This window comes from Cibotium barometz, chromosome 39, assembly GCF_041138505.1.
Source record: "Cibotium barometz isolate CiBa-2024 chromosome 39, ASM4113850v1, whole genome shotgun sequence".
Lineage (NCBI taxonomy): Eukaryota > Viridiplantae > Streptophyta > Polypodiopsida > Cyatheales > Cibotiaceae > Cibotium > Cibotium barometz.
The window spans coordinates 6,260,675-6,403,174 of NC_141084.1; the positions used below are offsets into that span (position 1 = coordinate 6,260,675).

Consider the following 142,500-nt stretch of genomic DNA (forward strand, 5'->3'; position numbering starts at 1 on the left):
GGTAGTGGTGAGGGAGGTTGGTTGGTGAGGGGGTTCACTAGCAAGAGAGTAGAGAGAGAGAGAGAGGTGGAAGTAGATCAAGAGAGTAGAGAGAGAGAGAGAGGTGGAAGTAGATCAAGAGAGGGAGAGACATGGTAGTAGAAAACAAGGGGGTTCACTAGCAAGAGAGTAGAGAGAGAGAGAGAGGTGGAAGTAGATCAAGAGAGGGAGAGACATGGTAGTAGAAAACAAGGGGGTTCACTAGCAAGAGAGTAGAGAGAGAGAGAGAGGTGGAAGTAGATCAAGAGAGGGAGAGACATGGTAGTAGAAAACAAGGGAGGTGGTTGGAGAAGAGACCGAGAGAGGGAGAGTGGAACTAGAGAGAGAGAGAGAGAGAGAGAGAGAGAGAGAGAGAGAGAGAGAGAGAGAGAGAGAGAGAGAGATACTAAGATCGAGAGTTTCGGAGGGAGAAGGAAGCATGTGAGTGGTAGTGGTGAGGGAGGTTGGTTGGTGAGGGGGTTCGCTAGCAAGAGAGAGAGAGAGAGAGAGAGAGAGAGAGAGAGAGAGAGAGAGAGAGAGGGTGAGTGTACCTGGTGAGGATGGTGAGGGGCTACGTATGAACGAGCAAGGAGAGTGAGGGGGCCAATTGACGAGTGAGTAGAAGGAGTGAAGGATTCGCTTAGCCAAAGAAGGCAAGGGGATTGGGGTGCATCGTAGAGAGAAGGGTGTGGACTCCCTACTCAAGTGAGTTGGAGAGGGAGGTTACGTGGGGGTGGCTAGAGAGGGGGTGAACTGAGAGGAGTGGGGGGGCTGCAAGAAAGTCACACAATCAGAAGGCTCTGATTTGATTGTGCCTATGGCGAATAGAGGCGCGAGAATGAGGGAACTCTAGCTATGGTGGTGGAAGAAACCAAGAACAGGCAAAAATGCGGAGGTGAGTGGCTGCCTATACGAAGAGAGGGTTTTGTCTCACTGAGACGAGAGGAGAGGGGGTGCATGTGAACGACAAAGGGTGGCTGGACGAAAGAGTGGGGATGGGGTTGATTGTTGAACACAACAATGACCAGTGCCCCCTTCGAATGAAGGGAGAGGGGGAATTTATAGGGTATGAGGAGAAAACGTCAACATCACCTTAAGACACATTGGTGAGGAGCTCATCCACACCAACTAAAGGGCTTAAGCCCAATACATGTGACATTTGAGAAGGTTATTGTAATTGCTTGTCTTTCAACAACATGTATTGGGCTTAAGCCCAATACATGTGACGTTTGAGAAGGTTATTGTAATTGCTTGTCTTTCAACAACATATTCATGGTGTTAATTCTGTTGTTGCAAACTTCAACATAAGTTGTTCAACGATATATTCGTTGTGTTAATTGTGTTGCAAACTTCAACATAAGTAGTCGGGAGTGCTTCTCTACCATTTTGAAGCGCGAACATGGCAGACAATGCTGATACTGCTGCCGATTTGCCAGGTGAGCGACCGTATCCTGTTTTGCTTTTTGGTTGGCAGATTCTGTCCATTGAATGCTCAGGTTTGAATGTCAAATTTTTATTGAGTTTTGCCTTGTCTGCTACCAGCTGAAAGCCTTTTCCATCTGATGTAGGTGAATGCCTTCTGGACCTGGTCACCTGCTGGTGTAACACATGGGAAGAATCAAGCCTCAAAGTCTCAGAAAACACTACAATTATCCAACCACTACAACGGTTTTTTTCTCACTTCTGTGATTTGTATTGATTCTCCTTTCAGTGCCAAAACCTTCCTTTCAAAAGGATTGAGACGATGCTGCAACAGTAAAACGAGTTGATTAGAAAGACCTAATCCGCATGCTTAGCTAGGTTTAAAGTGTCAAAACCTTCCTTTCAATAGGATCTGGATGATGCTGTGACGATAACATGGTTAATCAGAAAGGTGTAATTTGCGTGTAACTGGTGGTACTGGGATAAAAGTTTTTAACTTGCCTACTAGGTTAGCGTGTAAGACAAACTTAAGCGCCTACTAAAAATTGTTGCTTAGAGTGTCAGTTGGCAAAGTATTATTAGCGATGTGATAACAAAGGAGTGCTAAATAATTGCATGGGTGATGAGATTGTATTCGATTCTCCAAAGTACTTGCTGTGCATCGGAGCTGAATGAAATAAAAGTCCATTCTGACTCATCACCACCTATAAGGCCCCCTCTATGAGGAACAAGCAGCCCGTATGCCTAGCATCCTGTATAAACATTGGATGGTGATCTATGGAGGCTAGATTATTTGTAGACGGCTTAGGAAGGTTTGCCAAATAGGCTACATGCTTGTTTGGATTGTTATCTCCAGATTTGATTGTACATTCGATTTGGTGGAATTTACCCTAGGAAACCTTGTGTTTGGGTTGCGGGGACCAATGGGCACTGCTCAGATGGTTTCAGATGGGCCTTGAAGCTGTCTTGCATACACCACACATTGTATCCTCTTACAAGAAGTATTGTTCCCATGCTTGGTTGAGCAAACGTCCCTTATGCTTTATCTTTTGCTTCTAATGCCAACAAGATAAATGGCCCTATGGCTATAGGGTGCACCATTGCTTGTGTCTGATCTTTTCATATTTATATTGTTGTCTTCTACTAGATAATCAGTAAATAAATGAAGTTATGAGGGCAGTAGAAAATTTTAGAGGCTTAGAGGGCTTACCTGGACCTTTGTAGAATCCCAACTGAATAGTGATGTAAAAAGCAAGGGTTCACATCCTTCAATTATCTTATAAATAGGAGTCTCGAAAGAGACACCCTCATATTTAGCCGCCTGTTCTAGGTATTTCTGTTCAAGATGAATCAATACCTTGCATAAATACATAAATAACTTACTATGTCATCGTTCGTAAGAGTATCCATGGGTCCAAAGGACACAGATTTACCTGGCCAAATTCAAGTGCCTTTAGTTTGTGTTGAGAACTGGTATCTTGACCCACCCAAACAAAGATGTTGGTGTAGCAGTCCAGTACCATGATCTCATCACTGAGTAAATCTTCTTGTGTGAAATTGAACACTTCTGTAACCTGCGAAATACTAGATTTTGTATAACAAGTTTCTTCTAATGGACAAATATTGCTGCTACACCTATGCCATATGATTGTGCCTCTCTTGAATTACCTTCACTTGGTCTGTGCTTGTGTATGAAGGATCCCCCAATCAAGGCCACATGCACAAGATGAAAGGTTATAAATTAGGTAACGCATTCATAAAAGCGACGGAGGCAATCAAAATGTTAAGAAATTGGTTTAAAAGCCACACATTTGAAAAAGGAAGCAAAGCATGAACGCTACCCTGGTTACAGAACAATCCCTTCCCATGGGATGGGCAAGATTGCCCTTCCATCTCTGATGAGTTGCCATGATGGGCTGTGCTGGCAGGCGGCGGCAATGACCACTGTTTTGTGAACAGCCTTAGCATAAAATGGAAAGAAAAATGGTGGGCTGGTTTGGAACATGATTGGTAGAATTATCTTTTGGATTGGCTCTCCATAAAAACTTATGTACACCTACCTATATATGCATGCTTGTAATGTATGCATTTCCAATACAGGCATGCACATGTACAATTTTCTATGTAAGTAACTCTTTAAGTAATGAGTAGAGAGTATTGAGCATGTTGTGAAAATTTGAAGGATTCTTACCTTTCACCAAAGGGCAGGAGAATAAACGAGGGTCCTTAGCAGTGTCTTTGGGTTTGTGATGGCTGGGGTAAATCTGCCTACCCCCTAATGTATCCCAGAATATTTGCACTTCTGATCCCTCTTTCAAGCTGCTCAGGGTCGCATCAGGCTGAAAAATGGCACTGGTTTGATTTAGATCTCTTGGTAAAGGCTTTTCCATGCAAGCTGTATTGACATAAGAAGAACATGAACTTTAGTAGAGCTTGCCCGTGTGCTAGACAAGAAGCACTGCAATGGAGGCTTTATGCAAAGATGATGCAGTGGTGCAGATATAGCAAAAGTAAATGAGTGAATGATCAAGAAAAGGCTGTGCCAGAGTCCTATATATTTCCTGCTCAGGTGTGATAGGTCTAGACCAGCCATGCCAGCACTTGGATCAATGTTTTCTGTCATCATACTAGCAAGCTATTTTGCCATTTAATGCTGTTGTTTTGTCCTTGCTTCCTTAGTCACTAAAAATCCCTGTATAAAACTCCATTCTTTTGGGGCCAATTTTATAAAAAGGGTTCTTTTTGGAATGGTACCTTTAGATGGTATACCATGTTTTTGGTTGCTTCTTGCTCCTCCAATGTGCTAAATTTTCCATACCATGTGAAAAAGCTGTCTCCCGTTTGCAAGAAAAAGCAACTTGATGAGTTTAAAGATGTTGCAACCTGCAGATGATAGTGGCCATTAGTTACATGTATGGAAAATTTAAAAGAGTACCTAACTTGCCACCTCCAAACACCACATCGAACATGCTCCACAATTTTTTGTCATTGATGATCTTAAAAAGTTTTCAGTTGTTTATGAGCATTAGGACTGGTTAATATATATATTTAGTGTGTCATTTACTGGACTTGTATTTATTAAAGCTAATACTTGGCACGCACAGGATAGTGGGTAGGTTTTTTTCCCTCCCAGGGAAAGATCCTTCAATTGGTAAGAAGAAAACGTTTGTTCAAGCATGGACTGCAACCCTAGGAGAGAGGGAGTGTATTAAAAACATCACAATTTTTTTTTTTGTTTGGGTGGGGGGGGGGAGTCCCCTTCATGGCTGTCACATGCCAACCTCGAGCAGGATGCACGCGGACATAGCTGCAGCTGCCTTTTGGGCAGGGTTTGGGGATGAGTATGGCCAGCATTGGCAGCCTTTTGGCCGCCCAAATATGTAGAGACCAGATGCCCATGGACCAGCCTGGTGTGGACAGCCTTTTGCACTTTTATTCCAGCGGTGGAGCTGTCCAACTAGGTGACCAGCATAGGTAGGACAAGTATGGCCAGCATGGGCAGCCTTTCGGCCACCCAAATGTGTACGAACCAAGCGCCCATGGACCAACCCGGTGTGGACAGTCTTTTTTGAGCTGTGGAACTGTCCAATTGGACAACTACCATAAGTACAGCAGACCAGCTCTGAAAATGCCATAAGCATGGAGATTTGGCATTTGCCAAGCCAGAGTTACGGGCACCAAACAAGGCATCTGATTAGCGTTTTGCAAAGGTTATGCACAGGCAGATCTGTGTTTGTATCTGTGACATCATTGTATGTATTCATGTTTTGGCAATATAATGTAGATTAGGTTTATCTGGTCTTCTCTGTTGTGTACTTGCAGTTTATCATTGTTCTGATTAGCGTTAACCAGTCCTTAATCAGCGTTAATCATGGTAGCTTCTGCAGCCTTGTTACACCCGCAAGGACGCCTCACACCTGTAAAGGGTGTTGGAGGGATGAAGAGGAAGGGCCCCTATTACATTATATGTATATTCAATTTGAACCCCCAAATTGACTGTGTGGGATATATCAACCAGCACCGACACATTGCTTCCAACACCCCCCTCAACGTGGAGAGGATGCACCAAATCAACAGCAATGCCCATCGTCACCAACAGCCCATCTTTCCACCTGGCATACCAACAGCAATTCCATCCACCAGCCATGGCACCACCTCAGTCCGCCTGGCATACCAACAGCAGCCCTGTCTGCGAACCAGTGGCTAGCCTTGCTTGCTTGCACGACCTACAGCACCTACACCAAGCACTGCCAACACCACGCAAGGAGAAGAAGCCCACGCGGCTCTGATACCTTGCTGGATCAGAGTGCAGCGCAGCAACACACCCGCAAGGATGCCTCAGACATGGTGTAAGGACCCTCCTGATCCCTGGAGTCCACACCTGTAAAGGGTGTTGGAGGCATGAAGGGGAAGGGCCCACAGCCACTTGTTGATGCTGGAGCCCCCTTGAGAGAGGGAGGGGCCGGAGCTCCAAGTGTGAAAGAAGGCAGATCGGTGCTGCTATGTGCGCTCCGAATGGCCTGTCAGATGCTCCAAGTATGCACAAAGGATGTGGATCAGGTCTGCCCAAATCCAGTGGATAGGAGAACCCTCAATGACCTCATTGCACCGCGCCTACTAGATGTGCCAGGCTGCAATGCTGCTAATGAGCTCCCATCTCATATCAACACGGGTTTGTGAGGTCCACGGAGTCGCCAAGGATGAGCATTGAGGATAGCTATTAGGTAGATGATTGGCCCTCAACATTTTCCTTGTAAGGAGTGTAGGGCCCGCCTCTATAGTCCGTGCAATAGTCCAACCGATGGGTGCTAGAATCCAAGGTGAATAGGTGCAATACCCGCCACCAAACCTGCGAGGCCTTTGGGAAAACCCCAAAGGCAAATGTCACTGTTTCTTGCACATTGGCCGCAGGCAGCCAGGAGGCTGGTGATCACAAGTCACTTGCCCAGGATAAGTGTTTTAAAGGAAGAGGGTAACCTTCCTCCGGCGGAAGCTGTCCTAGAGCCGCCTCTAGAAGTCCGCAAGGAAGGGGATGGAAATCTCATCAGCTCGGCAATAGCCGGGGCGGCGGTCGTCAGAACCAAAGGTAAGATCCTCTGGATTGCATCAGGCCCAAGCATAGCTGGCTGCAAGGAATATGAGTGGGTGTCGAGGGGGTAAGTTGGTGGATAAGATTGTTCCATACCCAGTGCCTGAGCTGCTCCTCCTTGCTAGAGGGAGAGGGCAGGTAGAAGAATGTCACAGGCTCTGAAGAGGTTGGTTGCAAATTTGTCCTTGAAGGAGGTGTCCAATTTACGAAGCTGGGCCTTTGAGAAGATCCAATGGGTGCTAGGGGACCAAGGGCCGAACAGGTGGGGGTATAGGCTGAAATGCAAGTTAAGAGGAAGTCTTTCCATGGCCCTCCCTTCGGTTGGAAGCCATGGACAATAAGCTTGCCCATCAAAGGTTTGCCCTGTGCCACAAGGTCTGATTCCCAAGCCCCTTTTGTAGAGAGGTTGGTTTATGACCCTCCAAGCTACCTTGGGCTGGGATGTCTTGCCGTCACCTCTTGCCCACAAGAAGTTGCGGGTAAGTCGCTGAACCTGGCCGATGCATGACCGTGAAAAGGCCCAACAAGAGGTAATGTACCACATAATGGGCCGAATTAACTTGGTTGGTCTCACTGCCACTTTACCCTCCACGGAAAGCCACAAAACTACAATAAAGCAGGAGAAGAAAGAGTTCAGGAACTCGGTTGGGAGGTGCAACTTCACCATCATGTCTTGGCCATGAAGGTGGCTTACTTTGTAGTGAAAATGATGAGGGCGTGTTAAAGCGAAGAGTTCTTTTGTTGCTTGCTTCCAAAAAGAGGCCCTTTCTTGATACCGGTACTCCATGCGTAGGCTCTTAGGGCCTCTAATGAAGTGTAGTCTACCACCATTTGTTGCCAATCCAAGCATCGGTGTGGGTCTGCCGCTCCCAGAAGTGTTGTAGTTAAGGAGAATCGTTTTGATTGTGTGCTGCATATTTATTGCATGAATATTGACAATGATTGTTCAGATTTGGACTCTTGAATGCTGTGCGTTAACCACTGATGCATGCTATTGACTGTACTCTGTTGCTCTACTGGTCTAAAGCTGTACAGGGTTGAAATGTGCTGTGATATGGTTGCCAATTGTTGATCTAGACTCTGCTCTGTTGCCTAAGGACTTGGCATTGTAGATCTGTGATTGAATTCTGTTATTTGACCCAAACCTTGGTATTTATAGGCAAAACTCTTGTCCAACTAACTCCATTCAGCTAGGCTTTCGCAAGCTCAAAAAAAGTCATTTAACACATTCTCAAAAAAAGTCATTTAACACATTCTTTATTGGGTCAAAAAGATGCCCAACCCTTGGCCCCTTGGCGAGGCTGGTTCACACATGCTTAGAAAGCCCAAAATTGATCCAAAACTACCCTAAACTACAGGATTATGTTCACATGTTACCAAATTAATTGCTGCATATGACATCTCTCTTGATTTAATTTGCAGCACTCTGGAACATAATTCACCTTGGCTCCGCAGCTACCTGGATCATCCACTCCTTGCTTGTGTCCTTTCCATCTTATGTTGGGTTCCAAAGTGGTTTTGCATGATGGCAAAGGAGACAATATCCCAATCATCACAAAACTTGCGGAGACCTGGTCACTGTGGCATGTGGCTTCAACTCCAGAAATCTGGCAGTCCAAATTGAAAAAACAGAAGAAACATCTTCAACTCTGCTTTCAGCTATGGATCTTGCGCTTCTAACTCCATTGGAATTGCTGACATGTGAAACATCTCATCTGTCAATGGACTGTTGACATCTATGTCATATGGGGAGTGGTGTGTGAATACTAGGACTCCGGGGCACTTTTTACTCTCCTTGAGAGAGATTTTTTCACCTGAGCTCTTGTACATGTGAACCGGCCCTTATTTAACTGATGGGGTTCACATATTATTGTACTTTTGCACATAATCCATATCATTGCTTTGTGTGCCTCCTTGTACTCTCAGGATTGTGCTGCTTTGATTGTGTGTGGGGATTTTTGTGCTTGGTTGCAGCATCTCTCCAACATTTGGTATCAGAGCATAAGGCTTTGTGATTTTGGGGACTCACACTGAAGTAGCAACTTATGTGGAGCAGCCCGTTTTTTTACTTGGTGGCAGTTTGCAGCTTCAACCACCTTCTCTTCCTACCTTGGTCTCTTCAGAAGACCCCTTGGGGTGCCTAAAGGTCATATAGGCCTCCATTTGCAAGGAGGCAAAGCTCTATTGGAGCTAGGAGAACTACGAAAATAGCCGCCACTCTACAGGTCAGCCCCGCCATCTTCCATAGCCCGCTCTAGGAAGTCACATACGCACGCAAACTAGTCGCCAGTCCAATTAACCATCCCCCTTTTCAATTTTTTTTGATTTAGAGATTTCCGCCTCCGCCGCCCCGACCAGAGACGGCTCAACCCAATTCAACCACTTGCCGATTGTGTTCCTCATCATCTTTCGTGTCTCGCAAGCCAAGAATTCCCAAATTCCGACACCGTTCGATTCCTCAAAACACACCTACAAAAACAGAGCTAAAATCGACCTCATAGGTTCGTGCGGGACTCTTTGGGGAGCTTATTGGTGGTACCACCGTACCAGCATCGAAATACGTAACCTGAGCTTGCAGAAATTTCAAAAAGTAAATCCTCTAACCCTACTCCTTTCAATACATTGCGATCAGTATTTGGGGATTTTGTATCCCTTGCATTCAGTTGGGTACCACTTGCAAACAATATGGTTGGCAATGATGTGTTTGGGATGCTTGCTACTGAAGACAAGCTTGACGGGACTAACTACCCGTTGTGGGCCTAAATGAAGAGGCATCTATTGGTGGCCAAAGGGCTTTGGGGGATCATTATAGGAGAAGAAGAACGCCCGGTGTCTGCAGTGCAGCAGCCTGCTCATGCTACTTCTATAGGAGGCGTTCTAGTTGCTTCAGTCATACAAGCACTTGAACCTCCTACTGCAGGTTAGAGACGATGGGATTCTAGAGATGCACAGGTACATGCCCTCATTGCTCTCTCAGTGAAGAGGAGTATCATACCGCACATCCGTTCATGTGTTATTGCTAAGTTAGTGTGGGATGCCCTTGCAGCACTATATCAAGTGCGCAATGAGGCTCGTGTGGCTTACCTGAAAAAGTAGCTGGACCTTCTGCATATGGATGAGTATCTCACGAAGGTGAAAGACCTTTGAGAACAGCTTGCAAACATTGATGAGCTTATTCTGGACAATTCTCTTGTCACTACCATCCTCAATGCATTGCCTAACACCTATTAGGGCTTTGCTACTACACTTCGGTTGCTCGTGAAAGACAATGCAAATACCTTTTCTTTTGATGAGCTAGTGTCTTTGCTTTTGCAAGAGGAGCAATTCCGGATGAATAGGTCGGGAATGAGAGTTGGTGATCAGGCTTTTGCCGCCCAAGGCAAAGGTAAAGGCAAGGCATCCAGTGCCAGTGGGCTACAAGGCTAAAGGTGGAACATCTGTCTCTTCTGGCAAGGATGTAGACAAGGGTGATAGTTTGAAGCTCAAGAAGGGAAAATGCAATTACTGTCGGAAGCCAGGAAGAGGCTTGCAAAAGAGAAGGAGAAGAAATACTCTGGCATCTGTGGCTGAGTGGCTGATGCATCAGCACCAACAAGTGCTGACAAAAAGGATTTAGCTAGTTATGTTGAAGATGAATGAGCATCAGGGTTGTCTGTGGGACGCATACCGCACCACAGGCGTAAAATCCGGTACGAAACGAGACGAGCGCACGGTACAAGGTCCGGGACGTTTTTTTTTTCCATCATAGTTTCGTTGCTACAAAACGATCCGTTTCGTATCGGATCGTGTCGTTTCGTACTTGGCCAGTACGGCATGGTTAGATAGACGGTCTCTTTTTTTTTTTGTGTGTGTGCTTGCGTTTTTTTGCCGTTTTTGTTTGCATTGCCGACTGCCCTAGCCTCCCTCCATCAACCTGCCATTCTCCGTTGGATGGTGTGTCCCGGCTGCCCTGTCCCCACCCACCCTTTGCTCTGCCATTCTCTGTCGGATGGTGTGTCCTGGCTACCATGCCCCCACCCACCCTTTGCTCAAGCCCCCAAGGCAGCCCACTTGGGCCCCATCTCTCTCTCTCAAGCTCTACTACCTAGGCTCTCGCTCTTTCCCCTCCCCCCCCACCCCCCCCCTCTCAAGCTCTCTATATCTACTACGGAGGCTCTCTCTCCCTTCCTATTACTATTGCAAGCCGCGGGCCATGGCTCTTATTTATAGCATGCCGCACGCATATGTTCACCATTCATGTCTCTTTGTACTAAAGTTTTAACTTGTTTCTAGAGTCTACTTTATGACAACTTCTCTAGACTTTCCATCTCTAAATGTGTACAAATATCTATTTTTCAAGTGTTTTTTAAAGTGGACTTTACCTCAATCGAACTTATTTTTCAAAATTTAAAAGTTCCGTACCAGTGCAGTTTTTTTTTCGTACCTTCGTTTCGTACCTGACAACTATGATGAGCATTCCAGGTACAATGCAGCTATGATCCCTCTTTGCATGATGTATGCATGGTAGCTACAGATGTTGATGTATGGTACTTTGATAGTGATGCTACTAAACACATCACATCACATCATCAACTCTTCTCTTCCTTGGAGGATGCTCCTAAGGGGGGCACATTTACATGTGCAAACAACTCTAGTTATGTTGTCAAAGGAGTTGGAAAGATTGTGCTCGAATGGTGGGACGATCACTCTCTCATGTATTGTATGTACCAGATATCAAGAAGAATCTCTTGTCAATTTCGGCCGTTGTTGGGTCTGGCCTAGTGGTCTGTTTTAATAGATGCACTGTACATGATTGCAATGATGGGGATATTATAATTGCATCCCGTACTTTATGTCATGGTTGTTAGAATTTATGCATCTCATTGTATTTGGGGTTGTACCTATTTTACCTTTTTTTAGGGCATTTATTGTATTTCTAGCAGTCGGCCAACTCACTCATGCACTATATAAGGAGTTCCCCCATTATTCACTCTTTCATCCACTTCCCTTGCACAAGTTCAACATCTCTTGCTGACCTATTGCCATTGTAAAGCTTCAAGCTAATATGAAAGGTGATCTTGTCCACAAGCTCTCTCTACTCTCTAGCTTGTCTTGTTTATGCTTCCGCCTGTCCGTTCTCCAACATGGTATCACTCGCTTAGGTTTAGGTTTCTCCATCTTCTTCTGCCCGCCTTCTCATCTGTACCTTGGGTTTTTTGCCCTAGCTTCTCTTGGCTGCAGATCAGTCCCGAATAGTGGCTACGTTTTCATACACTGCTGCGTTTTCTGGTCCAGCCAGCCCTTCCCTTTCTGCCGGCCAGTTTGGTGGCTGCGTTTTCTCCTACAGAGGCAAGCCAGCTAGGTACTTGTCTGGGTTTTCTTCTACAGTGGCAAGCGTTGGAGTTTTGGCTGCAAATTCCACCCTGGCATCCGTTGTTGGTGAGTTTCTTGCATGTGGAGTTGCCAGACAAGTGGCTGTACATCTCCTTCTTCCTCCACAAGTCTCAACCCTTCTGGTAGGAGGTTTCCGATGGTTTCTTGGACCGTATTGCTACTGTCTAGCCTCCTCCTCTCTCAGGTTTGAGAGGGGACTGATTGGTTCTGGAGCCTCGCTCCGTTGGAAAGCACTTTTTGAGAGAAGTGTTTGAGAGTTGAGATCTGTGTTTCTTGTTGTTGTGGATATGGCTCCCCAGTCGATGCCGTGGCACGAGATCTTTGATGCCGAGCACACCATGGGGATGACCCACAAGAATCTCTCACCGGGCTAATACCATATCCAAAATCCAAATCCAAATCCAGTGAATCCAAGTCCAAGTTCCAAGTCCAAATCAAATCCAAAACCAAGTCTAAATCAAGTCCAAGTCCAGATCCATGTCCAAGCTATATGTCTAAGTTCCATGTTCCATGTTCCATGTTCCATGTTCCATGTTCCATGTCCAAGTTCCATGCCCAAGCTCTATGTCCAAGTTTTCCATGTCTATGCTCCATGTCCAAGCTCTATGTTCCATATACAAGCTCTAAGTCCAAGTTCATATCTAAGTTCAAGTAGTCCAAGTTCCCATGAGTAATCTCCACAACTCTTCCAACCTTGTTGATGAAGAAAACCATGGAAAAGTTCTTTCTAGCAAGAAAATTGATATAAAACCTATTTTAATGGTTTTTGGGCGATAAAAACATCCAAAAAGCAGTTTTTAGGGTTTTTGGAGCAGTTTTAGGGTTTCTAAAATTCATGGCCGTACACATCCGTACAGCTCCACACATGTCCGTATAGCTCCATACACGCGTCCATATCGCCCATGCACATGTCCATACAAGTCTAGGGATGATCGTTTATCTGAAAAGCAAGTTGGAGAAGGGTGTTGATGGCGAAGAAGAAGCTCTCCATGATCATAATAATGCCCACACGCACTCCACGATCTCCTTCATTCTTGAATGATCTTGTTCATGGTACTACAAGAGAAGTTCAATCCTTTTTATACCTGTAAGAGACCTTGCTTTTTTCCAAAAAGCCTTCATGCTTTTGCTTTACCTTTTTATGCGTTGCTTTTCTCTTTTTGCCATTGCTTTTGCTCTTTTTACTTTTATTAATAAAATATTATTCAACTTTTGGTGCTTTGCTTTTCTGGCTTTAAGGCCTTGCTTTTTGGTCTTAGAGTTGCTTTTTGAGAAAGCGCCTTTTAGCTTTTTGGTCCGGCTTAGTCTCCTCTTTCCAATGGTGCCCTTGGCTCATGGTCAACCCTGTTTGACTTTTTGTTTTTTCTTGCTTTTTGACCAAGAATGGTGCTTTTTCTTAATCAAACCTTATGGACCTTGATCCAAGTCTTCTTCCATCTGTCTGGTGTCCGGGCATGGATTTCATCATGTGAAACAGAGCTAGGAGAACCAAATAGTTACATTCCCTCTCCTACATCGCAGGTGTTCTCAACTGCGGACCGCAAGTGTTCCAAACATATCCATATCTTCCAAGTACATCCATATGTCCCTGGTATATCCATATGTTCTTGGTACATCAAGTACATGCATATGTTTTAAGGTACATCAAGTACATTCATATGTTTCAATGTACTAGCCTCGTCTCGTGAGCTTGTGCATAATGATCAATTCTAGTCCAATATATATATACAGTGAAGAGGGCTAGAGGTATGATCCCTCCCTCTTGAATCTGTCTTGATCGCAAGACGTCCATATCTGTACTTCAAATACATCTGGACCAACCACATCCTCATAAGATTGAAGTATATTTGGATAGTCCTTGAAGTACTTCCTTGGCATCCATTTCGCATCCAATAGCAAATAATTCTCGAAGTCCAAGAGAAACTTTCTGACCTCTGTCTTTTCTCTTTTTCTCACAGAATGAAACACAATCTGTTCTGGCTCTCCCACCCCTAGTGGATCCTTCAAAACAAGTTCCTTTGGGGATAACTTGTACATGGTTTCAATAAACTATCATGGAAAACATTATATATCTTCCAATGATCTGAAAGGTCCAACTGATGACATACATGGTTGATCTTCTTGGTAATCTGAAAGGTCCATATACCATCATTTTTATTTCTTGACTTTGGTAATCCAAAGGTACATGCATAGCAATACTCTTTCAATGGGTGCAATAATCTTGCTAGCTTTTGTTGGTCAAACTTGTTCTTCTGATAAACCAAACATTCTTGAATCATAAAGTTCAATGTCCTTCCTCATAGTAGGCCAATAGAAATAGCTCTCCAAAGCTTGAAGTGTAGTCAAGGTATCTCTATGCCCCATGTATGGAGGAGCATGGCACTCTTCAATTACTTTGGTCTCAATTCCTTGTGTCACACATAACTTGGGTTTGCATCATAAAAAAACCCTACTTGATGACTTAAAAAGTCACCAAATCTCTAATCTACAATTTGTTCCAAAACATCTTTGAACTCCTCTTTGGTAGCATAAGGATCCTTCATCAAAGTGAAATCCATATGGTAACCCATAGAAACTGCATGGGTCATGGGTCTTCAAGATAGAGCATCTACTACTTTGTTGTCTTTGACGTTCATAGGCCATAGCATGGCCTTTTTGGTGCAAGACTACTCCAATGCAAGCTCATCATGTTAAACCACAAAAAGGTCTAGAATATCCAACACTGGTCCTTTGCTAGCATAAAGTGTCAATGCTTCAAAAGGATTCTATTTCAGCTTTTGTTCACAAAGATACCCTGGCTTTATTTCTCGAAACATGCAATGGGCTAAGCACCACTACAAACCATTTGTCGAACTTCTTGGCATGATGTCAATCTGAAGATCTTCCGACCTCTCTAGCTTCTTTGCCTTTCTTTCCCTTACCTGTCCTGAGGAAACATCATCTGAAAGAGTAGGCCTAGGAGTAGCTTGCTTGTCTCCTGCATGATAAATGGAGCGGGTAGCTCTAGATCCTCTTGCAATGGTGACTCCTTTGGCCCGAAGATGGGCTTTAGCAGCTTCAACTCCTTCGGCTTCGGTGGCTCGATCCTTGATGAAATCTTCAAACATTTGAGCCCTTCTTTGGTCCCGTCCCCTCTTGGTTCTCCATGCAAGGAATTCTTTGTCTCTGAGAAATTGTCTGAATTGTTGAAAGTCATGGTACTCTTCTGATGACATGGCTGCGGTCTCATGGGTAATGGATCAACGACCCTAGTTCTTATCCTGAAGTCCTGGATCAGCCTGATAGTTGTTCGCTTTAGTAGACCCTTGGTTTCCCTCTTCTCTTGACATGGCTCTGTCACCCCAAGAAAGTGTCTTCAAGAGAAATGCTGCTCTGATATCACTTTAAGCTTAGCGGGGCGTGCAGTGATGACAGACTCAACCATGTATCCAAGAGATAAAGATATAGAGAGAGAGGGGAGAGAGAGAAGGGAATAGGGATCTTGCAAAGTACACCACATTGAGCGAGGAACAGCCCCCCCCGCCCCCTTTTAGCAATTTATTCAGGAACAATCCATGGGCACGCTAGCCAGGATCAATACAATTAATGAATACAAAACAAACAGATATGTTGATGTAGGATATCCAAGTCAATGTCGATGTCGATGTCGTGGCACGAGATCTCTGATGCCGAGCACACCATGGGGATGACCCACAAGAATCTTTCACCGGGCTAATACCATATACCATATACCATATCCAAAATCCAAATCCAAATCCCATAAATCCAAGTCCAAGTTCCAAGTCCAAATCAAATCTAAAACCAAGTCTAAATCATGTCCAAGTCCAGATCCACATGTCCAAGCTATATGTCTAAGTTCCATGTTCATGTCCAAGTTTCATGTCCAAGCTCTATGTCCAAGTTTTCCATGTCTATGCACCATGTCCAAGCTCTATGTTCCATATCCAAGCTCTTAGTCCAAGTTCAAATCCAAGTTCAAGTAGTCCAAGTTCCCATGAGTAATCCCCACAACTCCTACAACCTTGTCAATGAAGAAAACCATGGAAAAGCTCTTTCTAGCAAGAAAATTGATATAAAGCTTGTTTTAATGGTTTTTGGGCGATAAAAACATCCAAAAAGCAGTTTTTTTAGGGTTTTTCGAGCAATTTTAGGGTTTTTAAAATTTGTCCATACATGTCCGTACAGCTCCACGCATGGCTTCGTACACGCGCCCATATCGCCATGCATATGCCCATACAAGTCTAGGGATGACCGTACATCTAAAAAGCAAGTTTTCTTTTTGCCTTTGCTTTTACTCTTTTTACTTTTATTAATAAAATATTACTCAACTTTTGGTGCTTTGCTTTTTTGGTTCTAAGGCCTTGCTTTTGGACCTTAGAGCTGCTGCTTTTTGAGAAAGCACCTTTTAGCTTTTTGGTCCGGCTCAGTCTCCTCTTTCCAACGGTCAACCTTGTTTGACTTTTTGTTTTTTCCTACTTTTTGACCAAGAATGGTGCTTTTTCTTAATCAAACCTTATGGACCCTGTCCCCATGTCTTCTTCCACTTGTCTCGTATCTGGGCATGGATTTCATCATGTGAAATAGAGCTAGGAGGGCCAAATAGTTACAACATGGCTAATCCTATAGCCAATCCTTGATTAGGAAGTAATCTTTTGGTAGATTTAGGGCACTGGTAGGCTCTGACAGCTAAAGAAGTCAGCCCACTAGTCGGCCAAGTCATGAGCATGATATAGATAAAGTCGGCAGCATTAAGTGATATTTAGATGATATTCATGTTTGTCCTCTATTGGGAATAGTAGGAAGAATTATATGGGCCTATATACAGATAGGCAAGCCCCAGTCGTAGTCATCCGATCCGCAGATGGGGGCAGGTCGATAAGCATGCTTTTGATCAGAATTCAAGCCATTTTCGAAGGCCAAAGGCCACAATCAAAGACATCTTTTTGTACCATATCATTATACTGAAAACACAGTTCATCTCTCCTTTGTGCTGTCTATTCATTGCTTTTTGCATTCGTGTTTCTAATCAGTAGGCTTAGGGCTGGACCAAGTACAACAATGCTTCCGCATGCAACACTGGTATGAGAGCATTCAGCCTCAGCCATCTAAGCACTAAGCTGTCCCAAGAATGGTGCACAAATCCATGGAAGAATGTATCTAGGGTAACATTTTTGAGGTGGTTGGCAACAGGCAAAGCCAAAGGAAAGCATTCCTTGGAAGTTGTGTGTTCAAAGGAACATACCATTGGCTCCCAAATTAGCTCCCAAAGGTGGAGCATAAGGCATGATCATTCTCAACAGGAGCCCATAGCTATCTTAAGGGAAAGGGATTGCAGGCATGGGGACAAAGCGGAACCAATGCATTCTCAAACCACTTGGGGTGGAATCAAAACAGTGACAAGGCTATTAGTCAAAGTACCATATGTCAAGTAGTCAAAGTATAGATTCAGTAGTCCAAGGAGGAAAGATGGCAGGTTACCCATCATCAAGTCGAGCAGGAGGGAATGTCATGTGCACACACGTGGACATGGCTAATCCTATAGCTAATCCCACATTAGGCAGCAATCTTAGGGTAGATTTAGGGCGCTAGCAAGCTTTGACGGGTCAAAGAAGTCAATCTCTTAAATTGGGACATGTGGCGCGATAGTGGAGTAAGTGGCCTCACAATTGTCACCTCGGCTCTACACTTGTCATTAGAGCTTTTACTTGCCATTCTAGCTCATGAGATCCCCAAATCTATAAATTGGAGCCCTTTTTCTTCATTTGAGCAAGCTCTATTGTTGCAAACTAGCCTCTATCATGTTGGCTACGCCATGGTTAAGGCTCGCTACCACCTCTACAGGTAGGTACAGTAGCGTAAGCCAGACATATAGCCAAGCAAGGCACTCAAGCAGCCAGGCAGGTCATGGGCAGGATGGATGTTGGTAAGGCAGTAGAGAGCAGGGTTGTGGGTTGGTTGACAGGCCCACCATCATAGGAGACCCAAAGGACCCCCTCCCTGATTAATCAGTCAATCATGTAGCCTACCCTCTTCAATAGTCATTGGTCAAGCAGTAAAAGCTTTTGCATGTGTTTGAAGGCAGGAATCATCAGAACACTCTCACAGCATCAGTAGGTCTATACCCGTCACCCATGTGGCATATTTCTACTTGCGTGAAAATCTTTCCTCTTTAATATAGAGAAAGATACATTTATATTTAAATATAAGTATTAAAAATATAAAAACTGTATTTAAAAATTATATGCATATATGTACGTATATGTAAATAAATATTTTCTCATTCTTGTGTCTTTATGAATAGTAAGAGAAATTAGGAAAATTTAAACAATTGATGAGTTAATCTAAGACTACGATATAAAACTGAGTTTTTCCAGTTAATCTAAGACTATGATATAAAACTGAGTATTTCAGCATTCAAATGCATGTAGTGCTATGGAGGCCAGGCGGGATGAGGATGCGCTGCTTATCGACTTCCTGTCTTCTGTTGTGGAGTACCTCCCTGTTGTAAGTTTAATCTTCTCTCATTGAGTACAACATTTTGTGCATGAAAATATAGCTCAGACGTGGACCCTTGCTTTCCCAGATTCCTGATGAATTGGCCGAATACTATCTCAACAGAAGCGGATTCCAGTGTCCGGATCTGAGAGTGTGAGCCCCTTCCTCTGCTGGTATCATTATGTATGTGTGTGTATGCTTTCATGTATGCATGTATTTGTGTGTATGCATATGCATTTGCTATGTATAAATGTATGTGCATCCACGTCTGTTTGTCTTTTTGGATGTATGTATGTATTTCCGAGAGTGAGCCCCTTTCGTTTGTTGATATGTTCATGTATATCTGTGCTTTTATTTATTTATTGATGCGTGCATCTACGTATGTGTGTGGGGGCCTTGTATATGTATACGACGTGCGCTTTTATCATGCACTTGATTGTGGATTACTGAGTTTTCACCCCATACTTGCAACCTGTCCTTTCAAGTCTTTAAAAGAGCTCATCCTGAATTCACTAGCTACCTTTATAGGCATGCAATTATAGGCTTAATAAAAGTCTAGGGCACTCTTTTCTTGAGATATTAATTTAAGATGTTAGGATTCAAACCTTGGACCTACGGGACGTCAGGCCAGGGTGGCATTCGTGTTTGTCCTGGTGGGTCCGCCCTGAAACACAGTCATTGTTCGCGGTTGTGCAGTGGGTGGAGCAACCAGGTTTTGTGGACAAAGAGGATGTTTTGGTCTTACAGCTGATAGTGTTGCACATCTTTTAACAGCAGGATAGACAATACTTGACAGAGTTGATGCACAGAGGCCTAAATGAGGCAATATGACTTGAGGAGACATTGCTTTAGGATTATTCGGTGGTTATAGGGAAGCCTTGCAGTTGCCTTGTCAAATCCATTGGCACTTAAGAGTCAAGTTGTCAACACAGGTCTTTTTTGTTGGAGCTAACCCCTGTAGTCCTGCCTTCCAATGGCTCTCTAGGGGCTTAAGAAATTGACATCTGGTCGAGTATTTGAGAGAGATGGAAATTTCCTTTAGCTGCTTGTACATTCTTTTGTCCACAAGTAACCTTTTCCTCCACTTAAGCTCATGATCTATTTCCATCAGGGTTGCAGCTGGCCTGCTTTTGGTTATTCCCAAACGATTTTATTACCTTTCTTGCACATCTCTGCTGAGAGTGAAAGATATGTTGGTGCAAACCTTAGTCCCATCAACCCTTAGTCTATCATTTTTCAAACTCTTGTTTCAAGAAGGGGGTGAGATCTTGCTGCTCATTATAATTAGATCATCCACATGTAAGGCAATAACCATGCACCTCCTCTCTTCATAAATTTGTGATTGTTACTACAAGAAATCGAGTTATGTGTCCTAGGGACCCTGACTAAGCCCATTGCCAATAAATGCAGGATTGGAGTAGGTTTGATGGCCCTGGAACAACAACTCTAGGGTGCTGAAAACAGCCCGTCCAAGGGACCCAAAGTGGTGGGATGGGCTGTGGTTGTGAACCCCTTAGATAAGGTTTAATTAAAGTCAAAAAGGGCCTTAAAATTCCAAGTGACCAAAAGTATGTGGGTACGAACCCCTAAAATTGGGTTAGTTAAGGTTATAAATATAAGATCTCCAGACCACGTCCAAGTATCATCTGGCTTGGACCAAAGCCCTAATGAGGTTTCATAGACTTGACATTGTACGCACTGCATGACCGCGGTAGCTTGTGGCTAGTGACTCACCACACTACCGTAGAGTCCCCCCGACTCACCCTCGATCCTGAGGTCTAATTGCCGCGAGCCTGCTTGGTATTGATGGCCCCAACCTAAGCATCTTGTACTACTAGGCCAAACCACCCACCTTGGAGCTCCATGGCCATGAGGTCTTACATGCCACCGGTAGCCCTCTTGTCAACCGCGTGGATACCTCAATAACTCATAAGTGCCCCCAAGGTCACTTATACAGCAATAGCCTAGCTATTATTGGCCCTTGCTTTATTTATAAGCTTTCTTGCTTTCTTTGTAAGATATTAGCCATTATTTGCCCTATATTATTTATTATAAGCTCTTAGCCAATCTAGACCTCATCCTACTAGCGGCCTTGGTCCACATGTGGACCCTCCAGGTCCCCACATGCCAGCTAAGCCCTAACATTAGCCTGGGTTAGTCCACGTCCATGTCCATAGCCCTAACCCTAGGCGTACTGGGACGTAACATACTTCCCTCCTTCTGTTCAATCCACGTCCTCGTGAATGCATAAGGAGACAAGCCTATGTAAGTGAATCTCTGGATCCTGAAATCCGTCCATAGCATCTACTTAAGTCCACTGTCTCTTACCTAGGCCAGAGTAAGACTCCTCTTGTAGACTATGCTACAAAGATTCAATTGCTTACTATCAATCCAACTCTCATCCAAGAGCTGAATCCCAATAGGACATTGAGTCTTAAAAGTACAACAAGTTGTACCGTAGCAACCCTAGCACAGACCCAGAACACAACTTAACAGAACACAATTTAACTCTCATACCAAATGACATCTTCCATTAGTTGTTGGCAAACACTAGTCCACTTAATGCACAAACAAACACAAACAAGTCCTAGTGCCGCCATGTACTTCTAGTACATATTCCAACCACAAGATCTTCGTTGTCCAATCCTCATTTAAGATTGAACAAAGATTGTGTTTTCATACATAACCACCAGATACTCACGTCTACTTTAGGGCAAGCAGACTCCCGATCAATTTTTTGTATATGCCCACATCCTCAAATAACTTGAAGCCAACATATGTTGGAATGCACAGTGGAAATGAGACAAACTGCTGTGAGAAAGAAAACGCAGAACTGTAGGAGAGACAGAAGCTGTGTAAACTCTCTACTATATACAGAGGATCCGGTACAACATGGACAAGGGTGGTATTTATACCACCTTGGGCTGCTGGTCGGCCACAAGAAAACAGTCCCCCACGACCAGAAATACATGGAAAAATATGGACAATGAGGAAAAATGGAGAAAGCTCCTAACTGGGTGGGCACACCCACAACAGAGGCCCTCACTCCCTACTGAGTAATATGGTACAGACATGAGATGATTGCTAACACCCCCTCTCAGCTCCTGGATGTGGAACCAACCCCAATGAGCTGGAGTGTTGACGGAGCATCTGCTGAGGTAGAGGCTAAAATCTTCTCACGAACAAATTGATATTGTATCTCTATGTGCTTGGTTTGGGCATGGAAGACCGGGTTCGGAGCAATAGCTATACAACTATGGTTATCGCACTAGATGACCATGGGTTCCTTCTGTGGGAACCCAATCTTGCCAAGCAACCTCCGCAACCACACCACCTCGCAACCAGCACCACAAGGAGTTGCCTCAGTAGAAGACAAGGCAATAGTTGGTTGCCTCTTGCTGCTCCAAGAAATAGCTCCTGAGCCAAGGGTAAATCCGTAGCTTGATGTAGATCTCCTCGTGTTTGGATCTCCTTCCCAATCAGAGTCACTCCAACCTTGGAGACTAACTTGGTTCTACGTTTCCCTTCCAGTGTCATGGAAGAGTCCAAGATCCTGCATACCTTGTAGATACCGCAAGATCCACAATCCTGTGTCCCAATGAGTCTTCAAAGGTGTTTACATAAATGAGCTCAACAACCCCATTGGAAAACTCAAGTCCAATCTGGTGTTTAGCAACTAAATCAATGAACCAACAAGCTTCTGATACAAGGAGGCATCAACTTGCTCACAAGAATCATGTACTGTAAGTTTGGTATTTGGGTCCATCGGAGATGAAATAGGCTTGCAATTCTCTATCCCAAAGGCCTCCAGCAACTCATGAACATACCGTTGCTGAGAAACAAAGAACCCCCTTTGGGTTTGCTAAATCTCCAATCCCAAAAAGAAATGGGGTAAGCCTAAATCCGTCATCTCAAACTCCTTTGACAAGGCAGCCTTCGTTACAGCTATGTGCGCTCCACATGACCCACAGAGAGGATAATCAAGGTGACCATGCCGCGTTCTCAAAAGAGATACAAGTTCGGATCTGCAAACTGATCTTTGAAAACCCTTTCTAAGAAAGAAAGGATCAATCTTTTAATTCCAAGCCCTGGGAGCCTGTTTAAGACCATACAAGGCCTTCCGTCACCTGTAAACCATATCCTTTGATCCCGAACCTCAAAGCCTGGAGGCTGCTCAACATACACCTCCTCCTGCAAGTCACCATTCAAGAACGCGGATTTTACATCCATCTGATACACCGACCATTGGATACACCGGCCACTGCTGAGAAGAGGCAAGGAAAAGAACTGTCCGAATTGTGGTCATCCTAGCTGTTAGTGCAAAAGTGTCCTCATAGTCGATGCCAAGCCGCTGAGCATAGCCCTTAGCCACAAGTCTGGCCTTGTGCTTGTCCACCGACCCATCAGACGTATACAGACCCACTTGACACCAATGACTAACCGTTTTGACAGACTCGGAACCAACTCTCAAGTTTTATTCTTCTATATGGCTTCAAGTTCCACTTGCATGGATTTCCTCCAAGTCTCCCGGGAAAGAGCTTCCTTAATTGAGTAGGCTCTTTGTCCCGAATGATACGAGACATCAATGCATAGTTCACTTGTCACAGCTCCTTTGATTGACTTTTATCACAAACTCTATGCAATCTTCGAGGTCCATCCTGTGAGAAGTCATCTCCTGTCTTTATCAGACACCAGGGCCTCTGTTGTGGGTGTGCCCGCCCTTTGTAGGTGTTTTCTCATTTTTCCTCACTCCCCGTATTTTTTTCCCATTTTTCCCTATTTTTACCAGGTGTGGGAGGCAGTTTTCTGCACCCTGGCTGATCCAAATACTGGTTGATTGCTGGTCAGAGGTTCTGGATGCTGGCCGACTGCCCCTTCTAGTCCCCGACCTCTCCTGCATGCTGGCCGACTGTGCGCAGCTGGCCGACTGATGTGGATGGGGCTGGTTGTGGACATGTAGGCCCAGTCGGCTGCCTTTTCAACAGGCCGACTGCATGTATGGGGCCATATAAAATGGCCCCATGGCCCCCACACCATTGTGTATAGAGAAGAGTTACACGTCTATCTCTCTCCTTCTCTTGTACTGTCTATTTTCTGCACTCTACTTGCTCTTGTGGTCTCAAATTTGGTTATCATCTCCACTGCGTATTTTGACATGGTATCAGAGCCCTAGGCTCTTGAAAGATCTTGGGAGTTTTCTGAGCAAGAGGGGGATTGTTGCGTTGCTGATTGGTGGATTGTTAGGGACTGTTCGAGAAGAGAAGAAGCAAGGGGAAGGCGGGCTGAGTTGCTGGACAGCCACTTGCAGGTTTAAAGTTTTTTTTCCCCACCCATCCACCCTTTTTCAGTTACATCCCCGCGATGGTAGATTTGTTAGAGATGGCTGAGAAGCATGTGAAGATCCCAACACTCCCCACGCTCCCAGTGGATCGTCAGTTGGACGGGAACAATTACGGCATCTGGAAGGTTATGATGGAGTCTGTGCTGGAGTCATATGACCTTGCTGATTTCATCGTTATCGGGGTTCCACGGTCGGCGGAAGCAAAGGAAGGGGAGTTACTGTCAACGAGGAAGGGGAGTTACTGTCAACGAGGAAGGACCGCGAGGCACAGGCACAGATGTGGGATCGTGTCAACGCCACGGTCCGTTCATTTATCTTCCTCAACTGCACACTGCAAGTAATCAATCAAGTAAAGCATATGACGTTGGCCAGAGGCATATGGCAGCACTTGGCTTCTCTTTATAACAGGGTATCGCCCATGAAGAGGATACAGATGCGGGTTATGAACCCTGCAAAGTCGTCGACGATGTGGGAGCACATTAATAAGTTGCAGGCCCTTCAATAGGAAGTCCTCCAGGCTGGGAAGGAGATATCATCAAAAGACATGGCCATTACTTTGCTGTCCCACTTGCTTGCTCAGTATTCCGCTTTCTACTCCTCTTTGATTACTAGTGGCAGGCTCAGCACCATTACCTGGGAGGAGCTTGTGCCCATGGTCTTGGACCAGGAGGAACGATTCACGAATCCTCCTCACAGCGGAGGTTCGGAGGCCTTAACTGGCCAACGGCCGAAAGGCCGGAATAATCCCAGAATCAACAACAACAACAACACGCAGGTGGAAGAGGCAAATTCAGAGGCAGGGGGAGTCAGAGAGGCCGTGGAAATTGGCAAAGGCAGTATAATGATGCACGTGAATGCTATTATTGTGGTAAGCCTGGACATGTGCAGTCAGAATGTTATAAGAAGCAGGCTGACATGCAAAATGGGAAAGTGCAGCAAAACAACTATGCATCCTCAAGCAGAAATAATGAGGATAATGAAAGGTTGTTTGTTATGCAGCATGTTGTGAATGCCATGTCTGAAAATGTTGATGCAGCACAAAAAGATAATGTATGGTGTGTGGATTCAGGCGCTTCGAACCACATGACGAGTCATGGGGAGTGGTTCAAGGAGATGAAAAACCCGGAAAGACCAGGCAAAGGGAAGGCTTCACTGGAGAAGTCTTCTGGGAAGAAGCCTGACACAGAACGAGAGAAACTGAAGGACGAGAGGTCCTGCAATGATTGTGGCGAGAAAGGCCACTATTGGAGGAAGTGTCCTAAGCGGACTGGGAAGAGTGCTGATTCTTCAGCCTCAGCTGCAAAGACTCCTGCATTTGTGCACTTAGAGATGATGGACTCAGATGCTTCATCGTCTTCGAGCGAGGAGGCAGTTGGCTTCACCGCAGAGGATACCCGGGAATGGATTCTTGACAGTGGTGCTTCCAGGCACATGACTCCGTCCCGAGACTTCTTTTTGGATCTGAAACGGCAGTTAGGTCGCATTTTCATTGGCGACAACTCCACCATTCTGATACACAGTGAGGGCCGGATGGAGATTATTCCCGACGGCAAGGGAGGCAAGCATGCCTCCCGTGTTCTTTACGTCCCTGCTCTTGGTTTTCATCTTCTGTCAGTGCATGAAGTATGCAAGACTGGCTTTCGGGTGGAATTTGAGGAGCATTCAGTTGCTCTACGGGACTGTGAGACTGGCCAGGTTGTTTGGGAAGGCGGTGTGGAGAATGGTATCTACAAGCTCTCTGCACTCTCCTCATTGACAGGTTCTCAAGTCGGAGATCTGTGGCACTTTCGTTATGGCCACTTAAATGTGGATGCAGTGCGGCGAGCTTTACAGGACCAGATGGTGGTTGGCTTGCCAGATGTTGGCAGGAGGCAAGGACGTTGCAGTTCTTGCATACGTGGTAAGCAGCACAGGGAATCCTTTCCGAAGCAGGCTTCCAGGTGGGCTTCAAAACCATTGGAGTTGATTCACACTGACTTGTGTGGACCTCAGCAGACACCATCATTGGGAGGATCTCTCTATTTCATGCTGCTTGTTGATGACTGTACCAGATTCACGTGGGTCTACTTTCTTTCACAGAAGGACCAAGCTTTTGCATGGTTCAAGGATTGGCACGTGATGGTGGAAAAAGAGTCTGGATTGCAGGTAAAGACTCTTAGGGCTGACAAAGGGGGTGAATTCTCCTCGAATGCATTTCTCAGATTTTGTGCACACCATGGCATCAAGAGGGAACTAGCCAATATAGGATCGCCTTCAGAGAATGGAGTTGTAGAACGCAAAAACAGGACTGTGGTGGAGATGGCGAGGACCATGCTGGAGCATCGTGATCTTCCTCGTCCACTTTGGGGGGGAGGCTATGGCAACGGCTGTCCATACCCTCAACCGGTCTCCAACGACTTCAGTACCTAATATGACTCCGTTTGAGGCATACTTTGGCAGGAAACCTGATGTCTCCCACTTTCGTGTTTTTGGGAGTGATGCGTATGTACATATTCCGAAGAAGCAGAGGGGGAAGCTTGACTCCAAATCCCGCAAGCTTATATTTGTGGGGTATAATTCTCTTTCCAAGGGATACAGATTGTATGATCCAGACAGGAATGAGATTGTTGTCAGCCGGGATGTGGTCTTTGATGAGCATGTTCCAGTATCCACTGTCGAGGAGCCGCCACTTCTTGGAGATCCAGAGGAGTCTGATGATGATTCCCAGACCATTGTTCCAGTTGATCAACCTCAGTCAGTACAGGAGGTTGAGCCCGCAACTGGAGTAGAGCCCCTGCAACGGCAGGAGGCTCCACGATCTGTTCGAGTACCGAGGTGGTTGATGGACACCCTTCGGGAGTCAGGTGTCACGGAGCTACCCTCCGAGTGGACCACAGAGGACGGCCCTCGAAGATCGCACAGAGTCCGCGACAAAAGCAATACAGTGGAGCTTCTTCAGGTAAACTATGCTTTGATGTCTCGTATTATGCGGGACAAGGAGCCCACTTCCGTTAAGGAAGCCCTTTCACAGGATACTTGGAGGAAAGCCATGCAGGTGGAACTTGATGCCATTGAGAAGAACAACACATGGGAGTTGGTACCGAGGCCGTCGAAACGGTCAGTCATTAGATGTTGGGATACATGTACATCAGTCAAACTACATTCAAAAGCTGTTGTACAAGTTTGGGTTTCGGGATTGTAAGCCCATCTCTACTCCAATGGAACCATGTATGATGTTGGAGAGTCTTTTGATATGAGTGTACAACCAAGCAGTAGGCTCCTAGTGTAGCACAGCCCAGGTACAAAGCATTGGCAAGCAGTGAAGGGGATCTTCCGCTATCTTTAGGGCACCCTGGATTTTGCTTTGGTATATCCTAGGGGAGGGAGCTTGCAGTTACATGCTTATAGTGATTCAAACTAGGTTGGTGTTTATGACACACGACAATCCACCATTGGGAATTGTTTCTTTTTGGGGAATTCATGCACATCATGGTTGAGCAAAAAGCAACCCACTATTGCCACATCTACTTGTGAGGTTGAGTACAGGGCAGCCTTTACTTGCCTTTAGCACCTTCTTGGCTGTCTCAACCCTTGGACTTCAGCTCTTGCAGAGAATATGAGATCAATGATGCCAACGACTGAAAATCGCTTATATAGGCACCTCCTCTGCTGTGGCCGGTTTTCTATGATGCTGTTGGCCTGCTCACGACTAGGGGAAAATGCTTTTCCTTGTCGTCGCTTCACACGTGTGCTGTTGGGCAGCCCTTGCTGCTGGCCGACAAGGCTCTAGGCTGGCTGATAGGGTTCCATGGGCTTCCTAGGGCTGGCTTCTTAAGGCCTAGGCTTGGCCTATTTGGCCTATGGTTAGCTTGATGATGTTAGTGGGGATGCCGTAGTATCTAGTCCATACTATGCATGATGGAGTTGATGGTTTATTGTCTTGTGGATGACTACCATGAGGTTATAAATTGCACTTTCTTATAAGGTGAATTTGGGCATGTGTCACGTGCACACCCATCAGGTGTACAAGTGGCATGGCATCATCAAGCATCCATAAACATTAATCAGGACATTTAAGCATTATTCAGGCATTTTCAGCATATGCAAACATATGTTTGGGGCTGTTTTCAGCACCAACATCAGTACATTAGCCATCTTCAGCACATAAAGGCATTTAGAGCATTTATGGCATGTAGTCGGGGATGTTATGATCAGCCAACAGCACCTCTACAGCAGCCGACAGCATCCATGAGCATTTATTGCAGGTCGTGGAGTCCAGATACCTGGCCGACAGCAGTTTATCTGCCCGACCAGCAGCACTTACCCATATATAAGCCATCGCATCAGTTCAGTCCAAGTATCTCAGCTTCTCTTGAGCGCTTCCTTCCTAGGAGACAAGGGAAGTCAGCGGGACAGCAGTTCACAGTCATCATAGGCAGCACATTCAGTCCATGGTCTCATCTCTCCTCAGCGTTTCTCATCCATGGAGCAAGGGAGAAGCAGATCAGCAGTTTAGCCAGCATATTCAGCACATAGTTCATCATTCCTACCTCCTACATAGAGGGAAGCCGGCATCAAAGGGTGGACCTCAACATTGGAGCAAGGAACAGTCATCATCAGCATTCATCATATCCCTCTCATCCCGAGAAGGATCTTCATCTAGGACAGCATCATAAATCTATTTCTAGATCTTCATTGTAACCATTCATTTTAATATAGCTGCATTGTATTGCATTGACACTAATTGTCTTATCTCTTAAGCATCATTAAGTGAAGTTTAGCTAGCCTAAGGTTGTGATTACTACGGTCAATCCCTCGCATGTCACAGCATGTTCCTGGATTCATCGAGGTATATATATGGTTAACCTTCATATCCATGGCCTCCTTGGTGGCTCTTGGACAAGCGTTACATGGCTGTCCATGAGAGAGCCTTCTAAAAAGCCTATCTCTTGTCCTAGACTAGTGCTCGTGCATCCGGTTGGAAGCTTAATAAATGCCGGTACACCTCTACATCATTCCAAAGGGTTACACAGACGTGCGGGACATGCACTAACTTCATGTGTGGCACATGTACACCTGACCATGACCCTTCATAATGGATCCCTAGTTGACATGGGACACAAAGGGCCAATTAAGACTTGCACGTGCTGTAGAGATATGGCCACGTGGCATCCAAGTGTGGGGTGCACTTGACATCATTTTTCTTCACCACATAGTGGGTTGAAAATGCAAATGTCTGTTGTACCTCTTGAAGCCAGTGTAATGCTCCAATGAGTGGCATGGGGGCTGAATTCAATACACGCATATGAGTGAGATGCTTGTAGATGTGATTGATGGGATGAAGTGCACCTATTTGTTGGCCTTCGTGAGCAAGTCGGTGAGTAGAGAACAGGTAGACTAGGAAAAATGAGGACAAAATATTAATAAATTGCGCCCTTCTCTTTTACTTGGGTGCCTTTTTACTACTTGAGCACTTCCTTGTAGACATTTGTGTAATGGAGGGGTGTGTGAACACTCTAGGACTAGCCGGGGCACTTTTTCCCTCTTTAGGAGGTTTTTTCCCCCGTGCATGTGAACACCCTCTAACACTTATCATTTGGGGTGTACTTATCATTTGTACCTTATGCCACTCATTCTACTTGGTAATCATCATCAAGTTATGTGCCTCTCACTCTCTATTGTGAGTGTCTTGCTCTACTAACCCTAACTTGCAAGGTCCAACATTCCCTTTTTGTCTAGTTAATTGGGCACCCAATGGGTTCCCAAGAGCTGCCCACAGCCTACGCATGCTCCCATGAAGCATACTTGGCCACCCTTTACCTTGCTAGTGACCTTGGACGAAAAAAAGGCTTGGTAGACACTATTAATCCTAAATGGCCTGACCGGTGTTTCGAGCATCCGACCATGGGTCTAATAAGTGTCTGGAACCTGTGCACATCTTTATAGCTTGCAAGTAGGTTACACACGACTATGTAGGACTTGCACATGATTTGACTAGATGGCACCTTTCGAGCGACATGTCCTTGTACAACATGCACAATGGCTAGCAAAAATGGTGTGCTAAGTGTACTGGCTAAGTAGAATGGCCATGTGGCACCCTTGTACAGCATCTGCATGTGACATGGCACTACAGATCGTTGGATCTATCCGTGGCCCTACTATTTATAAGCCCATAACTAGTGCAGGCGATCACCTTTTTGCAAGCCCAAATTTGTGTCAGAAAAGTCATTTAACACGTTCGTAATGGGCTAAAAAGTTGCTCGATGCTTTGCTCCCTGGCCAGGCTGGCTTATACATGTTTATGTTGCCCAACAATTGGTCTAAAACTGCCCCTAAACTGTAGGATAATGTCCACATGTCACCAAAGCAGTTGGTGCACAAGATAACTTTTTCTTCATGTTGTCTTGTGCAGCTGGCTTCTTACTTCTTATAATGCGAGTTGTGTTTCGGGTGGCTTCTTCTTCTTCTGTCCCTCCTTTCCCGAAAAAAGAAACATCCTTAGATCTCTCTTCTCATAAATCTTTTGAAGGAATTTAAAAGACAATGTTGTTTATGAGCTCTTACTATGAAGTACTGAAGTTTTTTGTTAGCTTAGCTTGATCTTAACACCAAGCCCTGACAGCTACTTATTTACCATTTTACAGCACGAGGTTGATCTCCATAGCAACACAAAAGTTCATCAGCGAGATTGTAAATGATGCATTCCAGTACGCTTCAATTACTGTTTGCCTCTGTATCGAAGTTCATTTTTTTTTTGGGTGCATTTTTGAGTGTTAGAAATTCCTCATGAATGTGTCTTTTAGGAGCTTCTCATAGTTACTTTTCCCTTGAAGTAACAAGCAAGTTTATAGAATTTTGTTTGAAATCAAATTGGCCTATGTTTTGAACAATGTAATGGCCTCAATTTCATCTGCTCCTTCACCAGTTTTCAGAAACAAGCTGCATTCATCTCTTGTCCGATGAAGATATTATTCAGGATGCTCCTATCTGGGGTAAAGCTTGTTTGTGTGCCATTGATAAGGTTGTGGAGGTGCGGCTGAAGTTGATGGTGGATCGCTTTGGCGAGAATTTTGTAGGTGGTGTCAAGGAAGGTAATAGGGCGCCACTGGTGAACCTCAGGACGGGAAACCCTCCTCTTTGGGGTTCAAATGAATGAGTCCCTTTGCCTAATAATCACTCAGGAAGGGAGCTTGTCACCATAACCTTCCTTCTTGAAGGTTGCTGCTTGGCCAGCCTTCATGAGATCCCAATGGTGGTGAAAGAGGGAGACCGCAATCCCATCCCCTTTCTAACACTTCTAGCGGGGAAGGGCCTATAGTGCTTCTCAATCTCTCCTCTGTTGAAGTTAATCTCTACAAGGCCAATGAGACAACTGCCTTGTGTGCTGCCATACTTTGTGATGCACTTGAGAAGGCAGGGTCCATCGAAAGAAGATGGTGGTAGAAATTTAAGGCAACCCTGCAAACCCTAGAGGGATCACACTCCACCCCATCCGGGGCGCGAAGGTGGTGAACTCCATCTTTGTGGTGGGGAGGTCCACGAGGCAAAGGATGACACTTGTGCATGGTACTCGTACTCCACCGTCACGTAGCGTGTACGTGGGCTCGACCGGACTACGAGACTGCATGCTTTTGAGTGGGTGGCGAGTGAGTCCGGGGTTCAAGGGTGAGACGCCTTGGTCGGAGTACCGCGGGCGTCTGGGCTAGTGTGGGCAGGGAGGTCGCTACATATAGCCCGGTGGGATGGGGGGATCCCTCATTCTGCTCTATGGTTGGGAGGTGAACACAAGCCTTCCCTTCTCCATTACCGCGTAGTTGGAGTGTCCCGTGCGTGCCCGTAGTGACATAGTCGTGAGCCCTCTTTCACCGTCCATGAACACACGACGACTAAGCGTAGCCCCAATAGGCAATAAACACGATGGCATCACTATCTCATTCGTGTGTAGCGTGCACGTGAGAGAGACTGCACCTTCCCAGCCTGATAGCAACGACGCCATCCGGCAACGCATGCACTAGCATAGGGAGCATCAACAAGGAGAGCTCTCTCTCCAGCCGATAGCAGCGGCAACAGCTCTCTGGCAACTTAGGGCCGTCCACACGTATGCGCACGTCACCACCATCTTGCTGCTCCATGCGTGGATTTGCATCTCTTACCCTGGTGTGGTGCGTGGTGTTATACCCGCACACGGCCAGGCCTGGCTATGAGCACAACTGGACAAGGCTAAGCTTTTGGTTGTGTTGTTGACAGTCGTCAAAGGATTCGAAAAGAAGGACGTCTCCCTTGACAAATAGAGGGTAGCAGCGCAAGACACCCCAGACAGCCACACGCTCTAACTACTAAGCCTATGAGGGAGAGTTACTGGCTATTATTCATGCTCTAAAAAAGTGGCGACATTATTTGTATGGGCTCTACTTTTGAGGTCCGGACGGACCATGAAAGTCTTAAATGGCTTTCTAGTATTGAAAGGTAGAAAAGCTTGGCGGGCGGAGATCCTACAAGAGTTTGATTTGCAGCTTCGTTACAGAGAGGTAAATTTAACGTAGTAGCGGATGCGCTCAGTTGCATGCCCACGGTGAGCGAGTTGGTACAATACACTTTGGGTTTTTCTTGCATGTGGGACAATGCCCAACTCTTATCACATTCTCTCTAGCTCTCATGTCACCTCAAATCTCAACAGGTACCCCTCCAAAACTCCCCCAAAATCTTGGCTATATGGAAATATTAGAGGATTGATTAGGCAGAGTGAGGACCTCCTATCTCAAAAAGTAATAGCCTTTTTAGGTACATGTGGATGTGTGTGCCTCCAAGGGTGCTAGCAACCCCCGCGTAGTGGAGGCACAGTTATGGTCAGCCCACCATATTTGGTCATGCTATGGTATCAAACACATCATGGGAAGCATGACAGCTCTTGGATTTTGGGATGCTATTAGAGCCCTAGTTCATTGTCCACTTCCCTCCATGATCGATTTTAGGGGGGTGTTAGAGTGCAGTGCAAACCTTACATGAATAGTGGGGATAAAAGGGATGTCAAGTAATCCCACATGTGCAAGAAAAGCGTGGAAGATGAAAGGACATAAATAGTCCAAAGCTTCTCTTTTTTGTAGAAATATTATAGGGCTGGTTAGGTAGAGTGGAGAATTGTCTTAGCAAACAAATCCAAAATAGGCAGAGTAGAGACTTGTCTCAGCAAAGCCAAGACAGGTAGAGCAGCGACCTGTCTTAGCATAGGCAAAGCCTCTGCAAGCCCATACAAATGTGTGTAACTCTAGGGTGGTAGTGGCCCTTGCATAGAGGGGCACACACATTTGTTGGTGGGGCTAGCCACCATATTTGGTCATGGTGTGGTGTCAATGAGCACATCATGGCCCATGGGTAGCATGGAATTATTGGTTTTCCAAGAGTTTACCCCAATCATGTATTACCATTGCCATCCTAAGATAAGGACAGCATGGAATTCTTGGTTTTCAAGAGTTTGCCCCAATCATGTATTATCATTTCTATCCTAAGACAAGGCCTACCTAATATTGCATCAAATTTTGGTGGGAAAATGTTAGTGGGAGCTTAGACTTAGGAAGTCTACAAAGGGGATAGCAAACATGAAGCCTCCTATTTTAACTAGGCACTCTTAATCCTACAAAATTCACTCTTGTTTAATCTTCAAGATTGATGAAAAAGTATATTCATTCAATAAATGGATGTTCCCATTTCAAATACAAGGCTTTGATGATCACATTAACCCCAAAACCACCATCTAGGAATATGAAGTTACTTGGGAACTAATTGCACTCCATGGGAGGGTTGTTCTCTCAAGTCTTTTGGTCACCTTAAAGAACATTAACTTCTAGTATTATGTCATCATTCCCACCTCCTCCTCTAATGGGAATATATCAATCCATTGATTCAATAACCTCTAGATATCAAGAGTGTTCTTTAATAATCCCCCCCAAGGACATATTTTGAGCTAGCAAGTGAAATTGAGTGAAATCAAGGCTACTATGCTCATGTTCTCCTTCTGTATCTTGTACCATGGTATGCATCTTCTTGTGAGAATAAACTTGTAGAATCTTGATCTTTTTTTTTTTGGATAGTTGAGTTGTCCACCCCCTTCCTTGGATAGTATTCCTTGATGGATCTTATAAGATATTGTTTAAATGCTTGGATGGTACTTGAAATGGATCTTATAAGATATTGTTTAAATGCTTGGATCTTATAAGATATTGATAGATGGTACTTGAAATGGATCTTATAAGATATTGTTTAAATGCTTGGATCCCCAAGATTCATTGGATAACTTGCCAAAAGATCATTTCCTCAATTTGTTCTTAAATTCCTTTTTTTGGCATGCTTCTTTTATTTCTTGCCGAGATCCCTTGTGCCCATAGGTCTACAAAAGGAGAAGATATAATCTATCAAGGATTTCTTTGAAGACATGCAAGATATGCTAGAAGTAGCAAGAGATAGTAGTCGTAGTAGTGCACAAGGTCGTACAAAAACGTAAGAGCCATAGAGAAGTGCCTTTGAAGAGGGTGACTTTGTTTGCTTGAAAGTCCCTGCGAAGTCGGAGACTCTCAAGATGTGAGAGTGTCAAAAGCTTTCTCCTAGATATTACGGTCCATTTAAAATCCTTAAGAAGATTACTAGTGTAGCATACAAACTTGAGTTGTCGGACAGCTCTCGTTTTTCATGTCAGTAGGCTCTGAAAAATGTTTACCATAAGGAGAACATAGTTACTTCTAACGTTTTGGTGGAACTTGTTGAACAACCGTCTCTTTCACATGAACCTGAGAAGATTCTTGAAGTTAAAGAACGGAAGATGAGGCATAATGTGTACCGAGAGGCACTTGTTAAGTGGAAGGATGGAGAGGATAAAGCGTCCTCATGGGAACGCTTAAGTACGCTTACCAAAAACTATCCAGTGTTTGTTTTCGCGGATGAAAACTCTTCTTAAGAGGGAGGTAATGTCACGTAGCATATAGCGTATATGTGGGCTTGTTGGATTGTGAGACTGCATGCCGGAGAGCGGGCGGCAAGCGAGTCCGGGGTTCAGGGGTGAGATCCCGGGTTGGAGTACCGCGAGCATCCGGGCTAGTGTGGGCAAGCAGGTCCCTACATATAGCCTGATGGGATGGAGGTGAACATGAGCCTTACCTTCTTCATCTGTGCGTAGTTGGAGTGTGTTCCGTGCATGTCCGTAGTGACAGGGATCCAATCATGCACCAACTTGCATTCCCTCATGAAAGGTGTGTCCAAAATAACATCATATGAGTTTGGTTGGTGCAAGAAGTTCATTACCACAAGTGTATGATGATAATGGAGCTTGAAGCTTGGGTCTTGCTGAAGTTTCACCGACCATTTTTACTATTAGATCTGTCTGTTCTCGAAGTCCCATTTGTATATACTTCGATTGCAACATGACAATACCATCATCACGTTGAAGAAATTGCCCAAATAGTAATGCAACGGGTCCAAATCTGTCATCTCGAATGACACATTTGAAGGCAAAAATCTTCTCATCATCAGGGCGTGTGAGCAGCATGTCATCAACGTATAGAACGATGACAAAAATTCCTTATTAATCAGAGGGTACTTTTAGTAGGACTATCGTAAAAACCACGTGCAACCAAGTATACATCAGTGTTCTCATACCATGCTGTGGGAGCCTGCTTAAGGTCATACAGAGCTTTCTGTAGCTTGCATACTTTCTTCTTCTTCCCCTTTTGAACAAAACGGTGAGGTTGAGATACATTTACCTCTTCATGCAAATCATCGTTCAAGAAGGCAGTCTTGATATCCAACTGATGTACGTGCAAACCATGGTCTACTGCCAATGTGATGATATACCTATTGGTAGTCATACGTGAAGTGGGAGCAAAGGTTTTATCATAGTCAATGCCCTTTTGGTTAGCATAACCCTTTGCAACAAGCCTAGCCTTGTAGCGGTCACAACACTACCATCTACCTTTCTCTTTAGCAAGTCACCCATTGATTTGTCTCATCTAGTGCTTGCTTAGTGATTTTCTACAAATTTTGCTCACTATTTATTTCAAATTATGATGGTGCACTCCTCAAACTTTTCCCTAGTTATTAATTTTCTCATTATTTTTATATTATGTATCATACATCCACCGTTTCCTAGTTTTGTGCCATTGTCGTTTCCCAAAGGCCGGCGGTTGCCGTTTTCCATTTCCGTTTCATGCAACTATGCTTCCTTGCCATGAGGCAAATGAGCCAAATACTAAGTGTCATTCTTATGGATTGAGTCATACTCATTCTACATGGCACTCATCCATCAATTATCTTCCTGTGCTTCTTGTTGGAGAACAAGCCTCATCCAAGTACAAAAGAATAAAGGCATGTGGCATGTGCACACACACTCTTGTAAAAGAGAGCAGATAAAATCCAGAAAGTAACCACAAAGCAAAAGTCACATCAAAAGGTGAAGAGAATCATGGAGCCACCCACTCACACCCAATCACTGACTTAATTCCAAATGTTAAGATGTATTAGGAGCATGCATGGAGCCTATATAAAGGCTCCATACATGTATGGAGCCTATATAAAGGATCCATACATGTATGGAGCCTATATAAAAGCACACTTCTCAATGATAACTAATCCAACATTTGAATCATTTTGCCACTCTCATATTGAGTGTGTTTTATTTCTCTTTGTCTGTGTGTTTATGCCATAGCCATAGCCATGTTTCTCTATGATCCACCATAGCCTCCACTTCATTGTTTTCTACGTTTGGTATCAAAGCTATAGGTTGATTTTTCCTCGAGCGTTAGCACCCCGAAATTTTTTGTACTCGCTTGAACCATTGCGCTACCATCCGTACACCATTGCGCTGCCATATGTACAACAATCCGTAGAGGTGTAAACATGCCCTACAACCTCTGTACTCTGTCAGTAGGCGGCCCAGTCCTGTGCACACATCTTGAGCAACAACCAACATCATGCACAAATCAACACACACACATCAGTTCATGAAGCAACGTCAAGAAAATATGCAGATCTCCGAGCCTCCAAAGAAGCATATGAAAAGCTGGACAAGCTTTTTGTTGGAAAGCCACACCCACACACAGAGTTAGAGTTTTACCCGACAGCCACACAAAGATGAAGATAGTACATAGAGATGTTGAGAGAGAATCTGTGGAGGTCGTAGAATCAACTTTCCACGTATATCACTTTCATAATAATATGAAAGTACAAAAGCAATAGATAGAGTGTCCTTTCACACTAGATATCCAAGTGCAAAAACCACATGAGAAAAAGTGTCCTTGTTGAGGTCATGCTCACACGTAGCACTACCATAAGTGTGCATCTTCCTTCAAATCCCCCCCCCCCCCCCCAAGTAAAAGTTTGAACCTACACGAGGTAGCAGATCACTCTCTATATGAGAGCAAGCCTAAAGCTTCTCGGAAAGCTTCAAACATCTCTCTAGGCAAAGCCTTTGTAAATAGATGTGCGACATTAGCTTGTGTAGGGTAGTAAGATAAACTAATCTCCCTTGCGTGTAATCTCTCTCTCTCACATAATGATAATGGATGTCAATGTGCTTGGTACGTGCATGAAATATAGGATTTCGTGCCACGGCCATAATAGCACTTTGGCTATCTGTGAGATAGTAGTGGGTGTCTACTGACACTCACGAAGATCAGCCAATAACCTCCTTAGCCATACACAATCTACTGTAGGACTGAGGGCTGACGTGTTCTCAGCCTTACAAGTAGATGTGGCAACAATGGGTTGTGTTTTACTAAATGAAGATATACATGAACTGCCAAAAAAAAAAAAACAATTCCTACTGGTGGATTTCTTGGTATCATAATCACCAGCCTAGTCTGAATCACTGCATGCATCGTAGTTGCCAGGCATTTCATGAAATGTGTTTCATAAATGTTTCAGAAACGTTTCTTTCATTTCCCAGAAGTTTCAAAAACGTTTCATACAAAAAGGAAGGGTACAGGTCCCAAAATTTATATACAAGTTTATTATATGTTAAAAATATGTTGCCTTCTTGCAAAACAATATTAAACATCCATCATTTACACATTAAAACTTGTTTACATGCTAAAACTAAAGAATCTGGTTGACCCAGTTACAGTGTGCAGCCAAATGACCAATTGGCATAAATAAATTGGCAACATCAAGAATCAAGATCTAGATTCCATCATCAATAATGGCAACTACTCAATAATGGCACTCAAAGTAATCACAAAAAGTCTGAATCCTGAGCTGATACATAAAAAGAAAGCTGAAGTCTGAAATACACAAAGTAAAGCATGCATGATAGATGTAATCATGCATGACAAATAGTAAACTAGAGGAGCTTGACAGCCCCAAAGACTAGAGTCCTCAATCTGGAGTCTGGGCACTCAATCCTCAACATCCTCGCTGTCCTCATCAGTAGCTGAAATCAGCCTTCAAAAACTTGACGGGCGGTGAGCACACTTAATCACACTTAAAACTCTTTATGAACTGGATTAATAAACTTGGAGGAAGAAAAAGAATAAGTGGAGCTAGAGTGCTCCTGCACAAAAGACCGATTTGCCCCAAAGCGTGGCGCCCGTGCAAGTATTTATTTATCAATCGAGGTCGGCGTAGCCCTTGTACAATTCTCGAGAAGAAATTCCCTTGCTCCACGTAGAAGAGATCTCCTTGAAGCTTTCACCCAATTTGTGTTGTGGTGAAACAAGAGCCTTGGCCCCCTTTTTATACAAGTTTGGGAGAAAAGCTATGCTTTTCCCCTTTTCCCCTTTTCCCCTTAGAAAAATCTATTACAAAGGCTTTTCCCGTGTCAGCCCTAGCAGCCACGTTAGTTGCCTTGCGATCCTCATCGCCTGCACTGTGCAGCAAGGTACCACACGTCAGCTGCCTTCCGTCAGTTCCACGTGTCAGTTGTTGACTTGGCTGACCCTCTAACAGTCTTGAGAGAGAAACTGCTACACCTGTAGCAAGGTAAGAGAAAAACACATGCACATGCACATGAGCATGCACACATATGCACACACGCACACCAAACATGTATCTGCATCCATACACGTGTACAAACTTTACACATGATTAGTGAATGCTATACAGGATTAAACATAATCACAATGCTTAAGAAAAAGAGGTAAAATACTTAGTCCTGTAACATACCCCCCTCTTAAAACAAAGCAATCGTCCTCGATTGTTCATTCAAAGGATCTACCAACTGAAACAGAACCTAAGAGAGCAACGAGAAAGCTATGTCCTGCCAACTGAAACAGAACATCTAAATAACATAAATCAAGAGCTTCCATCTCGTGAATAGTCACGTCTCCCTGGATGCTTTACCTGCTCCGCTCATGGCCATCCCATAGGACCCACGATCAGCAGTACATCATGAACATGAGTAAACACTGATGCTTATCAAATGAAAATCTAGAATAGGTGTCTCCATTCTCTCAAAAGATTCGTATATACATGAATCAAACCATGTGACTAGTACACAAATATCATAGAAATCCCATAGGCAGATATACTATCAATTCAGTATCTCGGGTGTGCTGATAAGAACACCAAGCGACTTCCAGATCTCATCCAAGTGAACTCTGTGAACAAGGGAGCGGAGTCACCCCCCTCTTGAGTAACAGGTAGTACTCTGAAATCCACAGTTGAACTTGTTGAAGCACTTTCTAAGGTAGGCTCCAAACCTAAAGCCTCGAGGTAAAGTTGTAGTATCCTCGGTGAATTTGCCAAGTCACCCTCCTCCATCCACTTCGAATCCATAGGTGAATAGTTCACAAACTTCACCAGATATCGACGTGAAACTTTTCCTCTGACTTTTCTTTCTTTATGTGCCAGAATCTGTTCCGGTTGAAGAATCTCATCTAGTTCTTCGACTTCTGGTTGTGTTTCTCATCAACTTGATCTGTAGGCACCTCACCTCTAAAAGGTCTAAGAAAACTCACATGGAATACATTATGAATTCTCCAATGATCCGGTAACTGAAGACGATAAGAAACATCACTCATCTTCTCAATCACCTGAAAAGGCCCATAGTACCGCATACTCAATTTAGAATATAAACTCTGTTTACCCTTCATTTTCCTGAGTCTAGCCTTCTCAAATCTCAAAAGCATCCAATCACCCAAATCAAAAACCAATGATCGACGGTGTAGGTTTGCTCCTTTCCTCTATTTCTCTTGAGTCCTGTGAAGAGCCACCTTGATCTTCTTGTAAGCCTCATCCATATTCTCCACAAAACGATCTGCCTCGAAGATCTTATCTTTTGTATGTAGGATCGGAGGTACTTTCTTCCCGCCTTGCACAATCTCAAAAGGTGCCTTACCTGTTGAAGTGTGAATGCTGTTGTTGTAAGCAAACTCCACCAAAGGAAGATACTTTTCCCAATGTTCCTTATGATTCGAAACATAACACTTTAGAAGATCCAATACAACTGAGTTGGCAATTTCCGATTGCCCATCTGTTTGTGGATGAAAAGAGGATGAGAACTTCAAACGAAGTCTTCATGTTCTCGAATAATGCTCTCCAAAATAAACTCGTCTTTCGAGAATCTCGGGCATTGACAATAGATGTGGGCATCCCATGGTACTTGAAGATATTTGTCAAAAATATCCTCACCATTTGCTCTCCATTTATCTTCTTCGTGACTGGAATGAAATGAGCCTGCTTGCTGAAACGATCCACGATAGTTCAGATGCCATCATTCCCACTCTTTGTCCTAGCAAGATCAAAGATAAAATCCATAGCAATACTCTCCCACAGTCTATCTGGAATAGGCAAAGGATGAAGTAACCTAGGTGTCTTTTGATGGTCATACTTCACCTTCTGACAAATGATACAATCACGAACAAAAGCATCAGCATCCTTGCGCATAGTAGGCCAATAAAAGAATGCCTCCAAAGCCTTCACTGTAGCCTCAATACCACGATGGCCTGCATAAGGCGGAGCATGGCATTCTGTCAAAACCTTCTGCCTCAACTGAGATGTGACACACAATTTGTCATGCATCATAAAAAATCCTTCCTTGAGAGAATAATGATCAACTCGCTCTCCTTCAGTCAAATGATCAAAAATCCGCTCAAAATCTGAGTCATGAGCATACTGTTCTCGCATATCATCAAGTTCATGATGAAGGATAATAGAGACGGCGGCCACATGTGGTTTCCTAGACAAGGCATCCGCAACCACATTCTTTTTGCCATCCACATGACTAATCTTAAAGTGAAACATGGACAAAAAGTTTGCCTATCTCATATGCTTCTCTGAGAGCTTCGTTTGAGTAAGGAAGTATCGAAGAGTCTAATGATCACTCTGAACAATGAAATCAGCTCCAAGAAGGTAATGCTTCCAAGTAGAAAGAGCATGAATAATCACAAGAAGCTCCTTCTCATACACTTGTAGATTCCTTTCTGTTGGTGACAAAGTTCTACTCTCATAAGCAATAACATGTCCATCCTGCATAAGAACAGTTCCAATGCTATTCCCACATGCATCACACTGTACCACAAAAGGTTTTTGTAGATCTGGTAAAACCAAAACTGGACCAGTGGTTAGCTTTTCCTTAAGCTTGTTGAAAGCTTTCACTTCCTTCTCTGTCCATTGGAATTTTACATCCTTCTTGGTCAGGTGATGTAAAGGTGAAGCAATCTTTGCAAAGAATCGGATAAACCTCTTGTAATATGAACAAAGTCCTAAGAAACTTCGTACATCATGTATAGTCTGCAGATCCGGCCAATTCTTTATTGCTTCAATTTTCGCTGGATCCATCCTGACGCCATCCTTAGACACCATGTGCCCAAGAAAGTGAATCTCCTGCATGAAAAATTCACTCTTCTTTTCGTTGACAACCAACCTATGCTTTCTGAGTTCCTCAAACACTTTGGTCAAATGCTCCCGATGCTCCTTCTCTGAATGAGAAAACACAATCATATCATCAAAGAAGGTGCCCACAAAAGCACGATGGGGTCGAAAAATCCGATCCATCATCTTGTTAAAAGTCGCTGGAGCATTCGTAAGACCAAAAGGCATGACAAAAACTCATAAAGTCCAAAAGTTGTCCTGAAAGCTGTCCTGTACACATCTTCTGGCCTGATGCGAATTTGATGGTATCCACTCTTCAGATTAGACTGAAGTAAGCTGCTCCCTGTAACTGATCCAAAATATCATCGATTTGAGGTATAGGGAATCTGTTCTTGATGGTAATCTTATTCAGTGCCCTGTAATCAATGCACATCCGCCAAGAATCATCTTTCTTTTGTACCAAAAGCACTGGTGAACAACAGGGCGAAGAGCTCGGCTGAATCAACCCTTTGTCCAACAGATCACGCACTTGGCTCATAATCTCTTCTTGTTGGGTTGCACTCACCCTATGGGATGGCTTATTCGGTGGTGAACTTCCAGGAATCAAATCAATCCCATGATCCTCAGGCCTAGCAGGCAGCAACTCCCCTGGCAAAGCCTCTGAAAAACAATCTTGAAAACTTTTGAGAAAGTCCAATCTTTCCTTGTCCAACTCAGACAGGTTAGAATCTGTGGTATCTTGATTCTCTTTAACAAACACTAAGTAAACAGAAAGATGTTTCTTTATTAAACGAGGAATAGCCGAGGTCGATACGCTTTACATCAAGAGTGTGTTCCTTATTCTTGTGAGTGAGAGAGATTTTCTTGTTGAAAGTATCTACTACCGCTTTAACCTTACAGCATCAAGGCATACCCAACAAAACATCACAACCCTCCAAAGGCATAATGTAGAAATCATCCTCTCTGTCCGTGTAAGTCTGCACACTGAGTCGCAGTTTCCCAATGATCGGTGTAACCTCAACCGAATGTCCAGGACAAGCCAAAGTAGCCTCATGTAACACACGCATCTCCTCTGGTTTGATGCCCAACTTTACACGTGCCCCAGGATCGAAAAAGATCAAAACCTGTTGATCTCGAAGTCTTCCTCATGCTCTGCACAACTCTGAAGATGCATCCCCTTGCTTCATCCCTATCAAGTTAGGTACTAGTCCAACAGACGGTTTCTGTTTCTTTGCTTTAGGCTCTTCTTGTGAATCATCTGTGCTTTTAAATGCTCTCTTCGGACACCTATAATACCGATGTCCCTCTTCTCCACAAGAGAAACATTTGTTGCCAGCTATAAGCTCTTTCTTTTCTTCATCTGTTCTCTGAGGTAAGGGCTGAAATTTTCTCTTCTTGGATTGCCCCTTCTCTCGCGGTTCAGTGTTTTTGGTCTCCTTTGACTCCTCTGCCTCTTTTGATGCTTTCTTAGAGAAGAGACGTTGATCCTTGAATCCTGACATCTGAGTCATATTAATGACCTTTGTTTTAATACAATAGTCACGAAGCTCCTTGGGTAACCCACAACAATATGTCTCGTGTTTCCATGGATAGGTGGGGGAAAAGAAGAGGAAGAATCGGGGTATGGCTGAAAATTTGGGTGGATGGGAGCTGAATGTTGAGGCTTAGCTTTCTTCTCAAACCCCTACTTCCGTGGTTTAGAATCAGCTTTGAAGTTTTGTGGAAAAAGTGAGTCCTTCGCGAGTTCCATTAATCCCTCCATCAAACTCTGCATCTTTGCTTCATAGGTGGCATCATCATCTTCAGCTTCTGGCATATCCGAACGTATTTCTTGCTCGCTTTCCTCATCTTCATAGAAGTAGTCGTCCTCTTCCGAAGATAAATCCTTCATCTCCGCACTAGTTCCAGCCATAGAATTAAATGTGTCGACCACAGGCTCGCCCCTTGAAAAAGTCGACGATGAATCTCAACAATGGAACCATGAAACCGGCCTTCAGAAACTTGATGAGTGGTGAGCACACTTAATCACACTTAAAACTCTTTATGAACTGGATTAATAAACTTGGAGGAAGAAAAAGAATTAGTGGAGCTAGAGTGCTCCTGCACAAAAGACCAATTGGCCCCAAAGCGTGGCACCCCTGCAGGTATTTATTTATCAATCGAGGTCGGCGTAGCCCTTTTACAATTCTCGAGAAGAAATCCCCTTTCTCCACGCAGAGGAGATCTCCTAGAAGCTTTCACCTAATTTGTGTTGTGGTGAAACAAGAGCCTTGGTCCCCTTTTTATACAAGTTTGGGGGAAAAGCTATGCTTTTTCCCTTAGAAAAATCTATTTCAAAGGCTTTTCCCAATAGACTATCGAATAGCTTTTTTTCTCTCTTTTTTATATATTAAAAAAAATTACATGTGGTGCTTTAGTGTTTTCGAAAACCCACGCAGCTGGCCGGCACTTTTTCTCCATCACTTTTTTTCTTCTGCCCGGCGCGTTTGCGTTTTGCTGCCCGGCGCCCATCGCTTCGCTTCTCTCTTGTGTTTGCTGCCTGTCGCCTTCCCCTCTCTCTCTTGCTTGGGTGTGCCTGTATGTCTGCTTTAGCTGACTAGCCATATATGTGCCAGCCGCCTGTACGAATGGTTAAGTGCCTGCAGCCAGTTGCCATGTCATCAATTGCGACCCTATCAGCCCGAGCAGCCACGTTAGCTGCCTTGCGATCCTCATCGCCTTGCAGCCAGGTACCACACGTCAGTTGCGTGCCATCAGTGCCACGTGTTTGCTGTTGACTCGGCTGACCCTCTAACAATCTTGAGAGAGAAACTGCTACACTTGCAGCAAGGTAAGAGAAAAACACATGCACATGCACACACGCACACCAAACATGTATCTGCATCCATACACGTGTACAAACTTTACACATGATTAGTGAATGCTATACAAGATTAAACATAATCAGAATGCTTAAGAAAAAGAGGTAAAATACTCAGTCTTGTAACAGTAGCCTCCTCGATAAACTCAACGTCACTCTTAGAAGAGGACGAAGTTGCCTTAGCTTTCGCACTCATCTTAGCTGCTGCACCGATACTAGAACCTCCTGATAATGATTGTGTAGATGCACGTATGCCATGAGTAGGTGCCATTAACTCCTCATACAACTTGGCATATATGTCGTGCTCTTCCTGAGGAATCTCTGGGACATCTTTCATCTTCTCAATGTCGATTTTATCGACATTGACCTGGCGAGGCTCTATCGGATTGCCTGATTGCTCAATTAGGCAGAGATTGCAATGGCAATACACCAACCGCTCCAACTGAGCAGGAGACAACCTGTTCCTATTCTTTGTATGGAAGAGGGTCCATGTGCTCCGGTTCCTCTTAGTAGGACCCGAATTGCAATCCTGTGAGAGGACTTGAATTGCGAGGCGTTTCTGCCATTAAAATACAGAAACTTTGTAAGTACTAAGTATAATCATCATTGATCAATGTATTATGTAATTTGTAAATAACAGACTTGTCTTTTAGAGTTGTACTCACCAAGTGAGGGCTACTGATCCCATACTTCTCCCACCATGAGGCTGGGTGAAGCGCTCTCTTGCATGCATGCAATTTGTCTACCAAATGCATGGCTGGCATTCAGATACATTAGCCGCTCATCCTCCAAGTGTCTCATGAGCTCCACATCTCCTCCTGTCCATTTCCGAATGTAAGCGTGCCATCCATCTTCCAACTCTTCATTAACATACTGCGCCTCACTACGCTAGAGAGGGTGCAATATGTGGGCAATTGCATGGATTGGTCTATGGAACCAATCCCACCGGTCGTTCCAAACCCGTCGAATATCCTCAACCCTGAAAATTAGCCATGAATGATCAAAGCTCTTAGCTAAAGCCTACGATACATTACAACAAGAAGGCAACTAGTTGGAAGTTCAGTACCTCTCATCTGTCAAGAGAGTGCATCGGTTAAGAGCCTCTCCAATCCGGTCCATGAACTCGTAGAAGAGTCCAAGAGTGCTGCTCTCCATGTTAGTGATGCGAAGAACACTATAGATTGGTTGAAGAGCACTTAACAAAGCCTCTGCCTCCTTCCACCAACCTTCTTGCATCACTCTACGTGTAAAAGTAACTGCCTTCGGGTGCTCATGGTCCTCCCAGCTCATCTACTCTCGGCAGACCATTGTGTGCATGAGTCCCTATCAGACTCTCACTACCCTCTCAACCACAATAAACATATATGCAAACTTGGTTTGTGAGGGCTTCGGAAGCGCAAGGTCACTATTGGCACGAAACATTGCCAAGACCTTGGGCCTCTTGGTAACAAACTTCACCAAGCTATGCACAGTGTTAAAGATGTCAGCAATCCACCTAATCTTGGCAAGATCTTCAATGAGCAAGTCTAGGCGATGGGATGCACATGGAGTCCATACAATCTGCGAGAACTCATCCTCTAGCATCCATCCCATAGACACACAGTTGCTACCATCGTCAGTGATGACCACCTGCGCTATGTTTTGTGGGCCTATCTCCATGATAGCCTCGCAGAGGTGTGACCATATAAACTCTCCTGTCACCATTGTCCCAGGTGCAGATGCATCAATGGCACACAAAAACATAGTGCTGTTGCAAGAGGACACCAAAATATTGTACACATTTCTCTTGCGTATATCTGATCACCCATCACATAACAGTGTTCAACCATACTTGCTCCAAGTGGCTTTTAATGGCTCCATCTCCACCTCCATTGCTTGTTGCTCCCTTCCACTCTTTAGTGCACAAGGTCTCATAGGAGGGTCCTTCCCACTCACATCCAATGTGGCTGATTGCTCTCATGGATACGAGTTTCCTTCAGGCTAATGGTAACTGACTTGAACCGCTGACTCTCTCGGTGTAAACGAGGCACTCTACGAGTTTCCTCCAGGCTAATGGTTGTTTCTAGCCCTGGGCAATAATTGACTTGAACCGCTGACTCTCTTGGTGTAAACGAGGCACTCTACCGATTGAGCTAACTGCCCCATCGTGGTGTGCGCACAATGTAAACAGACAAAGTGCATTGGATGAAAAGCCTAATGAGTTCCCTAGTTGCATCTTTAATTGCCTACTTTTGCATGCTTGCTTGAATGCTTTCTCTCTCTAGAGAGGCTCTAGGTGTTGCGGACAAAGGGGTTTGTGTCGCTGTCGGAGTGGAACTACTAGCTCCCCCGAATCCTACTTGGCTTTGTGCATCTTCTTCTGAACCCAACCGTGTTCTCTTTGATGCATCACCTGTATTCTCACTAGCCCCAATATCCTCAGGCACAGGCCCACAACCGCGTCCTGCTAGTTGCTATCTTTTCCATTCTTGTAGCTCGGCTTTGATATTTGCAAGCACAAGTTTGTATGCACCAATGCCTTCCCTGGCTAAACTTGTGAAATGGGCCTTAACACGGATTATGGACCCTCCTGAGCAAACCCCACAAAAATTGCATTTCCACTTTTGTGTGTTTGAACCACCATATTTAGATACAGGATTGACATGGACCCACATGGCATCCTTAGTGTGAGGCAAGGGTTGGAATGGCACCCTAGCATGAAAACCCCCAAATTTCAAAATCTGTGTGTTTTTTGCAAAATCGAAGAAAAAAAGCACAAATCAGCACAACCAACTTGAGAGATGGCAGGCACGGAACCTCGGAAGTGTGGGAGGAGCTGGTAGGGGCTGATTTGTGCAAGGCAGGAGCTCCAATCTGTTTCATAGGCGCCTATAGACGTTTTTTTTTCAAAAATCGTGCTCTCTAGATAAAAAATACCAAATTCGTAGGTTTTTCTCAGCTGGCATTAAAGAAACGCGTTTCATTGCAATTAAACGTTTATGAAACAGTTCGTTTCATTTAGTTGCAATGAAACACGTTTCATTGCAACCATGGTATGCATAAAGCTGCAAACTGCCCCCACCCCCTAGGGTAGAACAAACCAAGATCTAGGGTACCTTGTGGATAATGGAAAATGTTTTTCCCAGCTTGCCAATGCTTTATGCTTGGGCTGTGCATGAATTTGCTCAATAGAGACACCCAAAAGCTGTCGTGTTACACAAGTAAATGAGGCATCCCACTGCCTTTCTGTAAATGCCAACTTCAAAAGGTTCATCAATGTCGTGCATGCATGAGCTGTAAACCTAGTGCACTCTTCCATGTGAAACCTTTTTTGCAAACTCTTTATGTACTTAGTTTGCTGCATAACAATGTCATCATCTCTGTGCATAAATTGAATGCCAAGATAGTAGTGTAAAGGTCCCAAATCTCACATATCAAATTCAGCTTTCAAATCAGCCTTGAAATCTGAAATTTCTTCTCTCAAGTCCCTGTTATGAGCATGTCATCTACATACAAGATGACTATGAGAATATTGGCACCAGTTTTCTTCACATACAAGGTGCTTTCAGCTGGACTATTCACATAATCCTGGTTGGTCAAATGAGCATGTATCTTATCTTACCAAACTCTTGGAGCTTGCTTCAAACCATACAATGCTTTGTGTAACCTGCATACTTCATGTTCCACGCTAGGAACTTAAAAACCAATGGGCTGATTTACATTTACTTCGTCTTGTAAATCCCCTTTTAAGAATGCAGTCTTGATGTCGAACCGATGCACTTTCCATCCTCTATGTGCAGCCAATGCAATCACTGAATGGATCATAGTCATCTTGGAAGTAGGAGCAAAAGTCTCCTCATAATCTATTCCCTTTTTTTGAGAATAGGCTTTAGCCACAAGTCTTGCCTTGTACCTGTCAATGGTACCATTAGACTTTCTTTTGACTTTGTGCGCTTTTGCCGCACAGGTCGTAGCTGGGGACTTGCCGAACACCGTATGCGAGCCACGAATGGCTGCAAGCATACAACCAGGGAAGGAAGCTCAAACAGAATGCAAAAGGTGTGTCACTCACTGCTCAACCGTCGCCTTGAAGGATTCCCGCGTCGCAGCAGTGAAGAAGGAGCCGCCGTCGCCGCTCTACCGCCTCTCTCCCCGCCGCCGTGCCGCTACACAGTGCTCGATCGCTCTCTCACTCTCTCTCTCTCTCTCTCTTTCTCACACACGGAGGAGAAGGAAACCAAGGAGATAAGGCAAGAGCACTCTTGTATTCACAACACATGAGAATGAGGGTTTTAGGGTTACATTTGACTCTTATAGGTGACTTGGCCGTTCACACTTGGGCGCCCATACATGGCCGGCCGACCCTAACCCTTATCCTACTGATATTCAAGGTGCGCCTCTCATCGGCGATCACCCAATGCCTTCATCCTTAACATATGGTGCCGACAAGCCCGGCCCATGACTCAGAATATTTAAATTAATGACGTAAAACATAGTACGTCTCAATGTCCGTCATAGGTTAACATGCCTCCCTTCCTGATGTAGATTCCGTCCTTGGAAGGTATGGTATGGTAAGCTCGATAGGGTTGTTGTGGTAGACCGTCTGCAAAACAGGGAAGTAGCCTACCAACCAAGGCATCGGTCTGGAGTAGAATACTCCTCGTCTACCAAGTATCAATAAGACGATAGGCCAACATTAAAGCACATCATAGACTTGTATTGCCATTTATTGTAGGCTTTAAAAAAAAAAAATTATTTCTTTATCTTCGCTCCTGTACTATAATTTGTCTTGCATCCTTTCGACAAAGGGGTAAAAGCTATGTCCTAGAGGTCAACACACACATGGCCAGGTGCCAAACATTAAGATGGTTTGATCCTAGACCTAAGACAATCGTATTCCAAGGTTAACTAAAGACTGCATGCATTCTCAAGAATATATCCAATAAGGTTAAACTCATTAATGATTCACACTAGCACGTCAGGCAACTTCAAAAACTAAGTAGTACATTGACAATTTTCATGTGGTCATGCATTATAGTTCATGCAATTAATTGAACAGTAAAAAATTAAAGAGAGTGGGCATGGAAGAATTACACCTGAAATTGGAGATCTCCTTGATTTGACGAGACAGCTTGCAATTTGATGTAGATATATTTTGATGAACGTTGCGGCAGTCTCAGGACTTGAAAGCGAACCCACCTCAAACTTTTTAACCTGTACAATCAACTAACAAGCACTATACCTCGAGAGGCACATCAGTGTGAAAAATTCAAGACTCGTTTAAGGACTCCAAACTAGAAACGACTTGAAAACACTAACCTATCTACCAATCACCACACTACTACTGAGGATATGGTAAGAGGATGTTGTAGAGTCCTGGCTCTAGCCCTAAGGCTAAGCCTCTATCCGCATCATCCAAATAAATAAAGTCAACCTCAGTAGTGCCATGAGTTTTATCCGTCCATTCATCATTGTCAGATATTTCTTTTTCATTTTCCCATCCACATAAACTCATCAAGAATGTAACCATGCGAGGATAGTCATCTTGTGGAAAAGGAAAGCATTGGGCTAATGGGGATATGTCCTCTACGGAGTAGGGGTCAGTCATGGTCAATAGGCGAATTAGCCATTCTAATTCCTCAACATTTTTCTCTCTGGCTAGTACATCTATATTATCCCATTCAGTTTCAATAACAGGATAGCACATGTGAAATATCTGAGAAAGGTATAGATGATACCTCTCACCAAAGGTGGGAGTGGATGAAGTGTATGATGATCGTGCATCTGCCATATCTGCAAACACAGATATAGCATCAGTAGGTTTATGACAGGTCAATCTAGTTCTTGATTGTATATACGGATATTCCTCCTCTTTTTGTGCTCTTGCTCTTTTTACTATTTTTTGTTTTTCTTTTCTTTGTTTAAAAAATAAATAAAATGTATGAAGCTATATATATACATCCCCTTGAATTTGGCAATTACATGGTTAGGGGAGAAGGTTAAGGAGGAAGCATTAGAATGTCGAGCGTGAGTACATGCTCTCCCTTTCCTTGGGTAGATCATATTTTCTGCAATGATGTTGCAGCCTCTTGGAACCAATTTGTCCAGCGGGTCATAGGTTGTGATGTGGGCAGATAGCTTTTTATGACCCTTGTGGCCACATTCAATTGCAGAGATGGTAGTGTACGCTCCCATTGACGAATGGAGGAAATGGTTTCCGACGATACTTTTACAAAGGGAGACATAGACTCATTGGTCTCTTGTTGAGTGTTGACAAGAGTAGGTGTAGAGCATGTAGAAACTTCTATATCAGCGTGTGCCTAGCATGAGGAGCTAGAAGCTTCATGTGGCTCCTACCTTCCTGAGCTAGGTGGTAATGATCGATATCGTTTGGGAATCCAAACTAACTCTGGAAGAAGTGGTGCGGAGCACTCTGTTACCTTTCCCTTACCACGGTCTTGAATTGTCATTGGGGTGGCAACAATTGGTTTGCAAGGTTTTACAGGTGATGTAGAGGGATGCAGCTTATGTTTAGGGATCCAAATCTGGTTATTCCCCTCGTAGTACCCTTGGGCTACTAATAATTTTTTAGGGATCCATTGCGATGTTACATTGCCCTTTCTCGGGTGGGTAGTTGCTTTTCCTTTACGAGGCTTCTTGGTGGCTGAACGCGATTGAGCAGGGGAAGTAGCTATTAACGAAGCTTTTGGGACCCATTTGTATGTGTTTTTTGGCATAGTAAGCGGAGCTTTAGAGACCACCTTGCCTGTTTCCACTCTTGGCGTTGAAGCGTTAGAGAGATGGCAAACAATCAAAGATGGTTTTGCCACTGGACTTTGTGATTTTTCATTATCTAGCATTTGAGTGGATGACTTAGGTGCGGGATTTTGAGCGGTCAGACCTAGTGTTGGTTCTTGCGTTGTGACTTGTCTAGTTGCCCAATCGATATTGCACTTGGTGTCCATCATCCATTTGCGCCCTAAGTTTACAGTCCCTTCCATGGTACCCGCAGGCATAACCAAAAAGCTTTGAATTACGGTCCCCTTGTCATAGGCCACCGGAGTGTGCAGAATTCCTGAGACAGGGGTTTTCTTCTTGTTGATACCTTTAATTTGGATAGCACTCTTGGATAAAGGTGGTTTTCCAAGTTGACACCACGCGCCATATGATAGCAAATTGTGTTGAGCTCCTGTATCCAATAATGCATTATACAGCACCGCCCGGTAAGGACTCTGTAACTCAATTGGGTATCTTAGAGGTGGGTCAGATTCTAGTGCATCCTCCTCTGCTTACTCGAAAAATACTTACGTAATTCCCAAGTTGGCTTCTCGTTGTTGCCTAGCACGCTGTTGACGTTCTTTGGCTTCGACTCTCGCTTGTATCTTTTTAAGTTCAGCTTGTTCTTTAGCTGCCTTCTTTTGATGGATTGCATGTAACTCCTCTTGGCTCAGGGGGTCATAGTATCTTTTGAATTTACTCCCATTAAGGAATCCAATGGTTTCAACTCCGTCGAGAGTCTCCACTCTAATGGTACCTTGCGGGGTAATTTCACATACTCTATACGGTCTCTTACCAGCATATTTGAGCTTCTTCTTTTCGTTACGCACTCCATACATCAGGACTTTATCCCCAACCTTGATGTCCTTGTTCTTCAGGTGGCGATCAAACCATTTTTTCCTTCTATCCTTCTCCACAAGGGCATTGTATACAGCGAATTGTCTTTCTTCGTTTAGTTGCTCAAGGATATACAGTCGCTCTACTAAGGGATTACCATCCCAATCCTCTTGAGTAGCAACACGAAGACTAGGAATGACAAATTCCCACGGCATGACTGCTTCTTGGCCATATACCATTTTGAATGGTGTGCAATTAATAGCCACTTTGTACGCAGTACGATAGGCCCATAAAGCTGTTGTAAGCTTTAGATCCTAATCCGTGCGATGAGCTTCAACTGTCTTTGTCAAAACAGAGATTAAGGTCTTGTTGGTACTCTCGGCTTGGCCATTCGCTTGCGGATAGTAAGGAGTAGATTTATGATGGGATATCATGAAATTTGTTGTGAGCTCCTTAATCACTTCATTTATAAAATGCGTACCATTGTCGTTCACAAGTTCAAAAGGACAACCGAAGCATGTGATTATATTTTCAAAGAGGAACTTGGCTGTTGTCCTTGCATCTGCCTTACGTGTCGCCTTCGCTTCAGCCCATTTGGTCATATAGTCAGTGGCCACAATAATATAGCGAGATTGTGTGTTTTGAGCCGCTGGGCTAATTGGACCTACAAAGTCTAAATCCCACTTTTCAAATGGTTGGTTTACTTTGATCGGATGTAGGGGCATCTGATCTTTCCGCTGGGGTTTCTTGTATCGTTGGCATTCATCGCATCCCTTCACAAAGAGTGATGCATCTTGGAACATAGTGGGCCACCAATACCTTGATTGTAAGATCTTTCGTGCAGTTAAGTCTCCTGAGAAGTGACCACCGGCTACGCCCATATGTGCCTCTTGCAAAATGTATAGATACTCATCCTCTCGGGCACAACGCCTAAGAACGTCATCCTTTCCTCTTTTATAAAGAGTCCCGGCTATCAGGCAATAGGATTCGCATTCTTTGATTAGCTTTCGAGCTAGATCTTTACGAAGCTCCTTGGGTGGAAAGCCATTAACCAAAAAGTTAACAATCTTCTCACTCCATTCAGGCAGTGTCTCCACCATGAACAGGGAAGTGTCAGGTAAGTCATCATCAACCCCTGTAGGAGCCTCACCATTAGGTATGCGAGACAAACGATCAGCCATAACATGTTTCTTGCCAGGTCTCACAACAACAGTGAAATCAAACTCAAGAAGAATCAATAGCCATCGTGTGATTCTTCCTGTGGAGCATGGTTTGTTTACCAGATACAACAATGCTTGATGATCCACATAGAAAACAAACTTGGTGGCAAGGAGGTAATAACGAAATTTCCTTACTGCATATATCATTGCCAACCCTTCTCGCTCCGTAGTGGTGTAGTTCATCTCAGCATCATTCAACTGGCGACTGGCAAAGCTAATGGGGTAGTCTAGCTTGTGTTCTCCAGGTTGAGTTAACACACACTCAATAGCAAAGTTTGATGCATCAATATGCACATGGAAGAGTAAATCCCAGTTAGGCATTCTCAAGATTGGAGCACTCGCCAAGGCCTTCTTTAATAGCTCATAGGCACGGTCACATTCTTCAGTCCAAATAAACTCGATGAGAAGCTTATACAATGGTCGAGCTATCTCGGCGAAGAATAGAATAAATCTTCGATAATAACCAACGTGGCCCATAAAGCGTTGGACTCCCTTATAGTTGGTGGGTGGGGGCAATTCCAGAATGACCTTGATTTTACTCTCGTTAGTGGAAATTCCATTTTTGGACACTATATGTCCTAAGATTAACCTAGAATTGGCATTTGAAAGGATTCAATGAGATGCGATATAATCTACACCTTTCGAATATTTTTCGTTAACACATCAAGTGCTCGTCCCAAGAGGAATGAACACAAAGATCATCTAAGAAAGCTTCACAGATTTCCCTTAGATATTCCTTAAAGGCCGTGTTTATCAATCGTTGGAATGTTGCAGGTGCATTGGTTAAGCCAAAAGCCATGACGCGAAAGGCAAACACTCCAAACTCCATGATAAGTGCTGTTTTAGCTTGGTCCTCGACTGCAATTGTGATCTGATTGTAACCCGAGTATCCATCTAAAAAGCTATATGCCTCCTTGCCTGCCACTCTTTCAAGCACATGTTCAGAATATGGCAAGGGGTAATGATTCCTTCTGGTGGCTGCATTAACCTTTTTGAGATCAACGCACACTCTGAGTTTCCCATTCTTCTTTGGTACGATGACTATCGGAGAAACCCATTCTGAGTGCTCAATAGGGTATATGAATCCACATTTTACAAGCTTTTCAATTTCCTCTTGTACAATTTTTGCGTACTTAGGATTCATTGGGTAGGGACGTTGCTGGACTGGTTTAGCAGTGCTAATCATTGGAATCGTGTGTTGCACCACCGAGGGTGGAACACCCTTCATATCATATCCAAGCAAATATGTCCTTGAATTCTTTAAGAAGCTTCGTAAGTGCAGCTTCTTCTGCCTTGGTGAGGTCTTGAGCAATAAAAACTGGTTTAGACTCCTCACCCGGATCTGCTAAGTCTATCTCCTTAACTACCGCAAGGCCATCGTAGACACCGCTACTCCCATTGGTAGGCGTTCGTTGGGCTTTTGTGTAGACCACTTTACGTTTCCCTGTGGTAAATGATTTGAAATGCTCGGGTGCGGGGTGTAAGTCTACTGGTTCTTGTTGTGCCAAGCTTTTTTCTTTCAATTCCGCTTCCTTTTGTTGCTGAGCCAACTCTTGGTTTTGCCGCCTTCTTGCAGTACGACTTAGTTTCGGTTTCTCTTCGATTTCTAATTGGGCGACGTCATGAGGTTGCGAAATACACCACATGACACTTTGGAGGTATTGTCCCCAATTATCCGCTATCTTCCGATGAGCGTCAATGGCTCCTACATAACTAAGCCATTCTGCAGTGGATCTCTCTTTGTTTAGTGCAGTTCGTACATTAGCTCGATAGCGTTGGCGCTTATGTCTCGTTTTCTTCTTACCAAGTTTTTGATTTTTGTTTCCATCAGATTCGGGCTCACTTGGTCGATCTTCACTTGTGTCCCCCTCACTTTCGGATGAACTGCAGGGGGTCGCCGTCCTAGGCCTTGAGCACATTGCTTCCCCATTTGGGTGAATATTTGATTCATCCCTCCCATCAGGCTCAGAGTCAGTTTCTTCTTGAGATTCATACTCAGAGTTACATTGGTCAGAGTCTTCGCTACTGTCAGTTGAGTTTGTCACTTTCTTGCCATCAGGAGTCAAGTGCATAACACCTATCATGTTTATTGGCACTAACGGTGGCATATCTTGCCCCTTAGGTGTTACCCAACTTGTGCCTCTATTTCCCCATGTGTCTATGGTTGCCGCTAGGTGTACCCAATCCACGTTATCCGACTCAGTCATACCCGGTAGGACATCCATATAAGGAGAATCTTTCCCATCATCAGTCTCTTTTTTACATGTATAGCAATACCTTAATGGGGCGGAGTGAATAGTGGTATCCGATCGATTATCAATGATAACCTTGCTTTCTAAAGGATGTGCACGACCATTCTCAAGATCAACTCGAATGACAGAGTCTTGGAATTGTAGATAGACATGGTTTTTCGACCAGTCATGCACCATTTGTACTTCCCTCATGAAAGGACGTCCTAAGATCATTTGATATGACATAGGATGCTTGGAGAAATCCATTACAATGAAGGTATGTTTTACCTTGTATCCCAGAACCTTGATCTTAAGGTCCCTTAACATTCCAATAGGTTTAGCAATAGTTCCATTTGCCATCTTAACCACTATGTTTGTGACTTTGAGGTGAGGTCTTCCCATAGATTTCCAACAGTTTTTAGTCACAATGCTCACGCCAGCACCACCATCAAGGATTCCCTGTAGAGTTAATCCCTTGGTAGTAATGGGGAGGGTTGCATTAGATTCGTCTCCTTCAAAGTACTGTCCCAACTTGTTAACAGGTATTTCCACGACCGAGTTTTCATCTAGGTTGGGTTGTAGATCCCGATGTTCCCCTTCATCTTGAAGCGTGTCGGGTCTATCCATATTTGCAAATTGTGGTAGCCCCGCCTTTAGTTCTCCATTGAGAAATGCCCGAAGAGCTAAGAATAGCTCAGGATCTCCGTATAATTTGGATATGATCGTGGTTCTGATCTCAGAGGACATGAAATCCATTAGCTTGGACACATTCAACGGTACTTTTCGAGATATCGCTCCTTGACTAGGGACTGGTGAAGATGGAATCACTTCCTCTTCGATGGGGTCAGGCATTCCCTCACTAAACATTCTTTTAAGCAAGAAGGGTGTTTGCCCACTTCCTGATGTCCTATCCTCACTTTCTTCTCGAATGATACTAGGTATAGCTAACGGTTTATGGCTCCTGTGAGGCTGAACTTGCGTAGGAAACACGGTGTCTGGAATTTTGATTTTTCTCGGGTTTGGTTCCAGTTCTCTTTGTGTTTCTTCCACCAAACCCCTTAAGTGTTGCACTTGTTCAATCTCCTCAACTGGGTTTGGGTAGGTTCCAATCTTTTTCTTGAGGGTTTTTGGCCCACGTGGCTTGTCTTGGGGAGTCTCAGTCAGTTTGGGTGGCCGAGAGGACATTAACTGACTTGGTTGTGGGGTCGAGGAAGTTTCCTTCTGTTTCCCCTTATTTATGTACTCGCTTGATTCTCCTTCGTTGAGCTCCCGAGTGGGTTCCTCCCTTAAGGTAGTGGCTTTGGTCCCCATGGTTTCTATTGAATCGGAATCATCTTCAGGATCATTCATATACACGGGGTCGTCTCCTGTCCCTTTGTTAGTCTTTAAACTAGGCTTGGAGCTCGTCGCATTAAGCGATCTCTTCCGTCGCGTTTTCTTTTTCTTTGCTTGAGCAATTGATGCAGTATCCCTCTCTTCAAGAATGTAGTTTTGGTTTTGAAGCATTGACCGTGTAACTACATTCGCGGGTACAACGGGTGTGGTTCCTCGTGCCTGGTTGGTGACCTCAACCAAATTCAATGGCGTAATCTTGGGTGCATTAGGATTATGTGGACATTGAGCAATCAAATGATCTATGCCACAACGATTACATGTAAGTACCGGCATTTCCAATGTGCTCCCTTGATTTGGTTGCATCTGAGTAGCAATCTTTTGTAGCCTATTAGGGCACTCCGCTACACGATGCGGTCCACCACACTCGTAGCATTGAAGAGGTGGTCTCCTCGCCACGGTATTAAGGTTTTGCCCTCTTGTGGCGAGAGCAGGCTTGTGGCGAGAGCAGCCGCTTGATATACAGGCTTGACTAGCCCGAAATGATCCTCCATGTAGTACTGGGGAATCATTTCAAACGCGTATCAATCCCATATGAAACAGTGGAGTCTATCTCCTCTTCATAATCCCCACACGCACTATGTGACTCACAACCCATCTGGTTTACAGGGGTAATCCTTGGATGTGGAGGTTGTGGTCCTAGCACTGGGAGTAGTAACGCACAGACTGGACTACATTCGGATTCCTTGGAACTATGTGTTGTGACGGTTGCTCGACAGGTTGTGCAGGCATTAGCGCGGGTACTTGAGGTGTGTTTGACCAGGCTAGTGGTGCCTGATTTGCCAACATTCGCTTAAGTACTAGGCAATCTTTAGATTGATGGCCATACTTACCACATGCATTGCAATTCCCATTGAATTTGACTCTGAATGTGGGACATTCACTCGTGCTATGTGGTCCTAAGCAAACCGAACACCATTGTTGCTCTCTCCTTGGGTACATATGGCTATTCTGAGGAGCTCGAATAGATCGTCCGATCGTCTGAGCAAACGCTGCGAGATCACCTAGGTGAGCAGGCATAGCTGGTGGAGGCACTTTTGGGATAGCGTGGCTGATAGGAGTTGGCGTTGATCTGAGTATGTTGGCAAATGACGTAGGATATGATATGTGACTAGGCCTAGCTCCTCTTGGATAAGGGTTGTGATAAGGCGGTCGTGGAGCATACGCCATTGGCATACTGAGAGGCGTAGGAGCTACATGAGCATGAGTAGCGATAGGTACATATGGTTGATAGGCACTGGCACGCACTGTTGTATGTACTGTTCCACTAGGTAGCGGCGTCGTACTAACTACAGCGGTAACAGGTGCACTTTCCGTTATGCTCATCATTGGGGTAGGCATTGTGGATTCCTTAATGGAAAGTTGAGCCAAGGTTGGAAAACTAAAGTTACTGCTCGTGGCTCAACCTGCATTCAGACTCCAGGCGAAACAACATACGAAGGGTCTATGGGACTCACCGAGGGAGTCTCCAATTGTGATAGGGTTGGTTGTTTGGCCTTGCGTGTATCCAAAAACCTCATAGGGCCAGTGGAAACTAGGTTCACTCCCCTATTTTGCCTCTCAATTTGGATAATTCTATGAATAACCTCACATATCATTTGCTGTTGCTCTTCTAGATTAGTGGCGCTAGATGTAGATTGTAGGACTTCTAACCAACCTACATGGTATGTGTAACCCGTGTATAGGTCAGTTAGAGTCTCTGTGTGTAGATCATATTCCCAATTTTCATTGAGAAATATCCCATCCAGACTTGGTGTGCCAAACGGTTCTCTTGAAGTGGACGCAATGTCACTTCTTATGGATTGGCTTCTAGGGACCTCTACTTTAGGAGGCGCGTCGGAAGGTGGTAGCTCAGTAGGGCCCTCATTAAACGAAGTGGGTAAAATATCCACATGGACACTCTTTGGGAGGGTAGGGTCTACATAAGATGTGAATGGTGAATCTACTACCTCTCCTTCTTCATTTACTTCGCTTGTCGCATGTTCAGAGCGTGTAGCTCTACTAAAGGTCTCTATTAGACGACTAAACATGCTAGATCCGGGTTGTGGGACCCAAACTGGCATGTTTTGGCTTGTCTCCTCAGGGTTCTTGGTAGGGTGCCCTTCCATGGCTTCTGAGTCAGAGGACGAATCACTATCCGCTATTCGTGGATCTTGGGTTGCACTCCCTTGGGTTCCAGCCGAAGGCCAAGATGCCAACGTGGAGGGATGGTGTGAGCCTGCGTAAACTGAAACGCTTTCTAGTGGCTCAGGCTCTAGTACCCGACCAGAGCGTAGATGCATGTGACGTGGGTACCCTACGGGCGTTGGTAACTACCCTTGAAGTCCACACAAGTGGTTTCTTAGGTGTTTCACACCCCGTTTTTACTTGTTTTTGTATTGTTTTTAACCCGTTTTTAACTCGTTTTTGACCCCCTTACTTACGGTCGAACTTGGACTAGGGTGTGTGATAGCTTGAAACGAGTGTATCGTTCAGAGGGTCCTAGCGTGCTTTACAGCACCGTGTTTACCTATCCGGAGCTCTTGTGGTCCTCAAAACAGTCCGTTTTCCTATGGGGGAAGGGAAGCCTATTTGCTTGTGGAGGAAAGGGTGAGGGCTTTATCCCACATGCTCACTTTACTCCTTGGGGGGTGGGCTACATATAGGGCACAACTTCCCATAAGCTCTCACTTGAAAGAAAGCTATGGAGGCTCACTCTACTATATATATATATATCAAAAGACCGAGACCGAGACCGGGGCCGGGGCCGGGGCCGGGGTCAATTGGGGGTTTTTCTTTTCAAATTTTTTTTCTCCAAATAAAAAATCTTTCCTCTCCACACGTTTGGTTTTTTTCTTTAAAAAACTAAATTTTTAGTTTTTTTATTTTTTATTTTTTATTTTTTATTTTGTTTGGGATAAGTTTTCTAGGGTTTTTTTCTAGGGTTCAGACTTTGCCGCGGTGCAGTTCACACACAGCACAGGTTTGGGGATTCAGAAATCCCCCCACACGCAGAAAACCAGATAACAGAACGCACGCCCACACGCGGAGCGGAAAAATAACAAAAAAAACAGAAATGCAGAAGACAAATTGAAGAAACAGATTTCAAAACACGGAAACACCTCAACAACAAACACAGAGTCGCCTTCCCACAATGTAAATTAAACTTCACGCAGCAGCTCGAGCTGCAAACTGGAGCTTGGTGCAAGGCAACTCCCCGGCAGCGGCGCCAAAAATGTGCGCTTTTGCCGCACAGGTCGTAGCTGGGGACTTGCCGAACACCGTATGCGAGCCACGAATGGCTGCAAGCATTCAACCAGGGAAGGAAGTTTAAACAGAATGCAAAAGGTGTGTCACTCACCGCTCAACCGTCGCCTTGAAGGATTCCCGCGTCGCAGTGAAGAAGGAGCCGCCGTCGTCGCTACACAGTGCTCGATTGCTCTCTCACTCTCTCTCTCTCTCTCTCTCACACACGTAGGAGAAGGAAACCAAGGAGATAAGGCAAGAGCACTCTTGTATTCACAACACATGAGAATGAGAGTTTTAGGGTTACATTTGACTCTTATAGGTGACTTGGCCGTTCACACTTGGGCGCCCATACATGGCTGGCCGACCCTAACCCTTATCCTACTGATACCTTCATCCTTAACATATGGTGCCGACAAGCCCGGCCCATGACTCAGAATATTTAAATTAATGACGTAAAACATAGTACGTCTCAATGTCCGTCATAGGTTAACAGACTTTATACACCCACTTTGTTCCATTGACATTCTTGCCTCTAGCAAGTCCACAAGATCCCATGTATTATTCTTCATGATAGAAGAAATCTCATCATGCATGGCTTGCACCCAATGCTCATTCTCTTGTGCTTCTTCATAAGAAGAAGGCTCATCTGAATCAAAGAGACCTCCCATGGCAAATGTACTCCCCTTGTTGTACATTCAATGCATGGCTTCTTGTCAGCGGAGCTGAAATTTTGCCATCTTGCAAGGTTTTCAACAACCATCTAGGCATAGATTTGGCTCAGTGTATGGCCGTTTGCTCTTCCTTGACAACATCTTCAACCTCTCCCAAAGAAGGGGGCTGATTTGCTGGCTGTTCCATATGTCTTACATCTTGTTCAACTTGAGGCATATCCTGAATTGGGGTTGGTTGAACTGAATCTCCACTAATGGCTATGGGTAAAAGCCCATCAAACATGTTGCGTGAGCATGGGCTGAACTGAATTTTCAGCAAATACCACATCTCTACGGGCAAAAATCCAGTGTGCCACTAGATTATAGAGACAGTATCCCTTGTTCTCATTACTGTATCCCACAAAGATGCATTTGATTGCTTTATCATCTGACTTTGTTGGGAGTTACTCTAGCTCATGAGCATATGCCAAACACCCAAATGTACGCACATAATCCAGTTTTTTTACCAAGCCTCAAATGGTGTTATGGTCTTCAAAGCTTTTGTTGGGCACCTGTTCAACACATGGGTTGCACACATGATGCTTCCATCCAAAAAGTATGAGGCAACTTCTGTTTTTTCACCATACATCCTGCCATCTCCATGAGAGACGTGTCCTTTCTCTGTTGTGGTGTGTAAGGTATAGTGCATTGATCTTTGATGCCCTTCGCAAGCAAATAATCCTTGAACACATTAGACATGTATTCTCCCTCTCTATGTGAGCAGAGTGTTTGTAGCTTACTTATCCAGACATATTTTAAGCCGTTGCCACAAATTGTTGAAAGATGTAAACACATTTACTTTTTCTTTCAAAGGATATACCCAAGAAAACCTTCGGTAGTCATCAATGAATGTGACAAAGTAAAGATGTCCCTGCATGGATGGTGTCCGCATTGGACCACATACATCTCTATATATGTATTCTCCCTCTCTATGTGAGCAGAGTGTTTGTAGCTTACTTATCCAGACATATTTTAAGCCGTTGCCACAAATTGTTGAAAGATGTAAACACATTTACTTTTTCTTTCAAAGGATATACCCAAGAAAACCTTCGGTAGTCATCAATGAATGTGACAAAGTAAAGATGTCCTTGCATGGATGGTGTCCGCATTGGACCACATACATCTCTATATATGAGCTGTAATTTATTTTTAGCTCTAATAGCTCCATCCATGGCTTGCGGTGAATCTTTCTCAAAATACACCCTTCACATACATGTCTTGTTGGAGACTCAAGAGGTGGCATATTGTCAACCATATGATGCTTTTGCAAAAGCATCAAACTCCCAAATTTTACATGCCCAGAACAAGCATGCCATAGCTCTGTATGGTGCATAGCTGGGGTGTGGGCAGCCACTGTATGTGCATCATATGGACACTTGTTATAGCTGTCTTGCTTATACATGCCATTGCATCGTGCTCCAAAAGTGACTATAGCATAACCCCTTGAAGGGTCCTTGACTAAATACATTTTATTTGCAAATTTAACCACCAAATACTTTTTACCTTGATCGGTTATGGCTGAGACAGAGAGCAGATTTTTCTTTATCCTTGGAACATACTATACGTTTGTCATGCACCATTGGCTTCAACAAGCATGACCTTGCATATTCCTTTCATTGGATAAGTAGAATGATCTGCACATGATACAGTGTGGCCATCAGAAGGATAAACCAAGAAGTGATACTTGAAGCACCACTATCAAAATATCCTTACCGTGGGATGCAATCAAAGACATCTCCTGTGTTGTAGCACTTGGTGTGCCACTAGTTCATTTGACCAAAAATGTGCAATCCTCATGGACTACATTAGCAAACTGCTCTGCTTTGTCATTAGAAGTGTCAGCTATTGCATTACTTGCATCTTTCTTCTTCTCTTTTGCTATCCACTTTCTACATTCATTTATGTAGTGGCCAGGCTTATGACAGTAGTGTCATTTGCCTTTCTTTTTGGGCTTGCTGCCATCCCCTTTTCAGGCGTTTCACCTCCAGAAGAGGGTTGTCCATGATCAGCCTTATTGGACTGGTGTCCTTGCTTAAAGCTCTTTGCTTTCCCCTTGTTCTTGGCTGAAAATGCCTTATCTCACCACCACGGTTTCTTTATAGATTTGCTCTTGTTTTGTTCTTCCTGCAAGAGTAAACTCACCAACTCTTCAAAGGTGACTGCAGTTGCACCTCCTCTCATAGAAAGATTGAGAGAGGTGTGAAAGCCCAAGTAAGAAGGGGCCAATTAATTCAGTGTGTTGGTGACTAGTTGCTTGTTAGAGATAACCTCGTCAATGTTAAGCAACTGTTCCCACAAGTCTTGAACTTTAGTGAGGTGATATGCCATAGATTCACTCTTATCCATGGAAAGAAAATCCAATTGTCTCTTCAAGTAGGCAACCCTTGCCTCATTGTGTACTTGATACATTGCTTCCAAAGTGTCCCATGCAAGCTTTGCTGTCTTGCAGGATGGAGTGTGTGGAATGATAGACCTTTTGAAAGAAAGGGCTATCAAAGACATGGCGTGTGCATCCTTGGACTCCCATCTTTTCTGCTCTTGCGTAGGAGCAGCATGCACTACCTTAGCTCCTAGAGCTCCTTGAGCAGCTTCCCTTTGAGGTGTTGCTGGTTGCAAGAGAAGCGGGCGTGTGTCATCACACCCACAATGCCCCAAAGCCCTTTGGCTACCAACAGATTCCGAATCATGAAACTCCACAATGAGTAGTTTGTTCCATCTAGCTTATCCTCTTGGGATAGCACTCCAGCATTTTGAGCCATGTTGTCAAAATCCACACTTTAATACCTGCATGCAAACCAAGAAGCACTTACGTGCACTGCCAGGCAACCTAATGTTCTTGTGCAAACTTTTTGCCTGCAAAAATGCAACCTGAAGCAAGAATATTCTTGCTCTAGATGCTATGTAGTGTCCAAAAAAACACTCTCGAACGACATGGGCCATAGAAGTGTGGATGGTGACAGACGATGTGGGCTGGAAAAGAGTGGATGCTGACGCACGACGTGGGCCGGAAAAAGTGGAGTGATGGATGACGGCCGTGTGATTGATGTGTCTTGAAAACCGCATGAAAATGTAGCCCTTGCCACCTAAGGCAAAGAGTAGGTTGAGTGTCGTCCGCTGAGAATCAAACACCACCTAGTGGCTCGGCAGTGGTCACTCTCTATGCACTAGTGCCACCCAGTCAGTTGGCGGAAAGGGGCGGAGGTTGTTCCCCCCTGCACTAGTGCCGCTAAGGGAGGCTGAGTAGAGGGATGGTGGAGAAGTTGGGATGGAAAGGAGCAACTTGAAGCCTGAAGCTGCACAGTCCGGAGGCAGCAACTCGAAGGTGAGCAGTTCGATGGGTAGCTCCAGGAAAGACAAGCACACACAAAGTTAGGGTTTCAGCTGAAACCACACAGAGATGGAGATGGACACAGTGCACAGAGATGTTGAGAGTGAGAATCTATGGAGGTGAGTCAATGTTCCACGTATATTACATCCATAATGATATGAAAGTACAAAAGCAATAGATGTGTCCTTGGTTAGGTCGTGTTCACACGTAGCACTACCATAAGTGTGCATTTATCTTCACTTTCTGCAAGGAACTCTAAAGTTTCTTTGCAGATATAGTTTTATGGTCTTGTAATGCAACCACATGAGAGCTTTGATGCTCATGTGAACAAGATGAAGTTCTTAATAAACGAGCTTGTAGGTCTTAAAGCTAATATGGAAGAAGATGTGGCCCTAGCAGTGCTCATAAAGTCCATGCTTGAAGAGCTTTATGGGAACCTCATCACCACACTGAAGAACCTGCCAAACCTTACCTGGGAAGGGGTCATAGCCTTCTTTAAGGAAGAAGAAAGGAAGGTCAAGAACAAAGCAGCGGAGGAGGATAACTCCTTCACAATGAGGAACTTTAAAGATAAAAAGTGTTCCATTTGTGGTAGGAACAATCATGTAGAGGACTTCTATGCCAAGAAGCCTTGCTAGCATTGTGGGAAAAACAACCACAAAGAGAAGGATTGCTTTCACAGGAAAGCGTAGGTCAATGTCACCTGGGAAGAAGAAGAAAATTGCAAAGAAGATGCAAACGTTGCAGAGTATGAAGACTCATGGGCCTTTTAAAGGTCTACTACAAAGAAGGTGGCTTGACTGCCATCAACTCTACTTCAAGGACAGAACCGTACACAACTTGTAATGAAATTATGTAATAGTCATAGACTAATCCAAATGAAGTGTGTACTAGGAGAACGCTTGAGGGGGAGTGTTGGAGAACAAGCCTTATCCAAGTGCAAAAGCATAAAGGCATGTGCACACTCTTTAAAAAGAGAGTGGATAAAATCCAAAAAGTAACCACAAGGCAAAAGTCAAAGGGGCATCTACCTCTGCTAGAATCAAGGAGCTGATTTAGGGAAAAAGGTAGAGAAAATCATGGAGCCACCTTCTCACACCTAATCACTTACCTAATCACAAATGTAAAGCTGTATTAGCAACATGTATGGAGCCTATTCAAAGGCACTCTTCTCAATGATAATTAAGCAAGCATTTGAATCATTTTGCCATTCTCATATTGAGTCGTGTTTTCTTTCTCTCTCTCTCTCTCTCTCTCTCTCTCTCTCTCTCTCTCTCTCTATGCCATAGCCGTAGCCATAGCCATGTTTCTCTATGATCCACCATAGCCTGCACGTCATTGTTTTCTGTACTTTCTCAAAGGAAATAGGTTTCTCTTCATTGCATCTTTGCCATCCCATCTAGCTTGCTCCACAGTAGAAGGGGGTGCGGGATCTGTCGCCAAAGCAGACAAAGTATCACCCTCCAAAGCACCTATCACCCTCCGAAGCACCTGTAGAGCCGACTACTAGCGTGTTGGTGACTCAGAGCCTGCCCCCAAGTCCAATAACTACATTCCAAAAGCCTTTGGCAATAATTACGTGTCTCATCATGTATGACCATAGTGGATAGTTAGTCCCATCCAACTTATCCTTAGCACCAAGCATTCCAAATACATCGTTTCCAACCATTTTTACTTGCAAAAAAGTAATTTGTCCCGCACCAAATGCTACTTCTCCTACACATTGCAAATAGATTGTTCACTGATTGCAACCTTTAGGCTGTGAGTAGCTCATTGAAGGAAGATACTTGCGAGTGTACATCAAATAATAGAGTTTATGGAGCAAAGAAAATTGTCGGATAGAAAATGTTTGAGTGAGATCAACGAAGAAGTTGTAGGTGCGAGTGGTGCAAGAGATCAATGCTGAATGCAGAAGGGCTGTAGAGCGTTGGCGTGCACCACTCAAATGCTTATCCCCTCACCCCACCCCCTCACAAGAGGGCAGAGTGGCCTAGGGCGGAGGCAGAGGCAGAGGCAGGGAAACAGAGCCGCTGGGTCAAGGGTGGAGATGGCCGGCGAAGTTGCAGATGGCAGGGTGCGAGCAACAAGGCCACTGGAGATAGCGCACTCGGTAGGGTTCCTGGAGGGGACAATGTACTATGAACATAGTCACATAGAAACACGTTTCTGGGCTGAGAAACCCCGAAACGGTCAAAACTCTAGAAACGCGTTTAAGAAACGGGGATTTTTTTTCGTTTCTAAAAAAACCAAATTGTTTTTTTTTTAAATTTCATGTAAGTGTTTTTTTAAATGTTGGGCTCTCTCTCTCTCTCTCTCTCTCTCTCTCTCTCTCTCTCTCTTGCACGCAATCTGTAGTCACCTCTTCTTCTTCTTCTCCTCTTCCTCCTCCTCCTCTCTCTCCCAATTTCTCCCAATTTCTCCAATATTCCCAATTCCCTAAATTCTCAATTGCCCAATTTCTCATAAGTTCCCAATTTCTCACAATTGCCCAATTTCTCATGAGTCACAATTCCACGACTCCCCAATTGCCCAATTGTGACCACAATTGTCTAAGCTTTTACCATATTTTAAGTGCATAGCTAGCATTAGGTAGGCCTACAAATAATTCTACATTCTACAAGTTCTAAACTATTTTATTGTATTTATATAGAAAAAACTATGAAACCTCCGCGTTTCTTAGCCGAAAGACGAAACGTTTTGTCCCGAAACCTCAAAAACCTCAAAACGTCAAAAACCCCGAAACGTTTTTGGTGACTATGACTACGAACAGAGGTGGAGCTTAGGCGCAAGAGGTTGGAACCGTGATAACTCTGACACCAAATGTTGGGTTCAGGGATGCAGCAGAGCAACAACAATGCACACACATAGTCCTAGAGATGCAGAGAAGCGCAAGAGGGAAGAGAGCACACAACTTGATGTAGATTGCTTGATAATGAAATGTCTATCAAGTACGAAAGATAAGTACACCCTAAAATGTGGACAAGAGGGGGTGTTCACATAGTTGGGGGGAAAACCTCACTAAAGAGGGAAAAAGTGGCCTGGCTTGGCCCTAGATGAATTCACATACCACTACTATGACATACAATCTGGGGGTATGGGTCCGTCTCCACCGTCGCGTGAGGTCCCTCGAGGCTACGTACAGCATCCCAGCAATGTTGTGGTCTGGTGTTGGAAAAAAAATCACCTGTGACTGTCTCCTCTCCCTGGGTACAGAAGAAGGCTCTAGCATGATACCTGTACTCCAGTCTTTTTTCCTCCAGAGTACCAAGTGATGTGAGGGCAACCACCATGGTCTCTCTCCCGCTTATAGAAAGCCTGAAGTCTGTCCTCTCAGCGGTAGATTGCAGAATCTGACCGACCTCCTGGAGATCCCTGTTCAAGTCAAGGGTAGCAGCGCCAAGGTGAGAAACATAAGCTTCCCACACCAATTCAATGCTCTGACAAATCTATGGGTTCTGGATGAGGCAATCGGAGATATGAGTTTGTTGGCAGTCTTGACTCCACAGATTGCCCAGGTGGAGGATGACGGGCTATGATGCCTTTTTCGCTAACATTTTGCAGAAGGCAAGACTAAGAGATAGGCCAAAGTAACATGTTTTCCTTTTCCACATCTGATGCTATTATGTCCATATCTATGTAGTTGAGATTATCAATACATGGGGGATTCATATGAGTATGTGATTTGAAAGATTTTTTTTGGAACAGTTTGGTTCTCTTGAAATAAAGAGGACATATATCCTTAAAAGTGGATTAGTTCTTCGATGGTTAAAAAATTGTGTTTTCCCTCCAGGCTATGCAAACTGAGGCAGACAGGGCCCATGAGAGAGAAAAAAGATAAGCAATCAAAGGTAAAGTGTTGGAGAATTTTTGCACATTGAAGTAAACAATCTCGATATTTAACGAAGTAAATTCTTATTTTATTATCTAAGGTAGATGATGTTTATATCCAGGAAGTTTACTGGCCAACTTTTGTTGGTGGCCTACCATAAGATAAGTAATATATTTTTGGAAGTAAATTGTTAGTTGTAGATAGTTTTGCACACTTTTGTGTTCGGCTGCTTTTTTAAAACATTCTGAGGTTCCAGGGATGAATTTCTTAAGGATTTACGTGTGTACAGTGCAGTTTATTAACCATTTGTTTTCTTACATGTAAAACGCTTCAGCTTTTATGGACGACTTTCCAATAGTTTATGTTTGGATTCACAGACTGTGCTTTCAATTGCCTTTAATGCTACTACATTAGTTGTCATGTGCATTAGTTAATCCCGATGCTTATGGACATTTTTATCCTCACTAGTAGGTATGGGCAGATTTAAGGGCAGATTTGGACCAGCCCTAGAGGCGCCGATAAGTGCCTTGAACATGCACCCATGGATGGAACACCTTTGGGGCATGGTTTGGACAAAATATGACTTTTTGGACATCGTTTTGTGGACTCAAAAGGGTATGACTTTTTTTCTTGGGAAAGAGGTCCTTCTATTAATTAAAAAGCAGCAGCTGGAGGGCTAAATGTAGATGCTCTGAATCCTCATAAGAGGCCAAAAAACAAACTAGGGAGGGGGGCTTTCCGCCATGGCTGGCCGCACTCGGAGGGAAACTACCTCATACAAGGTTGTTGTTGGGGGGCGGCGTGGCTTGTACTGCCAAGTAATCTCTCCGGCCTGATCATTGAGAAAGGGACCCGTGTGCCATCTGCACAAGAAGGCCTCTCACCATCTACGCATATGATTCAAGCCACCCTAAAGCTTCCCCCATTGACCATGGATGATATGAATGATGTCAGTCCAAATGGAGTGGATGGACTCTGCTGGAGGGGTGAGAGTAACCTCAATGGCCTTGCTACAACGAGCCCACCATATAAGCCATGCAGCTATTGTTTTTAACGATCTCCCATCTCGGATTGGTGCTCGTAGACTAGAGCCCTGACGACTTGTAGGGGGGTGGGAACTGTATCAATCCTGCAATGAGAGCGTCAGAGGGCCCACCCACCTGGGGCCTCCTTGTAGAAAAGAGTGGGGCTAGCCTGAGTCACTCAGGCTATTGCGCCCAAGGTGGATAGTACGTGACGCGGACCGCACTGTCGTGTATAGGCGAAGGATTCTCTAACAAACATGTTGCACTTTGGGACCATAGTGCCACTGCGACTCCATGGGGTGGTCACATCACATGCACTGTTCCGGCCGTCCTCCAATGGCCAATCAAGTGCCAACAGCGAGGCTAACTGCCAGAAGAAGAGCGTGACCTTCCTAGGCCGATAGCTATCCTACAAACGCTTCCAAAAATCTCTGAGAAAGCAGGAGAAGATGCGCTGGGAGGCCCAGTGGTCTGCTGCTGCTGTGGGGGTTCCATCTTTCTCATGAATCTGAATCTTGTGCCTCATCATCATTGTGTAATGAAGGGGTGGTGAGGCTCTCTGGGCTGAAGGGGTCTTGCCACTCCCACTCACTTGGACCCTGCTAGACACGAAGCAGAGGTCAACTCTCCGAGAGCCATAGGCGCCAATAACTATTGCGTGCCACCTTGGCCAGAGGAGGGTCGATGTCCCAGTAGTGATCATGAAAGCCAAGAATCCTCATCGGCTGAAGAGATCTACAATTGTAGTCCTCTGCAGGGGAGAGGGGTAGCCGCCCCTTGGGACCAATTGAGAAAACGAGTGTAGGCCCCCCATCAGAACCGAGGACTGCTAGAGGCATCATGGCTTGTGAGAGTGCCAAGCCATTCCCGGGGGGAAGGATCCTGAAGAGGGTCTACTAATCGCGCGGGGGGGGGCGGGGGGGGGGGGGTATTTGATCACATCTGTCATGTGTCTCTTGGGAAGAGCCTCCAGAAGGTGGTCCACTCTCCCAACGACTGAGCGGAACCAGTGTTGAGGGGGCCCCATGCAATATGAGAGTGAGTGCCCAAGGAGTGAGCACTGGGCAACTTGAAGAGGGGGTTCCAAATCAAGAATTGGCAGTCTCTCCTCGTCAGAGATCAGGGGTAACTGCATGAGGGCTGGCTTGAGGTGGCCTCAAGCCTTGATTAAAGTGGCAACAAAGCTGTTCTCCAAGGAGCTGAGGCCACGGGCTCGGGCCTCCGTGAAGATCTACCACACACTAGGGGTCTAGGGTCCATTGAGAGATGGTGTGCAGGGCGAAATCTGAGCGAGGCGGTGTATTTATTTGGCCCTCCAAGCTCTTTTCACACGATGGAACTCATGCCCGGACACATGGACAGGTTGATGGACAAAGCAGCAAGTCTCGGTCAAAAAGTAGGAAAAAGCAAAAAGTTAAACTATGTTGACCAATAGTGAGGGCACCATACATCGGCGTGCAGGCCGAAATTTGAGCGAGGAACTCTTTGGCCCTCCAAGCTCTGTTCGCATGATGGAACTCATGCCCGGACACATGGACAGGTTGATGGACAAAGCACCAAGTCTTGGTCAAAAAGTAGGTAAAAGCAAAAAGTCAAACTATGTTGACCAATAGCTGAGGGCACCATTGGAAAGAGGACATCAAACTGGATCAAAAAGCTAAATGCCACTTTTCCAAATAGTAGCTCCAGGGCCAAAAAGCAAGGCCCTGAAGCTGTAAAAGCACAAATCAAGAAGTTTGGCTATTATTAATAACATTTAAAAGAGAAAAAGCAAAAGCAAAGCACGGCAAAAGCAAGGACCCCATCAAGTATATAAGAAGCTTGTACCCCCTTGGAGAATCATAAAATTTTGGAAGAGCCACCTTTGGAGATTCATCTTTGAAGGCTTGATCATTATCTTCATCATCATTATCTCCTTCTCCCTTGCCCTACTTGTAGCGCCGCCTGTGCAACCGTTGCAGAACCGCTGCCTCCACCGCCCAAAGCTCATATCTGCCATCTCCGCCGGCGTTTTTCGCCGCCTAGAGCCCAGCTCCGCTGCCGCCTATTCGTGGGTTTGCGCCGCCTTTGTGCTACCTCATGTGCTGCCATTCAATTGCCGCCTGCACTGCCTATCAGCTGTCGTCTACGCCGCCTTTGGAGGGCTGCCACCATATAAAGGAACACCGCCACCACCCCTTGGGGAAAGAACTGTGGACAACCTTGCACCATCTTCTCCTGTTTTTCCAGCATCTCTACTTGGGTGTGTGCCTTTTGAGATTCTTTGTCCGGTATTGGTGTAAAGACTCTTGTAGGTGTTTGAGAGCTTTAGACTTGATTCAGACATTGGATATTGGTGTACTAGCCCGGTGTGAGACACTTGTGGGACATCCTCGTGGTGAGCTTGGCATCAGATATCTTGTGCCGTGACATCGACTTGGGCCCGACCTCGACATCGACTTCAGCCTGGACCTCGACATCGGCACTCTTGTTTGATAGTATATTCATTTGTTATATTGGTCGTGGCTTGGAAGAGCCCATAGATTGTTCTTGAGATAAATTCCTGAAAAGGGGGCAGGGCTTGTTCCCCGCTCAGTGTGGTGTACTGTGTGGAACCCCTATCCCCTTCTCTCCTTCCCCCTTCTCTCTCTCTATCTATATCTCTTGGACACGTGGTTGAATCTGTCAACACTACACGCTCCGTTGGGCTTACAGGAGGAAAGCCTTCCACGGCTCACCCCTTGGCTGGAGGGCTTGAACAACCAGCTTGCCCAAGAGGGCTGTGCTTTGAATAGCTGGATCAATGATGCTCAACCCACCATGATGGCAGAGCTGAATAATAACCCTCGAGGCCACCTTGGTCCTCGTAGGATTGGCTGTCTGTCCGTGCCCAAAGAAAGTTTTGGATCAGCCTCTGCACTTGTCTAAGGCGTGCATGAGAGAATGCCTAGCAAGAGATTAGTACCACACGGTGACCAAGGGCGCCTAGTTGGCCACCATCACACAGCCAGCAAGGGAGAGTTGGGCGGTGCCCCAGGAGCTTCTTGTGAATGCTCAGAAGAAGAGGGACAAGCCATTGCTCTGGCGAGATATCAATCCCCACGTGACATCCCAAATATCTGACCTGGGTGCCATGGGGAATCCACTGAAAAGACTCAATTGGTCTCCAAGTTGGGGTGGGGATCCAACCCAAAACCACGCGACTTGTGCAAGTTGATCCCGAGCTCCTGATGCCAAGCAGAAGACCTCGATGGCTTGCATAAACCTTTAAAGATTCCCTTCCTCTCATGAGAGGTAGGATGGACGAGAGGTGGCTCCTGTTGTACTCGGCTGTGAGTGTTTGGGGCTTGGACCGTGTGTCAATCGCTACAGAATCTGCATGGACCACAAATGGGTGACAAGATCAATGAGCTGTCTGTCTCCGTCTCCCTCTTCCAAATGCCGAAAGAGGGCGATTGCCTAAGTGTGGATGGTGGAGGATGTCGTCTCACAGTCCCATTCTGACTAGGGCAATGCTGAGTGGGAATAAATAGATCACCATGCGACTGTCCGAGGTGGCCGCTTGGGAGTGATGGAAAATCATCCAAGCCGGGAGGGGAGCCACCGTCTCTAAGAACTCACTTACCTCCACTGGAAGGCATCTGAAGAGGCTGTAATCTATAGGGGCCCTCGTGATCGGGAGGCCGCCAAGAAGGTGCAATCATCATCTCCATGGGATCAGAGAACTGGTGAATCAAACGGTGAGCAGAGTTGGTCTGCAGGTGCCGGTGAGAGGGATCTAGAGTGGCTTGAGGGGCAAGAGGGGGGCAGCAGCGGGCATGGAGGGGGGGAGGGGGCTGGAGGAGGGGAAGAGGAAAAGAGGCTGGCGGGGGAAGGGGGAGTGGGGGTTGGGTAGAAGACAAGGGGGGAGGGATCATAAGAGAAGGACAGCGGGAAACCTAGGAGCCAGAGGGGGCGATGGAAAATCATCCAAGCCCGGAGGAGAGCCATCGTCTCTGAGAACTCACTGGAAGGCATCTGAAGAGGCTGTAATGCATTGGGGCCCTCATGATTGTGCGGCGGCCAAGAAGTTGCAATTGTCATCTCCATGGGATCACAGAACTATTGAATCAAACGGCGAGCAAAGCCAGTCTGCAGGCATTGTGGCGAGAGGGATCAGGAGCGGCTTGATGGGCAAGAGGGGGGCAGTGGCGGGCAACTTGGGGGAAAGTGGAGAGGGGGGGAGGGGTTGGAGGAGGGGAAGAGGAAAAAGGGGGGTGGGGGGAAGGCGAGGGGGGAGGGATCATAAGAGAAGGAAAGGGGGAAACGTGGGGAACCTGTGGGAGAGGGGGAGGGGGGGGGGGGGGGGGGGGGGGGGAAGAGGACTACTTGCACCGGAACTTCGAGAAGAACTGGATACTTAGAGCCTGAAACAAGCACCTCTAGGTGACTGCCCACCTCCTGGTTCGGAGATAAATGCTCGTTTACCAGTAGGCATCGTTACCTCGGGAGACCGCTTGCCTGATGCTCAGGCTGGCAGTGCCCGTGCGGAGGCTAGTGATGGTGTGTGCAGGGCCGTCGTGCTGGTTATCACCGCAGGTGAGCATCTTCCCCCTGCGCTCAATGTTGGGCTGACCGGCTGCCCTATCTTCGAGATGGGAAGGGGGTTGTGCTAAGTTCTTGCATCCTTCTCCCTTGTCAAGGGAGCTCATGGCAGGGCCGGGGGAGGGTTAGGGAGGGCGTCCTTGACGGGCATGGGTGGTGCAGGGGCAGACATGAGCAAGGTGTCCCATCTGTCTACAAACAAAGCGTTTGCTGGATACTCTACCAGTTGCAGGAGCGGACCATCCTGCAGGTTGGAAACTGCCATAAACAGTCTTCAGATAGGCTACATAGAGATTGATGGGAGGAATCCCAGTTGCCCTGGCTACCACCGAGGCTGCAGTGTTGGGGGGCTAAAGAACGTGCCCAAACATCTGTCCAATTGAACAGAGAAGAGGGTCATACTCCTTGATGCTGGGGAAGCAGACCATAACAGGGAAGCCGGAAACACCTGCAAGGGGGTTGGATGCAGGGTCGAAGCCCTAGTTCCATCCAGTGAAAAATGCTTGAATATTGCGTATCGCGATGGGGCTTTGCTGCATCAGACAATCTGCTGCTGTGGCTGAGTCAAACTCCACAGGAAGGCGGGGCGGCCCTCTACGATCTTGCAAACCAGAGAAGAGGCCGCAAGGGAGGGAGCAGTAGAAGTCAAGAGTTGGAGGTTTGCTTCAGAAAAAGGGCAAGGGGCGGCAGCCTCAGCCGGGGTGGCGGAGCAGCTCTGCCATGGAGTCCTCTTCAAGGGATGGGACCAGAGAAAGCCGACACATGTTGAAAGAACACCTACGGGAGGTGGCGAGGAAGGGCATGGTGGGGGACTAATGCGGAAACGGGAAAAGGACGACAGATTGGAAGCGGGTGGGCAGGCTGAAGCACAAGGCAGAAGGGCAACAGGCAGCGAAGAGGCGAAAGAGGCAAGGGGGGCAACAGGGTCACTTTGGCGCAAATGCACAGGCAATGCATTGGCTAGGTGGAAGAGGGGGAATCATGGAGCACGAATGCGGCAGCAGCCAGAGCGCTCAGAGGTGAGGGGTGGCGGGGCAAGGGAGAGGGTGAGGCAGTGGATAAAGGAGCGAAGGAGATGGGACAGGGGATTGCGAAGACGCAAGGAGGGAAGGGGCACATATCTGTGCTGGGGAGGGGGGTGGGGTGGGGTGGGGTAGAGGGGGCTCTCCAGCTCTGTCCATGTCCTTGACTCGCATACGACTATTCCACTTTGGGCCTATAAAGGAGTTGTAGGTGTCAATAATTATCATCAAGCAAAGAAAAAAGAGGATCCATATGCCAGAAACGTCAAGGCAACAAGGTCAATGTTGGTGAATCAGTAGGGGCTTCTGTTGGGCATTAGCATGTAGAGGACTGCAGGGATCTTTGATATGCATCATAGAATGACATGCACAATGAAAATTTAGGTCAAGATCCAGGATGTTCGTTGTATATATTCATGTTTTGCAATATACAATAGGTTGATCTCTATCTTGCCTTCCTATGTTTTTTAAACACAGGACTAGTGTTAATCTCTTTTGCTTAGCGTAATCATGATCACACTTCCGCAAATGCACAAAACCCCTACCTAAGGACTGCCCTAGGCTGACCTAAGCTTTGATACCTTCGATACCAATGTGCAACTAGGGTTTGCAAGACAAAATTTGGGTTTCCCTACTTTGCATTAGTTCAGCCCTTGCAACCTTGTTTCAGCCCTCGATTCAGTGTGCAAAGTTGAAAAACCGAATTATGGTTTGAATTTTTGCGTTTTTCAGCCCATTTTTGTATGGAGAAAAGGGTGCATTAGCATGAAGTGTAGGACTTGCAAAAGTCTTAGCCTAGGTCTAACCTAGGTAGGAAATGGCTTCTCTGGGATACTCCGTCGACAAGAATCTCACTAGGTCAGAGAAATACAATGAGATAGATGCCTACCATTGCTAGAGAGTTCTATATATATATATATATATATATATATATATATATATATATATATATATTTATATATATATTTATATATATATATTACTTGGTGCCCACGTGGCTCATGCTGGTTTGATTGTATTTTGGGCCGGAGCTATGAATCTATTTGAAGTGGCTCATTTCGTTTCGGAAAAACCTATGTATGAACAAGTGTTGATCTTACTTCCTCACCTAGCTACCCTGGGTTGGGGGGTAGGTCCTGGCGGGGAAGTCACATATACTTTCCCTTATTTTGTTTCCGGAGTACTTCATTTGATCTCTTCCGCAGTACCTTCCCTATGTAACAAGGTGGGATTACTTAGCCACCATGTTTACCGAAGTCGTAACAGTCAATGCACCAGAGAAATTGGCAAATATTCAAGTACCTGGAAGAGCTAGTTACATACGTGTAATCATATGCTTGAATTAAGCCGAATAGCTTCCCACTTGTTGTGGCTTGGACCCTTTCTATATATATATATAATTTTTTTTATTTTTTTTTCCTGGTCCTCAGGAAGGCTTGGCAGCGCTTCTGCATGCTGTCATAGCCACCTTGCAACCTCCCCCAGTGTCCACGGAGGGTATGAATGATATCAAGCCAGATGCTCCGAAAGAACTCTGCTGGCGGGGTAAGGGTGCGCTCGATGGCCTTACTGCATCAAGCTCTCCAGATGTGCCACAGAGTAATATTGTTGCAAATGTCACATCTTGGGCTAGAACCTGGAGTAGTGGATGGAGTTGGGATTGGCATTGCGAAAATACAAAGATGACAGATCTGAAGAACAAGTCTCCCACCCTCCTCCTCATAAGCCATGACGGTCTCAGCCTTGTTGGCCATAGTTGCCAAGAAAGGCTTTTCTTCCATGAAAGATCTTGGGGAAACGTTTTTGAAACGTTTCATGTTTGTAACTAGCGTTTCTTTGAAGGCTTTTTTTAGAACTCAAAAAAAAAACGTTGGTGGGTTTCTTGAAGTATTAAGGTTTCAGTTCTTTTATTTTTAAAAGTGACGGGTTTTTAAAGATAAGGTGCGTGTGTGTGTTCGTGTTTGCTTCAGCCTTCAATTGCTGAATACATCTCGTCACTACAGGTCTCTCTCTCTCTCTCTCTCACACACACACACATACGCGCGCGCACTATTATTATGATTCTCTCTCTCATCTCTCTCTCTCTCTCCCCCCCTCACTATATTCACACCCTTTAAGGGTTTCTTTTTACCTTCCAGTTCCAGTTTCATTTTCTAGGTGCCAGTAGTATCATCTTTATTTTTCATTTTCTGGTTTTTTTATCCACACATTGTATCAGATCCACCATGATGTAACTTTTTGGTCTCATAGGTCATTATGGCCTTTTGAAGACGTTAATATAACATTTCATTTCATTTCTCCCTAGTTGCTGCTTCCGGATGCTCCCTATTGATGTATTGTAGGGCTAGATACTTACCTTCAGTTCTTTCTTTTCTTTTCCAGACAGTGTATCAGATGTCACATGGTTGTAACTTTGGTCTCATAGGTCACTTTGGCCTTTTGAAGACGTTAATATAACATTTCATTTCTCTCTCTAAAACGCTCTCTCTCTCTCTCTCTCTCTCTCTCTCTCTCTCTCTCTTTCTAATTCGTTTTTCTCTTTTAATTAGGGAAAAAAATTCAGCATTCTGTAAAACGTTTTCTCTCTCTCTCTCTCTCAAACGTTTTTCTTTTAAAATGCTCTCTCTCTCTCTCTCTCTCTCTAAAACGTTTTTTTTTTAACTGTTGTACTCACTGTCACTTTTGTACTCCCCCATATTCATGTATTCATGTATCCATGTACTCATGTACCCCATTTTGACTAGTAGCATTAGCTTCCCAGTCTCCCTAGTTGTTGCTTCCGGATGCTCCCTACTGACGTATTGTAGGGCCAGATACTTACCTTCAGTTCTTTCTTTTCTTTTCCAGACAGTGTATCAGATGTCACATGGTTGTAACTTTGGTCTCATAGGTCACTTTGGTCTTTTGAAGGCGTTAATATAACATTTCATTTCTCTCTCTCTCTCTCTCTCTCTCTCTCTCTCTCTATATATATATATATATATATATATATATATATATATGTATGTATGTATGTATGTATGTATGTATGTATTAGTACTTTCTTATAAGGTAAATTTGGGCATGTTCATGGATTCATCTAGGCATATATATATGTAAATATTTAGAATCTATGTATAGAGATATATGTTTATCTTTGAGTTTTTTACGAAACCTCTCAGACAGCGTTTCATGCATGGATTGAAACCTGTGAAATCCGTTTCAAAACTCTATGGCTACCATGTTGGTGGCCCAAGCAACTTTGCCTTGCTCCACATAACTGTATGGAAGGGAGCCTAGTCCATAGTAAAGATGTGGAGAATCTAGTGCCAAACCTGCTGCAAATCTCCCATCTTTGGCTAGAACCTAGAGTCCGATGTGGATAGAGCTAGGACTTGCATTGCATAAATACAAAGGTGAGATATATGAAGGGGAAGTCTCCCACCCTCCTCCTCATATGCCATGATGGTCTTGGCCTTAGTGGCTCAAGCAACTGTGTCCCACGCAATTGCGTCGGAGGGGGGCTCAGTCCATAGTAAAGATGCAGAGAATCCGTTGCCAAACATGTTAAGCCTTCGGACAATCCTAAAGACAATGATGCTAGGACTCGTGGATGGCCACACCTTGAACACACTTTTGGCCTACCTCCTATGGCTAGCCAAGTGCCAACCTCCAGGCTTTGATGTGCCACAGAAAGAGAGTGATCTTTTGCGCCAAAAACTGTCCTGCAACCTCCTCCAAGAATCTGACAGAAACTAAGGAGGGAAGCCCTGAGACTGCCAGTGTCCGACTGTTGTTGTTGGGGTGTCCTCAATCTTTGGCATTTGAATCCTGTGGCCCGGCCGAGCGGTGTAGGCAAAGAAGGGGGCACCTCGAGTCTCCTCCTATCATCTGGATCCTGTCATGTCCACTCTCGCGGGTGTCACCGAAGCATCAAAGTACAGGTTGTTGATATGCATAAACGCAACGCACAAAAAAAACTTTAAAAAGTGACGTGCTACTGATGACGTGGCGATTTTGGCGTGGCACTGACACGTGGTAGGATAGTAGCGCAAAGTCACCTTATAGGCTTGGAATGATGGGGTGACTAACTTTTGGAATGCAAAAGATTAAAGGCTTTTTAAATACTAAAAAGAGAAGAGCTTTAATTACTAAAAAGATGAGTTTTAAAGCACTTTTCGATCATGTTGGGAAATTCTTGCCTGAGGGCAACTCTAGAGGTGCAAGGGGTGGGAGTATTTGCCAGGGAGGTCAAACCCAAGGTCACTTTATGTGAAGGGTGAAAACCGTGAGGACAAGATACTTCCCAAATCCAAGCACAAGAGAAGAGGAGGATATTCTGCATGAAGAACAATGTCTCAAAAGCTAGAGAGAGAAGAGCTAAGCCCACAGCAAGAAAAAAACAAGACCTAACACTCCTCAACTAATTAATAAGTTGGAGGGATGTCACTGAAGCATTAAAATACAGGAGGTTGATATGCAAAAAGTTTTTTTTTTAAAGTTTTGAAAAAAAAAGAAAGTGACGTGGCACTGACACGTGGCCGGATAGCAGCACAAGGTCTTCTTACAAACTTGGAATGATGCAACTAACTTTTGGAAAGCAATAGATTAAAAGTTTTTTAAATACTAAAAAGAGAAGAACTTTTATTATTAAAAAGATGTTGTTTGGATTATAAGTGAGTTTTAAAGTGCTTTTCTCAAGTGCTTTTGAGCAAGAACTATAAATTCAGCTATTCTCTGATTGTTGAGACATGTAAAAAGACAAGAGAGCTCTATAGCTCTAAGAACTTGTACTCAAGGCTTCTCCAAGGAGTTTTATCTAATCGTTGTTTACTTTCAAATTTTCTTAAGGTTTAATGTGTGAAATTACTGTTTTCTTGAAGATAAGCTAAGTACCCGTACAACAACCCTTATGAAGGCCCGTTTCATCGGGTCCCACTGGAGTCGTTTGAGGGCAGGCATAGTCACATGGAACGTGGAACGGGAGCGGGAGCGGGAACGAGGCCCGACTTCGGAATGGGGAACGAGGACTTCTGTACTTGGAACGGGAACGACACGTCATCCCAAGAATACCATCATATATGCCAAACTTCAAGATTAATTATGTTGTGAACAAGTTACAAGATAGACAATTAGAGTAAAGAGTCCGATATATTTTTAGCGTCGTACAAACTGGGAAAAACTTCAAAGACAACAATTTTCAAAAGTAGCAGCAGCTAGCCATGTTCATAGATTTCTCATGAAGAAAACAAGGGTACAACAGAGGGCCTAGATAACTAAGGAAATGAATACAAAGGGCTATTAAGGCACTCTAAAAAGGAGAATGTCAAATAGAGCTTAGAATATCATCCAAACTCTCATTCGTAGCTGCATCGTGAGTTGGTGAAGCTGGAAGCTCATCGGAATCTGAATCCAAATCTCCCTTCATGGATATGAAGCTCTCATTGTCAAGATTACCACTTGCAACTTGAGCCAAAAGGCGCAAGTTGGCTGCCACATACACCAAATCATTTGTTCTAGTTGTTAAACGGCGGTTCCACTTCTTTGAGGCAACATGGTTAAAGACACTCTGTAGTTGCTCAATAGGAGAGGAACTTGCATTCTGACTAAGAATGCGGATGGCAAGACGTTGAAGATTTGGAGTTGCTACTCCATAATCCTCCCACAAAAGAGGCCCTCCCACATGTGTCTTGTCAGCGCATCTGCAGAACCGAACTTTCTAGATTTGCTCCTATATAAGGAGAGCTGGCTTCTAATTGCGCTACGTACCACAACATCTGGAACTAGTCTCGCAAGAATAAGATCTCAACCTTCAAAGACTTCATTATCCCTCTCTTGTCCATTGCCTTGGAACTCCGGATCTAGCATAAATGCAGTCGCATGCATATTTGAATGATATTGATCCCACCTATCCTGACATAGTTTTCGGAGTTGCTCTCACTTATGTTCATCTACTTCTAGCTCCTTGATGCGCTCCACCATCTTGTCGATGCCTTCGTACACCTTAGCAATGCATGGCTTTCTTCTATCCACAATTTGGAGCATGTGGATGATAGGCTTGGTGATGTCGACAATATGCTTCACTTCACCCCATGAGAACTAATCCATAATATGGTTGTAGCATGCTCTTCCTTGTGCCAATTGTTCCACTCATCGCTCACCACAATCTGCATGAGAAAATTGTGCATCTTGGTCAACCTCTCCAGCATGAGAAAATTGTAGGCGAAGCGGGTTTCATAATATTTGAGCAAGTCCTTGTTTGGAGACATTCTCTTGCACTCGGATAGAATGAGTTGGTGCCGCGTAATGAAGCTAACAATCTCTTACCCTGTGCTATGCAGGGAGCAACCCAAGGAAGGGCATCAATGTACTTCAAGAGATTATTCAATCCATGTGCAATGCATGGAGTGAATGTGATGTGCGGGCACCTTGTCAAAAGCTTTTCACCTGCTGCTCGATTTGAATTCTCTCCATTGCCGATGACTTGGATGGCGTCCGCAGCACAAACTTGGTCGATTGCTTCTTCCCACTCCTCCACAATGACATCTAAAGATTTTCCTATTGGAGAGGCATCATGGGAAGACAAAAAAAAAACGCATTGCCCCGAGAGTAGGCCATAATGCCATGGATAGAATGAGAAAGGCTATTGCTACATCCATCAGTGATGATAGAGACACCATTCTTTTGCCAACCTTCTTTGACATTTTACATACCAAGATCAATGGCTTCTTTCTCCTTTAGAAGAAGGGTGGTCTTGAGCCTCTTCGAGGAGGGGAGAGTATAGGTAGGCCCAAACACAGCGATGAGGCGAACCATTTCTTGGAAGTAGGGAGACCTTGCTACATTGAATGCAATATGGTCATGGTGGTAAAAAAACCTCGCAACAGCTGCATCCACTGCTTCTCTTTCGCATGGATCCCAAGAGGTAGCAAGAGTACATTGGGTGCCTCTTGGGGGTGGTGGATGCATGGAAGAGGAGCCAATCGATGCAGAGAAGTTCATAGGTTGAGAGGGATTGGAAGGAGCTGTAAAGAGTGAAGGGTTTACAGCCATAGATCTTGGAGGGGGAGCATGAAAAAGGATAGCATTTTGCTTGGCTTCAAGCTGTGTGGGAGTGAGAATTAGGGTTAGGTCATGTGGGAGACCTACACAGAGAAGAACAAGGGAGAGAGAGAGAGAGAGAGAGTTGTGGGGATAAGTCAACTCATGAGGCATGAGTGTGTGACTCCCCTGTACACACTATAAGGGTGGGCATTATGCCTTTACCCCAACAACCTCCCACTTAAAGGCAAAGTGCCCTTAAGTAAAGGAAAAGAAAAAATCAGCATGTACATGATAATATACAAGGCCATATCAAGGCTGAAAATGGCCTCATCCAATGCCCATCAAGTGTCTGCAATGAGCAAACCGCTCCGGAGGCAAACTCTTTGTCAACAGATCAGCCGGGTTGTCATCCGTATGAATTTTAACAAGCTGAATTTGCTTGTTCTCTATCACCTCTCTGATGAAGTGATACTTCACATCCACATGCTTCATCTTTGCATGAAAGACAGGGTTCTTTGCCAACTAGATGGCACTCTGACTGTCACAATGCAACAATGGAATATCCCCTGTATAACCCAAATCAACCACTAACCGAGATAGCCATAATGCCTCCTTGCAAGCCTCTGTGGCTGCAATATACTCGGCCTCTGTAGTAGATAAGGCAATGCACTTCTGCATCCTGGATATCCATGACACAGCACCTCCTGTGAATGTAAATACATAACCGGTAGTAGACTTCCGGTTATCTGGATGACCGGCATAATCCGAATCCGTGTAACCATGCACTAATGCATCCTGTTTGCCAAAACAAATGCACATATCCTGTGTGCCCTTCAGGTATCTCATGACACCTTTCACTGCTTCCCAATGCTTCTTGCCAGGGTTGGCCATGTATCTAGAAACCACTCCCACTGCAAATGCAATGTCCGGTCTAGTAGCAACCATGGCATACATGAGACTGCCACAAGCTGAAGCATACAGAATCTTGGCCATATCAGCCCTGTCTCTATCTGACTGTGGGCTGTCCATAGCACTGAGTTTCACATATGGAGGCAAAGGAGTACTAGTCTTGTTCCCCCCGTCCATATTGAACCTCTGCAAGACTTTGCCAATGTATTCCTTCTGAGACAAATACAACACATGCTGATTTCTGTCCCGAAGTATCCGCATACCCAAGATGTGATTTGCATCACCCAAATCCTTCATATCAAAGGTTTGATGCAGCCTCTGTTTCAAGGCATCCATCTCTTTACGAGATTTTCCGGTAATCAACATATCATCAACATACAAGATGAGGATCAATAGACTGCCATCCAAAGCTTTCTTGGTGTACAAGCAGTGATCTATGTCACTTCTCCTGAATTTCTGTGATTTCATGAATGTATCAAATTTATGATACCATTCTCTTGGTGCCTGTTTGAGCCCATAAAGACTCTTTTTCAGCTTGCATACAAGCTTCTCCTTTCCACTCACTGCATAACCCTCTGGCTGCTGCATATATATCTCCTCATGGAGATCACCGTGAAGAAAAGCAGTCTTCACATCCATCTGAATCAAGTCGAGATCATCATGCGCAACCAAAGCCAACACAGCTCTAAGTGTGGTCATTTTGACCACTGGAGAGAAGATCTCCTCAAAGTCCACACCATATTCCTGCTTGAAGCCCTTAGCCACTAACCTGGCTTTGTATCTTGGCTTTGCATCTGGTGCAACTTTGAGCCTGTATACCCACTTGCATGGCAAAACCTTCTTGCCTGCAGGCAAATGCACCAACTTCCAAGTTCCATTTTTATGCAGAGAATCCATCTCTGACTTCATGGCACGCTCCCATAGAGCTTTGTCTTCCCTCTGTAAAGCCTCCTTATAACATGAGGGCTCCCCACAGTCAGTGAGCATCAAGTAGTCAACCCCTGGAACAAACCTGTCAGGGGCTCTGGAGGGTCTTGTGGACCTCCGTACCCAATGACCATCATTTGCAGGTTGCTGTCCAGCCTGCATATCACCCATTGGTGGCTCCTGTTCCATGCCATAAGGCTGAAAAATCATGCCCGGTATTTCTTCTAACTGTGGTATATCCATAGGGATATCTTCTGCCATCTCTGGCTGTCCATTTGGACCATTTTCAGCACCATTTAAGGGCTGGTTTTCCTGCTGTAATGGCTGATTTACAGCCCTTTGTTGTTGTCCATGATGTCCATCATCATCAAAGATGACTCTGCCAGGCTCCTGTTGCCTTGCAGGCTCCTTATACATGCATGTTTCATCAAAAATGACATCATTGCTGCGTATAATCTTTCTATTCACGGGATCCCAAAGTCTATACCCCATTTCACCTCTGTCACCATATCCTAGGAATATGCATTTGTGAGACTTAGGATCAAGTTTGGTGCGCATTTCCCTGCGTATGTGCACGTACGCAACGCAACCAAACACTCTCAAGTGCTTGTATGACGGAGGCTTCCCTGTCCATACCTCTTCTGGCACTTTCCCACCAAGCCTCGTGTTAGGTGACCTGTTTATAAGGTGAACGGCTGTCATAACAGCTTCAGCCCAAAAACCATGAGGTAATGCAGCATGTGACACAGCATGTGACAACATAGAACGGACCTTCTCCTGAATGGTCCTGTTCATCCTCTCTGCTGTCCCGTTTTGTGGAGGATCATAAGGAGTAGAGAGCTCCCTCTTGATGCCTTTAGCATCACAAAAGTCCTGAAACTGTTTGGACATATACTCTCCACCATTGTCGGAACGCAAAGCCTTCAGTGTTTTGCCAGTTTGATTCTCAACAAGAGCAACAAACTTCTGAAACACTGAGAATGTATCACTCTTCAAACGAAGAGGATAAACCCACACCTTGCGTGTGGCATCATCAATAAAAGACACAAAATATTTTGCCCCTCCCAAAGAAAGCTGAGGCATCTCACATACATCTGTATGCACAAGCTCTAACTGAGCATCTTTCTGTCCAAGAGCTTTCTTGTGGGGGCATTGTAGTTGCCTACCATATATACAATGCTCACAAAACTGAAAACTTGAAAACTTTAGAGAAGGCAAGTAACCCAAACGAGACAATTGCTCCATTCCTTTGACACTCATGTGTCCCAACCGGCTATGCCACATAGAAATTTCCGGCAGCTCGGTTGCATTTACATTAGCATGGTGACAAACACCTGCATGCATAAAGTAAAGAGTGTCCACCTTAGAGCCTCTGGCAACAACCAGTGAGCCCTTACTAATTTTCCACTTTCCACGACCAAATGTGGTAACATAATCAGCATCATCAAGCTGTCCAGTAGAAAGCAGATTCTTTTTGATCTCAGGCACATGCCTGACATCATGGAGTATAAGCTGTGAGCCATCTGAAAACACAAGCCTCACATCACCTCTGCCAAGAATCTTGCATGCATGGTTATCACCCAAATAAACCACTCCTTCATTGCCAGCAGTATACCTGACAAACAAGTCTCTGCAACCTGTGACATGAAAGGAGGCACCTGAATCAATGATCCATGAGTGCATACCATGACCACCTGTAAGAAGTGAATGGGCATCAAGTGAAGACGTAAATAGGACCTCATCCTCACTGCCACCTGCATGTGACACATTGATTTCTTCAATCTTGACTCCACTTTTGCCCTTTGGCTTCATCTTTCTCTTTGTCTTTGCCTTTTCCCTTTTCTTTTTTATCATTTTTCCATTTGTAGCATTGCTTTTTAATGTGTCCCTTCTTGCCACAATAATGGCATTCCAAATCCTTTTTGGAGCGAGACTTGCTCCTTCCCCGTTCTTGGCTTTTCCCCCTTTGTTGGGATCTCCCACGTGCATTCATTGCATTGGACTTTCCAACAGAGTTGTTTTTCCTGTTCATCTCTTCTTGAAGAAGAGCACCCTCAACATCTGCATATGACAGCATAGCATGCGAATTGCTAGTGGCTGTCCGGAATGTGTCCCAACTCTCTAGCAAAGTGCATAACAGAAAAGTGGCTTTGAACTCATCGTCCATTGCCAACTTTTGATTAATGACCTGGCTGACAATACCATTAAACTCATTTAGATGGGCTGTCATAGACGCCCCTTCCTTCATCTGAAGACCTATGAGTTTCTTCAACCAATACACTTTGCTTGAGGCACTTTGTTGGGCATACAAGTCCTGCAATCTCTGCCACATTCCCCAAGCTGTCTTCTCTTCACGAATGCTGAAAAGTAATGAGTCTAACACAGACAACATGATAGTAGATCTTGCCAGCTCATCCATATCTTCCCACTCTTCAGCCGTAAGAGAAGCGGGCATTACACCCCTTTCTTTGATAGGCTTGTGCTGCTTTTTCTGAAGCAACACATTGTAGCACTGGGTTTGCCAAATATCATAATTATGCGAACCTTCAAGCTTCTTGATGTGAAGCAATGAAGAGCTCTCGCCTGTGGTTGCCATAGCAAAATGCAACCTGTCAATGCCTGACTCCCTGCAAAAATGTGCAAACACTGCACCAAAAGCACACAAAGTGCTCACAGTTTTTCTCCCAAAGTTTAACTCCCGCTGCGGAAGCACAAATGCAACTTTTCTCCCACTTTATGTGATGAAATCACCAAAATCTGGTTGCTGCAGATTTTGGACAGCACCTTAAATGTGCGCTGTTGCCCTTCCAAAGTACTGTACAGCAGTACTAAGTGCTCACCAATGATGTACCAAACCTGTACCGGCAAGTTCAGCAGCTGAAATTGAACCTTTTGGTCACTCAAAACAGTGTACAGCCATGCCAAAACTTGCACAAAGCTGTGCCAAATCTGTACCAGCAGGTACAATAGCAATAAATGCTCTCCTGGCTGTCCAAATGAGTGAAAATCAGACTTTTACAGTCCTGTACACTGCATACAACAGTCCCGAACAGAAATTGGGCAAAAGCCCCTTGACTGCAAGCTGATTTTTGAGGATTCAAGGCATAAATGTCTTGCCTGCTGCTTTGCCAAGCTCAACAAGCATACAAACTTGAAAAGCCCCTTGATTTAAGATCAATTTTTGATCATACATGGTACATTGACGCACATGAAGGCATCCAGAGTGTTCACGATGCTTCCCCCTGGCCACATATACATCAAATACATGAAAGCCCCTTGATTCACAGGCACATTGAGTGCTTGTAAGGCATCAGCACATTATCCACAGCATCAAATGCGATCGCCTGCATGCAAATCAACCAAATCGGCACAAAAGCCCCTTGATTTGCACTGCAATTTGCTGCAATTTTGCCCAAATGTGCGATTTCTCACATCATACAGCATATATGAGTGCTTAATTGCACAATTACATCAAAAGCCCCAAATTTTGACATTCAATTTCCTGCAAATTGATCTTGATTGTGACCAATTTCCTGCAAATTCCCCTATCACACATGTATATTGCACTAGTACACATAGTGCACTTAGTACATTAAAAGTACTAAGTGTACTATGTACTATAACTTATGGGCTTGTACACACTATAAGGGTGGGCATTATGCCTTTACCCCAACACAAGCTCCCTTTCTTTCTCAGCACGGATGGCTCCACAAGGTTGTATTTCTTGGCCAGCTTCATGAAGAAGATGTCCACGTACTTGGTTGGCTCCCGCAAATTTGGTAATGTTGCAACCATTTCCATCTCCTAGCTCCCCCTCCATTACCCTATTGTATCATGTAAGGTATGGCCACTATGATCTTTTGCATCACATGGTGCTAGTGAGTCCAAATCACCTCTCCGAAGGGGGAATTGTTAGGATTTGGAGTCTCTTGTGTGTGAACACTCCCTAAGAGTGATTTAGATAATATCTAGATATTATACCTGCTTGACATAAGCAATGCCGTCATCGAAGAAAGCCTCCAAGGCTATGAAAGCATTTTACATTGTGAACTTTAAATCATCAATCATAAGCATATCATTGTACCGTGCAATCATCTGTTCTCTCACTTCCAGTAAGTCACATCTCTCTCTCTCTCTCTCTCTCCTATATGCACCATGGAGATCTTCTATCCACCTTATCTTAGCTTTGGCCTATGTAACCCTAAAGGTCAACAACCCAGTCTCACTTATAAGTTGTCTGGTCATCCATTAACGAAATGTGGACATGCAAAACAGCAAAGTGAGCTATAACTCTAGCAAGCATAAACAAAGAGTTTAGAGTCACACCTACCACCTGTCTATAGCCCACAAGTGGGGCCAAAAAACTAGATTCACTTGCATGTTTCACGAGAGGGCGTTCCTTGCACATAAACAAGACACACAAATCTTGCAGGCAGAAAAACATTTCATGCGAAAACAATTCCATGCATGGCATATTATGTGTTAGAAATTCTCTCTTTCATTTAGCTTGTAACATGCGGTCATTCTAGGCGTAGACATTACATTCCCACGCCAACCGGAATACCGTAATCTAGACATGGGTTTAAAGTAAAATCCCCAGCCTCTCATAACCGGCTTAGTGGCCCTTGGTGTAGACATCAAGTCTCCTATCATAAGGTGCTAGTCCACATGACCCTTGCGTAGACGTATGTCCCCTACCACCATGGGGTGTCATGTCCACACTATGGAGCCCATACACAGGTCCAAAAGTGTAGAGATGGCCAAATAGTGACACGCATACAACTCTTTCTCCCAACTATGTGAAACAAGCCTTCGTAAGTGCTGTGGCACGGGTACTTAGCTTATCTTCAAGAATACAACAAATTCATGCATAAGACCTTGAGTAAATCTGAAAATAAACAAAAGAGAGAGAAACCACACTAGGGGTCAAAATAGCCTTGGGCGTGTTGTGTGTTGCGTTTTGCATATCAACAACCTATATTTTGATGCTTGAGACGAGCTAAGCCCACAAAAAAAGCAGAGACCTAACAGTTGAGGATAACTCTTTAATAAGTTGGGGGGATGTCACTGAAGCATCAAAATACAGGTTGTTGATCTACAAAACGCAACGTGCTTTAAAAAAAAAGTTGTTTTTTTTTTAAGTTTTGAAAAAAGGAGTGGTGTGGCGTTGATGACGTGGTGATGGTGACGTTGCATTGACACCTAGCAGGAAAGTAGCGCAAGGTCACCTTACAGGCTTGGAATGATGCTACTAGCTTTTGGAAAGTATAAGATTAAAAGCTTTTTAAAAACTAAAAGAGGAGCTTTTATTATTAAAAAGATGCTTTTTGGACTATAAGTGAGTTTGAAAGCTCTTTTCTCAAGTGCTTTTGGGCAATAACTATAAATTCAGTTGTTCTCTCATTGTCGAGACATGTAAAAAGACAAGAGAGCTCTCTAGCTCTAAGAACTTGTACTCGAGACTCCTCCAAGGCATTTAATCTAACTCAGAGGTGGGGGGGGGGGGGATTCGGCCCAAGGCTATTTTGACCCCTAGTGTGGTGTCTTCTCTCTCTCTTTTGTTTATTTTCAGATTTTCTCAAGGTTTCATGCATGAAATTGTTGTTTTCTTGAAGATAAGCTAAGTACGCGTGCCATAGCCCTTATGAAGGTTTGTTACACTATGCCACATGACCTGACTTTCATCAAGCTTATGCCATAGGTCGCCCCCTTTGGAACAAAGCAATCCCGATCGGGTAATCATTGGCATCAGACTCAACCATAAACGGTTGGTGAGAGTCTGGTAAGACTAAAAAAGGTCTATCCTTCACCTTGAGCTTGAGAGTATGAAAAGCCTTCTCAAGCCTCTCATTCCAGAAAATAGAACTATTAGGCTTTTGTAATGACAGAGGGAGGAGAGCCCTGGATCTCTACCCATCCATAGAGGGATTTTTCCACTGCTTGTCCACACATACCTAGTTGTCCACGGAACTATGGCCAAGCGGCCTCTCCCTTGAACCTCGGCTCACTCGCCGCCCAGGCTTTGGTGGGCGGTCTCAGAGTCTGTCGAGCTCTCCGTAGCCCGCTATGGGCTACGTAGTTGTACTCTCTCCTTAAGAAGAGTTTTCGTCCGCGAAGATGATTTTTAGAAAGTTCTTGGTTAGCGTACTCAAGTGCTCCTCCACGAGGACACCTCATCCTCGTGATCTTTCCACTTAACAAGTACCTCTCGGTACATAGTGTCTTGTGTTCCAATCTCTAAATCCGAGAATTCTCTTGGGTTCATGTGAAATAGATGGTGGATCTATCAGCTCCCCCAAAATGCTTGGAGAAACTACGTTCTCCTTATGATCAAGGGTTTTTCGCAATCGACTGACATGAAAAATAGGATGAAGTCGAGAGCTCTCTGGCAGTACACTAATCCACCAACCTTCTTAAGGATTTTAAAGGGATTCCAGTATCTAGGTGAAAGTTTTTCACACTTTCCCGTCTTAAAAGTCTCCGACTTCGCAGGGACTTTCAAATATACGAAGTCACCTTCTTCAAAGACTACTTCTCTGCGACCCTTGTTTGCATACGTCTTCACACAATCTTGTGCACTACACATGCCAGCTTTTGCTGTCTGCAACATATCTTGCATGTCTTCAAGAAACTTCTTGACCAATTGTAACTTCTCCTTCTCTAGCGCTACGGCTATAGGAGATCTCGGCTAAAAGCCATACATCAACACGAATGGACTAAATCGAGTCGCTTGAACTATTATAAGCAAACTCCAAATGCGACAAGTACTCCTGCCAATTGGATTGCTTTTTACTGACATACGTATGAAGCATATCTTCTAACACTTGGTTGACTCTCTCCGTTTGACCAACTTTTTGAAGACTTCTCTCTAAAAGTGACTATCAAACTTCCTATCTCTATTAGAGACTATATCTGCGGCGGCAGGCAAGCCATATAGTTTGTAGAGATGTTCGATGAACAACCTAGCCAACTCAGGTGTTTTTACGGTCTTTTTAGTAGGAATAATTTTGACCATCTTGGTGAATCTTTCAACCACTATCCAAACCGAATGATTCCCTCGATTCGTTCTAGGTAGACCAGTGATGAAATCCATGGAAGTACTTTCCTATTTCCATTTGGAAATATTCAATGGATGCAGCAAACCTTCAACCTTGAGGCGCTCATGTTTACTAACCTGACTCTTCTTGCATTTCAGCACGAAGTCCTAGACAACCTTAAACAAACTAGGCCAATAAAATTGTCTTTTGACAAGTGCATAGGTATTTTGTATCTCGGGATGACCAGCACTCAGACTATTGTGACTTTTTATAAGAATTTGAGCCCAAAAATCACCAATAGCTGGTACGCAAACTCTACCTTTGTAGAGCAAGTACTCATTGTCAATGGAATAGTGTCTATACTTTTCCTCCCGACGAAGTTTATCACCCCCTAAGTAAACTAGTGTCAAATGGTTGTGAAGGGTTCACCCCCAAGCTCTCTGTCTCGGTACATAAACCAAGAGACTCGTCTAGTCGCTTGAGACTAGCACTCGCTCTTCTTCCCGCAGAAACCTTGACTAATCTCTCCGACTATTACTCCTTTCTAACAAGGGAAGTGGTTGTTGCTGTCTATAAGTATGGCCCCATACAGTGCGTGATATCTTTGAAAATGATGAATCATGCTCACATAAACCACGTAGAGATTCCAAGAGATCACTCTTGAAGGTGGTGAAACTTAACTCATTCACAATTAGCATGCTACTGAGTGCTTCTGCTACTACGTTAAATTTGCCTCTCTGGTAATGGAGTTTAAGGTCGTACTCTTGTAGGAGCTCCGTCCATCGAGGTTTTCTACCTTTCAACTCACCCTGACTAGAAAGCCATTTCAAACTTTCTTGGTCTGTCCGAACCTCAGAAGTAGCACCATACAAGTAATGTCGTCACTTTTTAAGAGCATGAACAATCGCAAGTAACTCTCACTCATAAGCCAAGTAGTTACGTTATGTACGGTCAAGCTTCTTGCTTTCAAATGTAATAGGACGTCCCCTTTGCAATAAAACGGTCCCAATGGTCTCTCCACTAGCGTCTATCTCAAAACAAATGGTTCATTGGGATCCACAATGCTCAATAGTGGTGTCATGGCGATGGTCACCTTGAGCTTCTCAAAACTTATTCGTTGAGGATCCCCTCTACGAATAGTTATATCCTTTGTTCTCAACTCATCAATTAAGGAGATTGTGATCTTTTCGTAGTCCTTTACATACTGTCGGCGGGTAGAACCTCGACATACCTAGAAAAATTTGCAGTTCCTCAAGATTTCTAGGTTCAGGCCATATGACAATGGCATCCACCTTGTCAGGATCCATCTCCATACCATCCGTGGAGACAATATGGCTTTAATAGTGGTTTAAAAAATTCGTACTTGGATTCCTTCCCAAATATCTTATTTTCTTTAAGGAGTTTGAACACTGAGCGTAAATGTTGTAAGTGTTCTTCTTTCGACTTACTATATATAAGTATGTTGTCAAGGAAAACTACTACGAATTTTTCCAAATATAGAGTAAAGCCTTGTTCATCAGTGTCATAAATGTCATTGGAGCATTCGTCAAGCCGAACGGTATGACTAGGAACACATAATATCCAAAACGAGTCCTAAATGCAGTCTTGGGAATATGGTGTTAACTTGGTGATACCTCGATCTATGATCAATCTTAGAAAAGTATTTGTACCATTAAGTTGTCGAACAACTCGTCAATGCGTGGCATTGGGTATTTGTTCTTAATTGTAATTTGATTAAGAGCACGGTAGTCTATGCACATCCGCATAGACCCATCTTTCTTTTTTACCAAAAGAATGGGTGATGTCCACGTCACATGCACTTTGCACTGTAGTGCATGGTGACAAACTGGCTCATCATCATTAGTGCAACATTGCACAATATTAGCTCCTTTCAGGATGATATTTGTCGTACGGCATGACCCCATTGTAATCCTCTGTCCAGGATAAGTCAGGCACGAGCTACGTAGGTGATTCGTAGCCATAGCAAGTTAGTCAGTCAATCTAAGTCCCTTAACCCACTTAAAGAGATGCATTCATGCATATACAGTCAATAGAAACCTTAGGGTTTGCATCAGAAAGCATTTTGCATATTGCACATCATTCATCCATTGCATCTAGACCATGGTAAACACCCCAGATATCATCTAGTATTTATCAAGATATTTACTAGGAATTTTTTTGGTAAATTTTCCATCATTTTCAGCATTTTACACCATTTATGCATTTATTGTGGACATGAGCAGTTGGCCAGCTCTGTAGCCAGCCGACTGGCTCATTGTGCCCATATAAATAGATCCCTAGCATATTCAACCATTCACTCAATCATAAATCAGCACTGAGCATTCAAGTGCTTGGCATCTTCAGCACAAGGAGCAAAGCAATTGCAGTTTCAGCCACCAAACCTCAGCGTTTGTCTCCTACAGCCATAGGCATCTCAAATGCATGAGCATTCAGCACTTCTTCATCAGCAAAACATATCAGTTTAGCATTCAGCCAACTGTTCATCTAGCGTTTTCTACATCCATACAGTTTCAGCATTCATCTATTCATCGTTTTGCTCCAGTCACTTGGTGAAGGTAAAACGCAGCATTCATATTCATTTTCAGCATTCGTACTCAGTCTAGAACAGTCCCAAACAGCCCCTCTCTCAGCCTCAGCTTTGCATCCTTCCCTCATTCCATTGGGAAGAGTGCATAGGCTCGAGATTGGACATCTTTGGTGCTTCTAAAACAGTGTACAGTTCAGCCCAACACTTGGTCTTCAGAGGTCTTGCGTTTGGCTTATCGTCAGTCACACCGTGAGTCTCTTTAAAGATAATAAAGCAAATACTATCTCGGTAACGGGATAGGGGGCCCTTCAGTGGGTAATTCGGGACCCCATACGGTGTACAGCCTCTCTCTCTCGATCTCTTTAAAGTTTAAAGTCATTAAAGTGAATTGCTAAACTCACGAAACTCAGGATACAAAAGACATTGTGAGCATTTGTGTGACAGGATCTTCCAATACGAATACTTCCGCTGCATGTTACATTGGTATCAGATTCAGCTTGTCCACACACTGTATCCTAGCGTGAGGGCATCCTTGGATGGTTACATTGCGTTTCGACACGACCACCAACTTCAGCATCATGTCTACAGAGGAGAGTACGCATCAGCCGGAAGACGTCTCCCCCGAAGGAGACCTTGCTCTTTCGACTATAGCAGACACCATAGCTCTTCTTAGAGCTTAGAACCAAGTGCTCATGGAGCGTCTCTAACTCTTGGAGGCAACAACAGCACATCCTCCTCCGCCTCCAGCAGTCCCTGACTACATCTCCCTCTTCTTTCAGATGGAACAACAAAGAAGGGAAGACGAGGCTCGAAGGAGAGAAGAAAAAGCAGAAGCAGAAGCAAGAAAACAACAAGAAAAAGCAGAAAGACGTGACTATGAGGAAGCCCAACGCAGGATTGACGAAGACCGGCATCAAGCTGAACTCACCGCTTGGGAGCGCACCAACGAGAGCTTGATTGAGAACGTATGTTACTCGAGCACCAAAGGGAAAAAGAGGCCATTCATCTTAGATATCAGCACCTCTCTTCAGCATCCCCCGCCTTAGGTACCACCAGCTAGTTGTCCGCAGCATCAACTACCGTCATTCGCAGTCAACCAAATTTCAATAAGTATGATGGTAAGTGTGATCATCTAGCAATTAATCAGTTTATTCATCAATTTATTGTTCAATTTCAATTAGCTAGGATCAGAGATCCTCAGGATAGAGTCCACGTAGCAGCTTCCCATCTCACTGGTGAGGCAGTCACTTGGTAGCAGCATTGGTCTTATCTTTATACAGACCAGACCACAGGTGTCACAGCTTTTAGTTGGGATACATTTGTCCATGACCTGAAGACCAAATTCCTCGTGCCCATTGGTCTAAGCTATCTTAAATGACACTTATTCATCCAGTGTCGGACGGACTCCATATGAAGCAGCCTTTGGTTGCCGTTTCTCTTCTCTTTTGACGAGATTGGTGTCTCCATCTCTTGAGGCTAATAAAACCACGAAAGCATTTTCCGAGATCATTGAGTCCGTCAAGGACCGCTTGACCAAAGCACAGGAAGCCTATAGCAGATAGGCGAATAAGTCTAGACGAGATGTCCACTTCAAGAAAGGGGATTGGATCTATCTGCGTATCATGAAACAAAGATTAAAACAAGTGGGCCAAGCTTTCATTCCGTAGTTTTAGACCTTTCCCAATAGTTAAGAAGTTAAGTGATGTTTCCATGAAATTAAAGTTTCCTACCAGTTAGACGATGCATGATGTTTTCCATGTTTCTTGGCTAAAACCATATGTTGGACTAGAAGTGTTTGATGTTTTAGATGAACAACAGCCAGACGTGGTAGACGAAGCAGAAGTCATCGAGCCCGAGCAGATCCTTCTTCATCGTTGGAAGCATGGTTCCGGTCAACGGATACATTAGGTCTATACGAAATTCCGAGATCAAGGTACCCACGAAGCCGTATGGCTAGACGAGGAGTTCTTTCAAGAGTACCCCCAGTTATTGGTGGACTACTTGGAAGCCATGAACCTGCCACCAAGCTAAGCATGAGGGAATATCACATGCACTCTGCACTGTAGTGCATGGTGACAAACTGGCTCATCATCATCAGTGCAACATTGTATAGTATTAGTTCCTTTCAGGATGATATTTGTCGTACGCCGTTACCCCATTGTAATCCTTAGTCCAAGATAAGTCAGGCACAAGTTACGTAGGTCATTCTCAGCCATAGCAAGTCAGTCAGTCAGTCTAAGTTTAGTAAGAACCTTAGGGTTTGCATCAGAAAGCATTCTGCATATTGCACATCATTCATCCATTGCATCTAGGATATGACAAATACCCCAGATATCATCTAGTATTTATCAGGATATTTAGTAGGAATTTTCTGGTAATTTTCCCATCATTTTCAGCATTTTACACATCATTTATGCATTTATTGTGGACATGAGAAGTCGGCCAGCTCTGTGGCCAGCCGACTAGCTCATTGTGTCCATATAAATAGATCCCTAGCATATTCAGCCATTCATTCAATCATAAATCAGCATTGAGCATTCAAGCGCTTGGCATCCTCAGCACAAGGAGCAAAGCGATTGCAATTTGGCCAGTTCTTGCTAGAGACACAGCGCCACAAAGAGACATTGCTACGGACTCATACCACAAGGAGAGGTGGGCGACAACTCCAGCTCATTGATTTCTTCCAGAGATCTATCCCAGTGCCTACCCTAACACAGGAGGGGGTTACACGTCAGCGCGCTGCAGACCTGCGAGCCAGATAGAGACCGAGAGCACCAGGCTACCAGACTCCCAAACTACATCAGAGGGAGATCACAGAGATACGGGCTCGACATCAGCACCATATCCAGGAGCGGCTAGCTCACTTACACCCACACCCAGAGATCATGCTTCGAGGTATTTTTGCCTCGCCGTCGCCTATGTATCACATATTACATCCCCATTATGGTACTTGGTTGGAGCTAGACAGATCTGCATTGCATTCTTGTATACCCTGCGCATATAGGTTGCATACTGAGCCTCTAGCAGTAGTGCTCCATCCATCACACCCCCCCACTAGCTCAATACTTTCATAGTTTATTTCATGTTCATTTTGTCCTTTTTTTTTCCTGGACATCCAAAAGACATTGATTTGTCTCATAGGTCAAGTTCGGCCTCTAGTAGAAGTTAATACAGCTTTCTTTCTTTCTTTCTTTCTTTCTTTCTTTCTCTCTACATCTCTTTAAAGTTTGAAGTCAATAAAGTGGATTGCTAAACTCATGAAACTCTAGATACAGAAGACGGTGTGAGCATTTGTGTGACAGGATCCTCCGATACGAATACTTCCGCTGCATGTTACTGTCCATGGTGAAGAACTTAGGCGTATAAACCTTTTCTTCATATACTCGATTATCTATCGTTCCACTTCCTTTACCTCGGAGTGGCAGGTTTGCTCATAGGTTTTGACCCTAGAAGCACATCAATGCCAAGGTCAAGCTCTCTAGACGGTGTAACCCCATCTGGGAGATCATCGGGAAACACATCCCTAACTCTTGCAATAAATCACTGAAAGCAACTTTGTATATTTGGCTAATAGGGATCAATGTGTCTCTTGTGCATCTCTGACCTCATACAGACTGTACATCCACAGCCTGTGGTGGAGCACTCATGTGTCTTGGATGTGGAGGGTCATCTCAGTCCAGTATGCCTCAGATGTCTAGCACGCTGTAACTAGATTGTTCTCTTCAATGTAACCCTTGGGACGCACGTCGGCCACGGTATCTCTGGCAGTGTCTATGCCCAATCCATTTGGTGAGGTCATCTGACTCCGAGGATCCTCATGGGCATATCCAGAACCAGCTGAAATGAAACTAGTTATCAGTGGTGTCTCTATGTCAGCGCAGTTCCATTAGGCATAGTCCCAGCCAGCACTGGTCATGAAGGCAATGACTCGAGACGATGGGCAAAAATGTTTTCTTAACTCGAAGTGGAACCTCCCTTGTATCTCATAGTACACCGCGGATCTAAAAGGTAGTGTTCCTCCGTCACAACCTCTAGAGGAAGTAAAATCTATAGATCCTGTCCTCCCTTGCAATGCTTTCTGCTCTTCCAATCTATAGATCCTGTCCTCCCTTGCAATGCTTTCTGCTCTTCCAATCTCCACTTTCAAGCCACGAAAGACCTGAAGGATCTATGAGACCAGAAAGCTGTTACATGTGATCCATTAGTGATGAAAAAAGTCAAAGTCTAGCTTCTGAAAGGATAGACGGGGTCAACGTACTACGTAGACCCGCGTGTGTACAAAAAAGTAGGCAGCAGAAGAATAGCCACCGCTTGTGGGGCTGCCTCTGTGTTGCTGAAGCATTGGAACTGGCAAGTGGAGGGTCTGGGTTACTGGGACTGGGGGCATCTGACTCTTTGGAGGGACTCTGCTTTTTCTCAGTAGAGGACTCCCCGAGTGCATGGTGCCAGCTTGCTGCGGTGAGAGAGAGAAAGAGCGAGAGGTTATGAATGTCTATGAAAGACCCGAAGGGTCTATGAGACCAAAAGGTTGCTACATGTGATCCATGAGTAAACTGGACGTCAACACAACATGAATAAAGTGAAATGCTAGCTGCAGAAAGGAAAGACAGGGCCAACATACCACATAGATTCTTGATGTACAGTAAAGTAGGCAACAGAAGAACCTCATGTGTCCAGACTCGGTATTAAGTGTTGTCGTCCTCATGAATGTGTACCTGGCCTTGATATTATCTACTTGTGGTGGAGCCTCTCTTTGTCACTGAAGCAGGTCTTGGATCTTGAGCTGTCGGGTAGAGGGCCTAGGTCTCTTGGTCCTGGAGTGTCTGGCTCTCTGGAGGGCTGGTGCTCTCTCACGATACCCGTCTCTCAGAATGCTGCCTTGAAAGTAGGTACAGTCCAAGACATTTCTGGTCTCTGTAATGAATCACCTATGACAAAGGCCCGAACCCATCTCTCAGACTGCTGCCTTGGAAGTCTGCCTCTGTGATGCATCGACTCTTGTACGTATAGTCCAAGACATTTCTGGTCTCTGTAGTGAATCACCTATGACAAAGACCCGAACCTCTCCCAAGAGGCAGTTGTAGCGTCCCAGGAGACTGGGTATCTGAGTATGTAATACTTCTCCATAAGCAAGTATGCTAGTGAACAAGGTATGGAAGAGGCACTTTATCAAAGGCCTATAAATATGAATGCATCTTCTTTTGAATAAAGTAATGCTTTGTCTTCAAGTTTGCACGTGCTCTCAATGTTGTAATCTTAATTAAAGTAGTATACTTGTTTAAGCTAGCTTGATCTCTTGGACCATGTGGTCTTGCAAGAAATTTGATCCTGAATAGCGAGCAATCTTATTTTAGTATCAAAGCACAGGTCTTTAGTTTTGCCATGTGACTACACCCTCAGCTGACCAATGGCAATCCTCATGGCATGGGACGTGTCTATGGGGCCTCTCAATGAATCCATCACCAGTGACCCTCAAGAAGTGCTCTCTGTATGACTGGAGCTTCAGGTAAAAAAGCTCGGTCAGGGATATGAAGCCGGGTTGGGTCTAGATGGATGATGCGGTTGATCTCCTATCAAGAGGGATAAAGAAAGCAGGAGTCAAGTCTGTATTACATGGAAACCCATGCTTTGTTTGGGTTTTGGGTTGCTCTAAAGTGCCCATTAACGAGGAAGGGAGTTTGAGTCTGGAGCTGTTTGGTGCTTCTTTGATCATAGGATGTGGTAGGTCTGGCATATTCCTGGACAGGTGAAACATCAAAATAAAACCATGGCTGCACCCTGTGTTAATATACAATTGCTGGCTGGGCATTGAAAAGATACGTGACAGTATGCAGCAAGCCAAATATGGGGGTGGTCCCAGGGAGGGCAGTAGCAAGAGCAGGTTGAGTTGGGTCATATGGGCTTGACAGCCTGGCTAGGCTTATGTAGGGCATCTATTCAGCCCATGACTGGCTGCACATTCCATTTGTGGCATCCTCCATCCATCAAGCATTCCACTTGCAGTGCAGCCTGCTGTTTGATAGGTCCTGTGTTTTTGCGTAAATTGTTGTGCATGATGCTCTTAGCTTGCAAAGTGAGGTGAAACTTTTAGAAGCATAAGGGATTCATGTTGTAGGCTTTAGCCATTGCATGCTATTTATTGGTAAATTCCAATAATATTGTACCAAGTCCTGAGTTTTACGACAGGAAAAGCGATTTGTGTTGACAACTGAGGATTTGGCTTTAGCTCTTCGAGAGGTTCTCATCACAAAACTTCTTGTCAAATTTCTAAATTATTATGCAATTGTGTTGATTTTTAATGATCACTTGATTTCTGGCACATCTCAAGTTGAGTCTTTCCGTATGTAACTTGTTGCAAAGGTGTTATAAAGAGCCTTTTGGGCTTTTGTTGCTATTCCTGTTACTGAAAGTAGATCTTTTACAGTACGGTGTCAACATAAAGCGCCAAGAATATTATACAGATAGCCCGGTGGAAGGGGCAAGCTCAGCTGCCAAAGAAAAACAAGATGAATAATAGCAATGCTGCTTATCTTCAGTGGTCAGAGTAGGTGGTGCTCATGCAGATTATGGATATCAATTCATTGTGCTTCACTAAGGTTTCAAAATACCTAGAATAATACTTTCTCAAGGGCCATAACTTATTTGTGTTGCTTGGTGTAGACAACCGTTTATATTAAGGATTTAATATGATTTCTTGGTGCTCGCAACAGAAAGCATTCTTTTTAAAAAAAATAGACATTCAAATTCAATGCATGGAGCATAAGAAGATTGATAATCAAAACACACATCTCAAAAACACACTAAACTGGAAAGTCCCTTGTGTCACTCTGCTATTCTTTCTCCCTTAGATGCATGCTTTATTTTGTTGTGGATTACAATTTTTGACATCATTTTGTGGTCGCAAACGTAGGCAATACATAATAAACAAATCAAAGCATTCCATGTGGTAGCAAGGGAGCGAAAGCAAATAATGCAGCTCATAATTGAATGATTTATGTCCTTAAGAACTCAACTTGAAAAAATGTTAATAAGATAATAATTTCACTAAACCTATCAATATACAATCCTCACTTAAAATGAATGTCTTATGTACAACATTTTTTAGATCCAAATGGAGGCATTTGGATTCCCACTTTTTCCTTGACTTATTCTCTGCCCATGATTCTCCTAGAGTCTCAATCAGTCCATGTGATTTATAACCTTAGATCACTAATTTTAAGAAAAACGAATACAAGTTGCATTGAAAAACTGAAAGAAAATGCTAACTATTATTACTATAACCACCCATGGAACCAAAATGTGTGAGTACTTTGATGAGATATGCATTGGGCATCTCCTAAATCCAAAATGTAAGCAAAATGTAAGTGAAAGTGAAGAAGATAGTAATGGTCACAAAAGGTGGTATATGTAACAGCTAAAGACCTAGTCTTGTAGTGGATGTGATAGGACAAACTTGTGGATTTCCAAAAGAACAAAAGTATGCCGCTATCATGGAGGAGGAATGTGTCTTTCAATGTAGTTTTGTGTATCTCTAATGTAGTTTGAATGCCTTAATTTTTTATAGCACAAGAAAATTAATCTTTGTGCTTCATGCTCCTTTCACTTGTAGAATATAATTGTGATGGCTTTATAGTGTATCTTGTACATCAAATAAGTTACATATGTACTTCAAATCATACATATTAATCCTCAAAAAAGGCCAGATCAAAGAATCATCCCCGCATCGTCAAATTTTCAAAAATCTCTACTATTTAGCTTCTCTAAATTTGAAAATAGAAGAATGATTCTCAAGCTTTATCTAATTCATCCATAGCTCTTGATCTTAGAGAGAATGAGGAAAATTAAAAGGTGGTTTTGAAAGTGGTTTTGTGGCTTAGGAGAGGTTTTGAAAAAGGTGGTGGAGGAATAGCTTTGTCTAATGAATAAGCTACTTGTGCTATTGTTCAATGGTTTCCAAAAGCATGTAAATCAACCTTTTACTTCACAATCAATTCGTAAATTCTTTAGCATTACTGCGTAACTATTCCTTCTTGATTTGAAGCTTTAGTATTTACCAAAAATCAAATCGTGTCTTCTTTGCTCCCTAATAATTGAGTGAAATTTATTTTTAAAGTTTTCTAAAAAATCCTTCTCTTTGAGTGGCGACCAAAGCTCTAAATACCAATATTTATACGTATTAAATAGCTTGCTTTTCAAGAGATAACTCCCAAAAACAAAGCACAAGTACTTTTGAGATTTTAAGTATAAAAGCTCTCACAAAATATAGCAAGCTACAAATATAGTCTTAGATCTACCAAAAATATAAAATATTAATTGGTATGTATAAAGATTTGAAGCCTTAGACTTACAAAATATTAATACTAAAATATGAAATTATAAAAGATGTTCACATGTCTTCGAAAATATCTCATAGTGGTCATGTTCCATCCACGATTAACATATAATCCATCACTCAATCATTGTTTATATCCAAAATAATATTAGTCAACGTACTAATTGGTATGTAGAAAGGTTTAAGGCCTTAGATTTATAAAATTTAATGCTAAAATATGAAACTATAAAAGGTGTTACATGTCTTCTAAAATATCTCATAGTGGTCCAACACATGTTCTATTCACGATTAACACATAATCCATCACTCAATCATGCTCTGTATCCAAAATAATATTACCCAGCATATTAATTGGTATGTACAAAGATTTGAGATCTTAGACTTACAAAACATTAATGCCAAAATATGAAACCATAAAAGGTGTTTACATGTCTTCTAAAATATCTCATAGTGGTCCAACACATGTTCCATCCACGATTAAAACATAATCCATCACTCAATCATTGTTTGTATCCAAAATAATATTATTCAATGTATATAGGTAATTAAACACATTAATCTTGACTATATCATATCAACGCACATAGTTGATGAAACACATTAATCTTGAAAAATAATATGAACAAAAGACGCAACCAAATTAAAATATATCTTGAAATAAAATAATGTGTATTCTTATAGAGTTTATGACTAATAATTTCTTTTTCTCGGGTTGTAATTGATCTTAATTACATGGATGGTATGAGTGGATGAGATTTTAGTAAGAACCAAAAAAGCTTTTCTAACATTCATTTGGGATCTTTAATAGAATGGTTCTTGAAAGTCACAAGATACTTAACATACGTATTGCATGTGCATTAAGTGATGATCTTATGGTCAATTATAAACTCAGGCACAAGATATTCTTCTTCATCTATAATGTTGAAAGATCCATAAATTCTAGGAGCTAATTTTAGCATAGGCTACTTCTTTGCCCTTATGTTATCCTTTTATTTTTAAAAGCATGAGGTGAAACTTTATTTTCAATAGATTTAGGCATACATGGATCATCAAAAATACCTTTATGTTCAAAATTACCCTCTTGCTCGAGAAAGTCATCATCGTTCATGATTGACTTGTGCAAAAAAAGATGTCGAAGAAGCCTGTATAGTGGAGAACCTTGATGCTTCAATTTGCCCTTGAACACTTGATTTAATCTTCAAAATCAACCCTTGATAAATCCTTGAATCTCTCCTCTTGCTTGTAGGCCTTGATGCTCAATTTCCAAAAAATAATCCTTTTGTAAGGTTTTTCCTACCACTCTTTCAAGCACAAGTTTAGTCTATGGTGGTGGGTTATCATGGCTGCATTTACTTTTTTCAAGTTAACAAACACGTGGATCTTACCATCCTTCTTGTGCATAATCACTACTACTGACACCCAATCTATGTGCTCAATCTCATAAATGAAACCCATAGTGATAAATCTGTCGACTTCATTTTTTATTGCCTTGGCATAGATCTCATTGTAGCTCTTTGTTTTACCGACATAGCACGATTCCACTAAAGGAATTATGTACTGGGGCAAACCTTTGGAGGGACTCCTTTCAAATTTGCATCGCTCTAAGTAAATGCATCCCACTACAGGGATTATGTGTGGGCAAACCTCTGGAGGGACTCCTTTCAAATCTGCATAGCTCCAAGTGAACACATCTCTACACTCCTTTATAATTGCTACTAGTTATATCTCCTCCTCTTGGGTTAAGTCGGTGGCTCTCTAAACCAATTTGGGTTCCTTCCCATGTAGTGTGCTAAAATCCACTTGTTTTGCATCTTTTGGTCCATATCCATCATAGGACACTCCTGGTTCCTTGGGTTTTTCCCTTTTTTGTGGTGGAGCACACACCACCCAAAAAAAAAGGAAACTCCTGGTTCCTCGGGTTTTTCCCTTTCTTGTGGTGGAGCATACTCCTAGGTTCCTTGGGGTTTTCCTTTTTTTGTGGTGGGGCACACATCTTTTGGTTTTCCACTGTAGTTCTTGAATCGAGAAAATTGTTTAGAGTCCTCTTACTAATCTGGTTATTGGGCTTAAAATCCCTCCTTCTTGACTCTCACCACCGTGCTAGACTTGGACGTCCATTGAAACCGTTCCTTGGGGTTTTCCTTTTTTTTTGTGGTGGGGCACATATCTTTTGGTTTTCCACTTTGTAGTTCTTGAATCGAGAAAATTGTTTAGAGTCCTCTTACTAATCTGGTTATTGGGCTTAAAATCCCTCCTTCTTGACTCTTTCACCACCGTGCTAGACTTGGACGTCCATTGAAACCGTATCATAGGAGTAGTCATGGGCTAGCACTTCAGCCATCTCAGGATCTATTTTTATGGCATTTACACAAGGTCTTTTCATTAGATCCTTCCACCTAGAGCAGAACTCCTCTTGGGGCCTTCAAGGCTTCCACATATTGTAAGTAATGTTCTTCCCCCTTGAGGCTTGGTGGATCTCTGGCTCTAATTTTTGTTGGTTTCTCAACTCTTTTAAGTAGAGTTGCGACACACCTCCTTCTTTGTCTTCACTATCAAAGAAGTTGCTTGGTGCAAGAGTTGTACTTGAGCCCCTAATTAGTACAATTTCTAGCTCTTCAAAAGACTTTTTTCCTATTTTTGGTTCCTCCTTCTTTAGAGGAACGGTATCTATGTTTTAGGAAACAGTGGGGTCACACTCCTAAAACTAGAATTATGTCCCTACCATTCTCATCACAAAGCTATGTTCCCATGGGTATAGGACATACATTCATCATAGCTAGCAATTGTATCTAGTTTTCCTCCTCTTTAGGTCCTAGTAGCGAAGCTATGGAAGCTTCGTCTTCTAACTCACATCTTTTGCCACTTTGTCCAAGTCATCCCATTCTCCTCCTCTTCAGGGTTTGGTAGTGAAGCTATGGAAGCTTCATATTCTGACTCGCATCTTTTACCACTTTTTCCACTAAAGTAGTGTATAAATATTAAGTCGCAGAGATCCATCGTATCAAACCCCAAGTTAGTCAATGACGATAGGCATTCTGGTGACTTCTTTATATTTATAGTCCTTCATCATAATCCTAATCATGAATCATAGACAATTGGCGTAGGAATGGTCTTCTCAGAATTACATCATAATTGGTGGGCCTTCCAAAGTCAACAATAGAAAATTTATGCTCATAGGTCAAGCCACACAAGGCTACCTTAACATCCTTTAGGATTCCCATAAGGGTTCCTAAATTTTTGTCTGTTAGCTTGGGGACTATTTTGGCTCTTTTAAGGGGGTTTCTTCCCCATCTTTGGCACATGTCTTTGGTCATAATGCTCACTCTTGGTCCCTCAACAAGGATCATAGAGTGGTGGTCACTCCTCCCAATTTAATTGAAATGGTGAAGTTCATATTGTCTCCTGTATAGTACTTTCTCAATTGCATTGACTCATACATCCTTGAATGTCTGTCAAGGTAATCTATTTTAGCTTGGTTTGTCTCGTCAATTTCTTTGACTAGTTTGGGCTTTTCTTTCATCAATTGATGGACTTATATATATATATATATATATATATATATATATATATATATATATGTATGTATGTATGTATGTATGTATGTATGTATATCTCAAGCTTTCGGCTTGCATGAAAAGTGTTCGGCCATGGTTATAAGGACTCAGAGGATTACTCTTGAGGTTTCTCCTTTCAGTGCAAGCCTTAGAGATGGCACATTAGCAACTCTCATTGACTCGTCATCTATACCCATGTAGAATGGTGTAGTCAGCAACAATGAGCTAGGCTATGGCGCCCATGCAAATAACTATGAAGGCAATCTCTCGGTGTATATTGCCTCTCTTGGTTGATCCTTTCTTTTATGACAGCAACCCGCAATCTCCAAGAGTTATTCTTATGTTATTATTTTATTTACATGCTATGAGGCTCAAAAGTTATTGAGGGCTCCCTCCCTTGGTGTTTCCCCTTGAGATTTCTTAAGACACTCCCTCATGGAATTCCTCTATGATAAGCTCATGGCGTAACGGGGGTTCTCTATGGGAATGTGGAGATTGATCCTACCAGCTCTTCTGTTTTAGTTCTTTGTACCAATTCTTGAGTGTCGTTCAACCTTGTTTTAGTTCTTTGTACCAATTCTTGAGTGTCGTTCAACCTTGAGATTTTCTCTCTCGAGTTAGGGTAAGCCTATAACTTCTTGGGAAGGGATTCTTCTAGTCCTCTAAATTTGTACTTCCCTTCCACAACTTTCTTGGCCATTTTAAGAAGCTCATCCTTTTGGTCCATTATGATAGAGAGTGATTTAAACTAGCATATCATATGATTTCTATTTCTACATAGCTTAGATTAACCCCAAGGTTATTCATTCCTCCCTACAAGCCTGTAAAGCTTTCAGCTATCTCTCATATTTTTGGGGTTCTCTCTATCAGCACAAGTGTGTTAGGAGAATTTAATCCCTTCGCTTTATCCAAAGTTATATGGCTTATAAAACCAAAACATCCTAAATCACAGCATAACCTGAATGATCTTTTGGGCCCTTTTCTCTTCTCTCATCACCACTAGGAATTTTTGAGTCCGTGGTTGATTGGGTACTTTTAACTTTTCCTTGCTACTGTCCTTGCCTTGTTTCTTGTTTTTGACAAAGTTTCTAGTGCTTGGAGGGTTGACTTAGGACTAGCCTGATCTTGCTTTTTGTTAGGAATGTGCCCTAGTCTCGATCCTTGTTGTGGTACTTCATGTTGTTCTTCCTACGAAGACTGGCATACACAACACTGACTATACCAAAACTTGTTGGTGGTGGCTAAGGTGTGATGGTAGATGGATTTGAAGTTGTAGGCTTATGCAGGTAGTCACAATAATGTAGTCACAATAATTAAGTGATCTATGTCGCACGTGATGCATCATCTATCCAAAGGTGGTGGATTGTTGTTATCACTTCTGGATTTGCCATCATGGGAATTTCGGCCACTCAGCAAGGTTCTTTACATCTGAAACAAGCAGGAGTCCAGCTCTCCTTGGGCCATTAATTTCCCATGGTCCATGATGCTATTTACATTAAGGTAGTCAATTGTTACATGTCCCGCATAATTGGTCCTGATTATCCTAAATGGCGTTTACTTTTGGGTGGGCTCCTAGGGAGTTAATCCGGATGTAAAATTCTACCATGCTACGGGGTCCATCTGGAATATGTTTAGTACTAACTAGCCTCTTTGGCATGGTTCCTAGTGACGTTGAGGTGAGGTGGGGTGGTAACACTGCAGGTGTGGAACATTCAATGCTCCATATGGGTTCCTCTCACTAGTGTAGGTTTCATTGCTAACACTAGTAGCATTAGGCCCAACTGTAGGTGGAGCTAGTAGGCATTCTTGCCATTTGTTGTTGTGTATGGTAGCACTAAGCTGATTCAAAATTTCCATACCTCCTACAATTCCTACAACACTAGTTTCCGTCTTACTCTCAAGACTAGGCACTCATGAAACTTGATGTGCAGGCAATCATGCAAGGAAACGATGAAGGAAGGCTAGAGCCATATAACCAGAGGCTTCTGGCTCACCCCACACACAAAGAGAAACTCGCATTTTTCAAAATGGCATCCGATTGATGGGATAGATGTATTCCGGGCAACCATTCTTAGAAATGCATGCAGAAGAATGCTGTGTATCGTGCTTCCTCTCGTCCGACGACACACAACCGGAGGCTTCTCTTCTATAGGCTCACCCCACACACACATAGAGAAAGTCTCATTTTTCAAAACAGCATCCGATTGGTGGGAGAGATGCATATTGGGCAACCATAATTACAAATGCATGTAAATTAGAAATGCATGCAGAAGGCTATTGTGTATGATGCTTCCTCTCGTCCCTGATGACACACAACCGGAGGCTTCTCTTCTACAGGCTCACCCCACACACACAGAGAAACTCTCAGTTTTCAAAACGGCATTCGATCAATGGGAGAGATGTATATCGGCAACCATAATCAGAAATGCATGTAATCAGAGGTGTACCACAGCAAGTGCAAGGTGCGTCTCGTCCCACAACACACAACTGGCAGCTTCAAATTCTACAAGCTCACCCCAGAGATCCGACGTTCTCTGTAAACAACAACAGTGCATGGAATGAGGGCGGCGGTTGCAAATTCTTTCTCTGCAAACAACAACAGTGCATGGAATGAGGGCGGCTGGCAGACGGTGCAGGTGGTGGAGCCGATACATGACCGCAAAGTAGGTGGAGCCCAAGCCCTTACAAAACACGGACACATGGCAGCAAGGTCGGAGCTCGGTTATATATAGGTAGAAGCTTTTTTTTTTTTAAAAAGTAAAATGTTGACTTAAGCCTTAATGTTGCGCTAGGCTTAATTAAAAGCCTTATTATAAGGCTTACAAAACAGTAGTCCTTTGTTTTTTGTTTTTTTTGAGACTAAGCTTCAAGATTTTTTTTTTAAAGAGTTTGATTTGCCATAAATACTATTAAAAAAGGGTTTAAATTTCTTTTATTATTTAAGACATTCATAAATCTAAGGTTATTTAAGTTTATTACGTATCTTATATATATATATATAAGGTCTAAAAACCTTTAACTAAAGATTTATATGAAACCATTATTGAGCCTTGAGCTTTTTCCACTCAATAGCCAACGGTGTTGCGATCATGAATGTTATTGTTTTGGAACATGACATTCTATAAACATATATATATACTAAAGTACTAAGGCTCGGACCTAAGGCTTTTAAAAAAAACTAAAACAAGGCTCAAGAAAATAGACCATTTAGTAGGCAGGTCTACAACCTTAGAAACTAAATTATTTGAAACTCCAAAATTTGAGATGCAATGTAAGCCATATATTGGCCTTAGTGATGTGAGACTGATTTATCATATTGATAGTATTTATATGGCCCTTTTCCTGCACATCTTCTCGTGTAAGCTAAAAATTATTTGAGAAGTGTTAATCCATTTAACTTGAACTCTATTGTATCTACGAGTCTGTTTGTGACCAAGGGTGACTACACAAGATTTAGAGAGTATGTGAAAGATTGTTCTAAATAAATTATTATCATTCCGATCAAACTGAAGATAGTATCTTGAACTTTGACTAAGTCTATAGTTAGGTCAGTTGACCAACTAGCAATGAAATTGCATTTCTTACCGACTAAGTTTAGCTAAATTCTATACACTTTTAAGTTCATAGGCTTTGATAGTAAGTGGAACATTAAGTCAAAATTACGTTTATCTTCACTTATGTTTATGTTCAAGAGAGCATATCAAAAGAGCTTTCTATCAAGCTACCAAAAATGTCTATACCACACTAATAGGATAATTTCACATTTATTACTTCTTTTAGACATAAAATACTCAAGAGTTTTAAAAAAAAATCAGAATCCCTTGTTCAAAATCTAAAGGACTCATACATCTCCCCATGATCCTTATGAACCATCAGAACTACAACAATTTACGGTAGAGTGTATCCTTATCAACCATCAGAACTACAATAACTTATGGCAGAGTGTATCCAATTAGCTTGTATATCAAAATGGAACGATAAGAAATTACTTGGGAATAAAGCAGCAAACATGACCCGACAGTTACCAATAAAAATTTTCTTACTCGTTTAAATTATCTTAAATCTAAGTTACCACCTGAAATTATATATGTATTAGATCATACTTGTGTGTTAGAGGAATATAGTATTTGTTATAGTTAATATTATTACCATTTTTAAATTTTATTTTTTAGTAATCAGATTATTAATTTAAGGTGAGATTCTTCTACTCCTATATCAATACTCTACTTTGTGATGCCAAGTTTTATTTGAACATTTTTTATTTAAATCTATTGAAATTATAATTCTTATAATGATTTAAATGTGGATGATATTTTTCTTTTCATAAACATTTGATTTTAACATAAAACATATACACCATTTTTATAAATAGTAAATAGATTCATGTTTGTGAAATATACTCTTGGAGTATTAATCTATTTTGTCAAGACTTTCGCAAAACAAAGTTTATATTCTAATGAAACTGTTTCTTTAAATCATCTACGCAGTAAACATCTCAAGCAAAAGGGTAATGCAACCGACACAATATTTAGAGGTGGAGGTATGTATAAATTCACATTTGCAAAGAGTTTCATATTTGCTATTATATTTTGCTTGTATTGTATTGTTTGGTCTTTTCTCGTTCCAATAGGATTTAGATAGAAAGCCATAGTAAAAAATGATATCTTTAGTCAACCTGAGATGATACAAAGACTATAGCATCATCTGACAGTATGAGTTAATTCACAATCGAAAAGAATTAGTTAATTATCAGTTAAGTTAAAATCAAGATCATCACATCAAGAACAAGATTTATATATAAGTTGTCAATGTTCTAATATACAAGTGAATAGGGTGTGTGCGGGAACAAGCCCTTAGCGCAAGAGGCTGTAAAAGAGAATCTGTAAATGTGAGAAGAATCTACTGGGAGAGAATAAAGGGTAGCATGAGAAGATTTAGGAGAGGTGGAGAGAATCAAGCAAAAGAGGTGGAGTAAATCAAAGAGAAATCAGTGGGATTTGATGCTTGGATGTAAAGACTATAAATTGAGGCATTGGCCTAATGAGAATTTGTTGGTTTTTGACTATCCATGCCTACATTAAGCTATTTGTTAATTATTCACTAATCAGGTCTTAATTATTTGCTAATCACTTTGTTAATGATGTTGATTCTAGTATTTGATCCACCATAGCTCATCACATTGCTGTAATTTTAACATGGTATCAGAGCCAAGCCTACAATCCATCAATTTGTGAGCTCATTATCTTGCTAATCATTTTACTAATTATGATTAGTAGAAAATTAATATTTTTCCCTCTTTTTCAACTATTTTTTCAACTATTTTTCCCTCTTTTTCAACTATTCTCTGCCACCCCAGCTGGTGGAGGGGCTCTATCTCCTTACACACTCACCATTAGCTCCATTGCTTCTAGCCATAGATAGCCAACACCCTTGTGCTCCAGCCAGTTGAATCAATGCAGCAAACCGCTTATGCAAGCGCCGAATTTTTGCTGATTAAGAAGCGTCATTTTTCTGCAAAATAAATCAGAGATATCTACTTCATCCAATCAAATGGGTCTAATTCCTCTTAGCCCCAATTGTTTTTAAGCATGCTCTACAAGCTGGTGAAGTCAAAAATTGATTTGATCAAGTCTACAGTGAGATCCAAGCTCTTCATCAAATCTACAGATGACTTTGGTAAAACAGAGATTAAGCATTCAATGTTTAGTCAAATCTTGTGTTTCTTGGCTTAATCCTCTACCAGACTAATTGCTATTGATGGCCTTGAAAGGATTTGAGCTCATTTGAACTCTAAGGCCTCAGATCTGGGCTCCCCGTATACTCTGTTTTTTGCACACAAAATAGAGGATTAATTTACTAATCAGTGATTAATCAATGTTAATCACTATATTTTGGTACAATTGAGGATTCAAATTAACCATTAGGTATCTGATACAGATCCCTATAACTTCAGATTGTAATTCGGAGTTTTTTTACATACATAAGGATACCATTTAAAGGGGATATTTATAGATTGAATAGAAAAAGGGTGTATTTTATTCATGAGAAATTTACAAATAAGGGGTTTTAAAATTAGGCCTTAAACGCACGTGATATAGAGAGTTTACATATAGTGAACCCCTCGAGCCCAAAACGCGCCTAAATCACCCTGCGGATCTCGAAAATTTCGTATACTTCATATACAACACACTAAAGTATATACCTTCTTCTCCTCCTAATAGGGTATCTTAATCAAAGACAAAAAAACAGGGTCGTGAGGAGGGAGCCATACTACTAGATCAAGTGTTAAGGAAGTTAGCTTTGATACCAATTGTTGGAATTAGGGTTAGGGTTATAATAATGCACACACATAAGATAGAGAAGCTTGAGAGCACACAAACTCACTAGATTAGAATCAACAAATGTGTGCCAGATACACAAAAGATAAGTACACACCCCAAAATGAGTAGATAAGAGGGCATACATACGCATGGGGGAAAAAACCTCCTAGTGAGGGAAAAAGTGCCTTGGCGGTCCTAAGTGTGTTCACACACATCACTACCATATAATGCTACAAATTCTTACAGAAAAGATCTTGTTGCATTCCCCAATCATGTATTATCGAATCTATTCAAAGTGACACCTATGTGTGCAAATTCATCTTGATTGCCCTCTGTTATGTAATTGCACTAAGTTCCTTCCCAAATCATGTATTACCAAAGCTGTTTTATAAGCCATGGTCTTCTCAAAATTGCATTAAAAGAAGATGGAAATTTAGACTTGCACAAAACCACCAATTTTATCCAAATTGGTACATCTCTCACTAAATTAAGAGGTCTTAATTAGCCAATTTGATAACTATGTCCATCTTCTCTCTAATGGAGGACTACCCTACAAATCCTCTATGATGACATTGACTCCTTAACTCCATCCAAGATGGTTACTACACTTTGAAAATTTTTGCACTCTATAGTTAATGTCGCATTCGAAGAATCACTCTCCCATAGCTTTGGCTTAACACATTGACCTCCATTTCCCCATAGCATGTCATCACATCTACCTCTCCATCTATTGGAATCTCATCCCTCTCCATCTAATGCTTCAACATTTGCCATAGCTTGGGGCTATTCCTTAGTAGTACCCCTAATGGGTGAACTTATCAATGAAAAGAGCTCTAGTGCTCATGTTCTCCCACTCAACACCTTCCCAAGGTGTGTAGGTTTTTGCAATGGGAAACTGCATTATTGCTGCATCATTGAAATCCTAGAGGATAGTTATGTTTTCTACCCCTTCTCGAAGGCTTCCCCAACCTCATTTATTTGGCCTTAACCTAATGTCTCTTTCTCCTTGAGAAGCTCATTCTTGGCCTTAGATACCTCCTCTTATCAATGGGTAGCTTTTGGTAAGCTCCTTTGCTTGAATCTGAGCTTGTGGTCTCTGTAAACTCCTTTTCTTCCATGGGACTGGACGTGAGCTAGGAAAGGGGGTGATGTTAACCCACTCAATGCTAGGTCAAAGGTCAATATGATCAAAGGGCACCCTTATTTTTAAGACAAATCATTTACTACCCAAAAATAGTACTTTATAAATGACAATGGACAAGCACGACAATGGTCTAGGTGGGATAGTAAGGACTCACATATTTATCCATCCAATTCGGTTACAATCGGATCACTTACAAAAAGTAACAGTTTTCATAAATAATAAGTGGGTCTTGGTAGGTCACACAAGTGTCCGGGATGCTAAGGGCAACACTTGAGTAAAGTCTAGGCCGAGTTTGCCAGATGTGGACAAAATAACCATCTCACCATGGGGATGGGTGCACTTGAGATGTACACACATTGTAGATTCAACACAATGAAGGTGAAATGGGAGTTTTGTTATGGCTCACCCTAACCCTCCTTGAAACACATCCAAAAAGAGATTACCTCTGGTGAACCGCAACTATCGTGAGAGGATCTTTCCAATGGCCGAGCTCATAACCCTTGAGGTCTCCAAGCTCTACAACTCTTTGAGAAGAAATTCCACCACGTCTCTCGCAACAAGCATTGTCACACCGCTACGTTGCACTACGGGTCCTCGTCCCTCCTCTCACCTCACTTCACTCACACACACACACACTAGCATGCATTAGGGAGAGAGATTAGGGAGAGGATTAGCAAGAGCAAGACTCAATTGCACAATGGGAGAGTATGTTGTATTATGAGAGATATTCACATATATACATGGCCATAAGTGGTCACGCTCACTTAAACTGTGGCCAGTCGGGCACTTTAGGCTCATAAGAGGCCTAATCCTTTGTGTGGGGAGAATGAACAAGCTTTGTCGATGGCGTTGATGATGAGTGACATTCAATGGTCTTTGTTCCTCCAGAAGGAATAAGAAAGGCTAGTTAATGAATGAAGGGGTTAGTGGTGTATTGGGAATTCCTAACAGGGTGGGGCGTGGGGTTTTTTTTACGAATGATTGCCTTTTTATATTTGTGTGAGCCCCTCTTTTTTTCTCTCTCTTTTTTGGCTCAATATGTTTTTGGCAATCATCGGCAAGGTTACATTTGATTTTTGTTGGTGGGGACACTAAGAGATGTTAATAATGAGTGAGAAGAGGGAAGAATCCGAAGGAATATAGACTTAATCATCAGAACGAGATAGTGATTCTCAATTTCTCATTTGATTCATTGAAGCGACATTCATCTTTTGAAGTAAATGGCTTTTGATGATGTCCCTTTGTGTGACAGGATTCTTATCAAATGTTGTTGAGAAGGACCTATTCATGTCTTCTTTCGCCCATGTGCTTTCTATTTATTTTTATCTAATTTAAGTGCTCAAGATTATGGAGCAGATTTACATGAAGAACAAGAATTGAGTCATATAGACTCTTATTGAACTGCTATGTGTTGAAGTAGCCACTTGTTGGTGAGGATTGAAAAATTACGTCGACTTGCGAGACTAATATAGATATATTCAGTAAGGATTGAAGATCATTGATTTGTGAAGATGGTGGCATCGTTTGAAGAGGTTTGTAATTTGAAGGAAAATTCCAAGTGATGGGTTGTACCATTGACCAAGCGAAGACGGCTGATTGTTTGCTTGAACAGACAAGCTCTTGTGTTGGTGCAGAATGCATGAGAGTGGTTGAGTGATTTGCTTGTCGTTGCTTGGGCCTCCATTCTTGTCGAACTTTAGGTGAAGTTGTTGGGGTTGAAGCCGGTGGTGAGGTTTTCTTTACATTGTTCAATTTTGGCAACCATATGATGGAATTACCATCATAGTATCCTTGTTGTTGAAGCACATGCACAGGTACCCATCTTTGATAAACACTGTAAACCAATGTGTTTGGTGCTAAGGTTTTCTTCTTTGTGCAAGCTTAGGGGTCTTTGTAAGGCGCTTGGGGACCCAAGCTTTGGTATTTCTTTGGTAGTACCCTTGTGCTTGCAATAGTGTTTTTAGTACTTGCCCACACTTGTTGCATTGGTGGAGTTTGAGGAACTCGCATAGGCTTTTGTGGACGGTGTTGTGGAGTACTCTTCTTCTTCCTTAGCCTCCGAGTGCTACGTTGAGGAAGAGGTTTTGACTGTCAAGGCACCCAAATTTGATTGGCACCTTCTTAGTAGCCTTGAGCTACACGTAGCTGCTTCTCCACCCATATTTTGATACTATTAAGATATCGTGATTGTGGTAGTCTTGGTGGAGTTTTCTTTTGGATTGGTGTGGAAGGTTTGAGGCCCTCCTTGACTTTGGTTAACGCTGAGGCTGCAAATTGAGACTCACAAGCATTGTTGATGATGATGAGGTTAGAGTCTCTTGTGGAGTGGCTGTCGATGGTGACGAGGCCTTTGAGCATGTGGGTGTCTCCTTTGGTGAGGTTTGTCGATGAAGATGCATAGGCTTTGGGGTCTTTCCTTTGATTTCCTTGTTAGAGATAGATGGTTTGGCTCTGGAAACTTCTTCAGGAGTAGCTACTAATTGCGAGGTTTTGGCATCGAACTTCATAGGTGAGGATGGGGTTGGAGTAGATGCTTTATCGGAGTTAGTCGACGCAGATGGTAGGTCATTGTGTAGTTTTTGTGGTTGACCATCATGATGACTATCGCTAGCAAAGCACAGTGTGGTGGTTGGGCAGCAATAGTCCATTTATGCCCCAATATTAAATCTGCTTCTAACATACTCAACCACAAAAAACTTGCAAGTAAGTGGTTTAGTTTCAATATACATTGTATGTTCAAAGTATCCCAAACATGGCATGTTCAAGTCTTGTGTAAAGGTAATCCTTTCAGGATGGGCCGTGAGTGTTGGTTGACCTAACAAATCCCATAGCTCTAGGGTCATGAGATTGTGTTCTCGTGTTGGATAAAACCATGCTTGAGCTGTGGTGATTTTATTTGCAATTTCCAATCTAACTAGAATCTTAGGGGTCTTTTCAGTAGTAAGATATGTTGGAAGTTCCAACTCTGGCAAGGTTTCTTCTATACATTGTATGTTCAAAGTATCCCAAACATGGCATGTTCAAGTCTTGTGTAAAGGTAATCCTTTCAGGATGGGCCATGAGTGTTGGTTGACCTAACAAATCCCATAGCTCTAGGGTTATGAGATTGTGTTCTCGTGTTGGATAAAGCCGTGCTTGAGCTGTGGTGATTTTATTTGCAATTTCCAATCCAACTAGAATCTTAGGGGTCTTTTCAGTAGTAAGATATGTTGGAAGTTCCAGCTCTGGCAAGGTTTCTTCCTCTCATAATAGCAATTGTACATTGCTTGCAGGAGTGTTCAAAGGCGACTATTTGCATGGATGGCGACTATTTGCATGGATTCATCTAGTGAATACAACGATTCACCTATCCAAGTTCCGCCAAGGATGACATTATACTCAAGGGAATCTAGGGTAACATGGAATATAAATTACATATCGTCATCGATTGTTCGAGTAGTGTATCTAAAGTAACCTGGAACTTCAATGTTTTGCCTATTGGCTCCTCTTGCAAGACTATTGTTTGTAAGGATGAGCTTAGGTTGTCCCAATGACACCCAAGTGTCTATTGTCACTCATGATGTTATGACTAGCTCAAGAGCTAATCAATGCGCATTTGTGCTTAACATCATCGCCTGTAGGGAAATCCAACCATACCATGATAGAATATTCCAAAGGAACCATGGGTGTTTTGGTTATTGTTTCGGCTTCAAATCTTGTTTCTATTTCATACTTCTAGTCACTTTCATTCTCATTTTGGTTTTCAGCTTTTTCAAGAGTACCTAATGCATACACTGGCACACTTGGTCCTCTGACAATTCTTAATGAGGTCTGTTTGGAAACTTGCGAATCCTCACAATCCTGTTTTATGGAGTTCTTTATGTCTTGGCATAACTTAGGTTGAGCCCTTGAAGGTGCAAGTGCTGATGTGATGCTGGCTTTATCATGAGAGAAGAGCATTCCTCCGAATGAGGTTTTGAGAGACTATTTTAATCTTGTAAGGGAATTATCGAATTCCTCACGTGCTTTCTCAAGCATATAGTTTGTACAGTCTATTCCAGATGACTCTTTTGTAGAGAGTATGTCTTCCTCTTGAAAGGGAAAGCGGTACTCCTCTAGGCTTTGTATCTTGGTTGCTGTTTTAGGTTTGGCATTATGAGGCTCAATCATAACCGGTGACCCTGTAAGACATTCAACCAAGCTAAGCATGCTCTCTTGAGCTTGCTTTCTACATTTTGCATATGTCATGTGATCATTATTATCCATTTGGGATGGTTGGGTGGGTTCTGGTTTCTTAATTGGTCTATGTGGTGCATTGAGCAAAGAGTATGAGCTTGTTTTATCGTCACTTAGTGATGTAGCTAGAACTTGTTTCATTCTTTGACTTTCTTTGGTTTGTCAATTTTTCATTACGTTTACCCATGCGACGAGATCAAATTTTCTTTTGGGTTTTTGTATCTTGTGTCGCACATATGGGTGTTGAGGTTTGTGTGTGGTCTTTGAGGTGGATGCTTCTGCATCATGTATAGCTTTTGACTCTTTTGTGTTTATGTCCCCTTTTGGGTTTATGTCCTCTACAACATCCTTTTCCTTGTCTTTTAATTCGACCTTGGTTTTGACAGTCTATTGTCCTTTATTTTTCATGGTTTTAGAAGGTTTTGCTCCTTCTTTTGGGTTCTGTTTTAAAGCATGTTCTTCTACCCATGTTGAGGTATTGTCTTTTGCGTTCCTTTTGAGCATGTTGTCATCTAAATGTGTTGCTTCTTTGCAACATTGATCGAATGTTTCCGGATTAGATACAATGATCAAGTTGTGTGAGCTGTTATTCTTTAAGTCCAACATGAAACATCTCTTCACTTGAACATCGTTTAATTTTTTCCATGACTCACAACGTGAGTCCAAGAGTTTTATCCAAAGGATAAAATCTCTAATGGATTCATTGGGTTGACGCTCAATTAAATAGAGTTTTGTTGTTGCACTCCACCGATCACCTTATCTGGAAAAGCCATGTATAAAGACTGATTTCAAGGTTTTGAAGTTGGTCTTGATCGTAGGCATCAATGTGATGAACCATCGACTATATTTTTTCTCTAAGCATAAGTTCAACGCATGTACCTTAGTGGGACAATTGGGATTTCCAAAGGCTTCATATCTCTGTTCAAACATTTGAATGAATTGAACAAGGTCTGTTGTTCCATCATATTTGTCCATAATTTTGGAAATTTGTACGGCCGTATTTTTGTATGAGTCATTGAGGCCGTATGTGAGTGCTCTTGTTGGAAGAGACTCAGTGAGTCCTTGGGCCACCCCCCTTCCTAAAACTAGTCAGTATGTCCAAGGTGTGGGCATCCAGGAAAGGGTTGGTAATTATAGGATTTGCGGGAATGTTAGGCAAGGGACCAAAGCTCGGTGGGATTGAAGTTATAGGGGGTGTAAAACCTGATGACACACTTGTTATAGGCATGGCCAATGGTATTGGGAGGTGAATTTATGGCATAGATCTCAATGGCTCGAAGATGTCAGCCATTGGTTTCAGTCCTTGTGTGACTCTATCGTAACCATGTCAGAGTGTCTAAATGCTCCTTAATGAGCAATCACAGTTTTTTTAAATATGCTTTTAATACTTTCCCACAACCCGTTACAGCCTCAAGAGGCTTGGCGTACTCTTTGCTGGATCAAACGGGTGTCCGTTTGCCCTAATTAGCTTCGGTGCTACACGTGAACGACCTGAGATATTTTACCCAAAAAAGCGTATGCTAGAAACTTCTCAGATGGACGAGGAGGTTCTAAAACCTATTTTCCATCATTGTCTCAAGACGAAAAAATATCCGAGAATTTTTTCCCTGTTTCGCAACACGTTTTTTAGGGTGTTTCAATAAGAATTTTGAAAAATTCTGTATGAGGGAGTTGTAATATTTTTGGTGTACTACAACTTTGTTCCCCAGAGTCATTCGTGATTTTGTCGCTTGGACCCTCAAAAAGTAGTCTGAATATGGCTCGTCGTCGTTTTCATGCTGTTTTTTGGCGATTTTTCGTGGTTTTGGGCTATTTTTTGTCTCGATTTTTGGGTCAAATTTTGAGACTGCTTGTTGGAGGCCAAAATGGTCGATTTTGAATTCGGACGAACAAGTCCAAAGTTGAAGAGCTTGATGTCAGCTTTCTGATGAGCCCTACAACGCCTTCATTGGATATACGGTTTAGGAGATACGGGGCTCCAAACATGGTTGTTTTCCAGAGTTTTTTTTTTTGGCCGACGAACCCCCTTTCACATCAACGGACTTCACGAGTTCTATAAATTTTAATGTTTTTTTTGGGCGCGTGAACTCTAGTTTTGTGAAATTGCAGAAAATGGTTCAGTGTGAACCAGACTTCACGGAATATTAAATTCGTTTTTTTGGGCGCGTGAACTCTAGTTCTATGAAATTGTAGAAAATGGTTCTCGCCGTAAACTGGACTTCACAGAATATTAATTTCATTTTTTCTTTGGCACGTGAACTCTAGTTCCGCGAAATTGAAGAAAATGGTTCACGTCATGAATCGGACTTCACGGAATATTATATTTTTTTTTTTCACGTCGTGAAACTTTAAATTTTCACACCATGAACCATTTTTTTGTCTGGCTTTTCACGATCGAAATTTTGTTCACGGCCTAAATTTTCACACCGGAATTTTTTTCACGGTCGGATTTTTTTTTTGAGTCTAGTGGGAAAAATCGTAGTGGGAAATACAAATTTCCCTTTTTTGGGGGGGAATATTTTTTAAATTTTAAAAGGAAAGGGGTATGGGTATTTTTCCAAAAAGGTCAGTGGAAATTAAAAAAGTCAACCTTTTAATGACATCTCTTACACCCTTCATAAATGACCCCCAAAATGGATAATTTTGACAACTCATGAGCATCTACTCATTGAATACTCATTAGCCTTAATGAGTTATGTAAAATAATAATAATTAAGGATTAATCTAAGATTAATCCTTTCACTAATCTTTCCCTCTTTTACACTAATCAAGGACTCTAATTAACCACTAATCCCTAATTAATTCACACAATTGAGAACATCATTGAATAGAGCAAGGGAATGCTAATCTTTGTGCATCAACAATTGTGTAAATTAATCTAAAATAGGGGATTAATTAGACTCTTAATTACGATCTCCTCTTTTAAGGTAAAATTAAGCAAAGAGTGTCAAATTTCTCCAACTGATGAAAAATTTGATGTGATTAGTTGTTTCGATGCATTTAGATGCTCTCAAAACACTCAAAAATACCAATTTCGACTACTCATATGATCAATTTAGACCCCAATTAATATTAGCAAGAGGATTAGTAAGAACAAGACTCAATTGCACAATGGGAAAGTATGTTGTATTATGAGAGATATTCACTTATATACATGGCCATAAATGTTCACACTCGCTTTAACTGTGGCCAGCCGGGCACTTTAGGCTCACAAGAGGCCTAATGCTATTACAATGCCTACTCTCCTAATATATCCATGAAGTACATCACTTAGGATTTCATCCTCACTTTCTACCACATGCTCTTGAAGCAGGAATCACATAAATACTCCGTCACGCCATTACAGGCGCCCATCCAAGTTGTAGCTTTGGACACTATTGCTTCATATCTTGAATGTATGACCCTTTGGTGTATCTACCGTGACTCCTTGATGTAAGATAATGGCAGTAGCTCTTGTTAATCCTAGAATTGGATTAACAAGTTTACATCGACTAAGGATGGGTTTTTGATGTCAAATGTGTGGAACCATACTACACGACGAGAAGCCATTTTTTGGCCTAGTCCATTAGTTGTGTAGCAATGGAAGCCTGTGAAACAGCTCTAGGGTATGCCCAATAATGTGTCGTAGCCTTAATTAATTTGTATAGAATAAGGGTAGAGACCTAGACTAAGGTGCAAGTCAATTGTGGGCACTGACCAAGTGTGAACGGACCACACTTATCTTTATAAGTCAAACTTCTCTACTTTCTAATGGACCATACATTGTATTATCTAGAACTTTGTGATGTTTCTCCCATAAGCATGCGTGTGTGTGTGTGTGTGTGTGTGTGAGAGAGAGAGAGAGAGAGAGAGAGAGAGAGAGAGAGAGAGAGAGAGAGGAAGTCATTCCCTTCAAGAGCATGAAGAAGGTAAATCATTGAAAAAACAATGGAGAGAGAGAATTGGGCACATATGGTCTAGATTTATGGCACATGCTAAATATCTTGTTTTTCAAAGTAAAGGCTATTTATATTAAGAGGTTAGAAAGAGTTACATCAGATAAAGAGTTTTCACTAGCATAATATCCTTGGTGATTGCTGTCTCTCTCAACATCATCATGTCCTGGATTGAGCTTGTCATCCTACCTTTGCTCTCGTGTAGTTGGGCTATCTTGATTTCCAAGTCTCTCAATCTCCTTTGGATGAATCTTTCACCTGCATGTATCACACGATCTTTCAGCCAGATCTAATAAGTAGGCTTACTGTTATAAATGAAGTCCAATTTGTTTAATCATAGGCACCAAATCATTTAAGACCTCAACACAACCCATAACTCCATAAAACACCCAATGCTTTCCCATAGAACCACGTTTTTCCAACCTAGGGACATGCCATTCCAAGCCTAAATATAATTTGCAAGAGAGTTAAAGCATCTTTTGGCTTGTGGGTAGTGGATGCAGAGATGCATCTCATCCTCCATAGCTTGGCATCTATGACATTTACCATCCCCAATGTTTATACTGAGAGCTATCTGCTGAGTCCAGATGGCTATATGCATTACCAGCTAGGCTAGGCAGGCCTTCTTTGGTTCTACATACTTATTCCATAGTTTACCAAAGAGGAAGTACCATTGTGATCTTTCCCACATAAGTCCCCATCTCTTGTTAAGTTTTCAATGCACAGGGGGAGCCCTATGCTTGTTGGCATTGATGGGCAACAGGTTAGTATGTGACCTCCACTAGAAGGCTTGAGGGTGTGGAAGATATCTAATAGAGAGTAACCAGTAGTTTGTTTGACTCCACAAGCTAATCCTATCCCTAATGAGTTTTAACTCTGACTTAGAAACATTGTTAATCCTTATCAACTCTACTTTGGATAGCCATGTGTTATTAGAAGTATCCCACACATCCCACCAACTGCATATACCTTTCTTATGCAACCTAAGAGCAGCCTCAGCCTTGTTCTCATTGATGGGGGAAGGGGCAAAAAAGGCCACCAAATTGAGTCTCTGCCATGGAGGCCCCATGTGTGGCTAGGTTTTTATGACATGACAAGGTCCCCTTTCACTGCATTCAATGCTCACCACATGGATTTGACAAGAGAGCTACCAACAGGTTTGATGTGGAAGCTATTCTTGTGAGGGGTAGAAGATTCTTCCATATGGGGAGTTTTTTAAGTTTGAATTGGTTAGGGGAAAGGAGATCTCTTGCTAAACCCTAGCCCCTTGCATGCATGCAAGTGTAGTCTCTACCGGGAGAGGACCGACTCTCCAATTTTTTTCTTCTTTGATGTCCTCACATGTTAAATTTCTATTTTATTAAAATGATGAGAGATTTACTTGCAATAAACATGCATTACTTTATAGTACGAGTTTGGCTCCTTTATTTAAAACAGTCCGCGTTGCCGATAGTGTAGGGCACTGTGTCCGGACACAAGTTTGTTCCAAAAAGACATGACGGGCGGACGTCTGTGAGCATCACAAGAAAATGGCGGGAACACTTGAAATGTGAGCGCCTGTGCCATCAGATGTATGATCTCTGTAGCAGTCGAAAGCCGAGGATTTTGAGCAAATCGCAACCTGGAAGAAAAATAGCAGGGTTTGGGAAACAGAGGTTTGAAGACGTTGCATCAGCGTAGGGCTTAACCTGAAGAGTTTGCACCGAGAGAGAGAAAGAGAGAGAGTAGCCATAGCCATGGGGCCTGAGGCCCAGCAGCGCATGAGGAAAGCACAGCAGAAGTTCCGGCTGCGTGGAGTCACCCTCACCCTCGACGCCCTCAAGGCCGTGGTCGCATTTCTTAACGATTCTTCCGGCCCGGATGACGATGCCTTGGAGCATATCGCGCAGGAGCTCGACAAGATGCCATGTAAAACCCTGAACCTAAACACTATCACTGTCTCATTTGCCCTAACCCTAACCCTATTTCAAACTCGTTACACATCTGCCTTAACCCTAAAACTTATTTTTGTCCTAATTTGTCTGCAATTTTGCTTCTGTGCTAACCCTAACCTAATCCCTCTTTCTCTGAGTTTTGTCATTCTCTGAGTGTTTGTTTGCTTGACTGTAAGCTTACCCTAGTCTCAATCCCAACATTGATTTTTCTTTCGATTTTTGTCTGCATATCTACCTTACACCTAAAGCTTCCACTTTGCTGGAGTCTTGGCCGTATCTTTGCTTTGATCCTTACCCCAATAGCTCCTCCTATCTGAGCTCTATCTTGCAAAATGATCTAAGTCGAAATCGTAATCCTCTTTCTCGGAGGTATTGTCTGATTGTCCTAAACCCGGCTTTTTTCCCGCACATTTCGCCCTCACCCTCACCCTTACCCTTTACTTCTTTTTTTCATACTTTTGTTGCCTGCATTTGTGGCCCATAACTGAATGGTTTCTCTTCTCTTTACAGTGAAAAGCAACGTTCTGAGCAAGGAGGCCATCCAGGATGTGCTAGCTTCCCTAACAGGAAGCTTCTATCAGGATCAGAACGTGCTTTGTATTATTGATGCCTTTGAAATCCCTAGGCTGCTCTATGATCCCATTCGAAAGCTTTTCTACAGGTAAGGGACCTATTGCTTTCTATATATTTCCTGTTAATTTTTTACCTCTATGTTTCCATAGCTTCAATCAATGTAGATATTAAAGAGGGGGACGGTTGCTTTTTTATGGGAACATATGTCGTTCCCAAGCTTATGCTGAAACCCTTCACTCCCTAACTCACATCAGTGTTACAATAACTAAGTTGAACCAGAGACTAGATGATATTTATACGGAGGACAAGGGTCCTGATGTCAGGGTTTAAGGACTTCTACCATGTCGTCATATGACCTTATACCGGTACGGTGATTCTGTAGGGTCCTTTTCTTTACATACCCAGGTACCAGGAAATGGGGCTATTGACCTCCTTAGTCTCCTGTGAGTGCTCTGTATCTCGTTTCACCATGTGTGTGTGTGTGAGAGAGAGAGAGAGAGAGAGTGTGCCCTGAGTGCATGCAATTGGGAGAAACACCTTGCATAGTGGAGAATTAAATGCTAGAGAGAGAGAGAGAGAGAGAGTGTGCCCTGAGTGCATGCAATTGGGAGAAACACCTTGCATAGTGGAGAATTAAATGCTATTTGAAATTTTATTATTTGCCCTCTCCATGGTCCAGGTGTGCAGGGGACCTGCCAATTCATGGGAATGCAGAGTCTAAGGCGTCACTCTACCGAGATAGACTACAGCTTCTGCAGCAGAGGCTTATTCGAGACAAACACTTTGCCAAACCTGCATTCAATTTTGAGGGCACTCGAGCTGGTAACTGTGAGGTGAGCATTCCTCAACTTTTAATTAATTTTTGAGATCGATTTTCAGTAATGTGGTTCAGAAGGCTCTAGCTTGTTGACTCACAACTGTAATACAGATGACACCTTTGCAATCTCTGATAGGCTGCACTGGAAGAAGATGGGTTATGGGCGTAATTTCACAGCTGGAGGATGGAATGTTTTTCCTAGAAGATCTCACTGCTTCAATTCCTATTGATTTGTCCCAAGCAATATCCTACAATACTGTGCTTTTGGATTTCTGTCCAAAACATACCTCTGTGTGGTTAATATTATAGAGTTTCTGCCTGTGTTCCGACAGTTTGCCTAGACAAAACCAGCATCTAATTATCCGCCCTTAACTGAAATCTCTACAAGATAACAACTGGTTTGTTTGTTGAGAACACCATCATTGTTGCAGAAGGAGAGTTGCAGCCAAATGGCACATTTCGGGTGAGTTTGCCCCAGATTGGATTTTTGAGCTGCTGCATTGCATTATATGGGTTTTGAACCAGTTTGGTTGTCTTAGCTGACACTTTTAGATGCTGTCACTATTCAGTCTTTTGAGCAAATTAAAATGTTTGATCAAATGCAGCTTCTTCTAGGGATCTTTCAGTGATATCTCAGCTTTTCGTGAACTGCTCTCAGGTCCTTACTTGCGGATTCCCTCCGATGGAGAATAGAAGTGTGTCACTCTCTGTTGCAGCAGGCTTGGACTTCTTCGGTGGGGGTGCCATAGCAGCGGAAGAACGAGTATCCTTTGTTGCTTACTAAATGGTTGGTATAGTCATAAAAAGTGATGAAAACAGCCATATTGCGACAAGTTACAAGCCTTTGTTGATAAGAACTCCTCTAAATATTAGGACTGGTGCTTTTCTTGAGAGCTCTTTGACTCAACTTCAGCTTCGTCTAGAAAAAATGGAGAGGAAAGCTGTCAATGACATGTTTGTCATTCTATCTGATGTTTGGCTAGACAATGCCGAGGTCTGTCTTCACCATCTGGCACAATATTGACAAGACGCCTTCATATGTTTGTGTGTCAGATCCATAACATGTAGCTTGTGCGTTTGTGTGCATGTGCTTGTCCATGTGTGTGCATATGTGTGTGAGGGTGTGCATGTGTGAGATTAGTAGAGAGAACCCATCAAAATGTTTCATACCAATATGCTGTATGGGGTGTGGTGTGCCTTCTTGTATGGTCACTAGAGAATTAAATGAAAAGTTTTAGTTGATGTTAATGTCTTGAACTGTTTGCATGTCTTGTGCCAAACAGACCTTTGAAAAGCTCACAACTGTCTTTGATGGCTACGAAACAGTAGATGTGGTTCCCTCTCTTTTTATTTTCATGGGGAATTTCTGCTCACATCCATGCAATCTGGCCTTTCATGACTTTACAGGCCTCCGGTAAGTGCTGTGAAAATGTTGTTAACCTTGGTCTCAAGAGAGCAGCAGCTTAAGGTTCTCACTATAAAAATGGTCTCGTGATTATGTAGGTCCCAGTTCAACAAGCTTGGCGTGATGATTGCTGCTCATCCTCGGATAAAGGAGAAAAGCAAGTTTCTTTTCATACCTGGTCCAGAGGATCTAGGTGAAGGATTAGGCTTTGCAGCACACACATGGCTTTATTTTACATGTTTGCTATTGTGTGGTACGGCTGTTTGATGACGTTTCATTATTCTGTCTTTTAAGGACCTGCAAATGTCCTGCCCAGGCCAGCTCTTCCTAAAATGTTCTCAAAAGAGATCCTCAATCACCTTCCAGATGCAGTTTTTTCATCAAATCCCTGCAGGTAAGTGCTGCTATGCTGCTAAATCAATGGGAATTGTCTAAGGGTGTGGGAGGGTGGTTTTCTTCATAAATTTTGGAATTACTGAGGGTATTCAGCTTACGTAGACGCCTGTCTTGACAACAATTTCAGGATAAGGTTCTACACACAAGAGATCGTGTTGTTTCGCCAGGATTTGCTCTATCGGATGCGCCGATTGTGTGTGCTTCCACCATCAGAAGAGGAGACCAGTGAGCCCTTCGAGCATGTACATCTTCCACTCTTGAATTGAACTTAATTGGGATTTATATTCTTTGTTGCAGGAGGCTATGCTAGCAGGTTTCTTTTACACTATTTTCTCAACTATGTTGCCATTTTATGTCAAGACACTACTACTGTCTACGGTGTCTTAAGTATGCCAGACATACCAGATAAAGCTCAAGAATGGTGGTCTTGATAAAGGGTTGTGCACATGTTAATCTTTTTTTTTGGTAGTGGTGGGCGCTTAGGACATGTGTATCCAATGGGCAATATTGCTGTTTAACCTGGGTTATTGGGCCTTTCTTTGATCAGCTTGTGGCTACGATCGCCCATCAGAGTCACCTCTGTCCCCTGCCATTGACAACTCAACCAATTAGCTGGAACCATGATCATGCTCTTCGCCTTTATCCAACTCCTCATACAGTATGTGTACTGCTTATTCCTGGCTTTCATTAACTATTAAATGTTTTGTTTATTTGGCTTTTTAATCTGTTCAATCAGTGTGCAAAAGCTAGCCCTCTCCACTGTTCCATGGTTGAAGTGCATTCCTTGCATAACTATGGTGGCATGCTTTGGAACAGGTGGTGCTTGCCGACTGTTCAGAGCAGAAGGTTTTCAAGTACACTGGATTGACTTGCATTAATCCTGGCTCCTTTGCCAATGATGGTACTTTTATAGCCTACCGCCCTGCTACAAGTGAAGCAGAGCTTTCTGCAATTTGAGACACTGTTTTGTAGCTCTGCACTCAGAGCCTCGCTCTAAGGAAGGAGTCTTATGACCTTTTAGAGCAAGGCTGTTTCTGTACACATTGGGGCCCCACGACAATTTCACTACTACTCAATAGAGATCCTGTGTAACATCAATTCTTGGGCCAGTATAGATAAACAAAAACTTTCCTGGCTATGTTTTTCTACATGGTATGCTAAAATACACCATGCCGGGCCTTTTGGCTATGTTGTCTAGATTTACATGGTATACTACAAGGACTTTGCTGGCTATGCGAACTCTACATGATATGCCAAAACATTCATTTCAGAGTTTGTTTTGAATCACATGCCAGTGTCACTTCATAGTATTTATGTACATATTTAAGCCAAATAAATCTACTAGGAAATTATACAGGTTTATGTCAAGGTATTATGCACATAGACTTTGAATTAAATGGTATATAAGCTAAATGAACTTTGTGGAAAAGTATATATCCTCACATAGCCTCCCTGTAGCTTAGGAAAGTAAGACAACATTTGGACGACCTACCCAACGTGAATAGCATCCTTTTTGGATGTGCTAGGTAGGACTTTGGAAACTTCACATATCTGGCTAGGCACAAATAGCAAATAATAATTTGCGCTTTCTGTAGACGTGAAGGAAAAATTACTCACGATTCTATCAAAGTGGCTAGGTTGTATCTGTTGTTTGGCCAGAGTCTTGCTAATCTTTGGCATGGCTCTGTCTTTAGAGAGAGTACTGTGAAGAATTGGTGAGAAAGCTGTGAGCAAGGTGGGTTGAGAGTGTGCGTGTTTTAGGTCCTTGTGCTCTTTTTTGCAATGCTCCTTGTGCTCTTTTTTGCAATGCTCTTTCCTCTTTCCTTCCTTTCTTGGGGCATTGCTAGTGAACGATGTGTATGTAGACGTTCATGCCTGACATCTAGATTTGTAAGAGGTTTTTTCCTTCGTTGCTAGTGTTTTTGATGCTATAGTTGCTACTGAAGTTATAAATGTCATACCTCTACATTACTCGAACCCATTATGGCGAGAAGGCTTGTAAAAGAGTAGGCCTTTTTGGGTCCGGTGCCATGTTGTTGGGTAGCTTATAATGCATAGCCAAGAAGGCTAGTAAGAGTACTTTAGGAGGCTTTTTTTACATTGGGTGGCCCTTCTCCTGCTAAGAGTCATTGTCTCTTGCAAAGCAAACACCATCTCCAGTTTCAAGAAGAAAGCATTCGAGAAGTAGGTCTCCATCACTAAAGAAGAGGCAGTCATCTGCACTGCAAAGACCAATAGCAGAGCTGCTTCTTGTATTAAGAGAGTCCTAAGCAAACACCATCTCCGTTTTCAAGAAGCAAGCGTTCTCATGGTTTTGTTGAGAGAAGCAGGTATCCATCACCAAAGAAGAGGTGGTCATCTGCAAGTGGTCATCGATCTTTGTCTAGGTCCTCGGTGTGCATGCATCATACATACATGTGCGTGTATGTATGATGTATGTACGCATCATATAGATGTTTTATATGTTCGGCCTCCAATTATTAACATTCTAAGCATCTTGAGCAAGGTGCGTATAGAGGCTAACCTATAATAGGCAGTTGGGGTAAGTATTTATATCAGCCATCAAGCACCTGCATGGATGTCGCCACCATTCTTTGTTATGGGCTCATTCCATTCCACGTGCCAAGCCCTCTCTATAGATCGTTGTTGCGTAGAGATGAAGCATGCACATCATATAGACCGATTCAAGGTTTTCACACTTAAAAGCATAAAATCACCAAGGAGTGCACCAATGAGTCATGGGGTTTTTCATGGTATAATCTTTGTCGGGTTCAAGAAGAGCTAGAAACAAAAGGAATAGAGTCAGTGGTGAGATCAACACTAGTTGGACAGAGCTTGGTGTAATACCAAAGAAGAAATTGAGAAAGGTGAAGAAAGCTCATAAGAAAGCTAAACAAGTAGAAGACACAGAGGAAGGGCACGAGGTTACAGATTGTAACCACAAAAAGCTCAACAGAATACATGTGATCTTGTTATTCTTGTGTCCTTATTGAAGGATTGTGCCAAGCAGAGAGGTAGCAATATACATGTTATTGTTAAAAGGGGTTTGCTCAAAAGAAATACTTTTGTGGGATGAGTTTACAAATTGTAACCACCAATAAGCTCAACAAAATGCTTGATCTTGTTATTTTTGTGTCCTTGTTGAAGGATTCGCCAAGAAAAAGCATTTGTAGAGAGGTAGCAATATATGTTGATATTGTTATAAAAGGGGTTTGCTCAAAAAAGAAATACTTTTGTGGGCAACATTCTAGTCAATTTCTATGTCAAATGTGGGGCACTCTCAAAAGCTCAAGAAGTGTTTGACCGGCTTGTAGTTTAGGATGTAGTCTTGTGGAACTCGCTTATGGAAGGATATGCTTAGCATGATCATGATGAAGAAGCACTCGATTGTTTTGAATGTATGCAGCGGTGGTAGGGCCTCTCTGCAAATTAAGTCAGTCACCTTCACTTGCATCTTAAAAGCTTGCATCGGCCTAGGAGCAACAGATAAGGGCCAAGAAATACATGCGCTTATTGCCAGAGAGCACTCACTTAGTCATCTCTCAAAGTCTCAATGTGTGAAACAAGACAGAAGAGATGATGATGGCAGACTCCCTAGCAACTCTCAAGTCATCTATATATGCTATGCAAGTGGGCTTTTCGAGGGCAATGCCAACGATGATCACCTGCTGCAGGTAGCAGGCAAGGTCCGCTGGCAAAGCATACGTCGTGATGACAGAGAGAACCATTGCCAACATGTGTGGTTACCCTCTTTGGAAACGCCCCTCTTTGAGATCTTCCCCCACAGGGGTCGCTACCACATCTCCCTGTGTGAGCACAAGGTCCGTTCTATAAGCAACCAGGCTCTTTTGCTCATCAGATTGCTTGGTCTCTAGCCAAATTAAGACCTGGTGTGGTTTCCAATGGTTATGACCACCAAGTTGACCTTGAAGTCTACTTGTCTGATTTTTATTTGGACATTTTTTATGATCCCTTTAGGAACCACCATTCTATTATCTTCCATTTTTATGTTGAATGGAATGGGCTCCCATTTGAGACCCAATCCCACTGCAATCTCCTCAATGATGACATTTACACCTGATCCACCATCTGGTATTGCATCATTGATGAGCACGTTGTCTAGCTGGATTGTGACTTTGGGAACTTCATCATCTCTGGATGCTAGGGGTTCTTCGGCTTGCATTCTACTACATTTTGGGGTTTCTTCCTCTTCTGAGTGCTTCAATTCTTTGCTTAGTCCTTCAAAGCCTGCCACCATCAAGATTTTGGCCTTGAATCTTGGACATAAGTCCAGAAGTCCAACACTTGTCTCACCAAAACCTATCTATCCAGTAGCATTATACTACATTGGTTTGCAACCAAACAACATCCTTCTTGCTTTCTTCCAAGCATTTTCCATTGTTATGCTCTGTACGTGTCTCGTGCTGATTTTTGCTTGCTTTCGGGTGATCTGTGATGACTTCACATGAGCCACCACCCTTCTATTTTCCTGCCTTCTTTATATTTCCTTGGTGGTTTGGATCCTCATCTTCTCATGTTGCTCCCAGTCCATAGCTACCTTCTTACGGGCCATATGGTGAATTTACACCAAATTCATTAGCTTTAGCTCTTGTGACTACCAAGATGTCTTGAACCTCCGTATGTATGTCATCCGAATGTATCATGTTAGCACTTGGCACATTACCTTTGAGTTGCATCAATTTTGCCACCTTCTTTCTTCATCATGTTTTTTCTTCATGGCACATTCTGCCTTGGTGTGCCTAGGTTGTTGGCAATAGTATACTGTGAAGGTGGTAGAACCACCAGCATGTCCTTGTCTTCTTCTTCCTGAGTAATTTCCACCACAGCCTCTGATCCCATACCTTCCCATTCATGGGGGTCTTCTTTCCACTCCTTCCATGATGTTCACCATGGGAGCTCTATTTTTCATGTTGTACATGTAGTTCCATGTACTATGATTGTACATGTTCAAAAGGTACAGGTTGGTGGCACTGTGCATTCCTCATTGAGGTGGCCTTCTTGTTTGCATTGAGAGCAGAACACATTTTTGTGAAATTTTGAGATTTTTCTCTTTTTAATCTCTTGCATCAGCTGCTTCACCTTCAGTACAAGTTCTCCAAGGCTCATTTTTGCCTTCGCGGTTTCTTCTTTTTGTCCTTCCTTTTCTTCACTATACCACTGGAGTGTCCTGTGAGGTATCGCTTAAATCGTCTTTCTCAGTCGTGATACTTTTCTTGGGATTCCTCTTTTTTCTTCTTTCTTGGCTTCTTTTTTCTGCCATTTTGGCCATCTCAACCAGTTCCTCAAACTCCTCTTCAATTTTTGACTACTTTGTGCTGACTACTACTGCATAGATGTCCATCTTAAGCCCTTGGACAAACCAATTTGCAACTATTTGCATTGAGGGTTGAGTTTTTTTTTTACCACTCTCTGCCTCAAGCTTAGAAATTTTGTTGCATAGGCTTATACATCCATGTCTTCTTGTCGGAGTTCTCTTAGAGTTGAGTTGTAGACTTTATCTTGCGGAATCTCCCTAGAAAAGCAGTCCTCATGACCTCTTTATATGGTTGTCTTGGTATCTTGATACCCACTGCATGGCTCTATCTTTGAAGGTGTTCATGAAAGCATCTCTACGGATTTCACTCAGCTCTGGGTCTTCCACATCCCGAGGTCTGGCTACTTTCCAGTATTACTTAAACCTCCTTACATATGTGGATATGCGTCTTCCTCTTTCTCTCCTGAGAACACCAGGAAATTTTTGGCTAATGATGCCATGGCTCCCTTGAACCTTTTTCGGGGGTTTTGTTATTATGGTTGTTCTTCCTAGTTTTGTTGCTCCACCCTTCTTGGGCTTCTTGGACCTGGACTATGCACAGCTTCTAGCTCTTGGCACTCCTTTTCTTGGCCCAAATTATGCTTGAAACCTGACACCCCTTCTTGTTCGTGCGGGGTTGTAGAAGTTTCCACACTATCTTCCTAGTTGAAACGGTGCAAGACACTCCTGGCTACAAGCTTCCTAGAGGGTTTCTTGGAAGGCATTACTTTTCTACATTCTTAGATTCACCATCATACGGGAGGCATGCCTGAATCCATTTTTGCTGGTTTGTGGTTGTGTGGTGAAAGGTTCTCCACACTGACCTTTTCCTAGAAAATCCCCTCCATGTTATGGCTTCTCCACAGACTTGTTTTAGGGATTTATTTCTAAAAAGCAAGATTAGTTTGTGCGAAACTAGAATTTTCTTTTTCTGGATTTCCTTTACTTGAAGGTACAAAATGCTACTCAACGGAGATTTTTTCGCTTCACCGTGTGATTTTTCAAAAAGGAGAGATTTTCGGCCTAGTAGACGTTTCCCTCAGTAGGAAGTTTTCCAATGGAGTTGCAGTAGAGTTCCCCAGCAAGATTGCCAGGTATTTCTCATCATTGATTTTCCTCTCAGAGCGGAAGGGCAAGACAGCAGTCCGGGGTAACAAACCACTCAAGCAATGCTGTGGGAGACATGTAGCCACCCGCCATAGCTTCTAGATTTGAACACCAACTCCATAGTGGTTCTGGGGACACTCAAAACACTACTTAGCTTTAGAACTTCACACACTCATAGTCTTCTCTTACTCCGCTACACGTAACTATCTCTCGGGTACACAACATGTTTCTTAAAACAAAGACATAGCATTCCTATTCAACACATTGCAGGGAGTACACAGAGATAAAGTGAATAGCAACATTTCTCTTTGTTTAATGTATTACTTCCAGAATCAGTACAAGTTCACTACAGAGTAACTGCTCGACACAAGGTTATGACCTCCAAGGACTATGACTATGTTAGGCTTCCCATCACTAACTGTCAACCACTAGTTGAGAGCTGATTGCAGCATGCAATCTCTGTAACCTTCAAACTCATACATCCTCCATCTCGTAGAGTAGTAGTGACCAACCATCCTTTTAAGCTTAGACTTCTTGATTTTGGCAATGGCTACTCTGGTGGTTATAGCCCACCATATTCACACGTACAGTATTGAGGTGGTGCTCACAACATCGAAGGTGGTCAGACTGAGCGCTCGGTCGCCACCACTGAGCTGCTGGGCGCAACAAATACCTTGCAAAGGAGTAACGAAAAATGTTCTCTTTTCTTTCAATAAGTTCATTTCCAATTCAAGGTCCTTAACCTCTTTAGTGCAATTATACTTAGTTCCTTGAAATGCAGCTCTCACTTTATAACTAGAGTGCGATGCATCTAGGTTAAGGGCTTTTAATACCTTTTCAAAAATAAAATTATGAGAACTACCATCATCATGCAAAATAGAAATTTGGTTTCCTTTTGTTTTTCCTTGAATTCTATCCAAATCATAAATAGGAACCTTACCTTCATCCGAATAGTCAAGATTGGAATCACCCTCTTGCTTGAGTGAATCCTCATCGCCATCTTCAACCATATTGACATAAGCCACAAATTCAAAATTCTTTCTTTTTCTTTTCTCGACAATCTGGTGAATGTGCCCCTCCTTATGACGTGAAACACTTGACGATATAATTCTTCGACTTTCTATTTGAGGGTTTGTTGTTAATATCTTTCCGAACTTCTCCTTTGGCCACATCTTTACCCTTATATATCCTAAATTTATCAAAACTACTCGAAGGAAAAGAGGATTTAGAAGACTTTGCATAAGAGTTATCTAGCATTCTAGAATGTCTAGGAGTAAAAGTTTTGCAAGATCCATAGTAGAACTAAGATAATGAGGATGAAACATATATCTGCCCTAATGGTTGTCTTGAGACCAGCATAAATTTCCTTCTTTGCTCTCTTTCTTTGACCTTCTCAGTCACTTAAACCTATAATAGAATATCCCAAAAAATTTTGATGTAAACTTGAACATTCTCTTTTTCCACTTGACGGAGAGTATCCCATCATTGATGAGCTAGCCTTGTATTACAAAGGAAGAAAATGTTTCTTCAAAAGCTTTTGGAATTCTTTCTATCCTTGGTGGTTAATCACATTAAAAATGGACTTATTTGGGATTTTCTAGTATATTCTAGCTATTTTAAGGTCTTTTAATGCTTAAAATAGGCCAAAATTTGAGTTTCGGGTCCTGAATTTTTATTTAAAAATCACCAAAAATTCTAAGGTTGCTAGCTGAACCTTTGACTACCAACCAAAAATTTCCAACAAACCAAAAACTCCCCAAAAGCTTGAAATATATGTTAATTTAGCTTTTTGTCCTTTTTTAAGCTTAAAAGCTTATTAGACTAAATCTCAATTAGTCAAAAACATTGTAAGCTGAAAATAGGCGCATAATTGAAGAAGGATAGTTAATTGGGAGTTTCCTAGAGCCCTTGATGAAGTGGAGAAGATGAAATACTTGATTTGATGAGATTTGAGCAGTTTGCCCTACATTTGCTCAAAATAGTTTACTGCATCCTGGCCATGCCCCTTTTGGGCATACCCTACAATCTTAGAATTTGCATCCAGGCTTGTAAATTTCACCCTACTCCTTTATGGATGTTAAATGAACTTAGAAAGAAAATAGAACATATGTACCTAAGCGCTGTCGGCACGTCTTCACCAATATCCATAACCAAAGAGCTTGTCTGATAACGGTTGAAGTCCTAAAAGTTGAGCTTATAGAAGGTAGCAACAAGCTCAATGGTCTTTTCTATGTGATCATGATCTAGGGTCCTTGGTTGAGACATGGTAGAGTAAAGCAGGATTGGGGCAGAAACATAATCTCTATCAAAAGGGGGAAGCAAAAAGTTCATGTTGATCTTTCTGATGTAAGGGGATCAGTACTTGCTCAAAGGCTAGTTCATATACGGAGACATTCAATATGTCAGAAGGCTTTGATGATGATGAAAAAGACAGAATACTCTGCGAACATCCCAACCTGGTGCCCTTATACATGTTACATGTGGATGAAGTGATGTGGCACTATGCGGAAACAAAAGATGAAAACGCGAAAGAAGCAACAAAAGAAATGAAGAAAAAAGAAGTAGATTCCGCAAAACCAGAGGGCTCAAGAAGAACAAAACTGAGTAAAACCATGTAGGAGAAAGCCTCAGAAGAGATTGAATGGGTTGGAACCTGGAACAAGAGGAAGAAATTCAAGAGATCCGTGATTGGGTATAGAAGAAAAAGGATAACCAGAAGGAAAATGCTGCAAAAGTAAGCCCGAACAAGCTACAAGAGGTAAATCTGGGAGATGAAAAAGAAGTAAAGCCTGTGAAGAATAGTCTGGAATTGTAAGAAGAATTCAGGCTAGAGTTGGTGTCCTTGCTGAAAGAATACTAAGATGTCTTTGCTTGGTTGTATGAGGAAATGGAGGGCATGGAACCAAAATTCTTCTAGCACATCATCAATTTAAGAGGAGCCGTACTAGTCAGACAACAGAGGTACAGAATGAACCCTAACTACACCAAGGAAGTCAAAGAAGAAATCGACAGACTACTAAGAGTAGGATTCATTGTGCTAGTAGAGAAAGCTACTTGGATGTTCCCAATTGTGGTAGCACCCAAGAACATGAAGATCAGAATCTGTGTGGATTACCGCAAACTACCTCGGACCCCTTACCACTTCCGTTTACGGACTCCTTGTTGGATGAGGTAGTTGGGAAGGAAATATACTCATTTTTGGATGGATTGAGTGGGTACAACTAGGTAAAAATGGTGCCCAAAGACAGGGAGAAAACAACTTTCATCACTGAGTGGGGTGTCTTCATGTGGCGACTGCCATGATGTTTGGCCTAAAAAATGCACTAGATACTTTTCAAAGAATAGTGCAAGAGATTTTCTATGATTACCTAATAGACTTTATGAAAGCTTTTGTGGATGACTTCAGTGTACTTGGAGATAAGGCAAAGCACATCTATCATTTGAGGCTGCGTCTGTAGAGACACATAGATACAAGGCTTAAGCTAAATCCAGTCAAGTGTGCATTTGCAGTAAGATTAGGAACACTGTTAGGACACATAGTGTTAGCCCAAGGATTGGCTATAGAACTTGCTGAAGCAGAGGCCATATCCAGAATGTCTGCTCCCCAGAATATAAAGCAACTAGAGAGGTTCCTTGGTAAGGTTAAGTGGCATGCTAGATTTTTAAAATATTTAGCACATGTGGCCAACCCATTATATGCACTTACCAAGAAATATACAAAGTATGAATGGAATCTAGAGTGTTAAAAAGAATTCCAATGGCTAAAGAGAATGGTGTCAACTACACCAGTGGTAACTACCCCAGACTGGAATGAGATATTCCATGTATATGTAGATGCTCTAGATAAAGCAATGGATAGTGCACTGATGTACGAGAAGCAAGAGGGGTATATGCCCTATTCATTATGCTAGCAAAGTCCTCAGAAGGGTGGAAAGGAACTACGACACAACAAAGCGGGAAGCCCTCTCAATGATTTATGCTGTGAACAAGTTTCGACACTACCTCTTTGGGAAACGAATTTGTTTTCATGTGGACTATCAAGCCCTGATTTATCTGGTGAACAAAGCTTTTCTGGTGGGGCAGATGGCAAGGTGGATGCTCCTACTGCAAGAGTTTGAGTTCACCATCCAGCACATGCTCGGAAAAGAAGATGCAGTGGTGGACTTTTTGTCCAGGTTGGATTTAGGAGAACCGGCTCTAGATGGAGTGGATGACCAACTCTCGGATACCAAGCTATTCACAATAGCAGCTGTATAGCGGGAGATAATTGATATTATGATATGATACAGTTTCTAGAGGATGGAACATTCCCAAAAGGTTACATTGCTAACAGAAAGAAAAGGATTGCCTTAAGGAGAAAAAATGTCACAATGATTGCTGGGAAGCTCTACAAAAGAGGCATAGACCAAATCCTACGAAGGTGTGTCCTAGACCATAAGCAGCAAGCGATATTGAGGGAAGCACACTGTGGCATTACTAGAGGACACATGGGCGGAGAAATCACAGCTTGGAAAATTTTGCAAGCAGGCCTATGGTGGCCAACAGTCATGAGGGATGCCAACAGTGAAGCAAAGCAATGTGATGTCTGTCTCAGCGGTGGATGGGTCAACTTGGTGATTCTGATAGATTGCCCATCTCGCCCATATTGCCACTATTTCTATTCACATGAAGTGGGGATTGGATTTTTTTGGACCAATCAAGCTGCCCACAAAAGGAAGTAGGTGTGAATACATCATTGTGGCAACTGACTATTTCACCAAATGGCTGGAAGCTAAAGGTGTGAAAAGCAATTCCGCAGAAGAGGTGGTGAAATTCCTCTTCAAGGATATTATTATTTCTAGGCATGGATTTTGGTGGAAACAGTTAATGACCAGGGCACACATTTCATGAACAAGGTGATGAAAGCGTTACTGGAAAGGTACCTTATCAATCACAAGAAGTCCTCAACCTATTATCACAGTGCAATGGCCAGGCGGAATCTACCAACAAGGTTTTGACCAAAATTTTAAAGAAGATCATAAATGCCAACAAAAATGATTGGGACCAGAAGCTAGATGTTACCCTATGGGCATTGCACACATCTTACCAAGTCTCCAAGGGGCAAACACCATTCAAACTAGTTTATGGGCTGGAGGTAGTAATACCCATGGAAGTTGTGGTGCTCAGTTTGAGAGTGTCCATCCAAGAAAAGCTATCAATGGAGGAATCCCGGGAGCACACAATATAGGAGCTCCTCGCAATCTCAAGCACAAAATTTCAAGCAATGAGACCTGGTATTGGTCTACAACTCCAAGTTGGGATCGCACCTTGAGAAATTCAAGATCCGGTGGATAGGGCCATTCATGGTAAAAAAATTGGTCAGTCAAAATGACTTTACATTAGAAAGCTTGGATGGCATACCTTTTCCCAAAATAGTAAATGGCTTCAGGATGAGAAAGGGCATGGGCTAATCAATGATAGTCAGACTATTAAGTGGAGGGCAAGGAGCTGGTTTGGAGCATCTGCTGTGGCATGATCTCACTAGCAAAGATTGACAGGGAAAATCCAAGAAGTAACAAAGTTGTGGAGGAATTACGCAAGGGTGGCTAGTCCGCAAAAGATCACAATTCCATAACCAAACAAGGCCAGGTTAGCAAAGACACAAGCAACCAAGTGTACGCCAACCAGATCCACGTCAGCAATACAAATGGCCATGATGTCGGCATAAGTAACTGCATGAAGGACAGCTGTCATAACATCATTAAAACTCCACATGCAACAATAAGACGAGGAGGCGGTGAGTAAAGTTTAATGCGTTTAAGCCAAGATGGCGGCGATGATATGAATCAAGGGTCAAGTCACATTGAAAAGTGGGAAGCCAAAAATGATAGAGAGCAACAGAGACAGGAGAAAAGATCAAATGGGCTGCCATCTACAAGAAAAATTTTGCAAAACAAGCACCCACATGGGCCAAAGAAAAACAGCTCGACAGTGGTGCATGCACACTTAAGGGCAATCACATAGGCTGCCAGGTCTGTGGATCTCAGGTCCGGAGAATCCAATGTGGAATGCCCACACCACAAAACCGGAGGATCCTTAAAGCCCACCAGAGTGACCTTTAGTTCATTTGAAGATGATGTGGATGATGAAGAGGAATGGCAGCAGAAAATCATGCAGAAGGCCAGCAAAAACAGAAAGTACATAGTGGATGAAGATCTGTTGCTTGATTCGAAAGAGGTAAATAAACAGAAAGCGGAAGAAGAAAGAAAAAGGCAACTCGAGGAGAGATAGAAGCAAGAAGCCGTTGTAGAAGCAGAAAAGAAGAGGAAGCTAGAAGAGGAGAAAAGGAAAAAGGAGGAAGAAGAAAAGAGAAGGAAGGAGGAGGAAGAGAAAAAGAAGAGAGAAGGAAGCTTAAAAGAGAGAAGGAGAACAACAGAAAAAGAGAGAAGAGGAAGCATAAAAGAGCAAGATGTGTGCAGGGGCATAGCTTTTTATAACACCAAAACTTTGGCCTTGGGTGGCAACTTTGGCACAAAAAATGCAAGAGGGGCCGAGCTATAGCCTAAAGCTACCCAGAGAATTGGACGCGCAACTCCCCACTCAGTAGAGCATGAACAGAGGGCTGATGACTATGGCCCATAATATTCTTTCTTAGGCCCTCATTTTAGTGGAGGAATATGAGTTGAAGGCCCCGAGTACCATTCACCAGATGTGCACCTTGAATCAACACGGGCTGCTCACAAAAGTTGCAGCAGCCAAAGCCAGGGATTTGGAGAGCAAAGCATAGATTATGGTTGAGCATATAAGGCAGACCCCTCTCCGACCACCAGTGGTTGGTAAGAGTTTTTGACTTGTAGACTTTGCAGACCGACAATAGGGGTCTTGAGTGTTCAGAAGAGTAGGCGGAAAAACTAAAGAGGATGCATAAGCATGCCACACACTCTAATAATGTGTACAATACAAACTGCACTCCTCCAGAAATGTTCGTGAAGTTTAAAGAAAAGTTTGTCAAGGGAATGGGTTTTGGAGCAGAAGCTCCAGCACCACCAGGCATGCCAGGTGTTGTGCCCATCAGCTCAGTCGTCGCGATAGAGCGCTCAATTTGACCACCTTCCACCTCATGAGCACCACCTCGGTGGTGTGCACGTGTGAAGATGGCGGGTTGTAAAGTGCTTAGGCTGACTCTAAACCAAATGTGTCTCATGATCTTTTTATTTCTAAATTCTCTAACTTTTTTATGGATAACCTACCTTCTGGTTTACCAACATCTCGTCCATATAATCCCCTGGAAGCTCTTCGCCATGTAAAGCTCTTTATCAAGTTAACATGCTTGATAAAAAAGAGATTCACAAGCAAGTAGAAGAATTTCTAGAGAAAGGACTAATTAGACCCATCTTGGTGCTCCAGTTCTTTTCGTAAAAAAGAAGAGTAGGACATATCGAATATGTATCAATTATCATGCGTAAAATAAGATTACCGTGAAGAATCGATATTTGATACCACGAGTGGATGAGTTGCTAGATAAGCTCAAGGGAGCACAAATCTTTAGTGAAATTGACCTCAAGTTTGGTTATTACCATTAGGTTCATATGGATAAAGGAGACATTTTCAAGAGGGCTTTTATAACTCAAACCATTCACTGAGTTTTTAGTTTTGTTGTTTGGTTTAACTAATTTGCTCTGGCTACTTTCAACAGATGATGAATAGAATATTCTTGAAACATCAAAATTTTGTTGTAGTGTTTTTTGATGATGTCTTAGTTTTTAGTAAAAATCGTCACAATAGCATGAGTAGCATTTAGAAAAAGTGTTCTTACTTCTTTGAGAGAATTAGCTCTATGTCAATTCAGATAAAGAGAAAATTCTTTCAAGGGGAAATTGAATACTATATGTTGATGGTATTCGATTAGACCCTAAAAATATTGAAAGCATTGTTAATTGGCCTAAACCACGTGATTTTCATGACCTTCAATCTTTTCTTGGCTTGTGTAACTATATACGAAATTCGTTATTAGAAATTTTGTATATATTGCATATTCTTTAACCGAACTTCTTTTAAGAAAGCTAGACACTTTGACTGGACTAGAAGACATGAATACTCTTTTTTCGAGCTTAAGAAATATTTTACTCATGCACCATCATGTATAGTACCAAATTTTCAATGACCATTCCTTGTAGTAGTTTTACTGATTGTGGAGTACACATCATGATACTAGTGAAGGTTTGTTTCTATATGAAACATAAAGGGTTTATAGAGCACTTTCAAGCATTGTGGAGTATGCGTCATATATTTTAGTGAGCATTACACCTTGAAACCTTGAGGTTGACATAATCAATAATACCACACTAAATGTAATGCCTGGGGATAAGAGCAAGGAGTACTTGAGTGTAGATTCAGTGATACTAGAGTGAAGGCTATATGCAACATAGTAATCTTGGTGGTGGGTATCCACCTCATTGATGAGTTATTTTGAAAAGGAATGCCATTTCCAAATCTGAATCCTTGGAAGGGATTATGTAATGAAACTTGATTAATATTCAAGAAGTTCCACACAAATATGTTAGAGGTAAAAATTATTACTAGCACTAATATTGGAGACATGGTGGTCATTCCTAGGATACCTTTCATTCCAAGTACATTGCAACTTTTGTTCAGTATGAGACAGAGGAAGTTCCTTATGTGACTTACATTTGGGATGGTGATAAACAAGTCATAAGACTAATGATGTCTATTTTAGGATTATATTTGGCAACACTTGTGTTAGAGGAAAAAATCATTACTAGAACTACTAATGGAGAGACGATGGTCATTCCTAGGGTAACTTTCATTCCAAGTCATTGCAATTTTTATTCAATATAAGACGGAGAAAAATACCTATGCAACTTGCATTTGGAATGATAATAAATAAATCTCAAAGAGCTAACGATACAAAAATTACTGCAGAATCTAGAGTCTCAAAAACAATAACTTTTAGCAGATAATGATGAACAAATATTAACTTGATAAAGATAATCAAGACTTGTTGAGAAGTCAATGTTTTTGTACAAGGTAAGAAATAGGGTTACTTATTGACACAATCTACTATAGTCCAAAGCAGATGTAGTAGACAAACTCGTAATAAGGTCCATTGATATATATATGTTCCCAAGTATCATTAGGGATTGGTAGAGCTGTGAGAAGTCCTTGGATCTTATCTTAATAACTCTTAACTTTCTCACAAATAAAACATCCCCCAAATTTTGCTACATCTTGTTTAAGATAAGGCCAAAAGAATTCTCTAGACACTAACTGTAAAGTAGTAGAAACACTGCGTGAAAGTCCTCTATAGACCCTCTATGTTACATATAGAAACAAGCCTTCACTAGTATCATTGACTGAATCTGCACTTAGATACTCCTTGCTCTTATCCCCAGGCATTGCATTTATGTCAACCTCAAGGTTTCGAGGTGCAATGCTCTCTAAAATGATGCATACTCCACAATGCTTAAAAGTACTCTATAGACCCATTTAATCAAGTCTTTCATAGATAAAAGCATTTTTGGTAGAATTGGAACAATGCCTTCTTTTATCTCCCTCTATGTTCCATTTCCAATGTCAAGAACCCACTGTATGAATTCATACTCCATTGAGTTGTTGCTATTTTCAAGAACCTGCATGTTTTGTGTAAGCTTAAACAATTCTCTCTCTCTCTCTCTCTCTCTCTCTCTCTCTCTCTCTCTCTCTCTCTCTCTCTCTCTCAATTTGTTAGTGATATAATGCAACATTGATAATGTCCTCTTGTCCTGTCTTTCGGGGTAAGGTCTATCTAAAATCTCCACCTAACAATATGACCTTTCCACCAAAAAGTTGTTCACTAGACATGATGTCTCTCAGTGTCATGTCTAATGCTCAAAAGGCATGGGTTCCTCATTCCATATTATTAGGTTAGCTAGCTTCACAATATCCACAAGGTGACCATTAGCCTTTATACAAGTGCTAGCCACATATAGGTCCAATGGTATTTTGAACCATGAGTGAGTTGTGTAGCCCTGGGCTAGTAGTAGCAAGGTGGCAATGCTAGAAGATGTACATACCAAAATAATGTGCCCTCCCCCCCCAAGAAATCAAGAAAGAAAACAACTATAGAGAAAGGTCTTGCCAGACCATTAAGAAATAACACTTCACTAGCATCTGCATAGGCTTCCTCCAAAATTTGATTGAAGGGAGCCCGTTAATAATCATTTAGAGTTGTTTCCATCCAATTGGCAACTGCTGCTCACGTTCTTTCTTCCTGCACAATAAACCAATTGTAACCATCAACATAGGCGACCTATGTTACAATAGGAGGCATTGCCTTAAACTTGGCCAAACCTTTGGCCATGTTGTTGAGGAAGTTCTCTAAATGCAATCGAGATTGATGATCATTTAAATTCTCCATACTTAATCCTAATGCATGAAACAAATTGTCTAAAATAACTAATGAAAATCTATCCCATAAAATTTCAGGAGAAGCAATCTCACAAAACATAAAATTGTGACAA

The 142,500-nt window shown here is 43.0% G+C and overlaps 2 protein-coding genes and 1 long non-coding RNA gene across 9 annotated transcripts; all 3 read left to right on the plus strand.

Annotated features, from left to right (window-relative positions):
• Window positions 1–4,811: 4,811 nt before the first annotated feature.
• LOC147615653 (transcription initiation factor TFIID subunit 10-like) lies at window positions 4,812–99,662 on the plus strand. 7 transcript variants are annotated; one of them, XM_086778197.1, is made up of 8 exons: window positions 8,609–8,754; window positions 8,860–9,119; window positions 18,331–18,406; window positions 18,486–18,550; window positions 30,362–30,424; window positions 67,863–67,920; window positions 99,142–99,192; window positions 99,380–99,662. In XM_086778197.1, exons 3-8 carry the CDS (start codon window positions 18,335–18,337, stop codon window positions 99,467–99,469), a joined length of 399 nt encoding a protein of 132 aa, XP_086634323.1. In that variant the 5' UTR covers window positions 8,609–8,754; window positions 8,860–9,119; window positions 18,331–18,334; the 3' UTR covers window positions 99,470–99,662. The 7 variants fall into 7 exon arrangements, with proteins under 7 accessions (XP_086634318.1, XP_086634320.1, XP_086634321.1 ...); XM_086778192.1 differs by lacking the exons at window positions 8,609–8,754; window positions 8,860–9,119 and adding an exon at window positions 4,812–5,192; XM_086778194.1 differs by lacking the exons at window positions 8,609–8,754; window positions 8,860–9,119; window positions 99,142–99,192 and adding an exon at window positions 4,812–5,192.
• On the plus strand, window positions 67,045–67,820 carry LOC147615654 (uncharacterized). Its single transcript, XR_015262615.1, has 2 exons — window positions 67,045–67,473; window positions 67,565–67,820. It is a non-coding gene; the product is annotated as an uncharacterized LOC147615654 (long non-coding RNA).
• A 22,338-nt stretch (window positions 99,663–122,000) lies between the features above and the next one.
• Window positions 122,001–126,861, plus strand: LOC147615655 (DNA polymerase epsilon subunit B-like). Its single transcript, XM_086778199.1, has 13 exons — window positions 122,001–122,363; window positions 122,900–123,050; window positions 123,642–123,795; window positions 123,891–124,022; window positions 124,165–124,242; window positions 124,438–124,542; window positions 124,693–124,773; window positions 125,063–125,193; window positions 125,283–125,377; window positions 125,479–125,578; window positions 125,708–125,822; window positions 126,128–126,238; window positions 126,397–126,861. Exons 1-13 carry the CDS (start codon window positions 122,192–122,194, stop codon window positions 126,535–126,537), a joined length of 1,566 nt encoding a protein of 521 aa, XP_086634325.1. The 5' UTR covers window positions 122,001–122,191; the 3' UTR covers window positions 126,538–126,861.
• The last annotated feature ends 15,639 nt before the right edge of the window (window positions 126,862–142,500 follow it).

Coding starts and splice junctions, on each gene's coding strand:
- LOC147615653 (XM_086778191.1), top strand. CDS start 5,080: ATGGAGATTTGGCATTTGCCAAGCCAGAGTTACGGGCACCAAACAAGG. Junction 18,407..18,485: donor TTGTGGAGTACCTCCCTGTT/GTAAGTTTAATC, acceptor TTGCTTTCCCAG/ATTCCTGATGAATTGGCCGA. Junction 67,921..76,481: donor AAAAAGATAAGCAATCAAAG/GTAAAGTGTTGG, acceptor TGTTTGCTTCAG/CCTTCAATTGCTGAATACAT.
- LOC147615655 (XM_086778199.1), top strand. CDS start 122,192: ATGGGGCCTGAGGCCCAGCAGCGCATGAGGAAAGCACAGCAGAAGTTC. Junction 124,243..124,437: donor AGCCAAATGGCACATTTCGG/GTGAGTTTGCCC, acceptor AACTGCTCTCAG/GTCCTTACTTGCGGATTCCC. Junction 125,579..125,707: donor TTTTCATCAAATCCCTGCAG/GTAAGTGCTGCT, acceptor CAACAATTTCAG/GATAAGGTTCTACACACAAG.